At 39.9% G+C, this 120,000-nt stretch overlaps 2 protein-coding genes across 15 annotated transcripts in view; both read left to right on the forward strand.

Moving 5' to 3' along the window:
* Positions 1-1,607, forward strand: part of LOC123518555 (AT-rich interactive domain-containing protein 5B-like) — a 144,681-nt gene extending 143,074 nt beyond the window's left edge. For all 4 annotated transcript variants that reach the window (XM_045279391.1, XM_045279393.1, XM_045279394.1 and 1 more), the window contains one exon: positions 1-1,607. This exon is cut by the window's left edge and continues 1,277 nt beyond it. The gene's annotated coding sequence lies outside the window, so the exon portion shown is untranslated.
* An 8,476-nt stretch (positions 1,608-10,083) lies between these two features.
* LOC123518556 (adhesion G protein-coupled receptor E3-like) lies at positions 10,084-81,665 on the forward strand. 11 transcript variants are annotated; one of them, XM_045279396.1, is made up of 21 exons: positions 10,123-10,167; positions 10,367-10,505; positions 21,842-21,956; positions 24,327-24,416; positions 25,451-25,552; positions 25,730-25,828; positions 26,390-26,488; positions 35,514-35,612; positions 36,644-36,706; positions 37,343-37,417; positions 37,778-37,955; positions 38,070-38,292; positions 42,274-42,460; positions 42,661-42,856; positions 43,365-43,468; positions 43,784-44,007; positions 48,431-48,733; positions 62,257-62,381; positions 76,272-76,335; positions 80,870-81,029; positions 81,544-81,665. In XM_045279396.1, the coding sequence occupies exons 3-21, from the start codon at positions 21,875-21,877 to the stop codon at positions 81,645-81,647; spliced, it is 2,577 nt and encodes an 858-aa protein (XP_045135331.1). In that variant the 5' UTR covers positions 10,123-10,167; positions 10,367-10,505; positions 21,842-21,874; the 3' UTR covers positions 81,648-81,665. The 11 variants fall into 11 exon arrangements, with proteins under 11 accessions (XP_045135334.1, XP_045135331.1, XP_045135337.1 ...); XM_045279402.1 differs by having other exon boundaries at positions 48,527-48,733; XM_045279397.1 differs by having other exon boundaries at positions 10,149-10,262.
* Positions 81,666-120,000: the final 38,335 nt, after the last annotated feature.

Here is a 120,000-nt window from a genome sequence, read left to right on the forward strand (position 1 = left end):
ATTATAATTCATCAGTTTGTCATGCAGCTGTTATATTATTTTAAACATCCTGGTTTTGACACTCTTGTTTTCCCGGTATGTTTGGAATCAGATAACTGTTTTCCAAAGATATACCTCTCTCCTCATGCCCATAGCACCTCTATCTCCAGTCTCACCTCACTACATCATCATCATCATCATCATCATCATCATCATCATCATCATCATCATCATCACCACCACCACCACCACCACCACCACCACCACCACCACCACCACCACCATCTTAACATCATGATCATGCTCACCATCACACCAATACCACAGCCCTACCATTCCTCACAATGCATTGGGGGAAAAGTGGAATAAGATTGTTTCTGCCAATCTTGAGAAATAAAACTTATTTTTCATGATTTTTATTCAATAGATATTGCTCAACTTATGATTGTAATCCTCAGTGTAAGGTAATGATTTCTCAACACTTGTCTGAACATTATCTTCAGTATGTTAATGGAATATCTGAAAATTTACAGAATTAAAAAGTAAAATCTTGTTTTTATTATAAATTAAGCCCTTTTATGTTTGATTTTCCATTAATATAAAAGCAAGCTGAGGAAGTAAACTATCTTTTAGAAAACATGAGAAATAAGTTTTACAATAACAGAAACCTTGAAAAAGTCCTGAGAGGAGGGGCTCTTTTGGTACCTGGTTTAGAATAAGATTTTCTTGGGTTCAGTAAGTGCCTAGTTTATTTTATTTTCTCAGATTACAAGGAAATGATTGTGTACTGTACATAAGTATGGAAATTAATAAACTCACCACTTTTTAATTTTTTATGATAATGTAAAGTATTAGATTAGTTATTTTTTCTAATGAAATTTTGTGGTCATAGCCAGAAAGACATTACTGTAGTTTTTTTTTCTTTCTTTTTTTAAAACAACATGTTGAAAACTGGCAGTTAAAGTGTCCATTCTTGGATCCTGCTCTGAGCTTGGTCACGACTACCTCGGGTGTCATGATGCACATTGAGAAGTTCACTTGAGAGGTGAATACCTGATAATGGAACATTAAACTAATGATTATCAATGGTTGTGTCTCCAATCTGTCATTTGAACCATGAATCAAAGAAGAAAAATGAGCTTCACTATCAAAAGTAGGATTTCTTAGTCCCCAAAACTGTTTGTTTATTGGACTGTTTTTGATCATAGGTTCAATATTCTGTATTCAGAAACTCACCTCAAATAGTGTGTAATATGTTTCTCTATGAGAATCTTTTTAAGTACTTCTAACTTGTAGATATGTGTATGTTGAATAAAGAATGGTCCTTCCATAAGTGTTATATTGTATCTCGACTGACCAAAGATTATTTCCTCAAATAGCATTCATTCTTTGTACATATCTCTGCAAATTTTACTTTACATAATCTGTACATAATGAAATGGATTTTATTGAACATAGAAAGGACCAAGTACCATTAGGAAAATGAACAAGATAGCAGGAAGGTGGTGGAGCCTTTCATCCATGCCTGACTTGTTCTCATCTCTGGAAGGTTTGGTAATTCTTACCTGAAGCATTACCTTTTGTACCAATGTAAGGAAAACATGGATGTAATAAACAAATTCCATTGAGTGGAATCTTATCATTGTATCTCCTAGGCATTGCTGCAGCATTTTAGTGAATCAGAACCTGTCATATGCAATATTGTATGTATATAATATATTTTGATCAATAACATTTTGTAAAATTGACTCATCTTTTATATTGTAAATTTACCATACTGAAATCATTGCTGTCCTTTACTTCAAGCTAAACAAACCCTTCCTGCGTGCACTCAAGTAACCAACACTAGATGCAGGCCTGGTGCTGCACACCACTGTTTGGTGTAATCCTTTTACACCATGTATTGTGGCATTGTGGTGAGTGACTACATTCTTCTAGCTGACAATGATGTTAATTTCTTTACCACAACACAGTGATTTGGCCATAATATGAATTTCCCAAATTCTGAGAATTGCATGTAGACAAAATATTTAAGTTCTTCACAGGGACTCAATACTGGATGCAAGTTGATATTCAATGAATTGCCAAATGAAAATGATGATAGTAGTAAGAATCCATGTCATAAAAAATATGAGAGAAAGAGAGAGAGAGAAGTCAAAGGGCTGGGAAGGGACACTGTTGATACTTAGGAGTCCTCTCTCTCTCTCTCTCTCTCTCTCTCTCTCTCTATATATATATATATATATATATATATATATATATATATATATACACACTACTACCTCCTCCAGGGAGGAGGTAGTAGACACCTACCGAAACAATAACTTACTCCCAGCGAGACCTAATAGCACTAGTTTAGGAGGTGCTGTGAACCTTCCATTAAAGCTAGTTGTGATCTCGTTGAATGTTTCCCTTTGTGTCTCACAACTCAAGGGGGTAGTCACAGCCTACCCTCTAAAGACAGCTCTCCTTCTTCACACAAAACTACATGCACTTACCACACACACCCTTCACTCCAAATCAAAATTTAAAAGAAAATGGGACCCAAAATAAACAACGCCTCGGAGTCCCCTCTGGGGAGGGGACCAAAAATGTCCCCAGGTCGGACACCTCTCCTGTTGAAGACCACAAATGCCTTGACACCTCCCTCAACTTTTTCTACATTAACTTCTGCAACATTCGCGGTCTTAGATCTAATTTTCAATCTGTGGAACACCACCTCTCCTCTACTAAACCTCATCTTCTTTTCCTCACCGAAACACAGCTGTCTGAGGCAACTGACAGTAGCCCCTTCTCTGTTCCCTCCTACTTTCTCTATTCTCATTTTCATTCCAAAGCTGGATGTTGCGTCTATGTACGCAACGACTTAACTTGCTCTCGTGCCCACGCTCTTGAGTCTTCCGAATTTTCCACCATCTGGCTACGACTTAACAGTCACTCTCAAACTAAATTCATCTGTGCTGTTTATCTCTCCCTAACTCTTCTGACTATAGTAATTTCTTCGACTACTTAACTTCTAAAGTGGAGCACATTCTGTCCCTCTACCCTTTCGCTGAGATTTCCATTCTTGGAGATTTCAATGTTCACCACCAGCTTTGGCTTTCCTCTCCTTCACTGACCACCCTGGTGAACTAGCCTTCAACTTTGCTATCCTCCATGACCTAGAGCAACTGGTGCAACACCCTACTCGTATTCCTGACCGTCTTGGAGACACGCCCAACATTCTTGATCTCTTCCTCACCTCTAACCCTTCTGCTTATGCTGTCACCCTTTCATCTCCGTTGGGCTCCTCCGATCACAATCTCATTTCTGTATCTTGTCCTATTTTTCCAATCCTCCGCAGGATCCCCAAAGCGAAGGTGCCTCTGGCGTTTTGCCTCTGCCAGTTGGGGGACCTGAGGAGGTATTATGCTGATTTTCCTGGAATGATTATTGCTTCCGTGTCAGAGACCCATCTCTTTGTGCTGAACGCATAACAGAGGTGTTAGTATCTGGCATGGAGGCGTACATTCCTCATTCTTTTCTCAACCTAAACCTTCTAAACCTTGGTTTAACTCAGCCTGTTCTCGTGCTATACATGATAGAGAGGTTGCCCACAAAAGGTACTTGAGCCTTCCATCTCCTGAATCTCATGCACTTTATATCTCTGCCCGGAATCATGCCAAGTCTGTTCTTCAACTTGCCAAACACTCTTTCATAAATAGGAAATGTCAAAATCTTTCAAACTCAAACTCTCCTCGTGACTTCTGGCATCTAGCCAAAACATCTCAAATAACTTCACTTCTTCATCTTTCCTCCTTTATTTCATCCTGATGGCACCACTGCCATCTCTTCTGTCTCTAAAGCTGAACTCTTTTCTCAAACCTTTGCTCACAACTCCACCTTGGACGATTCTGGGCTTGTCCTCCCTCTCCTCCTCCCTCTGACTATTTCATGTCTACAATCAAAATTCTTCGTAATGATGTTTTCCATGCCCTTGCTGGCCTAAACCCTCGGAAGGCTTATGGACCTGATGGGGTCCCTCCTATTGTTCTCAAAAACTGTGCTTCTGTGCTTGCACCTTGCCTGGCCAAACTCTTCCAACTTTGTCTATCGACTTCTACCTTTCCTTCCTGCTGGAAGTTCGCCTACATTCAGCCTGTTCCTAAAAAGGGTGACCGTTCTAACCCCTCAAACTACCGTCCTATAGCTTTAATCTCTTGCTTGTCTAAAGTTTTTGAATCTATCCTGAATAGGAAGATTCTCAAACATCTGTCACTTCACAATCTTCTGTCTGATCGCCAGTATGGCTTCCGTCAAGGTCGCTCTACTGGTGATCTTCTGGCTTTCCTTACTGAGTCTTGGTCATCCTCTTTAGAGATTTCGGTGAAACTTTTGCTGTTGCGTTAGACATATCAAAAGCTTTTGATAGAGTCTGGCATAAAGCTTTGATTTCAAAACTGCCCTCTTACGGCTTCTATCCTTCTCTCTGCAACTTTATCTCAAGTTTCCTTTCCGACCGCTCTATTGCTGCTGTGGTAGACGGCTACTGTTCTTCTCCTAAACCTATTAATAGTGGTGTTCCTCAGGGTTCTGTCCTGTCACCCACTCTCTTTCTATTATTCATTAATGACCTTCTTAACCAAACTTCTTGCCCTATCCACTCCTACGCTGATGATACCACCCTACATCTTTCCACGTTCTTTCAGAGACGTCCAACCCTTCAGGAAATTAACAGATCACGCGGGACGCCACGGAACGCCTGACTTCCGATCTTTCTAAGATTTCCGATTGGGGCAGAGAAAATCTAGTAGTTTTCAATGCCTCAAAACTCAATTCCTCCATCTATCAACTCGACACAACCTTCCAGACAACTATCCCTCTTCTTCAATGACACTCAACTGTCTCCTCTTCCACAATGAATATCCTCGGTCTGTCCTTTGCTCATAATCTTAACTGGAAACTTCACATCTCATCTCTTGCTAAAACAGCTTCTATGAAGTTAGGTGTTCTGAGGCGTCTCCGCCAGTTTTTCTCGCCCTCCAACTGCTTACTCTGTATAAGGGCCTTATCCGTCCCTGTATGGAGTACTCTTCGCATGTTTGGGGGTTCCAGTCACACAGCTTTGCTTGATAGGGTGGAATCGAAAGCTCTTCGTCTCATCAACTCCCTCCTCTGACTAACTGTCTTCAGTCTCTTTCTCACCGCCGAAATGTTGCATCCCTTTCTATATTTTATCGCTATTTTCATGGTAACTGTTCTACTGATCTTGCTAACTGCATGCCTCCCCTCCTCCTGCGGCCACGCTGCACAAGGCTTTCTTCTTCCTCTCATCCCTATTCTGTCCAACTCTCTAATGCAAGAGTTAACCAGTACACTCAATCATTCATCCCTTTCACTGGTAAATTCTGGAACTCCCTCCTGCATCTGTATTTCCAAATTCCTACAACTTGTCTTCTTTTAAGAGGGAGGTATTGAGGCATTTGCTCCCCTAATTTTGGCTGACGGTTTTGGCACTTTTTCTACTCTTTGGAGAGCCAGCGCTCAAGTGGGCTTTTTTCTAACTTTCTTTTTTTTGCCCTTGGCTGGCCCTCTTCCCTACGTAAACACACACACACACAGACACACACACACACACACACACACACACACACACACACACACACACACACAGAGTAGAATCCTTCATGGGCAATATTTTACATGAAGAGCATAAGCAGACATTGTGGAATGGTTACCAATAGCAAAAAGCATAGTTAATTCGGGCTGTGGAGTGTAGAAAATCATGAATATTTAAAATGCATCACAGTCTGTAAATTTTTGTTGCTCCAGATTGCAAGTTACAAAAAATATGTATATCATTTAAGTTCAATTTTTTTTTTTTTTTTTTTTTTTTTTTTTTTTAGTAAATTACCAGAGCTGGGCGTAAGGCTGTGTGACTGCGAATGCGCTACACTATGAATTTCCAAGTTTCAAACGTTTTGAAAAAACGTAATCAAGCAAGATCGCACTGCCAACTAGGCGAGATTTTTTTTTTTTTTTTTCCCATCACTGGCGTGAGGTGGGCCAGGACGACATAAAAAAGGAAGAGGATGACTTGTAGAATTTATTTAGTTTGTTTTAACTAAAAAATATATATATTTTTAAAATGTTTTCCTTTGTTGTGTGTGTGTGTGTATATATATATATATATATATATATATATATATATATATATATATATATATATATATATATATATATATATATATATATATATATATATATATATATATATATATATATATATATATATATATATATATATATATATATATATATATATATATATATATATATATATCAGGTTTCCATCACCACATTTAAGTTTATACTTTGTATTTTAGTGGAGCCGTACTGAGAAAAGATTCATAGTTGCTAAGTTGCAAAACCCTAAGTCGCACTAGGAGGACCAAAACAGGAGTCACAAAGTCGCAGTCACACCAGATCCGGCGGCGAAGTCGCAATTGTTAAAGTCGCACCTGTAAAGTACGAGGCAGAGTGGTGTATGTTCTGTTCACGATATACAAGAAAATTTTCATGCGTTGGTTTGAGAACAGCAATACTTACGATTGTTACTATCATAACCTCTATTTCAAAGGTTTGTTGGATTATAACGATCAATCCACTCAAATAGTACGAATTATATCATGAGAATGACTTGCCTTACGTGTATATAGCATGTAGCAAAGTTCCAAAAAAGAATATGATCGGTTAGTTTTTGTTCTTGAAGTGTCTTAATTTTCTACTGTGAAAGATGAAAACCAATGAAAATTTGCCATTGAAAATGATGAAGGAGTGAAGATCATTAGAGATGGACAGAGTAGGAATGATTACACTGGACTGCATAAAGAAAAAAAAAAATCTTGCAACAAAGACGTCATTAACACTCCCTATTAGAGTTTTTCATGCGTAACCTAAAAGTCATCATTTTTTTTTTCTAGGGAGATTCTCTCTCTCTCTCTCTCTCTCTCTCTCTCTCTCTCTCTCTCTCTATATATATATATATATATATATATATATATATATATATATATATATATATATATATAACCGAAACTAAGTGATTCAGGTTTATCGTGTAGAAAGGCAACTGTGTTAGGTCTACAAAGTACCTGTAAATTTATATAAGTTGGTAAAGGGAAACAGGTTGACAGGCCATTGTATTTTACTGAGAAGAAACAATATCATGATAAATTTACGTTACACACATACGGGCAAGTACATGATCTGCTTATGAAAATCACATTTGCAGTACTGTAAAATACTTGAATGTTGAGGCCAGCTATTCTCCCTGAAAGGTACGCTTTCGAGACTTTCTCTTGTGTGCCGGTGTATCAGCAGATGTTACCCGGCCTCTTTGAAGCGCCCAGCAGAAATCAGCCATCATTGTCGCGCTGCAATTGCCTTGATAGCGGTGCTCCATTTCGGATATATCTTGGTGGAACTTCTCTACCTGTTCTTCGCTGAAATCACCTAAGTTGCCAGGAAAGTAATTAAGATGGCTATGGAGGATACGTATTTTTATGCTCATCGATCCTTACGCCAGCCGTCTTATATGCTTGAAGCATGTTCCCTAGTCCCTACTCTTTCCTTGTAGTCATCATCTTTTGTGTTCCCAAGAAGCCTGTTACAACTGACTTGAAACTATTCCAAGCACTTCTTTCATGAGGTGTTAATGCTTCAGTAAAGCCGGTACCTGAAAGAAGCTCACGAATCTGTGATCGGAGAAATACACTGGCTTTTATTTTAGCATCACTTACAGAAGGAAATTTGTAGGACAGGTACTTGAACCTCAGTATACATGCATTGTATGAGCACGGAAGGGCATTTCGATTTTTTGTCATATCTCAGAAATGGTAAGTGATGGAGCAAAATTGAGGTCAGATTCAGAATTAGCGTAAAAAATACAGTCAGATAAGTATAATGAAGTGTGCGATGAATTTTTTTTTTTTGACCAATGTAATTAACTCGTACATAACTGTCTGTGCACGTAGCACTATAATGCATGCTATGTAACACAAAAACCAGATCCTCATGAACAATGCAATGTTTAGCATGCAAAATTGGTCTGAAGAATCATATTGTCATTTATGTTGTATTTTTTATGCAGCCAAGTGTTATCAGTGGCAAGACCAAAAGAAAGTTGAAATATTGTTAGATGCAGCTTACATGCGTTCCGTGCCAACTGTAATTTGAATGAATAATAAAATTAAGAAAATATAATAATGATAATAATAATAATGATAATAATAATAATAATAATAATGATAATGAGATCTGGTTTCACAATATTCTTCGTACATGGACAGAAAATAATAGTTTAGTAATGAGATAGAGAGGGGGGAGAGGGGAGCACGGCAATTAAAGTTCTAATATTGTGTATAGCGTACCACCTTTTCATATCCTCATCTTAGCGTCCTTTCAGTAGCGTACATTTTCGCTTCTAACTTGAATATATATATATATATATATATATATATATATATATATATATATATATATATATATATATATATATATATATATATATATATATATATATATAAGAAAGCTAAAACCACTCACAGTTTTGTGTCCATGACTCACGAATCAGAACTCGACATGCTATTGAATGACCACACCATTCAGGATTAATTTGCTTCGTGATTTCCTGCTCAACGCGTGCTTCTTGTCAGGTTAATTTAATAAGCTTCTACCTATTTTTTATTTTTTATTATCTAATATTTCCAAGAGGTGTGTGTGTGTGTGTGTGTGTGTAATTCACTGTTTGATCTGCTGCAGTCTCTGACGAGACAGCCAGACGTTACCCTACGGAACGAGCTCAGAGCTCATTATTTCCGATCTTGGGATAGGTCTGAGACCAGGCACACACCACACACCGGGACAACAAGGTCACAACTCCTCGATTTACATCCCGTACCTACTCACTGCTAGGTGAACAGGGGCTACACGTGAAAGGAGACACACCCAAATATCTCCACCCGGCCGGGGAATCGAACCCCGGTCATCTGGTTTGTGAAGCCAGCGCTCTAACCACTGAGCTACCGGGCCGTGTGTGTGTGTGTGTGTGTGTGTGTGTGTGTGTGAAATCAAGAACTGCATATACATTAAGTTGCAGTGAGCGGCAGGTAAAGCACACAACCAGCTAACTTTCTACACGCTGGCCGCCAGGAAAGAAAAAAAAAAAAGTTAACGTAGGGATCGAGGAACAAAACCTGCAAGACTACACACGCACGCAAACAGAAAATGAAATTCTCTCTCTCTCTCTCTCTCTCTCTGTTGTGAGAAAGGAAAATGTGTGTGTGTGTGTGTGTGTGTGTGTGTGTGTGTGTGTGTGTGTGTTAGGGTTCTACTTGAGCAAGAAGGGGTCAAGAGCCTGGCTGGAGCAGGAATGTGGTCCCGGCAGTACCTCCGAGCGGTGATGTCATCCATTCCTTTCCGGACACTGTCCTTGCTCGCTTTTGCCTTGCGTACGTGCCGCTTGCCGGCCGCTTTATTCTATCTTGTGCCACTTCCTTATTGTTATTTATCATGCGTGTATTTTTCGTTGGATTACCGTTGCTCTCATCGTCGTCATGTCATGCCAGAACAGGCTCTTTTCCTTTTGTTCATCGTATTCTTCATAATCATAATCACGATCGACTCTATATATGTATGTAGATCAACTACGTATGTGTATTACCATTCAAGCTTATTCAATATTTAATGCTAAAACACGTAGAGCTGGTTTGAAGAGTATGTATGTATATCGCACTCTTTACTTTCTCTTAAATTCAGAACAAACTTCCGCAATATTCATCTCGGGTAACACACATCGCCTACTTCACCTCTCGCTTGTGATGGTCAAGCAGGAGATAACGCGAGCCATGATTACCATGGTGTTAAGAGAGAGAGAGAGAGAGAGAGAGAGAGAGAGAGAGAGAGAGAGAGAGAGAGAGAGAGAGAGAGAGAGAATAAGGGGGGGGGGTGAAGGGTGGATGTTCACGGGGAAAACGTTATTGAATACCAACGAACGATGCTTGGAACGGTGCGCAAAGCGACAAAACCAGAAGCTGTAGGGTTGGGCAGCAACTTCCCGGACCGGCCGGCTAGAGTGGCGCGCTGTCAAGAGCCAGTCAAGGAGTCGATGTGTGGGTGTGTGGGTGTGTGGACAGCGCTACCAGGCGGGTGTGTAGACTCGGGGTTCAGACGTTATGCGTAGTTGTTGTTTTGACTTAGTGAAGGGAGCGAGTAATAGTTTGGCAGAAGCAGGACGTACAGTTGTGAGTGATAATGATATATATATATATATATATATATATATATATATATATATATATATATATATATATATATATATATATATATATACAATGTCATCCAACAGGCAGTTTTTAAGTTTTTAGGCTGAGTACACAAACTATATAATTATATATTCTTGGTAACCCGCAAATGACTTCACGTGGTTTTGGCTCGCCTGGCAAGATGCTGTTAAAACAATGACCAGAAAGATAAAATGCACACAGGTAAGGACGCGTGATTGGAATACGCTTACTGGAATAAGCATTTTTCTATTTTCAGATATAATCGTGTACAGATCGAGATCATAATCAAATAACTTTCAGCTGCATATATTTTACTCGTCATAATATGTCAATTAGTTTTGGATAGAAATGATAAACCCAAGCATGCATGTGTTGAGCCATATAAATCTATACCGATACGAACCTGATGCATTCCCACCTCAAAGTTAAGGTGGTCCGTGCTATGCTAGTGAATAAAAAGTGATGACATCAGAGGTCATGCAGGGTCAATATTTGTCGTGTCGTGTTCAGCCTTGTAACCACCAAATTATCATTCTTTACTTTTCGTTTTTCTTTTTATGTCTTAATCTTTTCATGATTATATCCGGCGAACATCAGCAAGCCGTCATATTCACAACTATTATTTGTAGTTGTCTCTGTCTCTCGCTTTCATGCAGTCGATCCTTCGCCGGTACTCAGTTTTACTACGATCAAGGTTAGGGGAGTTTAGATAGTTTAAATGAGATACTATAGCTTAAAATAAATCAAACCACGAAAACTTAGTCATAGTTTAAAGAAGGAACTATACCTCGTGCATGAACGTTAATGTAATTTCCCTCGATCGTAACATTTAAGTCAAATCATGTGATCCCCAGCTTATCATCGATCCAGAACAAAGGGGATGTAAAAAGAACCACTGTTTAAGACCTTTGCATGTTTGCGCTCTGCCGTGTTCTAAGCACATCAAATTCCGTATAAGAGAATAACATTTTGATAGTTTAGTTGTATATTGTTCTTAAAGGGACAACTTCCTCCCTAGTCCCGCCTCTCTCTCTCTCTCTCTCTCTCTCTCTCTCTCTCTCTCTCTCTCTCTCTCTCTCATACGTACAGTATGTACCATCTTTAATAACATGTTGATTTCAGGTTTCATGAATGTGTAAAAACATTTACAGTGAAAGTAAACAGAGATATCAAATAAGGTAACAAAAATAAAAGTGGAGCATTTTGAAGACTTGAGGTTTCATAACCAGCAGAATTAAACAATTGTTGCCGCGTTATCATCATCTGTGTCTCATCATAACTTCAACACTGATGCGAAGCTACAAGCCATAAGTATTGCACGTACGTACTACTTCCTATGCGCAAAGCTGCCTTAAGATAGGAGTGTGATCCAAAAGAGACAGCGCCTAGTTTAAAGACTTATTCATGGTTTAAAGAATATTGGACACGTTTAACTGACAGGCGGAACGTAGGTAAACACGGTGAGGTCAGGTGGAGCGCTGACCAGATTCATGACTTCACTGACATTGTAGTCACAATGGTTATAATGTTTATTCTTTTCCCTGGTCAAATTTTGGTGATTTGGGTGTGGCGTCTCTTGCATGGTGATCCACAGCAGCTGATAATGGCCAGACGGCTGTCCTCAACCGAAGAAAGACATGGTCGATCGAAGCTTGGTTCACTAGGGCAATTTTTTTTAACGTAATTCACCACGGTCGTCTGCTGTTCACCCGGCCAGCCTTCCCAATTACGGAGCGAGCTCAGAGCTCATAGATCGAGCTTCGGGTAAGACTGAGACCACAACACACTACACACACCAGGGAAGCGAGGTCACAACCCCTCGAGTTACATCCCGTACCTATTTACTGCTAGGTGAACAGGGGCTACACATTGAGGCTTGCCCATTTGCCTCGCCGCGCCCGGGACTCGAACCCGGATCCTCTCGGTTGTGAGTCGTGTGTGTGTGTGTGTGTGTGTGTGTGTGTGTGTGTGTGTGTGTGTGTGTGTGTGTGTGTGTGTGTGTAATTCACCTCGGTTTCCTGCTGGTCACCCAGCCAGTCTTCCCCATTACGGAGCGAGCGTGCTAACCACTACACTACGCGGTGTGTGTGTGTGTGTGTTTACCTAATTTACCTAGTTTTATATACCAGGTTTCGAGCGGAACTCATGGTGACCTGTCTTCATATCTGATTTTATCCATCTTTTCCTTATATTTATGCACACTTTCTGCTGTTATAACCTCATCATTCAAGCTGTTCCAGCAGATGCCCACCGTGTGTGTGTGTGTGTGTGTGTGTGTGCTTTCCCAGTAGAGAATCTTTTGTTGAGGCAACGGGAGGCTCCATCCTTCCCTTCCCACTCAGACAGGGTAATCTCGGCTCCTGTCTCGTGACGACCCCGTGACCCTCACTCACACAGATGCTCCTCGGTCGGCGCACGTGTGGAAGGAAGATGGAAAGTACATACTAAACTTTTACAGTTTGGTCAATATAAAAGGAAGGAATTCACAGTTTGACGTTGTATACTTCTTGCTTGCACTTCTCGCTAATTAAATTTAAATCTGGAAAAGGAAAGCTGGTATTATTCTAAAATTACATCATTATACTCCGTTAGGGCGGGTTCAGACGTGTCAGTATACGACTGAAATTGGAAAACGGTAGAGTTTCCGATTGAATATCGGTGCCTCTCAACTGGAAAAACCAGTCACAAAAACAAGACCAACATGTTGGTCTTGGTCAGTCGATTTTCGACTTTACGTTATGACGTCACAGAGAAAGGTTTGAAAATGTGGTGTCCAGATGTAGAGAAGATGATTTTAGAACACCTGTCCTTGGCATCCTTAACTCCCGTGGAAGATCTCTCATCGGATAAGTTAAGACAGGTTACCACTTACGTTCCAATTTGCGACTGATATTTTGCGTACGTAGAGTTTCCAACTCATCCTTTCTAGCGTGGAAAGTATCGACTATAGTTGGCTCCTTGCGGGAAGTGAGTGTTAACAAACAGCTACCCGCCAGTGGCGATGCTGAAGCTGTGGTTACTCTTCTTTTGGCGTGCCGGAAGAGTCAACAGAAAAGAAAATGCCTGTGGATACGTCCCTGGCTAATAAAAGGAAAGAAATGAGTGTCGACCACATTCTAAATTAGCCTACATTTTTCATAAGAAAATTGTTAATCTTAAGAAGACTATGCACAATTGCGATCAAATTAAATCCTCACATGTCTCCAAGCCTCACCTCCAACACATTGCATTGAGGGAAACTGCTCTTGTAGAGTGGCAGCTATTTCGTTGAACGACGATTTGCGTTAGCTTTTATTTATTTTATTTATTAATTTTTTTACTGTATAATTCATTTCTGGGGTCCCAGATGTTATTTTTTCCTCACCAACTCTAACATCTTCTCTACATCTGGAGACCACATTTTCAAAGTTTACTCCGTAACTTCACGCTAATCGACTAACAAGACCAACCTTTTGATTTTATGGGGATTTTCAGAACTAGTGGTTGTCACTAGGTGGTAGCATGTCCCCCTCGCTCTCACATGGGTAATATAGAACATACCTTTAGTGTCATTCTATAAACACTGAGATGCAATAATTCATTATAATCCCTTTTAAGTAGTAACACAGGCAAAATCAAACCGTATCCATGAATATATATATATATATATATATATATATATATATATATATATATATATATATATATATATATATGTTGATTTTCTCGTGAACTGGCATTGAGATTTGTTTGGTCATCTCCACATTTCCCAGAGTACACCCTTGATCGGAAGTGTATTAATTCAGTCGACAATAAACATGAAAACATGTCTGTGTCACTTAAAAGTCCAAACTACACAGATCAATTTACTAGTATATAGAAACAATTAGGCACCTCAAGTATCCTGGCAAGAGTGTTGCTGTTTAACCCAACGTGGGCTGGCCATCTGTTTAACTTAACACATTGTTGGACAAATTGGACAAATAGTTAATTCCTGCTGTAAAATCCACATCACTACACCATGAAGGGGAGAAAAACTTCTCATATTTCTCTATCCTCACTGTACAGCTATCCAGTGATATGCTTAGTCTTTGCTCGATTGTTTTGCCACTTCTTGATCTTGATGAATGCGATGCTAAAATTCCCACGGAAATAACTATACCCATATATCACGATGTTACTGAGTAAGCTGGGTCATACTATAGAAGACAGTTAAAGATTTTACCTTTTCATCATCCAATCAATAGATTTTAGACTTGTAGTATGCCGCATTTAAGAAATTGATAAGTTTTACAAGACAATCACAAAAATATTTCAGTTTTGACTACCTTCTCCCAACATTATTCATACAGGATATTCAAAAGTAGATACAGAATGTCAACAGTATCATCATAATCAATGTTCTTTGCATCTGTATGCGCCTGGGATTTAATACAACAATAATTTACATAGCTGCGGTGACATCTGATGGATTAGTTCTGAAAACTCCCATTATTTTACGACTGTTTTCTCCAGTCGCTAGGCACCGATTTTGAGTCGGAAACTCTACGTACGTAAAATTTCAGTTGAAAATTGGCAAGTGTGAACCCGCCTTTATAAATATGTACTATAGCTTTTTTTGCAAGACAATTACACCAGAACAATGCCGCATCATCAATATTGTAGTTTACGGTCTGACTTGCGTCTTAAAACAGGTTTGGAAACAATTTAGTGGTTTCTGAAATTTTCATTATTTTGTGGGGCTTGCTTGTCTCGCTCGGCGCTTGCTTGTCTTGCTCAGAAAACCTTCGGAATTTAATAGTTTGGTATTCTGGAGTCCGGATAAATTATTATGTACGTATAGATATTTGTTTCTTTGGGTCAAGAATTATTACTAAATCTCTAGGAGCTACTGTTCATGGTACAATAACGAGAGACAGGTAGACGCACGAGAGTCTTGAACTCACAGCCCTACTGGTAAGTCTTCTGAAACGCTGTTTCTGTGACGTCATCCACTCGCCTAGCCAGCTCTGATCGCGATAGTCTGCTACTCAATAAATCATGAATAATTAATATAAAACTTTTTTCTTTTCATGATCCATTAGTTATGCAGTTGAAAATTAAATATGATACACATTAGTGATTGAATGTTGATGATATTTCATAGCGATAGACAAGATATTGTACGGATAAAGACATGTCAGATAGCCTAGTAGATGTGGCTCAAAAACATTGTTAGTGGATTTTTCAAGCCATATACATTATGCATAATTGCATAATGCACATTGATTTCCTCTGATCCTCTTCGCCTTCATGTACCTTCGTCGTCTTCCTCAGCACCTCACTGTTCTCTCTACATATAAAACTACAAGAGGCTAAAGGCTAATGCACGTATGAGTCTAAAGGCGATCCACACTATACAGGGACGGTCACGCTCTGTTTACGGTGCTGTCACATACTAAATGCATTTCAGTGGGGACCGTAAGCCATTGAAATGCATGTAATATGAATGGACCGTGAGTGCATACCGCTATTTAAACGTGGCAATCCATTCCTTTAGCTTGCATCGGCCCTAAACTATTCACACTTCATATAGGTACTTTATTCTTGAGTGTAAACCCATGGTACAATAACGAGAGACATCAAAAGTTATTGTACCATGGTACAGTCAGTAGCCTGTAAGGCTGGCATAGCCTGTAAATTATGGACTAGGTCTAGGCTACTAGTAGAACTAATTTCGTTCATTAGGCATAAGCAGATTATACAATTTCTAATTTGGAGTGTTGAAACTGATCAGATTTAGCCAGTAAATCTAAGTTTCCTTACCTGTATTTTCTGCAGAAAGGCCACTTCCATTATCGTGTCCACGAAATGGCAGATTTTGATCAGGGACTGCCTCAGTTTTAGATCCCTCCAACTCCTTGGAACTGGGGAACCTAATAACTCATATTTCAAATTGCGCTTAATTTGGGCGGAACTAAAATGTTGCTCACAAATCACGGCATTATTTACGTTTACTGTGTCAGCACGATAACATTTTTTTGGAGCCACTGTCTTGCGATGGTCTTGTTCTTGGGGAATTTATAATATTTAAAATTACTAGACTTGGCAGGCGTGCATCCATACACTGCACAAGGTCTAGCTTTGCCCATACTAACAATAAGAAATTAATATTAAGGCACATGAAACATACAATCCAAGATCAAATTCTGCCACACGTGCACACTCACTCGAAGATATGGAGTTGTTTACACGACCGGATGACGTCACTGAGTCAGCTGGTGGTTCCAATAATGTTCTTCTTGTGCGTCTACCTATCAAAAAGTTACCATGCTACTGTTATTCCGAATGGTTTCGAATCTTAAGTGTTCAAGAAAGTGTTTGTTCGAGCGTGATTCTGAAACCTTGAGTGGATGTGTGTATGTAAGGTAAATTAGTTCTTCACAGCCAGTGGAAAATAGATAGATACCAGCCAATCAAATGGATTTCTATCAGTAAAGGCTTTAAAGCTGTCTCTGCACCATGATCATCTCAATAACTCTCGCCATGTCCGGTTGTTAATGGTGGTCATTCGCTCATTTTGAAAGTATGGCAACATTGAATATAAAGAATAAAAAAAAAAAAAAAAAAAACGACGCAGTATAACTTTTTAATGACTACTGTAAATAGGCTATTGCAAACTCGTAAAGTAGATTCGATCAGGACGTAGAGTCGAATTTTGACCATGTTGACGGGCGTACGTGTCGCCTCCATCCGGTCTTTCTGTGTACTTCACCTGTTTTATGCCTTGCCCTTGGTGTCTGGAAATTCCGGTTTATCATCAACGCTTTATCAATTAGTAAGGATCATGTCAATGAGACCTTAAAAGGCTGGTGCTAACCATGCAAAGCCTACAACAGTTCCGCGCCAAGCTGGGATTCAATAATGCCGCAGCGCGCAGAACCGCTCTCCTTTGTCAAGTGTGAACATGGCCAATATCAAGGTGGCTAGGTCGTGTAATAATGATTGTTTATTTGTTGAAGTTTCCTGCTGCTGTTATGAATGGCGCCGGCCTAATTACATGTGGTACGTGCACAGCGTCGTGGGTAATGAGGCAATAAGTTGTGACAAGTGTACCTACTGTACGTGCATGGTGTTTGGTTTCGCCCTCAATGTAAGTGCCTGCTTCCATGATTAACAACATTGTAGCACTTGATGGCAGGGGCATTTTTTTCGTACTTTTGCAATGTCGATTGGGGATTAACCAGCCTAAACGTCCATCGTTGGTTCGTGATATTCAAGATTCTGACCACCAGAGGCGGTCCTGGCTAGTTTTGCACCCTGGGCGAAGGGGAAAAGATATTATATTATGGTATTATAATAATGCAGAGGTGTCAGTCTATCGACCCCCCCCCTTCCCCTTGCTTGTCCTTTGAATGACACTTTCTGCAGCGGCAGGTTGATCCCCTTCTCCCCTCCCCCCTCACCTTTTCTGACAGACATACACAACCTGTATAACTCTCAGCAACAAGTTGATGTGATAATAGGGGCGCATCAGTGCCCACTGCACCAACTTGACGTGGAAATGAGTGATATTAATCTAGAAAACCAGCAATTTTTTTTCCTGCGCTTTTTTTTTTTTTTTATTTATTTTATTTTTTTTTTTATTGAGGGCGCTCATATGGCCCAAAATAGATTGTGCCCTGGGTGGTCGCTCACATTCTCCATAGCAAAATCCGGCTCTGCTGACCATCTAGAGTTCTTTAAAGAGATATAAATCTGTCATTTTACACACAGTGGTTTCCAAACTTTTCCAGAGTGAGTATCATTTGGAGATCCCATACAGTCCCTGCATACTACCTTGCTCCAGAGAAACGTAATTTCAGCAGATATCAATTTATTCACAAGTAGAACACAAATGAATTAACAACAAGGAACACAACTCAATATAATGCTAGGAAAGCATTAGTTTCTTCTCCAATAGCTGTTTGACCCAATGCCAGATTATCTTGTGTAAGCTAGGCAATAATTATTTTCCTGAGAAATAAATTAATTTAGTTTAATTAGAAATCTATGATCCTGAAAGTGCTCATGTACCACCTGGAAGGCTTTTGTATACCACTAGTGACTAGTGGTACACATACCAGAGGGTGGGAATCATTGTTCTAACATGTCTTCCCAGCAGGCAAGTGGCCTTTTGAAAGATGTCTCAAACCATCTCTTTAGCAGGGCATTAATAGGCAGCAACTTTGTTTGCATTAACCAGGTGAAAGGAATGTACCACTGTAATATTGAAAGATGATGACAAAATAATTTTTGATTGAGTCTTACAAACACAAGGGTTCTAATCAATCTGATAAAAGTTTATGCCCATAGGGACTTACTATATGAACATAGGCAAGAGTTACAGCTTAATTGTGCAAGAAGTGCTCCTACAGATGGTGCTGTCTCTGATAACACCTTCTTTCCTGCTGATTCTTCTCCAGCAAACCCTTCTCCTACTCAGACTCCTTTAAACTACTTCTGTCCTTAGGGATACCTAACTCATAACTCATCACAACTTCTCTTTAAGTGAAACTTGGTTACTACACTGTTCCTTCATCTAGTGTTGACCATTCCAACTATGTATTTGTCAGAAAAGATGTTAAGGGCTTGGTTTATAAAGACATTGTTGATTTATGTGTCTAGCAAAATTTCTTACAAAAATTTATACACACTCCTAACACACTAACAATTCTTCTTTCAGACTTCAACCTCTACATATGTACTAATTGTTTATTGTTCCCTGTCATATACTGCTAATGAAAATGCTTTTTAAACATTTTGTTTGACTTGTTCTAGTAAAGAAATTATTTTTCTGGGTGACTTTAACCTTCTCTCAATTCAGTGGGCTAACAATACATTGTGCAGAGATCTTCCACCCATTGATCTTCAATTTTACCAATATTTTATGACTCTTGGCCTGACTCAGCAAATGAAAGATTGTACATTTGTCCCTTTTGGAAATGTACTGATTTAGTCTTGACTTCAGAAGATAGAGCAAGTGAACTCTGTGTGTTACTCCCATTTGTTTTAACTGATGTCACAATCCTGTCTCTTTTAGCTACCTTTTTCAACAAGATTTAAGAACTTGAGATACCACTTCATTCCATCTTTGGCACAGAGGAAACTATGCCATGATAAGTGATCATTTGTCAGTTATTGATTGGGACCTTGAGTTTGCTCTTCTTAATGTTGACAACATGTTTTGCTGACTTCATCAGATTCTAATTCCTCAAATTGTTGTGTATGACTTTCTGAAAAGCTTAGACAGGAGCACTTCATCCTGGCCCCTAAATCCTTCCTAAACACTGAAATGGCAAAGAAGTCCCTCTGTGGAACTCATGCTAGGAACTCTACTCTGTCAGTCAGTGCACTAACTGATTTTCTTAATTGCTTTTTCCAACATCTTAATTTTGCACTGAAAAGTCAGTCAAACTGAATTTCATAAAAAAAATTTCTTATTAAAAACAGCAAATGTGTTTCTTTCATATGTAAGGCAGAAAAAGGTGGCACTCCCATTGTTGCTCCACTTTGGGATGCAAATGATGATACAATTACAGTTTCAAAAGCAATGGCAGATACATTTGTCATCTTGATTGTTTGCCTCAGTGTTCTCATTGTCCCACCCACAGACCTTGTCTCTTCACCAAACTTTCAATGGTTGTATGGATGACGTAGTCTTTTCTTTTGACCACATTCATTCACAATGCCATATCTAAACTTTACCCATCCTCTTCAATGGGCACATGCAATTCACTCCCATCTTTTGAAGGCTTGTGTGTCTAAATTAATGTATCCACTCCTCATTTCCTGCAATTCTTATAAGATCAGTAAAGTCACTCTTGATTGGAAAAAAATCTTGGGTGTTACTATTTTCGAGAAAGACTCACATCACAACCCTTTAATGTACAAACCTGTTTCTTTAACTTCCACCAGTGTAAAGACAGTGGAATGCTTTTTAGTCATACTATATGCAGTTTAATAGTCTGTTAAATGAAGATCAATATGGCTTCAGGCCTGGCAGATCAACTGAGGACCAGTTAGTTTTAACCTAACACCATGTTACTTCCTGGCTGGATCAAGACCTCTATGTTGACTCAATTCTTTTTTTTAATTTTCGAAAGCTTTTGACTCAGTGTGCTATTGTATTCCTTTAAACAAACTATTCAGTCTTGGTATCAAAAGTAAATTCTTTTATTGGATCATGGAATTTCTGTGTGTGGTTAATAATCAACACAACCTTCTCCTCTTCTTATTTATGTTATTTATATTAATCATTGTACATATCACCTCTGCTGTTAAATTTTATACTGATGACCTTAAGCTTTATGTTGGCATTAGTGCCTCTTTGGGTCCTAATCTGTTGAGAGCAATGGCATCATGTCAAGGTGATATCAACACTTTACATCAATGGGGACTTCAAGTTAATTCCTCCAGTGTGCATTATTAAGATTTCAAAGGAAGCAGGTGGATTGGCCGTTACTGGGTGTCTCGGGACATTACCTCCTTGATGGTAGGGTTATACCAACCAAAGAAGCTGCCATGGATTTGGGCATCACAATTGACGTTTCTTTGAAGTATCACCAGCATCTAGCAAATAAAATGCATCAAGTGAGCAGAGTGGCCGAGAATGTCTTGGAGTCCACAGTTAATCAATGAGTCTTCATTCATGTTACCTCTCCATTACTCACATGTGACCTTTATTAGAGAATTCTTCATCACTCTGGACCACAGGATATCTTGGTGACTTGAGATTGCTAAAAGGAGTGAGTGAAGGTGGACTAAAACAATCTGCGTTATGGAATATCTTATATAGTTACCAAGAGCGCTTAAAATCTCTTAATTTGTACTCCATCCAAGGCAGACTTCTTTGTCATGATATGATTAAACATTGGCAGCAGATTTTTCATGAATATTCTTTGATAAAATCTGAAGGCTTATTTCATTGCTCAGTGATTATCCACACAAGAGGACATCAGTACAAAATTTTCTGTGTTCACTGTCAGTTAAATATTAGAGGATCATTTAACATAGGAGGCATTATTACTTGTAATTCCTTACCATAGAGTGTAGTCTGTTTTCAGAATGTCACTGGTTTTAAGGTATCTCTAACCAATCATCTTGGTGACACTTCTAGTACTGCTAACTCTTGAGTTAATTGAATCATAACTCAACCAATATCTTTCTTTTCCTGTTTGTGTATTTTGTGCCCCATATGTTGCACTCCCCAGCCTAGTGTTATAGCATTGTCTTTGTAGTTGTTTATGTATTGCTTGGGACTTGTGCAACAGCAGAATGTGGCATTTCCTACTGTAGTTGGGGAAGCCCACCAGGTGAGAATATCAGGTGAGAAATGTAGCTACGAACAACGAATGGTAGTGTTTATGTGCCTTACTAAGCTATATATATCACCATATTTTGCCAGTTTGCCTTCCTCACTTGAAAAACCAGCATTCCTTCATCTCTCCAAACTTGTTGGGAGAACAAGGACAGGGATTGTAATTCTAAAGATTTACCAAGATCCTTATTTTGTGTAAATTTCATCTGTTCATTTTCAGGTTTTGATGAATGCAGTAGCATAGGGTGGCAGGATGTTGTGCAGTAGGTGGTATAGGTGGTGGGTGCAGCATTGCATCCTGATACTGTCCTTCACCTGTGGTCTGCAGGGCACAGGTGAATATCACCATGATGTCATTCTTCTTGTTTATATCTTAAATGCCTGTTCTGTTTATATCTTCAATTATATCCTAACAGAATAGCAAGTTAGGAGCTGGGTTAATACAGATCAACAGGGGACCAGCTATTGTTGACATAAAGATGTTACTAGTTGGGTGGATCAGGGTTATAATGAAGATTTAATTCTTCTTGTCTTTCATAAAACTTTTAACACCATCTGCTATTTACTTTTAATTGATAGTGTCTTGAAGCCTCCCTCTTGAATGAAGTCAAGTTATAGGAAGTTGGAAATACAGAAGCAGGCAGGGAGTTCCAGAGTTTACCAGAGAAAGGTATGAAAGACAGAGTAATGGTTAATTCTTGTGTTAGAGAGTTGGACAGAATAGGGGTGAGAGGAAAAAAAAAGCCTTGTGCAGTGAGGCTGCAGGAGGGGAGGCATGCAGTTAGCAAGATCAAGAGAGCAGTTAGCATGAAAATAGCAATAAAAAGATAGCAAGAGATGCAATATGCTAGCAGTGAGAAAGAGGCTGAAGACATTCAGTTAGAGGAGGGGAATTGATGAGATGAAAAACTTTTTATTCCACCCTATGTAATAAAACTGTATGAGTGGAACATTCCCAAACATGCGAAGAGTATTCCGTACGTGGACGGATAAGGCCCTTGTGCAGAGTTAGCAGTTGGGGAGGCAAGAAAAACTGGTGGAGATCCCTCAGAATGCCTAATTTCATAAGAAGCTTTTATAACAAGAAGTGAGATGAAGTTTCTAGTTTAGATTATGAGGAAAGGATAGGCAGGCTGACGATATTCAGTGTAGAAGATGGGTACAGTTGAGTGTCATTGAAGAAAATGGGATAGTTGTCTGGAAGGTTGTGTCGAGTTGATAGATGGAGGAATTGAATTTTTGATGCATTGAACACTACTAAGATTTCTCTGCCCCAATCAGAAATATTAGAGAGATCAGAAAGCATTCTGTGGTATCCCTGCATGACCTGTTGACTTCCTGAAGGATTGGTAGCCCCTGAAAACATGCAGAAAAGTGTAGGGTGGTATCATCAGTGTAGGAGTGGATAGGGCAAGAAGTTTGGTTAAGAAGATTAATGAATAATAGCAAGAGAGTAGGTAACAGGACAGAATCCTGAGGAACACCACTATTAATAGATTTAGGAGAAGAATAGTGGCTGTCTGCCACAGCAGCAATAGAATGGTCAGAGAGGAAACTTGAGATGAAGTTGCAGAGAGAAGGATAGAAACCATAGGAGGATAGTTTTAAAAACAAAGCTTTGTGCCAGACTATTAAGTTTTTGACATGTCTCACACAACAGCAAAAGTTTCACCGAAATCTCTAAAAGAGGATGTCCAGACTTAACCACAAGATCACCAGCGACCTTACAGAAGCCATACTGATAATCAGATAGAAGATTGGGAAGTGACATATTTTTAAGAATGTTCCTATTGAGGATAGATAAAAAAAAATTAAGACAAGTAAGAGATTAAAGCAATAGGTCAGTAGTTTTAGGGATTAGAATGGTCACCCTTTTTAGGAACAGGTTGAATGTAGGCAAACTTCCAGCAAGATGGAAAGATAGAAGTCGATAGACAGAGTTTGAAAAGTTTGGCCAGGCAAGGTGCAAGCATGGAAACACAGTTTTTGAGAATGATAGGAGGGACCCCATCAGATCCATAAGGCTTTTGAGGATTTAGGCCAGCGAGGGCATGGAAAACATCACTAAGAAGAATTTTAATTGATGGCATAAAACACTCAGAGGGAGGAGGAGAGGGAGGAACAAGCCCAGGATCATCCATGGTAGAGTTATTAGCAAAGATTTGAGAGCAGAATTCAGCTTTATAGATAGAAGTGATGGCAGTGGTGCCATCAGGATGAAATAAAGGAAGGAAAGATGAAGTAGGAAAGTTACTGGATATGTTTTTGGCCAGATGCCAGAAGTCTTAAGGGGAGTTGGGGTTTGAGAGATTTTGACATTTTCTATTCATGAGGGAGTGTTTGGCAGGTTGAAGAACAGTTGACTTGGCATGATTCCAGGCAGAAATGTAAAGTGCATGAGGTTCATGTGATGGAAGGCTCAAGTACCTCAGGTAACCTTTTGCTTCCTGTAAAATAGTGGAATAATACTGAAATGGCAAACATTTGATTATTTCAATCCAAAGCAATCATGTACATCAATGCAATTTATGTCACACTCATTGTAAATTAATTTTATATTGTATGACTTCTCATTATCACCTGCTTGTATAGCTTTAGATGTCTGCATAATTTTCACTGCCTTTCCGGGCTGCACCTTCATAATATTGAGTTTTCCAGTAATATTTTGAACACCATCAATTACCAAGGATTGTTTTGTTCTTCAGATTTAAACAATGTAGTGAAGCTTGGACAAGTGGAGAATGTACAGAGGTTACTTCATGCAGGTGCCAACACTGACATTAGGGACAGTTTGGGTGAGTGCATGCAAGTTGTTTCTATCTCTATACAACTGTTTTTTATTTGTTTTTAAATTATATATTTGCTTTGCTTTATAATTGATATAGCATCCCACATTAAAAAAAGATTAAGAAATTAGCTTAGTATTAAAAGAAGATAATCATGGAAGGCCATTATTGCTATAAATTATTGTGATTATTTATCTAACAATCTTGTCTTGTTCTATAGTTATTTTTCCCACATTATCAGTTTAACAGTATCACTGATACCTGTGGTTATTCCAAACTACTGGTACAGTGGAACCATGCGTGCTTTAGGATCCTAGAGGTCTCCAAGCGCACGGGTTCGAATCCTGTCCACGGTCTGCGTGTAGGTTGGGCTTCCTCACTCGGGGCAACGGTTTCCTAGCGGGTGGGCTTTAAGATAGAGGTACCCTAAAAAGTATCCCCTTTAGCCCATAAATTTCCCATGAAAAGCCCACATGGTATAAAAAAAAAAAAATTATTGATCATTCAATTTTTTTTATGGTGAGCATGTTGAAGTTTTGAACTTTCAAAATCAGATGTATTTATTTTACTAAAAAATAAATTTCATTAGCAAAAAGACAGGATAAACATGGAATTGAAATTTTTCTAATACTTTAAAAGATAAATATGAAAATAAAGATTTGAATTTATCAATTTAAAATTTTGAAATATCAATATTGTTATAAATAGTATCAGCATCTTGGATTTATTGATTCATTAGTTACCGTTTTATGATTATTGGGTGATATATTTATCACCATCAGTTATGAGATACTGCTGATAAGGTTCTTGTTATTGACTTAGCAATTATTACAAACTAGCAAAGAATTTGTTAGACTTCAGCAGTAAATTATATAAAGGTGAAAAGTTGGTTACACAATCAAGTTTACTATGGGAGATTTGGGTAGATTCCAAAACCACAAGTTCTACATGCTAACATGGCCCAATTATGTGCATGGATTAATAATCAGAGCTCCAGGATTGAGATTGCTTGGTGAGATGTTAATATTATGATTGCTTTACAGGTTGGACTCCCCTGCACAATGCAGCCAATGCAGGCCAGTATGAGTTAGTGCAACTACTGTTGAATCACCAGGCAGACCCTGACAGTCGTGAGCCTCTTCAGGGTAATGCCACTCATTGTCTTTCATGAAAAACATTCGTTGCGACTAGCTCTGTGCACTTGTGAACTTTCACTAACATTGATATAATTGAGAAAAGTTAGCGAGATGGTATAAATTTCACATATTTTAACACTACAAAGAAGATGGATTGAAATTTGACACCCTGTCCCTGGTAAACAGAACGATCGCCTCTACACTTGGCAGCCTACAGCGGCTATCAGGCAATAGTGCTACTGCTGCTAGATGCAGGTGCCAGTATTGACCTCAGAGATGTGCATGGTAAGGTGTTTTATAAGAAATGCTTTCTTCTTTTTATATAACAATATTCAGGAATATATCTATTTGAACCAACATCAGAGAGGCAAGGACAAGCCTTGACTAACTGAAATGAATAGGTTATGGCCAGTCTTGCTTTGGCTTGTGTTTGTGTACGTCTTGCCATGGCAGTACCTAAATAATCTCAAGTTTTCTTGCTGCTATTTTTCTTGTTTACAAAATGAAAAGATAGGAATGAAAACACAAGCGGTATATCAAGGGCAAAAACTTTTTCCCTTCTTATTCATTTGGAATGTAACATTTTAAAATGTTTTAAAAGCATGATGTACTTTTCAAAGTATGCTTCCCAAATTATAATTGACAGAGGAAAAATACAGTTTACAGCCCACATGAATCGCATGTGTTTCCAATACTTTAATAAATGATACAATCTTATTAGTAATAAGTCTCTAACCACGCATGTTATATCAACCCATTACAAAGTACATCTTTGGTAACCAGAAATATCTCCATTTGCATTGTTGCTCTAACATGATTTGAATGAAGTATCTCTTGCTTTGAAAGGCCAGACACCACTGCATCTGGCAGTATGGAGAGGCAGGGTGCAAGTGGTGGCAGTTCTGCTGCAGCGAGGTGCCGGGGTAGATGTTCAGGATGACAGAGGTGAGATTTGTATTGCCTTCTGCTTCCAATTACGTCTGTTACAAGAAATGTTTCATGACTCATAAATATATGACTCCATTTACGAATGATTCAAGCCGAAAACAAACATTTTTTTATGATATTTGCATGTAATATTTCATGATTTTTGTAGGTTTGAGGTGGCTTTGTATGAAGATGCACAACACTGCATTGGAAATCAAGTACAAAAATATATTTACATTTATCTTAATTTTATTGCTGTATTGTATTTTATTTATTTATGTAACCTGTGTTGTATTATTTTATACAATAACTGAATTTATGTATAGTATTTCTTGATATTTTTTAGCAAAAAAAAAAAAAAAAAGTTGTTGATTAGCAAGGTGTAGAAGGATGAGTAGGATAATTCAGAAATCAGTATTGTTTGATGAGCTGAGGGTTTGCCAGACATCTCACAATATGGATCAGTTTCATGGTGGATCACCTTCTTCATGCTGCAATTTGAGAACTAAACTAATAATGCTTAAGACTTTATTGGTGAGGTAGGAACCATGATTCACAAGCAGATATTTGGAAGGTAGATAAGTTTTTGCAGAAATTGTTGCTAGAACTGTGTCAGTTTGTTGCAGGCTGATAACTGTTAATAAAGGAATAGAACATTATTTTTTAATAACCCACTGCTAATCAATTTCGTTATGCCTGGCACACCCACAGTAAGCATATGAGACAAAGTGGTGCATGGTAAGTGTGATGGAATTAATAATTCCAAGTAAATCAATTTTTCTTATTTTTATTTATTTATTTTTCTCATGTTATAGCTTATAGCGCCTGTAGATGTACAGTGCTTACTCCAAAGCCCAAAAATTGCCATTTTTAAAATTTCCCCATCTTGCTCCTTTCTCCCGGTATTGCGAGTGGTGGCGGGAGAGAGTGTTCCCGCAAATTATATATTACTGTATTATATAGGCAATATTTTATTAGTTTATTCATATTTATCATATTATATTATATTATCATCATATTTGTATTATATTTATCATAGTTTGGTGGTTTTTGGCTAGTTTTTATAAAAATCTGGCAGTAATTCAATGAAGCTCATCTGGCAACACTACCCCGCTCCCTCCCGCCATCCATTCGTTTACGTACACCTCCACAGAGTTCTCTCTGCAAATTTGGAGGAATCCTTGTGCTCGACTTTGTGCGACATGGCGCCACCAACCAATAAAAACATTAGGCTAACTTTGGAGCAGAAGATGAAGATAATAAAGATGAAAAGAGATGGAAAAAGGAACTGTGATATTTCCAGAGAGTTTGGTGTGGGAGAATCAATTGTGAGAATGGTGTTTAAAAACAGTGAGAAAATTGAAAGGCTGTAAAAACCTATGGTGGACAGATTTTTTATTCTTGTATAGCCATTGTACAAACACTGATCATTCATATGGAAAGATACCTGGCTCAATATATATGTGATATAATAAATATGGGCAAAATATTAGGAAAATATTGAAAAATTAGGCAACCATGGACGAGGGGTACACCATACTCAATTTTTCCCATAGGAATAATACTTCCAATTTTGCGATTTCCAAATTTGCAACTCACAATGCCGCCCCATTTCTCGCAAAATTGGAGTAAGCACTGTACATGAAGAATATGGGAAGTGCTGTCCAGTTTCCACCCATAAGCAGCGTAGGCAATTTTATTTATAGTGGTACCCATATTAGGGCCCATATCACTACCCAAGTGCATCTTTTGTGTAAGGCAATAACACCTCCACCTAGAGCCTGTGTATCAAGGTGACATGTAGGTAACTTTAAACCACTAGACAAATCATAAAGCTTCAAGATGACACGCCGTGGGATTTGAACCTCCCATTGAATCTTGATAACTCGGACCCAGACAACTCGAACACTGATAATTTCGCGATAAGTCAAATTCTGACCGACACAGGGACTAAAGTCTGGGTTGAAGTGCATGTCCATTTTTTTTTTTTCCACTTTCCTATATTTAATTTTCTATTGACATTATAAAAAATCTATTTCTAACAAAAAATTGCATTTTAGTTGTAGTTTAAATGATACCAAACAAAAGTTGATCAGAGTTTATACCGTTTTTGTGAAAATTTTTGAAGAGCATAAAACCACTTTTCAAGATACAGGCAACCCCCGCTTAACAAAGGTTCACACAAAAAAATTTTGCTACAATGAATGTTTCCTTTTACTACCATCTGCTCATTTAACAAACACCAAACTTGCTTTAACAAAATTTTATCCAGGCAAGTTTTTCCAAGTTTGAAAGCCCCACCGTATCATGCAAGCCGACAGGCTTTTGAATACATCAGCGCCTCTCATGGACAAAACGTGCATCACTCTCTCCCCCTTAGTTCAAAACAATAACAGCGCCAGCAGCAGCTCATCTTCCCTCGCTCAGCATGCCACCAAAACACCTGCAATGTCACCTAGCGTTGCTAAGAAGACCAGGAAGTCTCTTACTCTCGAAGTGAAGCTGGATATTATTCACAGACACGAGTGAGGCGAGAAACCTAATAGCATTACTCGACACCATCTTGACTCCATCTACTGTCTCTACTATTTTCAAGTCAACATACTCTATTAAGAAGGCTGGTGAGACTGTATCTTCCTTGCAAGCTAAATGAACCACCTGAACTCGTGACTGCAATGGATAAAATGGAAAGTCTTGTTGAAATGTGGTACATAAGTTTTGTTTGCGGTACAATGATGTGCCCTTTGTTTACATTCCACAGGTTGCCAGCAAGTGTCTTTCCTGCTTCACTCTCCCTTCCTTCATAAATTCAAGATCATTAACATTATAAAGTTACATACATACACTAGTGTACATTATAATGACTCAGATTAAACTATCTAAATGTTGAACTTCATAATTTTTACTTTCATTAAACCTTTCACTGTACTATGATGCACTCTCGCTTTGTTTACTCTCAATGGAAGTTCAAATCAGGGGTTGAATTTGTCATAATTGGTTTGCTTAATGAAAATTTGCTTAATGAACGTTTATTTAGGAATGTAACCCCTTCGTTAAGTGGGGGTTGCCTGTATTTGCTACTAAAGATTTTTCATAATTTTGTCCTTGTTTTGCTATTTGTATTCATCTGATTGACATGAAATTCTCATAAATGATTGTGCATACATTAGTGACTTCCTAGAGCATGATAAGATGATAATCCATCAGATCCCCACTTCACTAGATAATATTATTCACTCGTATGTGAGGGTTGGGAAAGCGCCATCAACAGTGTCATGGCAATCTGTTGTTTTGCTACTGAACTGAATACTCTCTGAATTGTTAATTGTTAATAGTGTGATGAAGTGAGGTAATGGTGCAGTAAAACCTCAGCTCATGACCATAATTCATTCCTAAATCCTGTTTGTCATCCGATTTGTACGTCCCCTGAATCAATTTTTCCCATAAGAATGTATTGAAATACCATTAATCCGTTCCAGATAAAAAAAAATCATACTTTTGTCCATAAAACCCATTCAAAATAGACCTTTAATGTATGCATGACATGAACAAAATAATTATAGAAAGCCTAAATTGTTTGACTTACCTAAATGCTATCAAAATTTTTGATAATAAAATGAATAAAAAAGAAAAGGTTATTTACTTGAGAGACTGGACATTGATGGAATGGATGGGAGGAGGATGGGGAGGAAGACACACAAGATCCGAGAAGACAGTCATGAGAGAGGACTTTGGATGTGCACAGCGTGCCAGAGCTACACAACAGCTGTGTAGTGTCACAAGTCAGTGCCGCTTTGTGGGGCCTCGTTATAGTGAACATTGGCGTAGGAAGCATGGAAAGATTGCCGGTCTTCGTCTCTGGCTTTGGAAGACCCTTGCCTGCTGGGGATTGACTTCCTCACGCGTGTGGGAGCAAGTTTGGACTTCCAAGAAGGGAAGTTAAAGGTACGTGGCCAGAAAGTTCCTTTGATCCTCGGAGGTGATGCTCAGTGTGAGAGGAGTGGGCAGTAGGGCGGTGTTCCTTGCCAGGCGAGCGAGGAAACAGCTGCGATGGATGTACCATAATCTGCAGTACCTGGACATGGCCAGGATGATGATGACAGCAATGCTGAGAGCTACCAGAGCAGCGAGGATAACGCCGAGGAAGCTACAGTAAAGCGCGCCGGTAACATCACCATGCCCAGGAAAAACAGGAGAAAATCATGGTGGCATGGAGATTATGTTATGTAATATTTTTCGTATGTTCCTGTTTTAATTTTCTTTTGTGCTTATGTTTTGTTTTGTTGTTGTGTGATAGCCGGGTTGGCTATCACACAAACGGGTTGGCTGCTGGCGAGCCGTTTAACCATGTTCGTCCCTCGAAATATCGTTCGTCCCCTGGGTCGATATATTGACAAATTTTTTTTATCGTCTCCCGAATTGTTCGTCCCTAGAGATGTTCGTCAAGCGAGGTTTTACTGTACAATGAAGTATTTATCACTTGTCTGATCCATGCAGCTTTATACTTCTGTCTCAACATAATCTTTTGTAATAGTGTTTTTGTGAGAGTTGTGTGGTGTATAGTTATGATGAGGTAAATAGTGAGAAAAAACAGTGTTTGAAAGGATAATAGCAGTCTTATTATATAGAGAGATGGTTTGGAAGCGTTGTAATGAGGCATATGGTGAGGTGAGGGCCTTGGAGGGGGAGATAACATGCATAATAGAGGGGAGAAGGGAGGCAAGGATTCAAAATCCAGCTGCTGTGTACCAATTAATAATATGTTTATTTGTTTGTTTCTTGTTGTCTTCTCTTCTTGAAGTTTCTGATGCTAATCTTCATCAGTTTATGCCTGTAAGGATGTTATTTCTGACGCCTGGCCATGTACTGTGTAGGGCGTGAGTCAGGCTATGATGCAACTGCATGAGATACAGTCATACCTCACCGAACAGGAATTCGCCGAACACGAAACTTGCATATACACGAATCGGTAAAATATCCCATATTTCGCCGAGCACAACTTTGACTCGCGATTGCACAATTTAGTCTCCATTTGAATCTCCCACTGGTCCTGGTGGATGCACTTGACCTCCCATCCCAAGCGTCTTGGACTCTTTGTAATTTGCTGAAAGTCATGGAAAATGCAACATCCCTCTTCACTGAAACAGATCCCATCCTGGAGAGGAGCATTAAGTTCAAGAGGGGTGTTGAGAAGCTTCTTTTGCCCTACAAGGAGACCTTATGCCATATGGAAGCATCTGCCAGTCAGAGGCCCATCACTTCATATTTCAAGCCCTCTCCAACCAGCAAATAAACTAAAGGTACTAGTACTATAATTAAATAAAATGTGTGCTTGGTACTTCATTTATTTATTTATTTATTTTTTTTTTTCAGCGTTTTTGGTAAGGATCTGGGAACGTAACCCCCATATTCCCATAGGGCCCATTATTCGCTGAACACGAATCTCGCCGTACTCGATGAGCTCAGGAATGTAACTGTCGTGTTGGGCGAGGTATGACTGTATTTAAAAATGGCTTCCTAGTGGGAAGTGTATTTAATTATCCAAAAATAGACTACGCCATTGGGTAATTTAGGGTCTGAAGGTTTCTGAGAGACAAATGTGATCCCAAAATTTTAAATCCCCCAAAAATTAAGTAAATAAATCCTGCACCAAGTTCTTTTTTTTTTTTTTTTTTTTTTTTTTTGTGTGTGTGTGCAAAGGGAGGGGAATTCATATAAGTCTGACTTTCGCATTTGTTGGATTAACCTTTCCCCTTATTAGTTAGTGAGGGTCAACAGTATGCATGGACGTCTGCCCGATCCCATGCTCACCACCTTATCCACTACGCCACCGCCTCCCTGATGGCATAAATATACATTACATTTATAACTTCCTTAAACTAGGCTATTGAAGAAGAATGTGATTAGAACTGTTACATCATTGTGCATAGTGTAACCAGCCTCCTGTGAAGTGTACACAAAGCCTGTCATTATCTCTTGCTGCTTGGTGTAGTTGATTTTATGATATAGGAAACCCCAGTTTAACGAAGATTCACAACAAAATTTCGCTACAACGAAGGTTTCATTTTACTACCATCTGCTCATTTAAAGAACACCAAACTCACTTTAACAAAGTTTTATCCAGGTAATTTTTTCCAAATTTGAAAGCCTCGCCGTATCACGCAAGCTGACAGGCTTTTGAATACACCAGGAGTTGCCGGTACTAAGGCCTGCCTCAGGAGAAATCCTGGGACACCTGTAGAAGCAAGATCAAGATTAAGATCAAGCCTCTCGTGGACAATACGCGCACCATTCACTCCCCTGTTCAAAACATAACAGCGTCAGCAGCAACTCGTCTTCCCTAGCTCAACTTACCACTAAAACGCCCTTCAATGTGGCCTAGCGTTCCTAAGAAGACCAGGAAACTCTTACTTGAAGTGAAGCTGGATACTATTCACAGACACGAGAGAGGCGAGAAAACTATAGCATTGCTCGGCACCATCTTGACTCCATCTACTGTCTCTACTTTTTCAAGTCAGCAAACTCTATTAAGAAGGCTGGTGAGACTATCTTCCTTGCAAGCTAAAAGAACCACCTGAACTCGTGACTCTATAATGGATAAAATGGAAAGCCTTGTGGAAATGTGGTACATAAGTTTTTGTATGCAGTACAATGATGCGCATTTTGTTTACATTCCACAGGTTGCTGGTTAGTGTCTTTCCCATTTCACTCTTCCTCCCTTCATAAATTTAAGATCATCAACATTATAAAGTTACGTACAGGCAACCCCTGTTTAACGAAGGTTAACACAACGAAATTTCGCTACAACGAAGGTTTAATTTTACTGTCATCTGCTCGTTTAATGAACACCAAACTCGCTTTAACGAAGTTTTATCCAGGTAATTTTTTCCAGATTTGAAAGCCCCACCGTATCATGCAAGCTGACAGGCTTTTGAATACATCAGGAGCTGCTGGTACTAAGGCCTGCCTCAGGAGAAATCCTGAGACACCTGTAGAATAAAGATCAAGATGAAACCTCTCGTGGACAACACAGGCGCTGCCGATACAAAGGCCTGACTCAGAAGAAATTCTGCGTCACCTGTAGCATCAAGATCAAGATCAAGATCACGCGCACCACTCTTTCCTCAGTCAAAACATAACAGCGTCACCAGCAGCTCATCATCCCTAGTTCAACTTACCACTAAAACGTCCTGCAATGTGGCCTAACGTTCCTAAGAAGACCAGGAAGTGCCTTAATCTCGAAGTGAAGCTGAGTATTATTCGCAGACATGAGAGAGGCCAGAAAACTGATAACATTGCTGGCCACCATCTTGACTCCATCTACTGTCTACTATTTTCAAGTCAGCAGACTCTATTAAGAAGGCTGGTGAGACTGTATCTTCCTTGAAAGCTAAAAGAACCGCCTGAACTCGTGACTCTACAATGGATAGAATGGAAAGCCTTGTTGAAATGTGGTACATAAGCTTTGTATGCGGTACCATATTGCGCACTTTGTTTACATTCCACAGGTTGCTGGTTAGTGTCTTTCCTGTTTCACTCTCCCTCCCTTCATAAAGTTAAGATCATCAACATATAAAGTTACGTACATACATACATTAGTGTATATTATAATGACTTAAATTAAACTACCTAAATGTTTAGCTTCATAATTTTTACTTTCATTAACCCGTACAGTGTCAGCAGATCTGAGACTTTGTGATTTCGCCAGTGCTGGCCACATCATGGATTTTTATTTTTTTATTTTTGCTAAACCAGTCTTAAATGATGTGAAACAAATGAAAATGACAGTCATTCCTCCCAGAACTGACTGGAAGTAGTATTAATTGGTGCGAGATGTTTTGTGCTAAGGTTAGTGACTTAGCAAAGCCTTATGTGACTAGTTTATTTGCTTCCTCGTTTCTCACCAGTCGATCCCGGAGTTGGACACATGCATAATATCGTTCCTGAGTTGAAAGAAAAACAACATGTCATGTTTTGCTGTTTGGGAGTGTTTGTGGCTAAAAATAGACACGAGATATCGCAAGAGAGTGTTGCCTTTCGCGGTGCAAATATTTTCCGAGTAATATGTACTTGTTTTTCCTTATAACAAAGCAATGGAAAATTCTTATTTATGTCATACAAAGTTTTCACTACCACAATATAACAGTTACCAAAAATATTTGAAATGGTGAGAGTAAGTAATGGAAATTACGCTACGTTCATATTAGCGGAGTTGAGGCGTCAGTTTACCGCTACATCGAGCTGAAGGCAGCAGAAATTGCTAACGTTCAGATATGTAATAAATAAATACAGGAAGCATTCATGTTAGCAGGGATGAGGAGGCAGCATGAGCAATGTCTACAGTGCATGATGGCAGTATAATGGTAGGTTTTGAGGACGCAATACCTCTGAAAACACAAGGAAGCTCGCCGACTTATCTCATACGTCTGACGCCCGGTTCGCTCAGAGTAGCCGACGTATCTCGTATGTCTCTGATGCTGTACGGGTTAAATCTTTTACTGTACTATGATGCACTCTCGCTTTGCTTACTCTCAATGGAAGTTTAAATCAGGGGTTAAAATTGTTATAATAGGTTCGCTTAACGAAGTTTCGCTTAACGAAGTGTTTTTTAGGAACATAACCCCTTCGTTAAACGGGGGTTGCCTGTACTTACAAACATTAGTGTACATTATAATGACTTAAAATAAACTACCTAAATGTTTAACTTCATAATATTTACTTTAATTAAACCTTTTACGGTACTATGAAGCACTCTCGCTTTACTTACTCTCAATGGAAGTTCAGGTCAGGGGTTAAACTTGTTATAATCGGTTCGCTTAACGAAGTTTCGCTTAACGAAGTGTTTTTTAGGAACAGAACCCCTTCGTTAAGTGGGGTTGCCTATACTTGTATTCTGGATTTAAAGTGTGCATGTGCAAGAGTAATTGTTTCATGTTAAATTTGTCTGTTTTGAACAAATTGTGGTCATTAGTAGTTTTAATTTTAATTTAATAAATTTTAATAAATATTGTCATCAGCTAGTTACATATGTCCCCTGATGCAGGCAGTACACCGGTAATGCTGGCTGCCATCCAGAATGTTGCTGAGGTTGCTAAGGAACTCCTTATTTTCTGTCCTGACTTAAGAATACTGGACAAGCAAGGTAGGGTGCCTTTATTATGTCTCTATCTGTTGTGTTGTGCAATTGGCTTGTATCTTTTATGTAGTTGATGCTTATTAGGGGGGAAGGATAACAGTCTTTGGTGTGACATTTGTAACTCTAGGAATATTCAGGTTTATGTGAGTACTACTTGGACTAATATATTCTCAGACTGTAGACAGTGGGACTTGTTGGCATGCTGCCAAGATGAGGTGATGATCATGTAGCGGAGACCTCGAGACATGGGTGGTGAATTAAAGGACTCTATTGGACTTTCAGTCACTACATGAAGGTTTAGATGGCTGCTGCAGCAAGAAATTATTGTCTAGCATGGTGCTGGTTTTCACCTTTACTGTAGCTAAATTGGCATGAAGATATAGTAATGAATTTTTCTTTGGTACATGTTTCTATGATTTTATCATGCCATATCATATGGCTGTGATACCTATCTCTTCAGTGATGTATTTGACCCTGATGCTTACTCTTGTATCCTGCTGGGTGGGGGTGTGAATGATGAGATAAGGGGAAGTCCTCAATCTCTTGTCATTGCTATTTCAACAGGTCATCTTTACAGTTGCTCTCAAGCCCTTCCTGGAGACAAAGAAAAGAAAGAATAAGAGATTATGTGAAAAGTATTGCATGAGGAGACTGACTTAGATGAAAAGGGACACTGAATGAGGAAGTTGTGAGGAATGACAAAATGGACTGAACAGCATGATTTTTAAATCCTATCTGTGACATGTTTTTTGCTTGTGTGACATTGTTTTACCTTCCACTGAAGTGTCATGTCAACTTGTTCATGATCAGATTTTGGAATCCTATGCTCTCAAGCTGACAATTTCCTGAAAGAATAGGGAAATTTTTATTTGAATACATTAATGTATTTGTATGAAAACTTCAAAACATTGTTATCCTCTTATTATTATTATTATTATTATTATTATTATTATTATTATTATTATTATAACAACAACAACAACAACTACAACTACTATGACTACTGATGTTATTTTATTTTCATTTTAAATTTACAGATCAGAATGTCTTGCGATATATAAAAGAGAAGAACATGACGAAGATTCATGATATGCTTTTTGGTAAGTCTTGTTTTTGTTTTAACCAACAACAAACAAATTTGCCATGTTTAGGCAATATGCCTTGTAGAGACATGTCATTGTTCATTTATTCTGTTTTCACTATTTGCTGAAAATTAAAGTCACAAAATGTGGAGATATTCATACTGATCAGATTTCACCTCCGTGTTGATTAGATGATACCAGTAGTCTTCATGTATGTTGATTCTGGCACATACAGTTGCTGTGCTTTTAAGAAGAGTGGTTTCATATGGAAACAAATATACATAATATATTGATAATGTCACTTCCCAAATAGGCTCTGAAACTATGACAACACATCTGTCTTCATAACCAAATAAATTTTGTGTGATTGCTATAATATTAGAAATATTCTATCTTTTATCTCATTATCCAACTTTTTAATGCCTGGATGTAATACCTGGGTGGGATAAGTAGTTATGGAGGTGTGAAACCAAAACTCATCTTGAAGCAACCACCGTAGTTGCCAAACCTAACTTTTTTTTTCTTTACACCATGTGGGCTTTAACATTAGCTGCCAGTTAGGTAACATTAGCACATTTTGCTTCTGGTATTTAACAGAAAATCATAGTCCAGTACTACAGTATGCTTATTACATTCAACTTAATTGGCCCTCAGAACATTTACAACGTCCATGCCGCCATCCAGTCATCTGGCAGCCACCAACTATGAGAAGCACCACGAAGGTAGAAGGTGAGGAGATCACTTGTTTATATCCAGGAAGACAATGAATTACATTAGTATGCCTTAATTACTGATATTTCCAAAATCTCTCTCTCTCTCTCTCTCTCTCTCTCTCTCTCTCTCTCTCTCTCTCTCTCTCTCTCTCTCTCTCTCTCTCTCTCTCTCTCTCTCTCTCTCTCTCTCTCTCTCTCTCTCTCCTTTTATAGAAAAAAAGGACTTCCAGCTTCATTTCCATTTTCTATTATTCAGTCAAATAAGTAGGACCAATGTTGATCCAGTTGACAATTTTAGAGCCAGTGTCCGATCAAATTGAGTTATTTACTTTCTTGTATTATAGTTTTGAAGGTACAACAGGTGTATCTCTTTCAGGTAAGAATTGCCTGGCAGGTGAGAAGAGGTACCCTGGTAACCCTTCACCTTGGCAGTGGTGGCTGCCAATGACAGCAGCAGGAGGGAGTGTTGATGTGCTTTGCCCACCAGGCACCAATGGTTCAGCTTCATGGTTGTGTGGCCGTGATGGCAATTGGGAGAAAACAGCAGACCTTAGGTAATAGTATTAAGATATCATTTTGGTGTGAGCTGAATCACAGAAACTAAAAGCTATCCTTATTGTAAGGATATATATTAGCCCCCAAATTCCTGAATTTAATGTATATTACAGCTGGTGCCGAGCGGTGCCATTCAACGGGTGGCAGAGGGTTGTTGGGACTGGAAATGTGTCAGCTGGTGAGGTCATGAAGGACTTGGTTAGCAGTGTGCAGTCATTCCTTCTTGCTCCAGGAGATCTTCTCACCTTATCCTTTGTACTGAATATCCTCTCAGAAAAACATTCAAAAGATGCACATTGTTCTCAAATTCAACTGAATGGCATCAGGGAGGCTCAGGTACCTAATTACTTAGTGTATATAAAGTGCTGTGTGCGGTATGATAAGAAATGTATGTAGCTTTGCTATACTGAAATTTCATTTGTAGTTTTTTTGTGTGTTAATGCATCTCACAGTATTAGACTAACATTTTGTGGCATAATTTAAGTAATCCTCATGTAGTAGTATAGAAAATTATGAATACAGCTGGAAATGGACCATGTTTGTACACATCAGAAAGAAGAAAAATGCATGAAGATTTTTCCACTTCAGAGCACTGACAGGAGCATAGGTTGGAGGAGATAGTAGACACCTACTGAAATGATAATTTACTCCCAACAAGGTCTAATAGCACTAGTTCAGGGATGCTTTGAACTCTCCATTGAAGCTAGTTGTGATCTCGCTGAACGTTTCCCTTTGTGCCTCACAACTCAAGGGGGCAGTCACAGCCTCTAAAGACAACTCTCCTTCTTCACTCAAAATTACATGCACTTACCACACATACACCTTTCACTTATAATTCAAAATAAAAGAAATGGTGACTCCAAACCCAGCCTCGGAGTCCCCTTTTGGGGAGGGGACCAGAAGTGTCCCCAGGTCGGACTGCTCTCTTGATGATGACCCCAAATGTCTTGACACATCCCTTAACTTTTCTACATTAACTTCTGCAACATTCACAGTCTTGGATCTAATTTTCAATCTGTGGAACACCACCTCTCCTCTACTAAACCTCATCTTCTATTCCTCACTGAAACACAGCTGTCTAATGCAACTGACAGTAGTCTCTTCTCTGTTCCCTCCTACTTTCTCTATTCTCATTTTCATTCCAAAGCTGGATGTTGTGTCTATGTACGCAATGACTTAACTTGCTCTTGTACCCATGCTCTTGAATCTTCCGAGTTTTCCACCATCTGGCTTAGACTCAACAGTCACTCTCTGACAAAATTTATCTGTGCTGTTTATCTCTCCTCTACTACTCTGACTATAGTAAATTCTTTGACTATTTAACTTCCAAAATGGAGCATGTTCTATCCCTCTACCCTATCATGGAGATCTCCTTTCTTGGAGATTTCAATGTTCACCATCAGCTTTGGCTTTCCTCTCCCTTCACTGATCATCCTTGTGAACTAGCCGTCAACATTCCTATCCTGTATGGCCTAGAGCAACTGGTGCAACACCCTACTCGTATTCCTGACTGTTCAGGTCCTCCGATCACAATCTCATTTTTGTATATTGTCCTGTTTCTCCAATCCCTTCCCAGGATTCCACTAAGCAGAGGTGCCTCTGCTGTTTTGCCTCTGGCAGTTGGGGTGACCTGAGGAGGTATTATGCTAATTTTCCTTGGAATGATTAATGTTTCCATGTCAGAGACCCATCTCTTTGTGCTGTATGCATAACAGAGGTGATAGTGTCTGGCATGGAGGTGTACATTCCTCATTCTTTCTCTCAACCTAAACCTTCTAAACCTTGGTTTAACACAGCCTGTTCTTGTGCTTTACATTATAGAGAGGTTGCCCACAAAAGGTACTTGAGCTTTCTATCTTCTGAATCTCATTCACTTCATATTTCTTGCCTGAATCATGCCAAGTCTGTTCTTCAACTTGCCAAACACTCCTTCATAAATAGAAAATGTCAAAATCTCTCAAACTCCCCTTGTGACTTCTGGCATCTTGCCAAAAACATCTCCAATAACTTTACTTCATCTTTCCCTCCTTTATTTCATCCTGATGACACCACTTTCATCTCTACTGTCTTTAAAGCTGAACTCTTTTCTCAAACCATGGCTTGTCCCTCCCTCTCCTCCTCCCTCTGAGTATTTCATGTCTTCAATGAAAATTCTTTGTAATGATGTTTTCCATGCCCTCACTGGCCTAAACCCTCGGAACTTATGGGCCTGATGGGGTCCCTCATATTGTTCTCAAAAACTGCTTCTGTGCTTGCACCTTGCCTGGCCAAACTCTTTCAACTTTGTCTTTCAACTTCTACCTTTCCTTCTTGCTGGAAGTTTGCTTACATTCAGCCTGTTTCTAAAAAAGGGTGACTGCTCTAATCCCTCAAATTACCGTCCTATAGCTTGTCTAAAGTTTTTTAATCTATCCTCAGTAGGAAGATTCTTAAACATCTGTCACTTCACAATCTTCTATCTGATTGCCAGTATGGCTTCTGTCAAGGTCACTCTACTAGTGATCTTCTGGCTTTCCTAACTGAATCTTGGTCATCCTCCTTTAGAGATTTCGGTGAAACTTTTGCTGTCGCATTAGACGTATCAAAAGCTTTTGATAGAGTCTGGCATAAAGCTTTGATTTCCAAACTGCCCTCCTACAGTTTCTATCCTTCTCTCTGCAACTTTATCTCAAGTTTCCTTTCTGACCATTCTATTGCTGCTGTGGTAGATGGCCACTGTTCTTCTCATAAACCTATTAATAGTGGTGTTCCTCAGGATTCTGCCCTGTCACCCACTCTCATTCTTGCCCTATCCTCTCCTGTGCTGATGATACCACCCTACATCTTTTTACATCCTTTCAGAGATGACCAATCCTTCAGGAAGTAAACAGATCATGCCACAGAATGCCTGACTTCTGATCTTCTTAAAATTTCTGATTGGGGCAGAGAAAATCTAGTAGTTTTCATTGCCTCAAAAACTCAGTTCCTCCATCTATCATCTCAACACAATCTTCCAGACAACTGGCCCCTCTTCAATGACACTCAAGTGTCTCCTTCTTCTACACTGAATATCTTTGGTCTGTCCTTTACTTGTAATCTGATTGGAAACTTCACATCTCATCTCTTGCTAAAACAGCTTCTATAAAGTTAGGAATTCTGCAGCATCTCCACCAGTTTTCTTGCCCCTCCAACTGCTTACTCTGTACAAGGGGTTTATCCGCCCCTGTATGGATTACTCTTCGCATGTTTAGGGATGTTCCACTCACACAGTTTTATAAGATAGGGGTGAATCATAAGCTTTTCGTCTCATGAACTCCCCTCCTGTAACTGAGTGTCTTCAGCCTCTTTCTCACTGACAAAATGTTGCATCCCTTGCTATCTTTTATCACTATTTTCATGATAACTGTTCTACTGATCTTGCTAACTGCATGCCTCCCATTCTCCTGCGGCCTCGCTGCACAAGGCTTTCTTCTTCCTATCATCCTGATTCTGTCCAACTCTTTAATGCAAGAGTTAAGCAGTACTCTCAATCATTCGTACCTTTTACTGGTAAACCCTGGAACTCCCTATCTGCTTCTGTATTTCCGTCTTCCTATGATTTAGCTTCTTTTAAGAGGGAAATATCAAGACGTTTGCTCCCTAATTTTGGCTAGCCCTTCTAATCTTTTGAGAACCAGCACTCAAGTGGGCCTTTTTTTTTCAATATTGTGTTGCCCTTGGCTGCACTTCTCTCGTACATAAAAAAGATAAAAAAAAAAAAAGGAATGGGAAATGAGCCAGCCACAAAACACTGGTTTGACATTGTCAACTGTTATCCACCTTTATTTAACTTATTAACTGTGTTAATTCTGAATTGTAGTGTATATCAAATTTCCCAAGTATCCATGGAAGGTGAAAGTTTTTATATGTATGTGAGTCTGGTCATTGATCTTGTCAGTGAAATAGATGTACAAGGGTTATGATGCTGTCTGAACTTGAGATGTGGACTATTAGAATTTAAAAAAAAAAAAAAAAAAAAGCCTTGGCTGCAGTGTGAGGATGACCGAGATGTTTGCAATAGAAAATGATTAGATACTAGATTCTAATAGGAGAGAAAGACAGTTTGTAAGCTGGTAGGAAGATAAGGTAAGGGTGTAGATATTTCTAATAGATACTTATGAAGCATCACTCAGATAAGCAAAGGAGCTGTAATAATGATAGGGAGAGATGGAGCCATATTACCAGCAGACACTCTTATAGTTGATGCTTCCAGGGGGAGTGAAGTGCCACAGAGAAAAGAGTAGAAATTTGTTTAATGATGTAGGTGAATGATTAATGATTGCTTCTTTGTGTTTTTAGGATTACTTGCACAATTTATTGGATGTGGTAGACAAGATGCTATTGAGGAGTGTGGCATGGTGGGGGCTGCCTCATCACTACATAGCTACCACTGCCTCTCACATACAAACCACAGTGGCCATGGCTGCCCTCACTCTAGCGACTTGCCAAAAAACACCATCACAACACATTTCTCAAGAAAGACTTTGTGAGTTTTTCCAGCTTTTTTGTATGAAAATAAACAAGTTGATAAGCAAAAATTATCTCCATGTAAACATATACGTACTGGTATAAGTTCAGTACATATGTTAGAGTAATGAGGGGCCAAGTTAGTCTGATTTAAGCTGAAATCCAAAGGAAATGCTTTAACTGAAGAGATGGTTTAATCAAAGATATTTTTTCCCTTAGATGCAAAAATGGTGCAGCAGCCTCCAGCATACTTCAGTCCACTAAGCCACAGAACCTTCTCCCACCACCAGCACAACCATACATCCCTCACTCTACCACTGCAGTTTTATAAAGACTATGTCAAACACCTCAGCACAGTCAAGGTCATCTTTGTATCATATAGTAATCTTCATTGTTTCTTCAACTCCCTGCCATGGTAAGCTTGTCCTATCACTCTCTTGCTCATAAATTCTAATTTAGTGTCAGTAAGAATTCTTCTGTCATTACGTATAGTCATGACAGAAAACTGTGCCCACCTGATGGTGATTTGTTTTGGTCCAACAATTGTGCTGTTTGCCACTGAACAAAGACATTTCCAAATTTTGCACCACTATTCTGAATCCAGTTACTTTTCAATTTCTTAATTATGTCTCGTACAGTTAGTTATCATATCTTTATGTTATAAATTGGCATGTATTTATGATTAATATAAACATCAAAATTTAAGATGCATGGTTGGATGGGAATGATTCTACCTAGACTTGGCATCCACACTTAATGTCTGAATGGAATCACAACACTCTTTTTTCTTTAAGTAATATTTCTCTTTTCTAATAGTTATAGTAGCTAATGAATTTTTCAGCAAGTCAAGGTCCTTGTTTTGTTTAGTGTTAAGAGGGAAAGTTTTGGCTTAGAGTGAGTGTATTCTTTGTTTGGCTTTTGAGTGACCCAAAGGAAGTTGAGGTGGCGACTGACTTACCTGCTCCCAGACAAATCAACAGTGCCATACTTGGTGCTCGTGTGGGAGGCTCCATCACCTGGCATGCCCGTAAGTGTTCTGTTTTTGGGAAATGTGTGTTATCTTTTTGAAAGTATGCATGCTATGATTGTGTGATTTGCATAATGCTCCATATCAATCAAAGTTAAAGAATTTCCTTTCAGCTATTGTAATCACCAATTCTTGATTTATCATATATTGACAAGAAAAAAGATGATCGATCACCTTTCTTACCACATTATTCAGTGACGATTAGAAAGATTATTATCAATGCAGATTGAGTTGTGGTGTTATTCACTTTAGCTTGTTAGATTAGCATTCCATAAAAAGGAACATAGAACCTCAACCCAAACTCTGGTTGACCAGCTCTTGGGGAGGTGGTGGCAGTGGAACTGCAGCATGTATACAGTGGACACTCCTTCCTGCTTGGGAAACCACACTGTGTATGGTGGGATGAACACAGCACCTCTTGGGCCACTGATGGCTGTCACCTGGCATTCACTTCCCCTACCCACACCCTCTGTCACTGCAACCATCTGGCAAACATGGCTGTCATAATGGATATTGAAGGCCATCGAGAGAATCTTGGGGTGAGGAAAATACTCTTATTTGTTTATGTTTTGTTTTATTGAGTTATCATACATAAACTTTGAGGCTACATCATTATATTATGTCTGATTGCCTATCGTTCTATTTCTCTCCTTGCCGAGTCATCTACCTGTATGTCTCAGCTTACGATTGAACTCTATAAATAGGGAAAGCCAGTACATGAAGCAGTAATAATTATAACTTTGATATTAAAAAAAAGCAGTAGCTTTTCTCACAGAAGTAATAATTTGGATGGAAAAATATTTCACACTAAGAGCATAGTGTTGGAGAACTAAACCAAGCTTAATATTAATAGATAAAGACACAGGACAAATTGAGCATATTTCTATTATTTTGTCATAATTGATTGGTTACACACACACACACACACACACACACACTTTGGGCCTTGCTGAAATTATAGATCAACAGATCATAGAAGAGAAGATTGCTGAGAAAGTGGTGAAGGTTATTAAGTCAAATGAGACATTGGTGAGGGAAACTGTAGACAAAAAGAGATGTGTGGTGATATTTGGTGTGGAGGAGGATAAGACACCGAGTAAAATGGAGAGAGAGAAAAACATAAAAAAGGTGATAAATAATATCATTAATGTGGTGCAGGAGGAGGGAAAAGACCTAGTACAAGAAATAGAGGACTTCCATAGAATTGGAAAGTTCACAAGAGAAGGTATGAGGCCAATAAGAATCAAACTTAAGTCACAAAAGGATGTAGATGAATTGGTGGAGAAGTCATGGAGGCTAGCCCAGCAGGAAACAACAAGGAAGATTTGGTTGAGAAGAGATCTCGGTGAAAAGGAAAGAGAAATGTTAAATGAGTTGAGAAAGGAGGCTTTGAAAAAAATGAAGAGAGGACAGAAGAGGAGAAGAAAGAGTTTTTCTGGAGAATCTTGGATATGAGACTGAGGAAGTGGTTCATAACCCAGAAAAGTACAGCAAGAAAGGACTAAAGAAACTTACGTATGAGCGGAATGTAATGTATTCCAACATAAATGGAGTGATATCGGGATTTTAGAACTCAACGATTACTTGAGGGACAAGAACCCAGATATTGTGGGTCTTACTGAAACAAAACTGAGAGAGGAGAAGACCTGATGATGGTTGGAGAAGGAAATATAATGTTTGGAAAAGAAATAGAGTAGGTAAGATGGGAGGAGGAGTGATGTTGCTGGTTAAAAAGATATAAAGGTGGATCAAGTGAAAGAAGGTATGGGAAAGGCAGAAGTGCTAAAGATCAGAGCAGAAACTAATGAAGGAAAAAGAGGCACTACATAGTGGTGTACGTACCACCTAAGACAAATGCATGGTCAGTACAGGAATATGAAGAAATGATAAGTGATACAGGAACATGTCTGGAAGAAATGTTGGGTGGCTGTGAACGAACTATAATGATGGGAGATTTTAATTGTAAAGAGGTGTGTTGGGAGGACTGGTCAATGGAAGGATCAGAGACAACATGGGGAAATACACTATTGACACTGGCAATGGAAAATGTGTTAACTCAGTGGGTCAAAGAAGATACTAGGTTTGGAGGAGAGGGAGCATCGTCAAGACTGGACTTGGTCTTTAGTACAGAGCCAATGGTCATTGAGGAGATGAGGGTGGAGTGCCCTTTAGCAAAGAGTGATCATGCAGTTTTGGAGTTCAAGGTGATAGACGAAGAGAAATCTAGAAGAAATGAAGAATATAAAGTGGGAAGATGGAATTATGCCAAGACAGATTTTGGAAACCTAAAGAAATTCTTTCAAGAGACAAATTGGATGAAATTCAAGAGTGCTAAGGAGCAAATGAAAAGTGGAAGGAATTTATAAAATATACAAAGAAGGTGAGAAAAATTTGTACCAATAAGACAACATAGAGAAGTTGGAAAGCAGGACTGGTTTAACGATAGATGTGAAAAGGCTAGAACAAGAAAAGAGGATGCATGGAAGAGGTGGAGAAGGAAAAGACGGATTAAGCAGTGGGAAAGTTACAAAAGAGCAAGAAATGAATATGTGTTGATTAGAAGAGAAGAAAGAAAGAAACAAGAAAAGGATATAATTGATAAATGTAAAGACCAACCAAGGCTTTTTACAGACATGTGAACAACAACATCAAAAATAGAGAAAGTATTGAAAGTTTAGAAGTAAATGGAGTATGCAGTGAAGATCCCAGGAAATGGCAGAGGCTATGAATGGATGCTTTCGGAAGGTATTCACAAAGGAGACTGCTTTTGACAAACCACTGGTAATGGAACAGAAAGGGATTATGAAGGAGTTTCAAGTAACTGTGGAGGAGATCAAGAACATGATGGGGAGTTTAGAAGTGAGAAAAGCTGTGGGACCTGATGGGGTATCAGGATGGATTTTAAGAGAATGCAGGGAGCAATTGGCAGAAAAAGTTTGTGAAGTAATTGATGCCTCATTAAGGGAAGGTGTAGTGCCCCAAGACTGGAAAAGAGCTAACATTGTCCCAATCTATAAATCAGGTAACAAGAGAGACCCATTGAACTATAGACCAGTGTCACTTACAAGTGTGGTAGCTAAGATGTGTGAGAGGGTGGTGAAGAATAGATGGACAGACTTCTTGGAGAAAAATGACATACTTTGTGAGTGTCAATTTGGTTTTAGAAAAGGGCGTTCATGCACGACAAACCTGATATGTTACTATTCGAGGGTGATAGATGTAATACAGGAAAGAGATGGTTGGGCTGATGGAATATATCTGGATTTAAAAAAGGCCTTTGATAAGGTACCACACCGGAGACTGATCTGGAAACTTGAAATGGTAGGAGGAGTGCATGGCAGTTTACTAAAATGGATGGAAGACTTTTGGTAGGAAGAGAAATGAGAACAATAATTAAGGACAGACCATCAGAATGGGGATTGGTGGAGAGTGGAGTTCCACAGGGATCAGTGTTGGCACCAGTAATGTTCGCAGTCTACATAAATGACATGGTGGATGGGGTGTCCAGTTATGTGAGCCTATTTGCAGACGATGCAAAATTGTTAAGAAAAGTGAGATGTGACAAAGATTGCGAACTACTCCAGGAAGACTTGGACAGAATATGGAAATGGAGCTGTACATGGCAAATGGAGTTCAACACGACAAAATGCAAGAAAATAGAGTTTGGCAAGAGTGAAAGAAGAATCAGGAGTATGTACAAGATAGGAAATGAAGACATAAAACCAGTCATGAAGAAAAAGACCTTGGGGTGACAATTACCAATGACCTATCGCCAGAGAGACATATAAACAAAATAATTGGAGAAGTATTGAACTTATTGAGGAACATAAGAGTGGCGTTCGTATATTTAGATGAAGAAATGATGAAGAAAATAATTACTGCAATGATAAGACCGAGGCTTGAATATGCAACAATACAGTGGGCTCCGAACTTAAAGAAACACATAAGGAAACTAGAGAAAGTACAGAGGGCTGCAACAAAATGGTGCCTGACTTAAGAGATTTGACTTATGAAGACAGACTGAAAAGAATGCAACTTCCGACCCTGGAAAACAGAAGAGAAAGGGGAGACCTGATAGCAATATACAGAGTGATGATTGGCATGGAAAAATGGATAGGGAAGATCTGTGTATGTGGAATGAAAGAATGTCGAGAGGGCATGGGAAAAACTAAAATGGCCACTTATAGGAGAGATGTGAAAAATATAGCTTCCTCATAGAAGGGTGGAAGCATGGAATAGTTTAGACGTGGAAGTGGTCAACGCAAGGAATATTCATGATTTTAAGAAAAAGCTGGACATTAATAGATATGGAGACGGGACAACACGAGCATAGCTCTTTTCCCGTATGTTACAATTAGGTAAATACAATTAGGTAAATACACACACACAATCGAGAGGGTCCGGGTTCGAGTCCCAGAGGCAGCAAAGCAAATGGGCAAGCCTCTTAATCTGTAGCCCCTGTTCACCTAGCAGTAAATAGGTACGGGATGTAACTCGAGGGGTTGTGGCCTCGCTTTCCCGGTGTGTGGTTACAGTCCTACCCGAAGATCGGTCTATGAGCTCTGAGCTCGCTCAGTAATGGGGAAGACTGGCTGGGTGACCAGTAGACGACCGTGGTGAATTACATGTAGAATGATAGATATATGGAACGGACTGGACAGAGAGGTGGTGTGTGCAAAGTCTATATATGACTTTAAGAGATACAGAGACGGGACAACACAAGCATGGGCTCTCCTCCTGTAAAATACAATTAGGTAAATACACACGTACACATGCACGTGCACGTGTTACAGCATATAATGTGTATAACTTTAAAGAAAAATTGGATTATTGGAGGCATGGAGACAGGACACTATGAGCCCCACTTGAACCCTGTACACTACAGCTAGGTAAATGCACACACATGGCGCAAATAATTGTGTTGGAAAGTTTAGGAATATGACCAGTTTGATATTATTGCAGGTAATGTTCTATGTGATGAAGTGTGTGATGGTGGTCAGCTGTGTGGTGTCAGTGGCCATCTTAGCACTGTGTGTGTTTTGTCTTCTGGCCCTGAAGGACATGAGAGGGAAGCTCTGCAAACTGATAAAGGCCAACCTGTGCTTCTGCCTTGTGGCCACAGAACTGGTGATGCTGGGAAGTCTTGGTGCCTCAGGGAAGCCTGGGCCATGTGCTGCTGCTGCTGTTGTCTTTCATTATGTCACACTCACCACCTTCATCTGGAGTGCTATGGAGGCTGTATACACTTATGTTACTACCATCAAGGTAAGGATTAACTCTTAAACAAGTTGGTCTTTAAGTAGTGGCTAGCAACAAAATTTATACTAATCTTTGATAATTTATTAGTTTTGACATTAATTACTTCCTAATTAAAAAAAATTCAGATTCATTTGGTGTTACCAGCTTTTCAGAAAAAAAAGTTGTTAGATATTCTTTATTTTATCACAGTAATTAATTTGTATGAGTATTGTATTATTCAATTTGACCAATACCACTATAAATTTAGAGCATCTCCATATCTGTCCTTGGTGGTAATGCCAGAATTTTACAAAAGACAAATTTAACCCGTACAGCGTCAGAGACGTACGAGATACGTCGGCTACTCTGAGCAAACTGGGCGTCAGAGACGTATGAGATACGTCGGCGAGCTTCCTTGTGTTTTCGGAGGTATTGCGTCCTCAAAACCTACCATTATACTGCCATCATGCACTGTAGACATTGCTCATGCTGCCTCCTCGTCCCTGCTAACATGCTTCCTGTATTTATTTATTACATATCTGAACTTTAGCAGTTTCTGCTGCCTTCAGCTCAGTGTAGCGGGAAACTGACGCCTCAACTCCGCTAATATGAACGCAGCGTAATTTCCATTACTTATTCTTACCATTTCAGATGTTTTTGGTAACTGTTATATTGTGGTAGTGAAAACTTTGTATGACATAAATAAGAATTTTCCATTGCTTTGTTATAAGGAAAAACAAGTACATATTACTCGGAAAATATTTGCACTGCGAAAGGCAACACTCCCTCGCGATATCTCGTGTCTATTTTTAGCCACAAACACTCCCAAACAGCAAAACATGACATGTTTTTCTTTCAACTCAGGAACGATATTATGCATGTGTCCAACTTGGGGATCGACTGGTGAGAAACGAGGAAGCAATAAACTAGTCACATAAGGCTTTGCTAAGTCGCTAACTTTAGCGCAAAACATCTCGCACCAATTAATACCACTTCCAGTCAGTTCTGGGAGGAATGACTGTCATTTTCATTTGTTTCACATAATTTAAGACTGGTTTAGCAAAAAAAAAAAAAAAAAAAATCCATGATGTGGCCAGCACTGGCGAAATCACAAAGTCTCAGATCTGCTGACGCTTTATGGGTTAAAAGTCTGGACTGTTTATTTGTTAAATGAACCATGTACTCTGAACCCTACTCTAGCTTATGGATATATAAGTAAGTAACCACATGACAAGATACATTTGAAAGTGCACTTAGTTATGATTCCAGAGTAATTTGAGTGCATGGAGTACTATTTTAGAGAATACCACACTTATTTTTCAAGTGATTCTGTAATGCTTATGAATCATATCTCTGATAAAAAGTGCCACCACACACATACGTGAATTGAAATAGCTTACTAATTGTTTACTGAGGTGAATGATGTAATGCCGTCTTAATTCCTTCATTTATTACACATAGCCTACCAATCACATGTACATGGACATTGTGATTTACCATTACCAAGGTGACAACACTCATAAATATTGGTGGTCACAAGTCAATGGCATGATGAACACCACTTGCATCATTCTTGAATTTTGTCATAATATACTTGCCCAACAGGCAACTTATAATGTGGGTTTCAAAATATTTAACTTCACTGTACACTTTTTTACACATTTTTCCACTACATTTACATTTACGATTTATTTGCAAAAGAAAAAAAAAAAGAATAAATAAATAGATAAAAAAACAAAACAAAAAAAACTGGACCATGGGTAAAACCACAGTTAAAAAGGCTGGCACTGTGTTGATTAATACAGGTTCAGTGTTCATTGCCTTTCCTAATTTTAAGAGCTTAAGTTCACCAGATTCTGCACTTGGATGCATTTTTTTCAACCTGTAAATTGCAAGCTACAGCTCAGGCTGGAGAGCGTGCTAGTGTGAGCCGCTGCTCAGGTTGTAGGAGATTCAAAAATTTCTCTTGAAAATTTGCATGCTTGTACTGATAAATATGCTTTAATTGTAAGATTATCCAAGTATTTACTGATACAAAGATTGATCATAATTTCATGAATGTTTGTTGTGTCATTGAAGTAGTAAATGAGATGCTTGCAGCTCATTGCTCATGTCAGCCAATAAGAACTTTAGAGCTATGCCTCAAACATAATAAGTCCTTTGTAGGTCCGGAAAAGTTGTGGGACATGAAAATTCCAATTTCACAAATAACAAGATTTATTTATGTTTACACAAATGAAAAATCTGTAAAAACAGTACCCATAATAATCCCACTGAATATCACTAAACATATAGACATAGCAAATAGGTGAATACAGGATATGCCAGTACTGCATTACCAAAGGAATTCTGATTGCAAAAAGGTTTCCTTGTAGTATTTTGAAAATAATGATTCATAGGACAAACCCAGAGGCCATGATTGTAGTAACAGGAAGAGTCAGGGAAGCCTCACTGGCTGATGCAGACTTGGTAGAAGGTGAAAATTTGGTGAGTATCTCTCATATCTCTAGTCAAGCAATGTCACATTAATTTAACAGGATTTTCCATTTGTTACAAAGAACCTGGTACAGGATTTTCATTTGTTACAAAGAACCTGGTAGTTGAACCCCTATTATCTGGAGTCCTGTCCCATTAACTGCATGCACACAAAAACTTGTCTGTCAATAACTTAAGGGTTTATGGAAACTACACCTGGGTCAGCTAGAGTGGGAGGATTGCCAAAAGTGTTGCCCTTCTGCTTGGACTTTTTCAACACTGCTAATGACACAGAGTCAGAAAGGCATATACTATGTAAGCCATTGAGGGTTGGTTTCCAGGATGTGTAGGTAGTTACCAGAGCATAAGTTTGCAAGGCAAAGAGATCCACATCTAGTTATTATGGCATAACATCCAGAAAACATGAGGGGTAATTAAGCAACCACTCTGTATTTAAATCTTTTACTTAGATTCTTTATCAGCCTCTACATGATGATGAGTACCTCTAACATGCTTGGTAGATAAAACAATTCCTCAGGACTGGGCACAGTAAAAAAAATTCTTTCAGTCAGCTCATTGTGATTAAGTATCATACTTTTGCATCTATCAAGGCAAGCAAACCCATTGTTATTGTCAGAATGAAGGTGAATGTGAGTATGCCAGCAGTCACTACAAGGAGAATGCAGCCCCATTAAAATGGCTTTAAATTCAAATTATTTACGTGATAAAGTTCTATCTGAGCACAGTGACCTGCTGCACTTTACTTTACAAAGGCTATTCCCTAACCAGTTTGGGAGGCATTGGTTTGTAAATCAAACTGCAGGGAACTAGAGTGCAAATAAATTAATTGAAGATTAATGTTGCGACTTGCCAAATTGTTAAGGTCTTGGCATGAACATCCAGGAAGAGGCATCAAAAATTCCCTGGCTGAGAGCAAATTCTCTTTTCTTGTATCTCAAGATATTTAAATCCAAGAAAGGCCAACTGTACTGCTGGAGCAGAAGCCACAGCCAGACTAATGAAAAAGGTTAGCTCTTGCAAAGTGATTTCCTGCTGGAACAGGAACTTGCCCTGTTACTTTATATGCTCCATTCTTTGAAAAAAAGAGTGTGTTGGCAGGCATAACACTGGAATTTAAACACAACAAGGAATTCCTCCGTTCGAATAAGCTCTAAAAACTGCCTGTCTTACATTAATTGTGATCCCTAATGAGTCAAACAACTGCATGGAATAAGTAACAAATGCCTACATTAATTGTGATCCCTAATGAGTCAAACAACTGCATGGAATAAGTAACAAATGCCTGAAATTCTTCTGCTGATGGGGCTATAAATAGATATACAGTCCTCTATATAGCAAGATGCTACTATACCAAACTTGTTCAGATGAGAGAGGGTGGGTTTGATCAGTTTTATTAAGATGGGAGAGGCAGACATCTGACTTTTAGGGAGGCAGGAAAAAAATTAAGCTTGTCCGATCCTTCCGCTTGGACCAGAACCACTTCCTGTCATCAGGTTTTAGATGAACAGAGAAAAATGCTTATTTAGATCTTTTTAAGTTGCAAATCATTAATCGTACTAACAATTTTAATAACTGGAAAAAAAGGTTTCATAATAAACCTTGGCCATCTGTGGGAACAGATTTCATGCTTGAGAAGTTTAAGTATGGAGCTGCTTAAAGCAAGCTGATCAGTTTTTGAAAACTTATTGGGTCCAGGGAGTGTCCTCTGCAGAGGTAACCAATCAAAAGCCAAGATGGAGCCCCACACAACAGAAAGAATTTAATTATCATAGATTCTCCATTGCAGCTTACTAGCATATATCTTACCACACTCACAGGGGTTGATCTTATTGGCAAGTCCATTGTTCATTCATCCCCTTTGCCTGGAGTGGCACTTGCCTCTAAGAGGGGTCTTGATGTCCTTGGGATTGCCTTCTTGGATGGCTGTTGAGCATCAAATGGGAACAAGAAAACTCACCAACTTCACAATCCCATTTACATAGTTTGGTCAGGGCTGAACTGTGGATATGAACTTGGAGGTGAGCAACCTTCTTCCTAAGATGGTTAATATAATTCACACCAGGGGGTAAAAGTCGAATACTATTGTTCAGTCCTTTTAAGTAAGAGTTGATGGACTGCCCCTTTCTTTGACCTGTCACTGACTCTGAACTATGGGAACTAGTGACTTGGTAAACTAACTGCATGGAAGGTGCGAATGTTAAAATACCTACCGTCAAACTCAAAGCTTTAGTAATGGCAAAGTAGTACCAAGAATGGAAAGATTTGGTGCATGATGCGATGCTTGATTTTGCTACAGTAAGTTTGGATAATGGCCTTTGGATAATGGCCAGTGTCACAAGCTCACATCAAGAAAGGTGGCCAGGCTGTCTGACCATGGTGCACCCTTGTTTTCCTTGCCATGAAAATGGCCAGTGTTTCTCAAGAGCTTTAAAGAAGTCTGCATTTTCTTCTACCGTGTCCTCCCAACAGACAGGAGGTGTAGCGCTAGCTGTTCCAAAACATCTAAGGGGTTTGGCATACCCATAACTTCCCTATCTTCTTCCTACGAGAAGGAAAGGTCAGTGACAACACTAAAACTAGAGATGTTCCTGTGAGGGGTACTAGCCATAACAGTTGTCCATCCACAGGACAATAAAGCAGCTGGTCATTTGGTGCAGGAACAGCCGAGGTATTGTTTATGTCAGTGCAGTGATTTAGTCCAGCTACAGGAGTAGGTGGCGAAACTTGTTGATTACTACCACTTTCCTTGTTAACCTTCCTTTTCTTGGACTCTCCACTAAGGTGGCCTTTTCCTATCCAGGGATGAGGAAAAAAACAGCATGACAGGCCAGTGGGCTTACAAGAGTCAGTCATGGCTAAGACTGTGTAATCATCATTAGGTCACTCATATATATAAATTTGAAGCAAAACAAACTAAAAAACTTAGGAAGGCACTCCTTAGAGAAACCGGTAAGCAAACTTAAATTTAATAATATGTACCAAGCCACTCCATGGAGAAGTAATTAATTAAGAAAAGATAAACATGTACTGCTTGGAGGAAGTAAACTCAGTACTTACATACTGAGCTACTCTTTGGAGAAGTAATTTATTTGTAGTTGGTAATGGGTATTGAACTACTCCTTGGAGAAGGCAGTTAATTATATTTGATAACAGGTATCGAGCTACTCATTGGAGAAGCTACAGTTAACAGGTACCAAGCAACTCTTTGGAGAAGTTATTTATAGTTGATAACAGGTACCAAGTGACTCCTTGGAGAAGCTTTTTATAGTTGATGATAGGGACTAAGCAACTCCTGGGAAAAGCCTGGAAGAAGACACCAGAGTAGATAAACAGCACCAGGGAACTCCATGGAAAAGCTTGTGACCATGCATTATTGACAGAAGTGAAGTGGGCAATGGCTAACAAACAAGCAAACAGGCTACAGTCCTTGGACTGTACCTTAATCTGCAACAAACAACCATTAAAGACCTTGGCCATCACTGTAAAAAAAAAGACTAACAACAGACACAGTCCTTGGACCGAAGTTAACACTTAATAAACAGTCAAAGTTAATAAAAAAAAAAAGAGAACTTACCAAATGAAAAGGCCAGAACAACAGTACTCACGAGACAACAAATAGTAAACACCATCAAAGGTCTTGGGTCTGTTGAGAACAAACAAATTAGTAAGAACAGACTATTGCAGGAAAAAGGAAGAAATCCTAGCAACAATCCAAACACTCACAATATGGATAAGGAAAAAAAGGGAAAGAGAACCTTACCACAGCAGAAAATGGGACGGGAAGTGTGAACTGAGCAACTGCTAGCTGTAAACTGACATAAGCTGTGAGCTCCAGGGATCTCATTGGCTACCTTGGATGCAGTTAAACTTTCATGAAGTGAAATTATGTGTATTAGGATGCCCATTGACATTTTCCTGCCCGGCAGGCATCACTTAACCCCTAGCGTATAACCAGCCTACATATTGGCGGGTGATATTTGAAACTGTAATGCCAGTCAGCCTACATATAGTAAGGGCTTTAAAAAACTGGCAGTAAAAGATAGCAAGCTGGCATTAGCACCATTGGAAAAAGTGTTTTCTTTAAGTCAAGACCAACTATTGTAACGCTGGCCTGTGCTGCTTACAGCAGCCCACCCAGCCCCCCATCCTCACGTGATTCACAGAGGGTCTGGTCGACCCTTTCCCTCCCTTTTCCCGCCTCCTCTGCCCTCCCTAGATCCTCCCTTCCTTTGTGTGCGTTGCTGGAGGATTGTCTGGGCGCCATGTAAACCTCTGGCACGCACATACACATGTACAATTGCACACAAATCTTGGTGTACATCAGAAATGAGCCATGAATTTTTTTTATTATTTTTATAATTTTTTTTTTTTTTTATTTACCTAGTTGTAGTTTTACAGGGCCTGAGGTTTATGCTCGTGTGTGTGTGTGTGTGTGTGTGTGTGTGTGTGTGTGTGTGTGTGTGTGTGTGTGTGTGTGTGTGTGTGTGTGTGTGTTTACCTAGTTGTTGTTTACAGGAGGAGTAGTTCAAACTCGTGCTGTCCCGTCTCTATATCTACTCTTATCTAACTTTTCCTTAAATCCATGAATTGGTTTTGCTTCAACCACTTCTTTCTCCAGCCCATTCCAGATTCCCATAATTCTTTGTGGAAAACTGTATTTCTCTATGTCCTTTGTACACACACTCATCTTCACTTTTCTCCCATGCTTCCTCCCACTTCTCATATCCCTCACCACCAGATCATCACAGTCCAACTTCTCATTGCCAGACAAAATCCTATACATAGTGATAAGGATTGTGTCTGGCAGTGAGAAGTTGGACCATGATGATCTGGTGGTGAGGGATATGATAAATGGGAGGAAGCATATGTATGTGTTTCACTGTTTGATCTGCTGCAGTCTCTGACGAGACAGCCAGAACGTTACCCTACGGAACAAGCTCAGAGCTCATTATTTCCGATCTTCAGATAGGCCTGAGACCAGGCACACACCACACACCGGGACAACAAGGTCACAACTCCTCGATTTACATGCTGTACCTACTCACTGCAAGGTGAATAGGGGCTACACGTGAAAGGAGACACACCCAAATATCTCCACCCGGCCGGGGAATCGAACCCCGGTCCTCTGTGTGTGTGTGTGTGTGTGTGTGTATTTACCTAGTTGTAGTTTTACAGGGCCTGGGCTTTATGCTCGTGTGGTCCCGTCTCCATATCTACACTTATCCAATTTTTCTTTAAAACTATGTACACTCTTTGCTGATACCACTTCCTCACTCAAACTGTTCCAAGTCTCAACACATCTTTGCGGGAAACTAAATTTTTAACATCTCTCAGACATCGTCCTTCCTTAGTTTCTTACTATGCGATCTTGTGCTTCTAAAGTCATATTCTTCTCTCAGGATCAGTTTCTCATTATCCACTTCATCCATTCCGTTAATCAATTTATAAACTTGTATCAGATCCCTCTCTCTTCTCTGCTCCAAGGTTGGTAGATCCATTGCCTTTAGTCTCTCCTCATATGCCATCCCTTTAAATTCTGGAACCATTCTTGTAGCCATTTTTGTAGTCTCTCTAATTTTCTTATGTGTTTCTTTTTATGGGAGAAAAGTATTGGTGCCAATACTGACCCCTGTGGCACTCCGCTGTCTACTGTTCTCCACTTGGACTTCATATCTTTAACTATCGTCCTTATTTCTCTCCCCCTTAAGTAATTCTTCATCCATCTCAATGTGCTTCCTTTTAAGCCACCCTTCTCCTCTAACTTCCATAGTAATCTTTCATGTGGCACTTTATCAAAAGCCTTTTTTAGATCTAAATAAATACAGTCAATCCATCCTCTCTCTCTTGTACTTTATCAACTATTCTAGAGTAGAAACTCAATAAATTTGTCACACACGACCGACCTTTTCTAAAACCAAATTGGCTATTTGATAATATTTTGTTGTCTTCAAGAAACTCGATCCATTGCTTCTTTATTACTTTTCACACATCTTGCATATTACACTAGTTAGTGATACCGGCCTGTAATTTAAAGGTTCTTCCTTCCTTCCGCTCTTATATATGGGAACCACCTCAGCTCTTTTCCACTCCACTGGCACTGTTCCATTTTCTATTGAGCATTTTATGATGTTGTATATTGGACTTGCTAGTTCTTCCTACATTCTTTCAGTATTCTGCCTGAGACTTCATCCAGTCCCATTGCCTTTTCCTCATCCAATTCCATCATCAACTTTTTATTTCAAGCTTGGTTACTTTAATCTCTTTCATATAGACAGTCTCTCTATTACCCTGTGGTCTTTCAAATTTGGATTCCTTAGTAAAGACCTCATGAAATTTACTATTTAACAGTTCTGCCATACTTTTGGGTCTTCCACCATTCCGTTCTCTCCTTTTAACCTTTCTATTGTTTCTTTTTGTCTTATTTTTCCATTTATGAATCTGTAGAACAATTTTGGTTGTTCCTTACATTTTTCGACAATGTCCTTTTCATAGTTCTTTTCTTCTTCCTTTCTCACCTTAGCATATTCATTTCTTGCTGTTTTGAAGTTTTCCTTATTTTCTGGATTTCTGTTTCTTCTCCACCTTTTCCATGCTCCATCTCGTTTCTCCTTTGCCCTAGCACATCTTGCATTAAACCAATCTTTCTTTCCTTCTTCTTTAGGTCTATATTTCGGAACATATTCCCTGACCCCAGTTTTGTATATTTCCAAAATAAGTTATATTTCTCTTGAACCGTTAATGAGTTTTCCATCTCCTCCCAGTTTACGTTTTAAAATAGTTCTTGAGATTCTCAATATCAGCCTTTCTGTAATTTAATCGGTCTCCTTTGTATGATTCATCTCTATCTTCCTTTCCTTCTTCTATATCCATCTCTAATATTACATGGTCACTCTTTCCCAATGGGCACTTGTATCTTATATCATCGTTAATTGGTATATCCCTTGTAAAAACTAGGTCTAATCTTGCCGGCTCATCGTTTCCTCTGAATCTTGTGTTTTCCTTTACTCTTTGGACCATCAAATTATCTATCATTAGGTTCAGGAATCTATCTCCCAGGCATCTTCCCCATACCACTTTCATAATTTTCCCAGTCTACCTCCTTACAGTTGAAATCTCCTATCAATATCACTTTTCTCCTTTCCTTAATGATTCTTGTAAGACTCCTTATTGTGTCATCTATCATGTCTCTATATTCTTGGTTAGTCCATGAGTTTTTTTTTGGTGGCACATATGTTCCAATGATTGTTAACTCCTTTTTGTTAATATGCATCTTAACATACAGTATTTCTGATTTTCCTTTCCCAAACCCCACTTGATTTACCACTATCTCCTTCCTTAACATCATCATGACTCCTCCTCCTCCTTTACCCATTCTCTCTCTCCTCCATATATTATACCTTTTATCTATGTCTATTTTTATTGCCTCATTTAACTTTGTTTCCACCAGGCATACAATATCTGGTTCTTCTTTCTTTATGTAATCTCTTAATTCTAATTTACTAGATAAAATCCCATCTATGTTTGTATACATCATTTTTAATCTCTTGTTCTTATCATTTTTAGTTAAACTTGCTCCATTCTTTTCTCTTCTTTCTCTTTTATATACCATTTCCTTATCCTGTCTCCTATAATTCTCCAAAAAAATGCCTTCTTCTCCTCCTCTGACCTTTCATTATTTTTTTCTCTTGCTTCTGCCACCAGTTCATTGTGTGTGTGTGTATTTACCTAATTGTAACATACGGGAAAGGAGCTACGCTCGTACTGTCCCGTCTCCATATCTACTAATGTCCAACTTTTTCTTAAAATCATGAACATTCCTTGCATTGACCACTTCCACATCCAAACTATTCCATGCTTCCACACTTCTATGAGGGAAGCTATATTTTTTCACATCTCTCCTAAGTGGCCATCTTTAGTTTTTTTCCATGCCCTCTCGACACTCTTTCATTCCACATACACAGATCTACCCTGTCCATTTTTTCCATGCCATTCATCACTCTGTATATCGCTATCAGGTCTCCTCTCTCTTCTGTTTTCCAGGGTCGGAAGTTGCATCCTGTTCAGTCTGTCCTCATAAGTCAAATCTCTCAAGTCAGGCACCATTTTTGTCGCAGCCCTCTGTACTTCCTCTAATTTTCTTATGTGTTTCTTCAAGTTCGGAGCCCACTGTATTATTGCATATTCAAGCCTCGGTCTTATCATTGCAGTAATTATTTTCTTCATCATTTCCTCATCTAAATATATGAACGCCACTCTTATGTTCCTCAATAAGTTCAATACTTCTCCAATTATTTTGTTTATATGTCTCTCTGGCGATAGGTCATTGGTAATTGTCACCCGAGATCTTCTTCATTACTGGTTTTTATGTCTTCATTTCCTATCTTGTACATACCCCTGATTCTTCTTTCACTCTTGCCAAACTCTAATTTCTTGCATTTTGTCGTGTTGAACTCCATCTGCCGTGTACAGCTCCATTTCCATATTCTGTCCAAGTCTTCCTGAAGTAATTCGCAATCTTTGGCACATCTCACTTTCCTTAACAATTTTGCATCATCTGCAAATAGGCTCACATAACTGGACACCCCATCCACCATGTCATTTATATAGACTGCAAACATTACTGGTGCCAACACCGATCCCTGTGGGACTCCACTCTCCACCAAGCCCCACTCTGATGGTCTGTCCTTAATTATTGTTCTCATTTCTCTTCCCACCAAAAAGTCTTCCATCCATTTTAGAAAACTGCCATGCACTCCTCCTACCATTTCAAGTTTCCAGATCAGTCTCCGGTGTGGTACCTTATCAAAAGCCTTTTTTAACCCGTACAGCATCAGCAGATCTGAGACTTTGTGATTTCGCCAGTGCTGGCCACATGTGGCTACACGTGGAAGGAAACACACCCAAATATATCCACCCGGCCGGGGAATCGAACCCTGGTCCTCTGGGTGTGTCTGTGTGTGTGTGTGTGTGTGTGTATTTACCTAATTGTAGTTTTACAGGGCCTGGGCTTTATGCTCGTGTGGTCCTGTCTCCATATCTACACTTATCCAATCTTTCCTTAAAACTGTGTACACTCATTGCAGACACTACTTCTTCATTCAAACTGTTCCACTTCTCGACACATCTTTGCGGGAAACCATACTTTTTAATATCTCTTAGACATCTTCCCTTCCTCAGTTTCTTACTATGCGATCTTGTGCTTCGACTGGCATATTCTTCTCTCAGGATCAGATACTCATTGTCCACTTGGTCCATTCCGTTGATAATTTTATAAACTTGTATAAGATCCCCTCTCTCCCTTCTCCGTTCCAAAGTTGGAAGATCCATAGCCTTTAGTCTCTCTTCATATGTCATCCCTTCAAGTTCTGGGACCATTCTTGTAGTCATTTTTTGTATTCTTTCCAGCTTCCTTATATGTTTCTTTTTGTGAGAGGTCCACACTACAGTCATGTACTACATATTCCAATCTTGGTCTTATTATAGTACTTATCAGTTTCTTCATCATTTCTTTGTCCATGTAGTGAAATGCTATTCCAATATTCCTTAGCAAATTATACGTCTCACTGAAAATTCTATCAATATGGCTTGCCGGTTGATTATTTTCTTCCATAGTCACTCCCAAATCCTTTTCCTTTTTTACTTTCTCCAGTTCTACTCCATTTCCCATCTTATAGATTCCCTCTGGTGGTCTTTCACTCTTTCCCATTTTCATGACATGGCTTTTGTCCAAATTGAATTCCATCTCACTTTTTACTCCATTCCCAGATCTTATTTAGGTCTTCTTCCAGTATTTCACAGTCCTCTTTTTGTTTTATGGCTCTGCACAGTTTGCATCATCCACAAACAGGTTTATGTAGCTGTTCACTCCTTCTGGCATGTCATTTATATAAATGAGAAAGTGTGTGTGTGTGTGTGTAATGATTTTTGTTGCCTTTAGCTGGTGACTGCCGGAACTCTGTTGTGCACTTGACGAGTTAAAGTGGTCTAGCTGATGCCTTGTGCTGTCTATAAATGTATCAGCAATGCCACTTTCAGAGATGACCAACCCTTCAGGAAGTCAACAGATCACACAGGGATGCCACAGAATGCCTGACTTCCTATCTTTCTAAGATTTCTGATTGGGGCAGAAAAATCTAGTTTTCAATGCCTCAAAAACTCAATTCCTCCATCTATCAACTCGACACAACCTTCCAGACAACTATCCCCTTTCTTCAATGACTCAACTGTCTCCCTCTTCCATACTGAATACCCTCGGTCTGTCCTTTACTCAAAATCTTAACTGGAAACTTCACATCTCACCCCTTCAACTGCTTACTCTATATAGGGGCCTTATCTGCCTCTGTATGGAGTACTCTTTGCATGTTTGGGGGGGATGGTTCCAGTCATACAGTTTTACTAGATAGGGTGGAATCAAAAGCTTTTCGTCTCATCAACTCCTCTCCTCTGACTAAAGGGTAGAATCAAACGCTTTTCGTCTCATCAACTGCCCTTCTCTGACTAACTGTCTTCAGCATCTTTCTCACCGCCAAAATGTTGCATCTCTTTCTATCTTTTATCGCTCTTTTCATGCTAATTGTTTTACTGATCTTGCTAACTGCATGCCTCCTCTCCTCCTGCGGCCTTGCTGCACAAGGCTTTCTTCTTCCTCTCATCCCTATTCTGTCCAACTCTCTAACACAAGAGTTAACCAGTACTCTTAATCATGCATACCTTTCACTGGTAAACTTTGGAACTCCCTCCCTGCATCTATTTCTGACTTCCTACGACTTCTTTTAAGGAGGAGGTATCGAGGCATTTGCTCCCTAATTTTGGCTGACACTTTTCTCTTTTGTAGAGAGCCAGCACTCAAGTTGGCTTTTCTTTTATTCATTTTTTTTTTTTTTTTACCCTTGGCTGGTTCTCTTCTTCATAAATAAAAAAAAAATTGTTTATAGAATTTGAACAGAAAGTATAAATTTAAGCATTAGTATAAATTTAACTCCATAAAACTTAAGCTTTCACTGTAAGGTTTACCAGTATTGCTAATATATATACTGTATGTTTATTTGTGCCAGAATGTGGAGGAGGTGGGTCCATGGGCAATGTGGTGCTGTCTCAGTGTGGGCTACTTTGTGCCTATGGTGTATGTTGTCACAATCCAGGCCTTGTCCTTGTCTCTAGCTCACCACACATTTCCAGTGTAAGTGTAATTCTCCTAGCTATTTGTCTGTTAGTTTCTAACCAGATGCTATTGTCTCTTCATAATAGGTGCTCAGACTTCTCTATAGGATGCTGATGAAACAAGTAAAAGTTTAATAACTTGTCTTTTATTTATATGTTAATTAGCTGTGTTGACCATGTAATGAATTGGCTAAATGAGTAACTTTCATGGTTTAGTTGGGTGAAAGCTTGTTAACATGGGAGGTGAAAAAAGGCTTTGCAAGAAGAAAGTTATTTAAACCCTTAGCATGTTTTATAGTATCATAAATGGTTTGCCTGTGTATATGGTATCAGATGACTCTCCTGTAATTTCAGGCATCTTTTACAAGACATGACATTTACACACACACACACACACACACACACACACACACACACACACACACACACACACACACACACACACACACACACACACACACAGAACCCAGATATTGTGGGTCTTACTGAAACAAAACTGAGAGAGGGAGAAGACTTGATGATGGTTGGAGAAGGGAAATATAACGTTTGGAAAAGAAATAGAGTAGGTAAGATGGGAGGAGGAGTGATGTTGCTGGTTAAAAAAGATATAAAGGTGGATCAAGTGAAAAAAGGTATGGGAAAGGCAGAAGTGCTAAAGATCAGAGCAGAAACTAATGAAGGAAAAAAGAGGCACTACATAGTGGTGTACGTACCACCTAAGACAAATGCATGGTCAGTACAGGAATATGAAGAAATGATAAGTGATACAGGAACATGTCTGGAAGAAATGTTGGGTGGCTGTGAACGAACTATAATGATGGGAGATTTTAATTGTAAAGAGGTGTGTTGGGAGGACTGGTCAATGGAAGGATCAGAGACAACATGGGGAAATACACTATTGACACTGGCAATGGAAAATGTGTTAACTCAGTGGGTCAAAGAAGATACTAGGTTTGGAGGAGAGGAGCATCGTCAAGACTGGACTTGGTCTTTAGTACAGAGCCAATGGTCATTGAGGAGATGAGGGTGGAGTGCCCTTTAGCAAAGAGTGATCATGCAGTTTTGGAGTTCAAGGTGATAGACGAAGAGAAATCTAGAAGAAATGAAGAATATAAAGTGGGAAGATGGAATTATGCCAAGACAGATTTTGGAAACCTAAAGAAATTCTTTCAAGAGACAAATTGGATGAAATTCAAGAGTGCTAAGGAGCAAATGAAAAGTGGAAGGAATTTATAAAAATATACAAAGAAGGTGAGAAAAATTTGTACCAATAAGACAACATAGAGAAGTTGGAAAGCAGGACTGGTTTAACGATAGATGTGAAAAGGCTAGAACAAGAAAAGAGGATGCATGGAAGAGGTGGAGAAGGAAAAGACGGATTAAGCAGTGGGAAAGTTACAAAAGAGCAAGAAATGAATATGTGTTGATTAGAAGAGAAGAAAGAAAGAAACAAGAAAAGGATATAATTGATAAATGTAAAGACCAACCAAGGCTTTTTACAGACATGTGAACAACAACATCAAAAATAGAGAAAGTATTGAAAGTTTAGAAGTAAATGGAGTATGCAGTGAAGATCCCAGGAAATGGCAGAGGCTATGAATGGATGCTTTCGGAAGGTATTCACAAAGGAGACTGCTTTTGACAAACCACTGGTAATGGAACAGAAAGGGATTATGAAGGAGTTTCAAGTAACTGTGGAGGAGATCAAGAACATGATGGGGAGTTTAGAAGTGAGAAAAGCTGTGGGACCTGATGGGGTATCAGGATGGATTTTAAGAGAATGCAGGGAGCAATTGGCAGAAAAAGTTTGTGAAGTAATTGATGCCTCATTAAGGGAAGGTGTAGTGCCCCAAGACTGGAAAAGAGCTAACATTGTCCCAATCTATAAATCAGGTAACAAGAGAGACCCATTGAACTATAGACCAGTGTCACTTACAAGTGTGGTAGCTAAGATGTGTGAGAGGGTGGTGAAGACTAGATGGACAGACTTCTTGGAGAAAAATGACATACTTTGTGAGTGTCAATTTGGTTTTAGGAAAGGGCGTTCATGCACGACAAACCTGATATGTTACTATTCGAGGGTGATAGATGTAATACAGGAAAGAGATGGTTGGGCTGATGGAATATATCTGGATTTAAAAAAGGCCTTTGATAAGGTACCACACCAGAGACTGATCTGGAAACTTGAAATGGTAGGAGGAGTGCATGGCAGTTTACTAAAATGGATGGAAGACTTTTGGTAGGAAGAGAAATGAGAACAATAATTAAGGACAGACCATCAGAATGGGGATTGGTGGAGAGTGGAGTTCCACAGGGATCAGTGTTGGCACCAGTAATGTTCGCAGTCTACATAAATGACATGGTGGATGGGGTGTCCAGTTATGTGAGCCTATTTGCAGACGATGCAAAATTGTTACGAAAAGTGAGATGTGACAAAGATTGCGAACTACTCCAGGAAGACTTGGACAGAATATGGAAATGGAGCTGTACATGGCAAATGGAGTTCAACACGACAAAATGCAAGAAAATAGAGTTTGGCAAGAGTGAAAGAAGAATCAGGAGTATGTACAAGATAGGAAATGAAGACATAAAACCAGTCATGAAGAAAAAGACCTTGGGGTGACAATTACCAATGACCTATCGCCAGAGAGACATATAAACAAAATAATTGGAGAAGTATTGAACTTATTGAGGAACATAAGAGTGGCGTTCGTATATCTAGATGAAGAAATGATGAAGAAAATAATTACTGCAATGATAAGACCGAGGCTTGAATATGCAACAATACAGTGGGCTCCGAACTTGAAGAAAGAAACACATAAGGAAACTAGAGAAAGTACAGAGGGCTGCAACGAAAATGGTGCCTGACTTAAGAGATTTGACTTATGAAGACAGACTGAAAAGAATGCAACTTCCAACCCTGGAAAACAGAAGAGAAAGGGGAGACCTGATAGCAATATACAGAGTGATGATTGGCATGGAAAAATGGATAGGGAAGATCTGTGTATGTGGAATGGAAGAATGTCGAGAGGGCATGGGAAAAACTAAAATGGCCACTTATAGGAGAGATGTGAAAAAATATAGCTTCCCTCATAGAAGGGTGGAAGCATGGAATAGTTTAGACGTGGAAGTGGTCAACGCAAGGAATATTCATGATTTTAAGAAAAAGCTGGACATTAATAGATATGGAGACGGGACAACACGAGCATAGCTCTTTTCCCGTATGTTAAAATTAGGTAAATACAATTAGGTAAATACACACACACACGCATCACCGCCGAGAGAGGAAGTCCTGAAGACGGCTCGTCTCCGGCTGAGGACCGGGCAAAGGGAGAAATTACCTATGGTGTTTGCAGGGAATGCCTTAACCTAGTTGATGCCAAAATGAAGGAAGTGAAACATGAACACCAAGAAGTACAAAAGTCCTTTAAGGAGATAATGAAAAAGCAAGAAGAAAATAAAGTGATTACACAGAGTGAAATGGTAAAAGCATTGAAGGAAAATGAGTATATGGTGAGAGATATTGCTGAAAAGAAAAAATGTGTGATCATAACAGGTTTGAGGGAGGAAACTAACAGGAACTGGCAAGATAAGAAGGATAAGGAAAATGACTTGATTAAGTTTTTACTGAATAAGGTCTCCGAGGAGGAAGAATGTCTATATGCAGAGGTAGAGGAAAGTGTGAGACTAGGAGCTTTTGAGGAAGGCAAGAGTAGACCATTAAAATTGAAATTAAAGTCTCAGGTGGCAGCCGAGGCCTTGCTGAGGAGGGCCTGGAAACTTAAAGACTACGAGGAAACCAAAACAATTTACATAAGAAGAAATATGACACAGGATGAAAGAATGAAAATGAAAGGGCTTGTAACTGAAGTGAGAGAGAAGAATGAGGAAAGAACCGAGGAGGAAAAGACCAAGTTTTTTTGGAGGATGAGAAATGGGAGGCTGAAGAAGTGGTGGATAAAACAGACGGAATAGACATTACACTCACTGAAACATGGAAGAAAGAGATTAGGAATGTAATTCAAGTGACTTACACGAATATAGATGGATGTCTGTCTAAGAGGCATGAATGTATGGATTACCTAAGAAACAATGAACCGGACATAATGTGTGCGGTGGAAACAAAGTTAAGGCCCGAAATAAAGCTAGATTGGTTTGATGTGAAACACTACAAAGTATGGAGAAATTATAGAAAAAATAAAGGAGGTGGTGGTATAATGGTTCTTAGTAAGGGAAATGAGGAAGTGATAAGTATGCTTATAACAGATGGTAAGAGGGACATTAATATTATAACAGTATACATACCACCCAGAACCAGTGCTTGGAAATATGAACAGTATCAAATGATGATGAGAAATACTCTAGACAGAATGAAGCAGGAACTCATCAGAAAGGATAGTGATGATAGTCAGGGACTTTAATTGTAAGGAGATAGTGTGGGAAGACTACGAAGTGGTGAATTGTGGTGAGTGGGCAGAGGAATTGTTAAACGTAGCAACAAATAACTTGATGACCCAGTGGGTGAGATCACCAACAAGGTACAGGGGACAGGATGTTGCAGCAAGGTTGGATTTGGTATTTACCAGGGGCATCTCCCTAAAAGAGGAAATTGAACATGAATGTCCCTTGGGGAAAAGCGACCATGATGTCCTAAGTTTTGAGCTGGAAACGGAATTAAGCACGGAAAAGAGTGTGGAGCACAGGGAGGAAAAATTAAATTATGTTAGGGCAAATTATAACCATACTAGAGAGTTCTTTAATGAAATTGACTGATCTGTGGTATACCAGGAAGGGGATATGCAATTGAAATACGATAAATTTATGGATTTATATAACTCTGCTGTGAAGAAGTTTGTGCCATATCACAGAAAGAGGACTTTAAAAATAATAAGCAGTGGTTTAATAGAAATTGTGAAGAAGCAAAAAAGAACAAAGAAAAGGCATGGAAGAAACTTAAGAAAAACAGTGATGTATTATCAAAAGAAGCCTACAAAACAGCAAGGAATAGATATGTTGAAGTAAGGAGAACAGCACAAAAGGAATATGAACAGAGGGTGGTGGAAAACTGTGATAGTGACCCTAAAATGTTTTACAGATTCATAAATGGAAAACTAAGAAAAAGGGAGGCAATAGAAAAAGTAAAAAATGGGGAAGAAGTATATGAGGATGCTAGAGATATAGCTGAAATAATGAACGACAACTTTTGCAAAGTGTTTACAAAGAAGGAGCATTTTACAGGAGAAAGGCCTACGGAAATAAAGCAAATGCAGGACATCATGGTTACTAAAGAAGATATAAGGAAAATTATAAGTAATTTGGACATTAATAAATCAATGGGGCCTGATGGCATATCTGGGAGGTTGCTAAAAGAATGTAAGGATCAATTGTTGAACCCCATATTTGATATTGTGGAAACCTCCATACGAACAGGAATAGTCCGGAAAGAGTGGAAAAGAGCTGACATTGTGCCTATATATAAGAATGGTAGTAGAATGGAACCGTTAAATTACAGACCAGTATCGATGACTAGTATATTGTGCAAGGTATGTGAAGAAGTAATTAAAGCTAAGTGGAGTGAGTATCTAGAAAGTGAAAACATTCTGAGTGAAAGGCAGTTTGGTTTCAGGAAGGAAGATCGTGCGTATCCAATTTATTATGTTTTTATTCAAAAGTGACTGACATACTACAACATAGAGGGATGGGTGGATGCTATTTACCTTGACTTGAGAAAGGCCTTTGATAAAGTGCCACAGTGAAAACTAAAGAAGATTGTAGGAGTAAGTGATAAACTAGCAAAATGGATGGAAATTTACTTAGTGGGAAGAGAAATGCGAACAGTGGTGAAAGGAGGGAAGTCCGAGTGGAAGAAGGTAACCAGTGGAGTTCCACAAGGGTCAGTGTTCTGGTCCCATCATGTTTTTTATTTATGTTAATGATATGCCAGTAGGAATTGACAGTTATATGAACATGTTTGCGGACGATACTAAAATTATAGGAGAGTAAAGAATGTGGAAGATTGTAACAAGTTACAGGAATATCTTGATAAAATATATGAGTGGAGTAAAGAGTGGCAGATAGAATTTAATATAAACAAGAGCCATGTTATGAAAATGGGAAGTAGATACAGACCAAACAGGGATTACAGGCTGGGTGATGAGAAAATTGAAGAGACCAATGAGGCGAAAGACCTAGGAGTAACCGTGCAAAACACTTTGTCACCGGAGAAACACATTAACAAGATATTTTTGAAAACATATAACATGCTTCAAAATATTGGTCTTGCATTCCACTACCTAGATGAAGGAATGATGAAGAAGATATTATGCACTTTAATAAGACCCCAGTTAGAATATGCAGCTTGCATCTGGTCACCGCATATGAAGAAAAATGTGAAGAAGGTAGAAAGGGTACAGAGGCTGGCAACAAGGATGGTACCAGGGCTCAGGGAGTTAGACTATGAGGAAAGACTGAGGAAACTGGGGCTGACCACATTAGAAGAGAGAAGAACAAGGGGAGACATGATAACTATGTATAAATTGGTGAACAAGATTGACATATTGGACCAGAGTTGATAAAGTGACCACAAGTAATCATCTCCGAGGACATGGAAAAAAAACAATAAAAGACATCTGTCTAAATGACGTGAGAAAGTACAGTTTCCCGCATTGTAGTATTGATAAGTGCAATAAACTGAGCAGTGATGTCGTTGACGCAGTGTGTGTCAATCAGATAAAAGAGAGATATGACATGAGTGGCTAAGGAGGCAGGACACAGAGAGCTTAGCTCGGGCCCTGTAATACACAAATAGGTAAATACAAATAAGTAAATACACACACACACACACACACACACATAGTGTAGTGGTTAGCACGCTCGACTCACAATCGAGAGGGCCGGGTTCGAATCCCAGCGTGGCGAGGCAAATGGGCAAGCCTTTTCATGTGTAGCCCCTGTTCACCTAGCAGTAAATAGGTACATGATGTAACTCGAGGGGTTGTGGCCTCGCTTTCCCGGTGTGTGGAGTGTGTTGTGGTCTCAGTCCTAACCAAAGATCGGTCTATGAGCTCTGAGCCTGCTCTGTAATGTGGAAGACTGGCTGGGTGACCAGCAGGCGACCAAGGTGAACACAAAGAGAAAAAAATGGAGCAAGTTTAACTAAAAATGATAAGAACAAGAGATTAAAAATAATGTATACAAACATAGATGGGGTTTTATCAAGTAAATTAGAATTAGGAGATTACATAAAGAAAGAAGAACTAGATATTGTATACCTGGTGGAAACAAAGTTAAATGAGGCAATAAAAATAGACATAGATAAAAGGTATAATGTATGGAGGAGAGACAAGTGGGTAAAAGAGGAGGAGGAGTCATGATGATGTTAAGAAAAAAGATGGTGGTAAATCAAGTGGAGTTTGGGGAAGGAAAATCAGAAATACTGCATATTAAGATACATATTAATAAAAAGGAGTTAACAATCATTGGAACATATGTGCCACCAAAAACAAATTTATTGACCAATGAAGAATAAAGACATGATAAATGACACAGTAAGGAGTCTTACAAGAATCATTAAAGAAAGGAGAAGTGATATTAGTAGGAGATTTCAACTGTAAGAAGGTGGACTGGGAAAATTATGAAAGAGGTATGGGGGAAGAAGCCTGGGGAGATAGATTCCTGAACCTTATGATCGATAATATGATGGTCCAAAGAGTAAAGGAAAACACAAGATTCAGAGGAAACGATGAGCCGGCAAGATTGGACCCAATTTTTACAAGGGATATACAAATGAACGATGATATAAGATATAAGTGCCCATTGGGAAAGAGTGACCATATAATATTAGAAATGGATATAGAAGAGGGAAAGGAAGATAGAGACGAATCATACAAAGGAAACTGATTAAATTACAGAAAGGCTGATATTGGGAACCTCAAGAGCTATTTTAAAAATGTAAACTGGAAGGAGATGGAAAACTCAAGAGACTGCAAGAAAAGTATAACTTATTTTTGGAAATATACAAAACAGGAGTCAGGGAATATGTCTCAAAATATAGACCTAAAGAAGAAGGAAAGAAAGATTGGTTTAATGCAAGGTGTGCTAGGGCAAAGGAGAAAAGAGATGGAGCATGGAAAAGGCAGAGAAGAAACAGAAATCCAGAAAATAAGGAAAACTTCAAAACAGCAAGAAATGAATATGCTAAAGTGAGAAAGGAAGAGGAAAGGAACTATGAAAAGGACATTGTCGAAAAATGTAAAGAACAACCGAAATTGTTCTACAGATTCATAAATGGAAAAATAAGGCAAAAAGCAACAATAGAAAGGTTAAAAGGAGAGAACGGGATGGTGGAAGACCCAAAAAAGTATGGCAGAACTGTTTAAATAGTAAATTTCAGGAGGTCTTTACTAAGGAATCCAAATTTGAAAGACCACAGGGTAATAGAGAGACTATCCATATGAAAGAGATTAACCCGTAGAATCCGATCAAAGGTATATAGCTATCCCTCCGTGATCCGGCTAAATCACAAAATTATCGAGTGTTACAGAATTGGATGGAAACACTTTTATCATCAATAGACTTATTATGTGCATATACTGGTAAAATATTTCGGCAATACTGACTTTAGTTTTGCCGCAACAAAGCCTTGAAGCTGGGGAATGGCGCGAGTTGGCAACCTCCGCCCTGGCCCAATAAAATGCCCCTGGAGACGTAGTAGTAGTAGTACCACTAGTAGAAGGCTGAATAGTAGTAGTAGTGCTAGTAGAAGAAGTAGTATGGAGAGAGACAGTGGTGGTGATAGGTTGTGTGGTAGGCTGTGAGTGAGTAGATAAGGCACACGCTGTCCTCTTATCTCCCGTGTGATCGACCTCGCACAGTCGACCTGCCTACTCGACCTGCAGAGAATCTATGGGAGGTCTTGGCATCCCTTGAAGCTGCAGGGGCACCAGTAGAGGCCGTAGATGTCAATTCAGAAGTGGATAATGGTGTATGTAGGTTGGATGGTGGTGGTCTCTATAACGAGGCTCAACTCACTTCCTCGCCCTCTCGTTGCCCTATGAGGCCTTACAGGATGAGATTATCTTTTATCCTCACTCTCAATAGAATATACTAGCTTTCTTTTCGCTGGAGGAACCATTTTTAGTAACAAAACTAACACAAAACCGCAAATATGGCGCGCAACTGAGAAGCACGAATGTACTCCACGAGCAACCCTGACAAATTGAGCATGGTAGGCCTAGTTTCAATTTCTCTCACCAGGGGTGTAGTGGGAGGGTAGGAGTACCGGTGTAATCATTTTGACAGCGTTACCAATTAAAGCGCATTTGTGGTGCATTGCTAAATATCCTGTCACCTGGGTGGCGTATCGGACTCGTGTACCAATTCCACCCAGGAAGCGTATCGGACTTTACGGGTTAAAGTAACCAAGCTTCAAATAAAAGAGTTGATGATGGAATTAGATGAGGAGAAGGCAATGGGACCGGATGAAGTCTCAGGCAGAATATTAAAAGAATGTAGAGAAGAACCAGCAAGTCCTATATACTCGTACATCATAAAATGCTCAATAGAAAATGGAACAGTACCAGTAGAATGGAAAAGAGCTGAGGTGGTTTCCATATATAAGAGTGGAAGGAAGGAAAAAGCTTTAATTTACAGACTGGTATCACTAACTAGTGTAATATGCAAGATGTGTGAAAGAGTAATAAAGAAACAATGGATTGAGTTTCTTGAAGACAACAAATTATTATCAAATAGCCAATTTAGTTTTAGAAAAGGTCGGTCGTGTGTAACAAATTTATTGAGTTTCTACTCTAGAATAATTGGTAAAGTACAAGAGAGAGGGGGATGGATTGACTGTATTTATTTAGATTTAAAAAAGGTGTTTGATACAGTGCCACATGAAAGATAACTATGGAAGTTAGAGGAGAAGGGTGGCTTAAAAGGAAGCACATTAAGATGGATGGAAAATTACTTGAGGGGGAGAGAAATAAGGACAGTAGTTAAAGATATGAAGTCCAAGTGGAGAGCAGTAGACAGCAGAGTGCCACAGGGGTCAGTATTGGCACCAATACTTTTCTCATATATATAAATGACATGCCAGAGGGAGTGAACAGCTACATAAATCTGTTTGCGGACGATGCGAAATTGTGCAGAGTCATATAACAAAAAGAGGATTGTGAAATACTGCAGGAAGACTTAAATAAGATCTGGAAATGGAGTAAAAAAATGGGAAATGGAATTCAATGTGGACAAAAGCCATGTCATGGAAATGGGTAAAAATGAAAGATGACCAGTGGGAATCTATAAGATGGGAGATGGAGTAGAACTAGAAAAAGTAAAAAAGGAAAAGGACTTGGGAGTGACGATGGAAGAAAACAATGAACCGGTAAGCCATATTGATAGAATTTTCAGAGAGACATACGAGTATAATTTGCTAAGGAATATTGGATTAACATTTCACTATATGAACAAAGAAATGATGAAGAAATTGATAAGTACTAAAATAAGACCTAGATTAGAATATGCAGGAGTTGTGTGGACCCCCATAAAAAGAAACACATAAGGAAATTGGCTACAAGACTGGTTCCAGAATTTAAAGGGATGACATGTGAGGAGAGACTAAAAGCTATGGATCTACCAACCCTGGAACAGAGAAGAGAGAGAGAGGGGATCTGATACAAGTTTATAAATTGATTAATGAAATGGATCAAGTGGATAATGAGAAACTAATCCTGAGAGAAGAATATGACATTAGAAGCACAAGATCACATAGTAAGAAACTGAGGAAGGGAAGATGTCTGAGAGATGTTAAAAAATATAGTTTCCCGCAAAGATGTGTTGAGACTTGGAACAATTTGAGTGAGGATGTGGTGTCAGCAACGAGTGTGCATAGTTTTAAAGAGAAATTGGATAAGTGTAGATATGGAGACGGGGCCACACGAGCATAAAGCCCAGGCCCTGTAAAACTACAACTAGGTAAATACACACACACACACACACACACACACACACACACACACACACACACACACACACACACACACACAGATATGAAATCCGAGTGGAGAGCGGTAGAAAGCAGAGTGCCGCAGGGGGTCAGTACTGGTGCCAATACTTTTCCTCATATATATAAATGTCATGCCAGGAGTGAACAGCTACATAAATCTGTTTGCGGATGATGCAAAACTGAGCAGAGTTATAAAGCAAAAATAGGATTGTGAAATACTGCAGGAAGACCTAAATAAGATCTGGGAATGGAGTAAAAAGTGGGAGATGGAATTCAATGTGGACAAAAGCCATATCGTGGAAATAGTAAAGTGAAAAACGACCAGTGGGAATCTACAAGATGGGGATGGAGTAGAACTGGAGAAAGTTAAAAAGGAAAAGGATTTGGGGGTGACAATGGAAGAAAATCAACTGGTAAGCCATATAGATAAAATCATCAGAGACATATAATTTGCTAAGGAATATTGAATTAGCATTTCACTACATGGACAAAGAAATGATGAAGAAATTGATAAGTATTATAATAAGACCTAGATTGGAATATGGAGGGGTAGTGTGGACACTCCATAAAAAGAAACACAAAGAAGCTAGAGAGACTACAAAAAATGGCTACAAGAATGGTTCCAGAATTTGAAGGGATGACATATGGGGAGAGACTAAAGGCTATGGATCTACCAACTCTGGAACAGAGAAGGGATCTGATACAAGTTTATAAATTGATCAGTGGAACGGACCAAGTGATAATGAGAAACTGATCCTGAGAGAAGAATATGACATTCGAAGCACAAGATCGCATAGTAAAAAGCTGAGGAAAGGAAGATGTCTAAGAGATATAAAAAAATACAGTTTCCCACAAAGATGTGTCTGAGTGAAAAAGTGATGATAGCAATGAGTGTGCATAGTTTTAAAGAAAAATTGGATAAGTGTAGATATGGAGATGGGGCCACACGAGCGTAAAAGCCCAGGCCCTGTAAAACTACAACTAGGTAAATACACACACACACACACACACACACACACACACACACACACACACACACACACACACACACACACACACACACACACACACACAAAGATGTTGGAGAGACTACAAAAAATGGCTACAAGAATGGTTCCAGAATTTGAAGGGATGACATATGAGGAGAGATTAAAGGCTATGGATCTGCCAACCCTGGAACAGAGAAGGGAGAGAGGGGATCTGATACAAGTTTATAAATTGATCAACGGAATGGACCAAGTGAATAATGAGAAAATGATTCTGAGAGAAGAATATGACATTCAAAGCACAAAATCGCATAGTTAAAAGCTGAGAAAGGGAAGATGTCCGAGAGATGTTAAAAAATATAGTTTCCCACAAAGATGTGTTGAGACGTGGAACTGTTTGAGTGAAGAAGTGGTGTCAGCAATGAGTTTGCATAATTTTAAAGAAAAATTGGATAAGTGTAGATATGGAGACAGAACCACACGAGCATAAGTCCAGGCACTGTAAAACTACAACTAGGTAAATACATTACACACACACATATATATGTTGTGGTCTCAGTCCTAACCAAAGATTGGTCTATGAGCTCTGAGCTCACTCCATAATGGGAAGACTGGCTGGGTGACCAGCAGACGACCGAGGTGAATTACATGCATGCACGCACGACCATTCTATTTCAGCCGTGGTAGATGGCCACTGTTCTTCAAAATCTATGAACAGTGGTCCTCAGGATACTATCATATCACCCACTCTCTTTCTAATATTCATTAATGATCTTGACCAAACTTCTTGCTCTATCCATTCCTACGCTAATGATACCATCCTACACTTTTCCACGTCTTTTCAGAGACCACCAACCCTTCAGGAAGTCAACAGATAATGCAGATACACCATGGAATGCCTGACTTTTGATCTTTCTAAGATTTCTGATTGGGGCAGAGAAAACTTAGTAGTGTTCAAAGCCTCCATCTATCAAGTAGATACAGCCTTCCAGACAACTATCCCCTCATCTTTAATGACACTCATCTATCCCCATCTTCTAGACTGAATATCCTTGGTCTGTTCTTTATTCATAATCTAAATTAGAAACATCACATCTCATCTCTTGCTAAAATGGCTTTTTTGAAGTTGGACATTCTGAGGTGTCTCCGCCAATTTTTCTCGTCCCTCCAACACTGCTAACTCTATACAAGGGCCTTAAGGTCCGTCCATACTAGTGGGCAGTGCACGCGGGCAGAAGCGAAGCTTTTGCCCGGCAACATTTTCTCCGCCTTTGCCCGGCTGCAGATGAGCAAACTGCTCGTTTGTAGACAAGCGATTTCACCGGGCACAGCTCACCAGGCCCTGCAGTGCGCCACTGCCAGACATACGAGGTTACAATGTTGGTTTTATGTCCATGACTGCCAGTTTGCCAGTCTCTACACCAGAACATCATGTCTACCTCTCCGTCTTTTTCTCCACTTTCTCCTTTTTCTTTTTCTGGGTCAGCAAAAGTATAACTGAGCACAATAACAGCTTTTTGCGGTCCTTGGTTCTCATGCTGTCGTACCGCAGTCTTAATCAGATACACGGATCCGCTGCCTGGTTGTACGTGTGCTCGCCTCTGACTGAAACAGGCAAGCGTTGCTGTGCGGACTTCGGTTTCTGTGAGCACGGCAGGCTTTGCCTGTGACGGGCAAAGCCCGCCGTGCTTTGCCCGCTAGTGTGGACGGACCATTAGCCATCCTTGTATGGAGTACTCTTCACATGTTTGGGTGGGTTCCACTCTAGGGTTTTATTAGATAGGGTGGAATCAAGTGTTTCATCTCATTAATAACTCTCTTCTGACTGACTGTCTTAACCTCTTCTCACTGCTAGAATGTTGCATGTCTTGATATCTTTTGTTGCTATTTTCAGGCTAATTGTATGCTTTCCCTTTTACAGTTGTCAATTGGCTCCACGCAATTTTGGATGGACTGTTGTCTCTCCACTTGGTGTCATTGTTTTGGTAAGTTTGTTTGCTATGAGTGATTTCATCTCTTGTCTTCAAAGAAAGGTATATTTCCAAGTACAAACAGTACATAGTAGTTCACTGCTTTCTGTTTCTTGCTACACAAAGGAACAAAGCCAGCTTTAGTAGGTATGTAATATACTTTTTATCATACACTAAAGTTCTAACCATGACAACCATACTTAATCATGTAAAAGTTGGTAAAATAAAGTGTAGTAGTATATTATTCACAAGTGAAATTTTGTTTATTGAATAATGGTTTAACAGTTATTCCAAAAGTATGCATATTAATTTGATCTTATATCAAGGTATAACAAGTGTAGAGAGCCATGAACTGTTTTCATGCTGTCTGCTCTTCTGAACTTGCTAACTGCTTGCCTTCCCCCCTCCTGCGGCCTCGCTGCACAAGACTCTCTACTTCTTCTCATCCCTATTCTGTCCATCTTCCTAATGCAAGAGTTAACCAGTATCTTCACTCCTTCATTCCCTACACTGGTAAACTCTGGAACTCTCTACCTGTGTCTGTATTTCCACCTGCCTATGACTTAAACTCTTTCAAAAGAGGAGTGTCAAGACACCTCTTACGTTAACTGGACCCTCCTTTTAGATTTTTTGTTTTTCTTTCTCCTACTTTCCTCTCAACAGGGCCTGGCAACCAGCGGATTTTTTTTCCAACACTGTTTTCCCTTGGCCAGTGCCCTTGTAATGTAAAAAAAAAAAAAAAAAAATGCATCATAGGGAGGTGGTGGTGTAGTGGATAAGGGGGTGAGCATGGGATCAGGCAGACGTCCACATGTAAATTCGAATCCCACCACATAATGTTTTGAAGCTATGCTGTTTGTCTAGTGGTTTAAAGTAATCTACATGTCACCATGATACCCAGGTTCTAGGTGGTTACACCAAAGATGCACTTGGGTGGTGAATGGCCCTTAATATGGGTACCCCTATAAATAAAACTGCCTGTGCCACTAATTAATGCATGGAAGCTTAACAGCGGTTCCCACATCAAGTATGCTTACAGGCACAAAAAAAGAATAAAAAAAAAAAAAAAATAACAATAACACAGTGTTCAGTAGACTTCATAGGAGACAGCCATTACTTTTTAGTGTGTAGGATATCAGGTAATAGTAGTGATTACATTCATTCATCAGGAGTAAACATATGCTATATGTCACTGTGTCACCAACTCCCACGATGGATGGTGGGAGCAACAGTGATTTCACGGTGTCCGATTCCGCCACCTCTCCCGCATGCCTTACTTCTACACCTCAGGTCTCTCACCATGTAGCGGGGAGACAACATTTGAATGAGAGTGGTATCAGAACAGGTGACAGGGGAGAGAGAGAGAGAGAGAGAGAGAGAGAGAGAGAGAGAGAGAGAGAGAGAGAGAGAGAGAGAGAGAGAGAGAGAGATACAAGGGGCCTGTTTTCTATTGCTCTAGCCGAGGCCACTAAACCCAATTGGATGCAAGGCCACGAACACTGATGATACCACCTCATTCAACCTGTGATATTTTGGTAACCATAGCATCTAGAGACTTCTGATTTTTTGCATTGCAAAGAGGAAGAGTTGCTTGTGGGCAGAACACCATTTGTACTCACTCCTTTATCAAATTTCCAAGTGTAATCAGTATGTGAATACAGGCTATTTTGTGTGTTTCTTGCCAACCTGTCAAGTTAGCGCGAGTGAAAACTCCCAACTTGCATTCATACTTACCGAGTGATAGAACTTTGTATAATATGTAGTACGGAGGAGGAATTAGCGAGTTACCCATGCCTTACTATTGGCACACCACATCACCTGGAGTTTCTCTTTTAACACCTTATGTGCTTTAAAGGTTGAGAGGTTCTCAGAATGATACACCAACAATGGTTTGACTTTACAGTTACTACTAGCGTTAGCGCACAGGGCTAAGTCACAGATACGCAGACCACGTTCATATTTTGCAATTATCTTGTGTTTTCATATCCATTGCGAGACTTCTAAGTTTCTTCTTTTCAGCCTTCTTATTTTTACTTTTGGAACCCATGATCATGAGGTCTTGAGTTCACAAAACTTAAGAAAAAATACACACTGCCAAGGAGCACAGACACATACATGCACAAAGGATAAACAACGATACACAATGCGAACTGAATGTTCGGGTGGATGCAAGTAGCCGAGTGATCGCTGTGCCACCTACCGATGGCTATTCGTACCTTAAAAATATCTCTGTATTTTAAGGCGTAAATTATATGAAATTTTTTGTCGTAAAATGTTGGAGCGTTTGTATCTCAAAGTATTACTATATATATATATATATATATATATATATATATATATATATATATATATATATATATATATATATTGTTACGAGTTCACCCCCGGCTGATGCGGTTAGCTGCTACAGCTCACTAGACGGTTATGCTGGCAAAATCGCCAACTTTGTTACGGTCAGTACAGTGGGGATTATAAATCACTCCACAGAGTCCCCATTACTACAACTCGCAGTCGACGTAACCCTCAGGTTCTTTCAAGGTCGCCAACAGTGTATAATTTCCCCCACTGTAAGGGAATCTCCTCAGCAACTCCTTCTCCTGTACCCAACCAAGTAGAATTTATAAATGGTAGATGTTATGTGTAACAGGGCGAGGCCTTAATACCCCATAGAGAAACCGCCCACAAGGACAATTCCACCCACTTCTCTATGGTGTATTAACGCCTCTCCACACGCCCTGTCCACACAGACTGTGATAACTCACAGACCAGAACAACGCGCGTGGTATATTATATACTTACACTATCCTACTACAAGTGCTTACTAACACCTGTTAGACTGACATCTCTGGTCTACCCACTACTACAATATATGATGTGTACAGCACATCCGGTGATGTACACACAAGCCCAGACACCACCTACGGGTGACACCAGCTATACACGAGTCCAAATACTCGTCGCAGACAAGTCTGACGGACAACCCTACGCACTACTGGCCGACATGAAGCCTCTCAGCATTCAATAGTGTGTGTGGCTACTACCACTTCAATACAGTTTACTACTGAAACTATACAAAAGATGTTGGTGGCACACAGCCACCCAACAAAACACACTGGTGACCACAGCCACCAACAGCAACAACGGGACGAAACAATAACGCGTCCCTCCGCGTCGCCACACCCGAGTGGACGAACGCACAACAGGAAATACAGCCCCAACCGGCTACACTTTCCTCAGGACAACAAGCCCATTGTGCTACACAGCCACGGTCTACCCAGCAGCAAGCCAGCTACTCAACAGGAGGGCACAACTCCCAGACCAGTGACTAGCGAGTAACAAGAGAAACCCAGCAACACGTGTCTCCACTCTGTGCCAGAACCAAGAGCGAGCGTGTCTACCTCCGCTGAAGGCTACCTCTGTACTAATGTGAAGCTCGCAGACGCGCAAAATGGTGGAAACAAATAGAGGGGGTGTGGCCGCACAGCAAAACAGCAACAGCTCGCGCTTGGGCCAGAGGCTATACATATAATATTATTAAACATAGGGGAAATAATGCGCTGGCCCTCACAATATATATATATATATATATATATATATATATATATATATATATATATATATATATATATATATATATAACGAAATGGGGATTATATATGCTTACAATCATTGTAATGTATGTACGGTTAGCAGTAATTGGAAGTCATTGTAATTTATTATTATCATTATTATTATTATTGTTATTATCATCATCATCATCATCATCAAGAGAGAGAGAGAGAGAGAGAGAGAGAGAGAGAGAGAGGAGTATGCTTATACCTGAATGAGTGATGTCACTCAAATGGCGGGAAAATATGCCTGGTAGCACTGACTGCCAAAAACAGCCGAAAGTAATGCTACGGAGTGCTGACTGTCATCTTTATTTATTTTTTTCCTTGAAAATCTCAGGTGCGGAAGTATGGATTCAAAATTTCGCTTTTCTGCACCTGTCTCAGGTGTGGAGGTATGGACTTAAAATTTCGTCTTTCCCCGTGGAAGTACGGATTCAAAATTTCACTTTTCTGCACCTGTCTCAGGTACGGAGGTACGGACTTGAAATTTTGTCTTTCGCCACGTCTCAGGTGCAGAGGTACGGACTTAAAATGTTGCTTTTCTGTGCCTGTTACTTCCGCATTTTTGAAAATTTTTCCCCACTTCGGACCTCCGCACCTCGTTTGGTGGTCCACAGGTACGGAGGAGCAGAGGTACGGACTGAGGTATGGAAGTGCCCAGCTCTGGAATGCTGACCTGGTATAGAGATGGATGAAAGTTCTATTTAGTATAATAGAAATACCAAAAATTGTGAAATTTATTTGTATGCTATGTTTATTCATTTCTCTGACTTTAATTTCCTCTTAATTGTGCTCATTACATATTTTGGATCACAGACAGATGATGTATGAGAAAGCAAAAATGTTAGCCAATAGCTTCATATCGTAACCTAACCTAAGCTAAACTAACTCATACATATTCCACCTTCCTATGATGATAAAATAACTACTGTTCTCAGATTAACGTGGTTGCCTTGGTGATGGGAGCATGTGGATCCTGGTGTAAGGACAGTGGCATCAAGACAACTAGGACTCCCAGACCAGGCCTTTGTAGTTCCCTCTCTGTCTTTGCTCTGCTCTGCCTTACATGGATCACAGGCTTGCTGTACTTCATTGAAGGTAAATCAGTTCAGCTGCAGCTTATAAAGAAATGTCTCATAAATATATCCAATCTCACATCATTAATTTACATTCTGTCCAATCAGGTATTCAAACCATTACTGAATTACAAAGGAACTGGTCTATGATGTAAGAAGGGTAAGCTGGCTCTGCTATTGAATCATCTGTAAATGTAATGCTCTCTCTCTCTCTCTCTCTCTCTCTCTCTCTCTCTCTCTCTCTCTCTCTCTCTCTCTCTCTCTCTCTCTCTGTATGTTTATGAACCACATTGCTCACTACAACCCCTCAAATAAATAAACTTACTTTCTCCTACGATCATATTCTCTTTCCCATCCATCATCATTAAGAGATGAAAGCATTAGATGTATTAGTGAAGTCAAGTTGTCACTGGTGCTTCCACAAAATGATGCCTTGAAGTGAAAAGATGAGCATTTAATTCAGCATATAATGTAAATGTTTATGGAGAGAGCAGAGAATATTTTTCACATACTAAGTTTCTCCTGATCCTCAACAGGTTCCCAGGAGGTGGCACTGATTTTCAGCATCCTCAATTTCTCTCTTGGGGTGAGCATCCTTTTTCTACATGTCATTATGGAACGACATGGAACAAAATCATGAAATAAAGATACATCCATATGTTCCTTCTTTGTTAACCTGGTAACTCTACAAGTCTTGTCACATACTCAATCAAGTCTAACAATCCTCCAGGGGTGTTTTGTAATGCATATGCACCTTAATTCATGAGTCACCCTCATTCATCTAACAGGTGGTGTATAGTAGAGTAACTCCCAAAGCTATCTTTAAAAGTGTGGCAAATTCTTGACAGCATGTACTTGACAACATGAAACACTACCTCATCATGCATTGCATTGGTAAGGTTGTTATGTATAACCTGATGTGATGCTGAATGGAAAGGTTGATATGCAAGACTCAATGTGCTGCTGATATGTTGACCAAGTTCCTAGGTGATAATATACAGCAACTATCTTTAGTGTGCAGGGCTGCTGACTTTAACACCACAGTAACCAAATGTGTCAAATACAATATTGTTCCTTGTGTCAGAACATAGCCCAATTTCAATTTCTTAAAGTTAGTTTTGGAAAAGGAAATTATTACTCTACGTCTTATACATATCATATCTAACTTGGGTCATTCTTGTGTACAATAAGATCACCCTAAGTGGATGCAGGATAGCCTAAACAGAAAAGTATATATATTGATATATATGAGATTAAAGGCAGTAGATGAGGTTTTAAGGCAACAATATAATGAACTACAACAATTAAGAGGTTAACGAGGAAAGCTAAAAGCAATTATGAACTGAAGGTAGTTAGCCAGGCAAAAACATACCCCAAGGGATTTTTTCAGGTATATAGGATGAAAACTAGAGAAGAAATACCTTTTAAAGACAGCTAATGGGGAGATTAGTAAAATTATGAACAAGTAACTGTCTTCACAAAGGAAAACATGCATGAAATTCCAGTTAACGAACAAATTTTTAGAGCATAAGAAGTGAGAAACTGACATATTCACTTAACTAAGGAGATGGTAGACCAGGAGATAGAATGAATAAAAAAATTCATGTCACCAGGGTCTGATGAAATATACCCAAGAGTGCTTGAGTAATACAAGGAGGTCATTGGTGAGGTTTTAACATCAGTCTTTAGGATATCCTAGTCATTTAGAGTTAGATGATACATCAATAATGTGGATGCATGCCAATGTTGTACCCATATTTAAGAAAGGAGATAAAACCCTAATGTCTAATTCTAAACCTGTCAACTTAACTTCAATTGTAGGTAAATCAATATTAGCAAAAAACATTAAGGAGCACCTAGCTGGACAAACAACTTGAAAAGCCACTCTCAGCATGGCATTACAAAAGGAAAAGTTATGCCTTACAAACTTGTTGAGTTTACTATTATAAAGTTTACGAGGTGGTGGATAGGGGTAACATCCTTTACCTAGATTTTAATACAGCATCACATCAGGGGCTCTTCAGATAAGACAGGGTGCACCAGATAGAAGGAAAAATATTAGGCCAGATAAAGATGTGGTTAAGTGAAAGGCGACAGAGGATAGTAATAAATGGCTCTAATTCTGGGTCAGGTAATTAGTGGGATGCTACAGGGATCAGTGTAAGGGCCATTGTTATTTCTAATATATATTAATGATTTGGGTAGTGGAATTAGTAGTGGTATTAGTAAATTTGCAGATGAAACATAGGTAGATTAATTAGGTCAGATTTGAATGTCATCATCTTGCAGACAGATTCAGATAGAATGAATGAATGGATAGACAGACAGACAACAAATACAGTTCACATTAACAAATGCAAAATAGTGAATGTAGGTAAAGGAAATCCACACAATAGGTAGATGATAAAAACAAGGTCCTAGCAGGTTCAGAATATGAAAAAGGTTTAGGAGTTATAGTTAGCTCCAGTTTGGGTATAAGAAAGCAATGCATAAAGGCTAGAAATAGGACAAATAGGGTACTAGAATGGATTTTCAGGAGTGTTATAAGCAGAAGTCCTAAAGTAATAATAAAACTATATTTGGCACTGGTCAAACTGCATCTAGATTATGCAGTACAATTCTGAGAAATTAAGGTTTAGGAAAGAAATGGGAAGGCACTGGTTCTTTAACAAAATGGTTGATGTATGGAACAGATTCAGTAAGTATGTTGTTAGAGCTGAGTCAATAGGGAGCTTTAAAAGAGATTAATTTATGAATGACAATTATAAATGGAATTAGTAGCTTTGCTCAAACATTGATTGCCACATTTAGGCCTGATAGCCTCTTGCAACTTCCTTCATTTTCTTATGTTTGTACAATGTTTTAACAAGATTTTCTGGAATGAGTTTTAGAGCTTTGATGACCAGGATTTTAGAGTGACCTACGACACCAACTCAAAGCAATGGACATTGATATGAAATTGGTGTAATGGCATGGAACTGCCCCGACTATTTAACACTGTTTTCTGAAAACAAAGGTGCGAAAAGAAGCTCAGCAAGAGTATGAAAATGAGCTAATGCAGTGGATCGCAGATGAATGGCTTGTTCCTTATAATGAAAATATACATGGGCCTGTGAAAGGAACAATTCCGTTGATGGCTGTTGTGCAACAAAACAAGCAAAAGGTTTGCCACATACTTGATTTCCACGAACTAAACACTTACCTCAATCTGCACACAGCTGAGGCAGATGTCTGCACTGAGAAAATGCAGGAGTGGCAGTGCCATGGCCAGAGGATTGTACTCATAGACTTGCGCAAAGCTTATCTTCAAATCCATGTTCATCCGTCCTTATGGGTGTACCAGACAGTTGTTTTGTGGAAGGCGCTATTGCTTGACGAGATTAGGCTTTGGCCTAAATATTGCACCCCTTGTCCTGAAGAAAGTGCTAAGTCGAGTGTTGAGTTGGAATGAGAAGATTAATAGCGCCACTTCTCCTTATCCTGGATGACATCTTGGTGGATGAGAATGTGCCGACCACAGTGGAAGTGGAGGATCACCTGAAACGGTACAGTCTGGTCTGTAAGCCCCTGAACGTGTGCTTGAAGGAGCTCGTGTGCCAGGATTCAGAGTCCGGGGGGAACACCATGGTCTCGTCTGGAAACGTGGCAACAAGGTTCCTGACCTACCAGAAAAACTGACAAGGCAGATTGTATTTTCCATCTGTGCTCAGTTAACTGGTCACCTTCCTGTCTGCAGTTGGCTGCATGTGGCATCGTCATATGTTAAGAGACAAGTGGGACGACGAGATAACTGACTTCACTTTGCATTCAATGCTCACGCAGATCCTCAAGCGTGTGAAAAGATCCGACCCAGCTTGAGGGCGTTGGGACGTAGAAGGAAATGAAGCAACATTGTGGGTGGATGTGAGCTCTCTGGCATTGGGGGCAGTGTTAGAGGTTAATGGCGACGTGGTTGAAGATGTGTTCTGGCTGCGTCAGAACGAGTGCTCCCACATCAATCTTGCAGAGCTAGATGCCGTAGTCAAAGGCCTGAATCTTGCCATAACTTGGAATATGAAAACACTGGCTGTGATTACAGATTTCTAAACTGTCTACCATTGGCTCGCGGAAGCTTTATCTGGAAGATCATGGTTTAAGACGAAAGCCGCAAGTGAAATGCTGATTCGACGATGACTAGAAAATTTCAAGGCAATTGTTGATGAGTACAATCTGTGCCTTGAAACTTCAAGTTTGTTTCTTCCACCAAGAATAAAGCAGATGAGTTGACCAAAGTGCCAAAGAAGTGGCTGTCTCTGGCGGATGATAATGAAGTATGCACAGTTGTCACCTCTGTCTCTGATCAGAATATCACCAACATCCATGTAACAAGCGGACATCCAGGTATAAGGTGTACACTGTTCTTTTGTAGAAAGCTCTACCCAGCTGTTCAGCGTCAACAGGTGCGTGGTGTTACTAAGAAATGTCGGGAGTGCTAGTCCATCGATCTGGCACCAACCAAGTGGCAGAGAGGGGAATTAGAGTTTCTGTCATCTGGGACAGGCTCAGTATGGATATCTGTCATGTTCACAGCCATCACTATGTGACACTGATTGACTGCGGTCTGTCACATTATGCAATCTGGAGAAGAATCTGATGTCAGGATATGATCAGTGTTACCGAACAGTTAGAGGCTGTGTTTTTTTAATGTGGGGCACCCAGGAAACTCCTAACTGACAGTGCGGCCAGCTTTCGTAGTTCATCGTTCAATGAATTTGTCACTCTTTGGGACATGATAGTCAGGTATCGGTGTGCCAACGTTCCTTCCACTAATGGTATATCAGAGAGGAACTATAGGACCGTGAAGACTATAATAGCGTGCAAGCGATATTTGGTGGCAGAGGCAGTGTACCGCTACAATACAATGCCATGAGGGAACGACGCCTCATTCGTCCCCGCCAATCAGCTATTCTCCTACGAGGTTTGACTGCTCACCATTGACGGGTCTCCCACAATGATTGGCAGGCAGACAAGCAGCAGCGATACCACGTAGGAGATCGCGTATGGATTTGTCATCCTAGCAGGTGATGTGACTCTCAGAGCTCCACGGGTACAGTAACCTGGGTTGTCTCCCCCCGGAACGTAGGGGTCGACGGTGTGCCTTGTCATGTGCGAGACCTGAGGTTGGCTACATCACCACCACACACCACTCATGATCCCTCTGCAGAGGAAAGGCATGATGCTGATAACCAAAGGGAATGGTTAATTCATGCATTAGCTCCTTTGGATGATTCCATGACTAGTGAGGAAGAAGAGGAAGAAGACGTAATTGTTGGTATGGGAAGGCCTCTCCCGAGATGTAGTTCAAGGGAGTGGCGCCCTGTGCGAATTTTCCAATATGATGATCTTGTGTAGGAGTTTTAGAACTTTGTGTAGTTTTTCTATTATGTGATTTTGATTAATGTCCTTGTATTGTGTGTTTGTGGTCATAGTTTCAATGATTCTACTCTTTGGGGTACTAAATGAGTGAGTGTTTGTTGTTGTGTCGAATCTTTGGGGTACTTAACAGGGATTTAACAACTGTGTTTGTGTGTTTGAACTAATATACATGTTTCGTTCGTATTGTTTCAATGTATCGTTCGTTGTTAAACTGAGCTGACAAATGGGCTTCTTGTATGAATGCTGGCAGAAGGAGTAACGAGACAGCAGCAGAAGGATTTGTTTTCTTACACCTCCACTCCTAAACCACTACACTTTCATGAAATCCCTCAGACAAAATGTTACTTAGTTCCAAGTTCCTTAGTTTTTTTTTTTTTTTTTTTTTTTTTACCTTGAAAGTAGTACATCCTAAAAATATATTATTGCTTCATACAAGTTTATACTTGGATTCAAGTAAATCCCATCTGATACAAAAGGATGAATGGAATTCAATGACATCTAAAAGGTTGAAACATAGAGCCAATCAGCAAGCCATTAAAAAAAGTATATTGGATGCAAGATTTTCTGACAGCATGTACAGAACATTATTTCAGTGCATGATTACGAAGACACTGGTGATCTATGAAAACCCCTAGAGTGAAAGATCATGGAAGTAAGAAAAGTGGTAAGAAATAAGGATGCAGTGACAAGATAATCTGTAAAACAGACAAACAGTAACAGGGGATTTAGAAGAAATGTGTAACATTCACTAGGTATGTGTAAACCAGGTGAAGTGTCATAGACAGATGTGCTATTAACGTTTCTGGAACATGCATGATTGATGGCTTCTTTACTTTCCTTTACTTTGTGTTCTATGATCGGAATGCAGCAAACGGGACCCGAGAGAAATAGGTAATTTGATCGCTTGAGCTACTTTGTTGAAAAATGGCTCAAAAGTGACTGCAAGAGAAAGAAGGCAGCAGCAAACAACATGAAAGGAATGAACATATATGACCAACTCAAAATGTGTGCTTAGCCAGGAAACAATGAGTGCAGATATATAATGTGAGGCCAAATTAAGGTTCAGAGAAATATTGAAATAGAAGATGATGAAGGAATAATTCTCTTAAAAGAATATGGAAGTTAATCTGAATAGATGGTGGAGGCGGCATGGCTAGTTCATAACTAACAGCTCCCATGTAAGTGTACACTTAAAGTTTATCAATACTACATTCATTGTACTACTTTTATATTAGTAATCACTCTGGTGACAATGTTAGATGATAAGATGAAGAATAAGGAATCAATAAAAAAAAGTAATTAAAGGAGGGAAGACATACCAAACAGCAAAGGAAATGAGTGAAATCATGAATGAGAGTTCCAAAACTGTGTTCACTGAGAAAGAATTTACAGAACCAAATAGGAAGGACACTGCATTGTCGCAGATTGCAGGAAATCATGATGCACAAAGGAGATATTGGAAGACTACTGGGCAATTTGGATGTCAGAAAAGCAATGGGAATGGATGGTATATCAGGCTGGGCACAAAAGGAATGTAAAGAGCAGCTGTTAGATCCAATTTGGGAAATGGTTACAAGTTTATTAAAAAGGGCGAGTGCCATTGGATTACAAGAGAGCCAACATAATCCCAATATTCAAAGGCGGATAGTCAACTAAGCCATTAAATTACAGACTGGTGTCACTTACAACTGTTGTGGGGAAGATATATGAAATTGTTATCAAGGAAAAATGGGTTAAATATCTGGAAGAAAAACAAATTATATCAAAAAGACAATTTGGGTTCAGGGTAGGAAGGTCATGTGTGTTGAACATTAAGTTTCTACTCAAGAGTAATAGAAGAACTGGAGAGCAGAGATGGTATACTAGAAATAAAAAAAAGGCTTTTGATAAAATCCCTCACGGCAGACAATTTGGAAGTTAGAGAGCATAGGAGGACTGAGTAGAACTTTGTTAGACTGGATAGGGGATTACTTGAATGACAGAGATGAGAACTGTGATCAGAGATACATACTCATCTTGGAGTAAAGTAACAAGTGGAGTGCCACAAGGGTCAGTGTTAGCTCCCATTATGTTCAAGGTATATGTAAATGACATACAGAATGGGATAACCACTTATATTAATATTAATTTGTTTGCTGATGATGCAAAATTACTAAGAGTAATCAAAACCCGAAAGGACTGTTTGGTGCTGCAGGAAGATATAAACAAAATTTACGAGTTGAATAAGAAGTGGAAGTTTGAGTTCAATGCCAAGAAATGTCATGTAATACAATTAGGGAAGAGTAAATGAAGGCTGGTATGGAACTAACTAATATGAGAGGAACAAATAATGAAGACTAAAGAGGAAAAGATCTGGTAGTGGTTATACAAGAAAATCAGAACCCTGAAAAAAAAACATACAATCAGCATATAAAATGTTGACAAATATTAGTGGCATTTCAGTACTGGGACAAAGATATGATGAATAAAATTATTACAAGCATCATATGTCCAAAGTTGGAATATGCAGCAGTGGTGTGGTCACTGAGCTTGAAAAAGGATATAAGAAGATTAGAATGGATCCAGAAGATAGCTACAGAGAAGGTGCTTGAACTGCAGGACCTAACATATGAAGAAAGGCTGAAGGAAATGCGACTGCCAACCTTACAAGGTTGAAGAGAGCGAGGAGACCTAATAACAATGTATAAAATAGTAAATGGCATTGAAAAGATAGATGAGGAAGACCTAGTGGTGGTGCCAGAAGCAGCTAGAAGGACAAGAGGACATGTAAAGATTAGGATGAGGCACCTTGTGATGGATATTTGAAAATACAGTTTTCCACATTGAATGGTGGAAAAGTGGAATGCATTGAGTGATGAAGTGGTTACAGCAAATAACTGGATATTTGGAGACATGGAGAAGAAATGGATACAAACAGTCATGCTAAACATTTGGGGGGCAGGAAGTGTGACAAATGGCAATGTTAAACACATTGGATATAGATGGGAATAAGAACCAACAAATATTAAAGTCTGATGGGGAAAATATTATTATATGATTGTAAAAAATGAATTACACGATCAGAGAATTTTGAAATGTAATGAACACAAACAAGCCACAATTACGCTAAGACAAATTCCAAAAGAACTAAGAAGTTACTTGGGCAGTATTGAATGGAAGGAAACCATATAAGGCAAGACAGTCCAAGAAAAGTATGAAATATTCCTAGACAAGTATAATGAGAGGTTGGAGAGGCATGTTTCCATATACAGAGCAAAAGACAGCAAACAAATGTGGTATTTTTCTTTTATTTTTTTATGCAAGAGGGAAAGCTGGCCAAAGTGCAACAAAAAAATGAGAAAAAAAAAAGGTCCACTGGATTGCCAGTTCCCTTAAAGATAATAAGAGTTACCCAAAAGTCAGGGACAAATGTCTCGAAACCTCTCTTGTAGGAAGATAGAAATAAGAAGCAGGCAGGGAGTTCCAGAATTTATCAGAGAAAGGTATGAATGATTGAGGGTACTGATTAACTCAATCTTGCATTAGAGTTGGACAAATGAAGAAGAAAGCCTTGTGCAGCGATGCTGCAGGATGGGGGGAGGCATGCAGTTAGTAAGATCAAAAGAACAGTTAGCATGAAAATAGAAATAAAAGATAGCAAGAGATACAACATTCTGGCAGGGAGAAAGAGACTGAAGATAGTCAGTTGTCGGGAGGCCGACCAGCGACAACACCAGCGCCAACAACAGGAACTAACACGCTACACAGAGGGTGACCATGGGAGACAAGTAGAGCAGAGGGACAGAGATATATATGGGTATGACGCAGCTGCAGCTGCAGAGGCCCCAATAGTGGATGGCGCCATGGATGGACACTGAGTTGGTGGGCAAGACACAACAATGTGATAAGCAAAAACATGTGAGAGACCCACGGCTAACGATATTTGGGTAGAGATAATGTAGAGGTAATTGTTGTTTTTTGCCGGGAGGCCCTCCGCCTGCCCACTGCCCATTGCCAAGGACAAGTGATCAAGTTATATGTAGTGGTGACCGATGGTATCGTAGGATAGAAGTGAATATAGGGAGAAGCACAGGATGAAAACACATCATTCTTCCAGCCTAACTTATCTTTCACTAATTTTTTTATGGTGTTAACTTCACCATGAAGACTGGGTTCCTCCTCTGCTTCACCTTACTAGTAAGTAGTAACCTAGAGTAATTTTCCTAAGTGTCATAGAGCCTCGTGCGATATGTACAGGCAACACCCGTTTAACGAAGGTTCACACAACAAAATTTCGCTAAAACGAAGGTTTCATTTTACTACCATCTGCTCGTTTAACGAACACCAAACTCGCTTTAACGAAGTTTTATCCAGGTCATTTTTTCCAAGTTTGAAAGCCTCGCCGTATCACGCAAGCTGACAGGCTTTAGAATACACCAGGAGCTGCTGATACGAAGGCCTGCCTCAGGAGATATCCTGAGACACCTGTAGAATCAAGATCAAGATCAAGCCTCTCGTAGACAACACACGCACCACTCACTCCCCTGTTCAAAACATAACAGCGTCCCCAGCAGCTAACCACCAAAACGCCCTGCAATGTGGCCTAGTGTTCCTAAGAAGACCAGGAAGTCTCTTACTCTCGAAGTGAAGCTGGATATTATTCACAGACACGAGAGACGAGAAAACTATAGCATTGCTTGCCACCATCTTGAATCCATCTACTGTCTACTATTTTCAAGTCAGCGGACTCTATTAAGAAGGCTGGTGAGACCGTATCTTCCTTGCAAGCTAAAGGAACCACCTGAACTCGTGACTCTACAATGGATAAAATTTAAAGCCTTGTGGAAATGTGGTACATAAGTTTTGTATGCGGTACAATGATGCGCCCTTTGTTTACATTCCACAGGTTGCCGGTTAGTATCTTTCCCGTTTCACTCTCCCTCCCTTCATAACTTTACGATCATCAACATTATAAAGTTACGTACATATATACATTAGTGTACATTATAATGTCTTAAATTAAACTGCCTAAATGTTTAACTTCATAATTTTTACTTTCATTAAACCTTTCACTGTACGATGATGCACTCTCATTTTGCTTACTCTTAATGGAAGGTCAAGTCAGGGGTTAAACTTGTTATAATTGGTTCGCTTAACGAAGTTTCGCTTAACGAAGTGTTTTTTAGGAACGTAACCCCTTCGTTAAGTGGGGGTTGCCTGTACTGTGGAAGCAGAATGGACTTAGAATATTTTTGGTGATCCTTTGCATGTAGTGATCACAGATGTGTTGTACCGTAGGAGTTTATCGACTTGGACGAGCGAAGTGAGTAGTCACATGTATTTTGATGGATAGAAGTTGAGACACAAAGTGAATTATATAACAGTATGTGGTTATGTAGTGTCTTGCTGGTTTTATGCTTAGTTGTTGTATTATTTTTCTTCAATAATAAATTTAGTTGGTTTGAACTGTGTTTGTGAAATATCTCACAAAAGAATCCACTAGCCTTGGTCACTCACCCATACCTGAGTTAACAGGTAAGCAGTGTAAAGTAAAATCAGCTCGCATGTGTAACTAGCCATCAAAGGCCGGTTATGACACTGTCATAGAACGGGAGATGATGAGACAAAAAACTTTTGATTCCACCCTATCTAACAAAACTGTGTAAATGGAGTCCCCTAAACATGCAAAGAGTGCTCTATACAAGGCCCTTGTACAGAGTCAGCAGTTGGAAGGATGTGAAAAACTGGCAGAGACACCTAACTTCATAGAAGATCAAGATCGACAAGATGTCAAGTTTTCAGTTAAGATTATGTGTAAAGGACAGACCAAGGACATTCAGTGTAGAAGAGGGAGACAGTTGAGTGTCATTAAAAAAGAGGGGATAGTTGGCTGGAAGATTGTATTGAGTTGATAGATGGAGGAATTGAGTTTTTCAGGCATCGAAAACTACTAGATTTTCTCTGCCCTAATCAGAAATCTTAGAAAGATCAGAAGTCAGGCGTTGTGGCATACCTGTGGGATCTGTTGACTTTCTGAAAGGGTGCTCATCTCTGAAAAGATGTGGAAAAGTGTAGGGTGGTATCATCAGCGTAGGAGTGGATAGGTCAAGAAGTTTGATTAAGATCTTTAATGAATAATAGAAAACGGGTGACAGGACAGAACTGAGGAACATCACTGTTAATAGATTAGGAGAAGAACAGTGGCTGTCTACCATGGCTGCAATAGAATGGTCGGAATGGAAAATTGAGATAAAGTTGCAGAGGAGGATAGAAACCGTAGGACAGTTTTGAAATCAAAACTTTGCACCAAGACTGTATCAAAAGCTTTTAATATATCTAATACATGGCAAAAGTTTCATTGAAATCTCTAAAAGAGGATGACCAAGACTTTTGTGTCGGACTCTATCAAAAGCTTTTGATATGTTTAATACAACAGGAAAAGTTTCACCAAAATCTCTTAAAAGAGGATGGTAAAAGTGAAGAATAGCATCTCCCCCCTTTTCTCCACCCTCCCCACCAGCCCCAGCAAATTTGGGGGACTGTGGAGAATTGGGTTTTTTTTGTGGGGGGAAGAGCCAAAAGAGGCAAGATATGGCGATCCCAAAAAATCTCAGGACAAAAACCCGTTTTTAATGAAAAAAATGTTCAAAAATTTTTTTAAATATGGATAATTTTCATTGAAATTATCATAACCTAACGTAATAACCTGTTATCCGGGGGACTGCCCCCATAAAATCTAAGGGCAAAAACAGCCGTTTTTTAAGTAAAAAGGTAGAAAAATAAATAATTCATGGATAATTTTAACTGAAATTATCTTAACCTAACATAATAACCTGCTAGCTAACCTAACCTAACCTAACCTAACGGGCATAACAGTAACGGGCAGCCTCTGCTCGCTTCGCTCGCTCCGGCAACTGAATTGTAACCTCTTCATACATATACATACCGCCAAGGGCAAACAGTCAACATAATTGGTAAGTGGATATTTTTGCATCTACGACACACAGCCGTCTTTCCGCACACTCCACATTGTTTGTCCACAATTTTCACAAAGCCTTTCTTGTAAAATCAGTCTATGATGAACGCACAAATCAATTAAGTCTTTGCTTTTCCCACTATATTAGAGAAACGCAAATAAACCCAAATCACATTCTGCATATCTATCACTCGCCATATCCAAAATCTAAGTGGCTGGAGGATTCACTGTGGGCAGTGGACACCCCCCACCGCAAGATTGAAAGGGATCCTACGATTTGTGTTGTGATTGGCAGGATGTCATCCACTTGAACTGATGTCACGCTGTGAATGGCTACCTGTACACGCGTTGTGTTTTGATTTGCAGGTGTAACATGACGTGAAACTGTATCACTACATTGAGGTGCGCACGCCACACACTCACCAACACATGAACACATGAGAAATACTCTAGACAGAATAAAACAGGAACTCACCAGAAAGTAAAGAGTGATGATAGTCGGGGACTTTAACTGTAAGGAAATAGTGTGGGAAGACTACGAAGTAGTGAATGGTGGTGAGTGGGCAGAGGAATTGTTAAACATAGCAACAAATAACTTGATGAAACAGTGGGTGAGATCACCAACAAGGTTTCTACAAATACAGCCGTGAGAGATGGGCACATTCTTCTTTTCCTCTGCATGCAGTTCCAAGAGACCAAAAAAGGTCAACATCTGCTCTCACAGCTTTAGTGTAGGAATCTTTAGTTGTTAGATTATATACATGTAATTATAACCTGTATAATAGCATAGAAATACCTTTAATAGTACATAACATATATTATATTTCTTATCTTTATAATTAAATAATACTTTAACTATTGTAATCCATACATTTATTAATGTTCCTAAATGTACCAGTCAGTCACCATATCAATGAGTTTGCTTACGAAGGTGCATCAGATGAAGCCTGCTGGAGTGAGACTGTATCTGGCAGTCACATGAATTGGCCGTGACATTCCTGGCGACTGTCAGGGGACTCTGGACTTTGTGTGTGTGCAGACTGTCTTAGTGTAGTGAACTGTATTCTTGATATAGTGATAAACCTACTGGTATTGTATCAACATCCCTGTTAATGCTATGTGAGAGAGAGAGGGAATGAATGACACTTGCTCACCTACCAACCTTACTGTGCCCTAGACATTAACCATAACAAAGAGATGGATGGGTTGACACAGTGTATCTAGATATTAAGGCTTTCAACAGAGTACTACATAGAAGACTCCTATGGAAAATAGAACACATGGAAGGAATAAAGGGAAAAATCTTAAATTTGATGAACAGACTACTAAACAGATAGGGAAATGAGGGCAATGATAAAAGATGCCCCATCAAGGTGGAGCACAGTAATCAGTGGCATACCACAGGGTTCAGTGCTGGCTCCAATTATGTTCCAAGTATATGTCAACGATATACAAAAGGGTTTGAGTACCTACATAAATTTGTTTACAGATGATGTGAAGCTTTTGAAAGTAATAAGGGACATCAGTGACTGTATGGAATTGCAGAAAGATATTGACAAGATCTGGAAATGGAGCCAGAAGGGGTAATTAAAATTTAATACCAGGAAATGCCATATAATGAAAATGGGTAAAAGTAATGGAAGACCTACGTGGAATATAAAATGGAAGAAGAAATTATAATGAAAAAGAGTGAAGAGAAAAACCTGGGAGTGATTATACAAGACACCCTGACTCCAGACACACAGAAATGGACTATTTGCTTCATCATGAAAGACACTAACAAAAGGATGGCATTTAATTATATGGGTAAAAGTATGATGAAAAAGATCATAACCACTATGATAAGATCAAAAATAGAATATGCAGCAGTAGTGCCATGGTCACTGTATCACGATAAAGTCAGAAAGACATCAAGAAACTAGAAAGAATCCAAAGGATTGCTAAAAAGATGGTCCCAGAAATAAAGGTTCTTCCCTACAGATAGAGGGGAAAGAGGAGACCTAATATTGATGTATAAGTCAGTAAATCGTATAAAAAAAAAATAGACAAGACCTGGTGACACTGACTGAGGATGGAAATAGACAGTGTCGGAGGAACATTAAGAAGTTCAGTTTTCCACATAAGACGGTGGTCACCTGGAATGGATTAAGTGAAGAGATTGTAACAGCAAAAATAAGTGTACACACATTTAAGGAAAAGTTGGACAAATGTAGATATGGAGACAGGTCACTATGCATCCTGCTCGAACCATGTAATATATAACTATGGTCTGACCATTTTATGAAGATCACTAACACGGTCACTTTCACCTGTGACCTCACTTGGTCACCCAGAGGGATGTGACAACGCTCGGAGGAAACGTTGTCAAGTGTTTGCAAAAACAATGCAAAATATATTTAAAAATAAACACAAATTACTTTAACTTGCATTTTTAGAGCATCATTGTACAATGCATATGTACAACACCATTCAGTTATGAAGTATTAAGTACCTGACTTGAGCTGCATATTATTAGTGCATGTGTGACAACATTACCTTAAGTCTTTGCCCAGGGGGTGGGTGGCAAGGCCCATCCTCCTCCTTTGTTGTAATTATTTATTAATTCAACAATAAATGTATCAATCAATCAATCATGTGACAACGCCGCAGGCCGGGATATCCCCGAAAAAGCTAACACCTATAATAACACCTTAATAAGTGATCTTCATAAAATGGTCAGACCATAAATAAACACACACACACAAGAGAGAGAGAGAGAGAGAGAGAGAGAGAGAGAGAGAGAGAGAGAGAGAGAGAGAGAGAGGGTCTGGATGTGGGCTGTTCATCCGTGACTACATCTCTGCCAGTCTCTACACTGACACTGAGGTTTCCAAGAGGCTCCCTGCACCTATGTCTTGTACTAGAGCAAAACTGTATGCTGTACTGGAGGCGCTCCACATTGTGGCGCCTCTCCATAAGAATGTATATTTCTTTATTGACAGTCAGGCTGCATTGTACGCACTTCAATCCACCTCCCCATGGACTGTGATCTAGTTAATAAGTGTCTTGATCTCATCCACGCCCTAGAAGGTGCTGGTGCCACGGTCCATTTCATCTGGATACCCTCTCATGTGGGTATCCCGTTAAATGAAAAAGCAGACCACCTTGCTCAGTGTGCCCTACAAGATGACACAGTGGACCCTGGCACTGATTACACTCTGGGTTATGTTAAGAGTAGCATTAAGGACTTTGTACAAAGTAGCATTAGTGATCAGTTGGAGCTTTGTTGCCATAGGGGCAGTAGCATTAGTCTTCACTATGCACGTGTCTCCCAGAGCTGTGCTTACACCTACGGGAGACACACTGCATCACATGACAGGGTGGCAATGAGGCTCAGATTAGGCTACAAATACTTTTGGGAAGTCAGTGCTTCTCCTGGTGTGTGCTGTCACTACATCATGGAATATCCTCTCATTGCTAAATTTAGGCCACAAGGTCAGCATGACTTGTACAGCCTCATTGACCATCTCCTAGACTCTGCCACCCTCAGGGATATACTCAGGGAATATCCTCAGTTTGCTCCCAGACTGTAAGATGTTTAAGCAATAAGGTGTGCAATATCTGTATTTATTTATTGAAATACTTGTATTCTTGCTGTGTATACTGTCCAGAGTTATTTTTGTGATACTTTAACCTTAAGTCTTTGCCCAGGGGGTGGGTGGCAAGGCCTTTGTTGCAATTATTTATTAATTCAACAATAAATTTATCAATCAATCAATCATGTGACAACGCCGCAGGCCGGGATATCCCCGAAAAAGCTAACACCTATAATAACACCTTAATAAGTGATCTTCATAAAATGGTCAGACCATAAATAAACACACACACACACAAGAGAGAGAGAGAGAGAGAGAGAGAGAGAGAGAGAGACTCACCACCTTGGTCTGATCACTATAAAATCTGTATAGGACACACACCACCGAGCCGTTACCCTCTGAGTGGGAGCTTAATTACTGATCTTTGGACAAGACTGTAACCTCACACACCATATATATATATATATATATATATATATATATATATATATATATATATATATATATATATATATATATATGTATTAGTTCAATATTTAGATTAGGAGGAAAACTAAGCTAGGGCCTTCAATTTCTTCATTTTATTATCGACGTTTCGCTTTGGCATAAAAGGCATCTTCAGGATCTACAAATATTTATGAAATTAAGTACAAATATAAAAAGTAACACAAACTGACAAAAAAAAAAAAAAAAAACTTAAAAGGATAAACATTAGAAACGTAAAACAAAATAGGACAAAACAAAATGCACGGAAACAATATAAGAACATCATTAACAAGACGCACAAAAAACAAGTAAAATAAAAAAAAAGGCCGTATTCGGGGGAACCAACCTGTGTGTGCGTTACGAAGAGGAGGACTGACGATGCAGGTAGAAGTAGAGTAAGAGAAAATGGAGAAAAAAAAAAAAAAAAAAGAAGCTCCGAAGCCCATTGTAAGATGTGAAGCTTACTCGAGCCTAGTTGATCATTTAGCTCTGATTGGGTGTGTTTAATGAAAAATACTTCTAATAGTTTGATCTGTTTTGGAGTTAACTTTCTGTAGAATTTTAAAGTCAGTTGCATCGAAAGGGTAGTCATTTCCATGTGAATATGCTCTGGCAGCGGAAAAGGAGGGCCTATAATTAATTGTCTACCGATTATTAAGACGACGGAAAGAGTTGACAGAAGAGTAAAAAGACGGAAATCGCCTGAGACGACGGAAAAAGTGCTAGTGTGACGCCGCCTTTACAGATAAACTTTATATATATATATATATTGCATAGAAACTTATATATATATATATATATATATATATATATATATATATATATATATATATATATATATATATATATATATATGTGTGTGTGTGTGTGTGTGTGTATATATATATATATATATATATATATATATATATATATATATATATATATATATATATATATATATAATGTAAGGTGTACAACGGTACCTCATCACTCACTGCAGCTCCGGCAAGCAATTAACGGTTTATTAATGTTCAATGAGAGTGGGAGGTCACAGCCGCACCATCTTCACAATTTTCGCGATGCCACAACACGGGACGCTGATGTGAATGGTGAACTGCCTACACAACCATCATTGCGGCGATATTAACAAGGATGGCAGGCAAAATTAGAACTCAAATAAAATGATGGTAGATGAATGGAATTAATTCAGTTCTCAATGCCGAGTCATTAGAAATCTTTCAATGATGAGACAAATTTATGGATAATGGTGATGGTGGAAAAAGGTAGAAACGTTTGAAACGGAATGATACGTGCAGGCCTAATGGCTTCTTGCCCCTTACCTTACTTTTATATGTAAATTTATTCTCATCCAGGGCTTTTAATTCACTCCTACAGTATAGACAAGTATGTAAATATTCCTGAGGTGCCTCACCTTCCCTCAGCTACGTGACCCTTCCCCACTGCCTATCCCCCTTCCTCCAACACTGGCTGCCCCTCATTCCCACTGCCTGATCCCATTCCCTAATCCCTGTTTCACTCCCCCAGTCCTGCCCCGACTCCCATCCTTCAGTCCCCTAACAGCGGCTGTTGAATTTTTAAAGCAATTAATTTCTTCTGGTGAGCGTGCGAGTACACTGCAGAATGTGCTACTGAATTATTGTCTTTTTGCAAACTGCAGTAAGAAATGTATGAAAGAAGTGCACGTGTGTGTGTGTGTTAGCATTTTTCATTTTCTTATCCTCTTGTAAAACGTCACGAACACATTCGTAATAAAGACACATTCACGCATCGGGGTCGGTGGGAAGGGAAGGTAAGAGGAGAAAAACAACAAGTGAATAGGAAAATAAGTTAAATAAAAATAAAGTAAATAAACAGAAAAAGAAAAAAAAAAAAACCCAGCAGGCAGACAGGCAGAGACAGGCGCGCAGCCGCCGGCCAGGTACGCAGGCACGCACGCACACACAAATGTAATAGTGCGTGTGCTTTGCTATCTTGGAGATTAAAAAAATCCCTCTCTCTACCAGTGGATTAAGGAGGCAAGGAGGCATCATTCCACTGTATTCTCATCACGAACACCACACAACACAATGTTTTCCTAGAAGATTTACGACAAGATGAAGTAGTGCTGCAAAAATTAGAAAAAAAAGTGTCATTTTCAGCACGCAACGATCTCTAAAACTCTAATGACAACCGCTTGATTCGCAAGGGAACACTTCACACAAGATCGCAAGTCAAAATGATTTATCTGTACTATGATTATATATTTTTTCCTCGTGGAAATATATCTCTACTGCTTTTCCCATCCATCCATCCCGCGTTCTTCAGGTCACAAAAAAGAAAAAAAGTCTTAATTTGCTACTTCTACAGTAATAACAATGTTTGTACTGAAGCATTATAATAATAATAATAATAATAATATTATTATTATTATTATTATTATTATTATTATTATTATTTAGTAGTAGTAGTAGTAGTAGTAGTAGTAGCAGTAATAGCAGCATTAACATATAATTAGTATTAATGGTAATATAAGCTGTAGCATTAAAGCCTGAAAGGGAATGTGAATTATATATATATATATATATATATATATATATATATATATATATATATATATATATATATATATATATATATATATATATAGAGAGAGAGAGAGAGAGAGAGAGAGAGAGAGAGAGAGAGAGAGAGAGAGAGAGAGAGAGAGAGAGAGAGAGAGAGGAGGGGGTGTAGTGGGGAATGTGCAACAGATCAAGGGCAGGATCGAGCGAATGAAAAAAAAAAAAAAAAATTCAACACTGTCGCCTTAAAGAGCAACAAAGCATGTCAGTGTATTGAATACTATTACAAGGTAAGCATACGCGGTTCCTCCCGCTTCCCGACATTCGGCGCTGACGAAGACTGCTCCACCAAGAGGGAGTGAAGCAGCCGAGCGTCTTTGGCCTGTGGAGGCGTAACTTCCCCTGGGAGGGGGAGCGGGACTTCCGTGATTTGTTGGCTTCGTGCAAAAATTTCACAATATTATAAATACTGATTTAGAACAAATCGCGCTTCTCATGAAAGGTAATTGGGCAGTCAACTTTATAAAAAAAAAAGTTTGTGTGTGTGTGTGTGTGTGTGTGTGTGTAATTCACCTCGGTTGCCTGATGGTCATCCAGCCAGTCTTCCCCATTACGGAGCGACCTCAGAGCTCATAGACCGATCTTCGGGTAGGGCTGAGACCAAAACACACTCCACACACCGGCAAAGCGAGGCCACAACCCCTCGAGTTACATCCTGTACCTATTTACTGCTAGGTGAACAGGGGCCACACATTAAGGGGAGAGTCCGGTTTAGATCGGGGGTGCCATATCTCCGGTAAATATGCATGAATCGCTCTGATTTTTATGTTGTGAAGTATTGGCATCATTTACATCAACATTAGACATTGACCCCCATTCTTGTCCCCCTCCCCCCCCCTCCAACTACAACTACAACGAAAATTTAAAAGCGAATCTCCGTCGTTATTATTGGCCCCACAACCTTCATTTTTCTGTGACTTAGAGACGTTATAATATGAAATGTTTCTTCGTCGTTAGATTTTTCATTTCAGCTTTTAAATTTGTTTTATGATTTTTTTTTAAATGTGTTTTTTTTTTTTTGCCTTTTTTTGACCAAAAAAATATTAATATAAAATTAAACCAGACATATATAAAAAAAACAGCGACGATGATTTGAAGAGAAAGTATTCCTCTGCCTTTTAGTCTTTGTTTCATTGAAATCAAGCTAAAACTGGCTCCAAGGTTAACGTTAGAAGGGGAATAACTTATGTTTTGAGATATGGGCTGAGAGAGGTCGCGAGAAACAGCGCAGCATCCTGGCGTGACTGTAGCTACGAGAGCACTGAGCCCTGTGACCGACCCACCGAACACTGATACCACACAGACTCGTCGTCAGTCTTGCCATATCATATCCACACACAAAAAGTTCAGATTTTAGCATTTTTCGTAGAATTGGGTGGAAAAAACTTACTCTGCTGATGTAAACAAACGCACAGCTGCTGCACGTGGTTGAGCGCGGGACCTTTAAACGGGATTTAAAGGGAAACTATCGCAAGTTTCCTTTTAAATCTTTGCGAGATAGTTGCCAAAATGTATATCTACCAAATATATTTTTTTCACAAAAAGTCATTTTTTTTATATTTTTGGGGTCTCCAAACCGGACTCTCCCCTTAAGAGGCTTGCCCATTTGCCTCGCCGCGCCGGGACTCAACCCGGCCCTCTCGATTGTGAGCCGAGCGTGCTAACCACTACACTGCGCGGTGTGTGTGTATTTACCTATTTGTAAATACACACACACACACACACTGCGTAGCGTAGTGGTACTACGCAGTGTGTGTGTGTGTGTGTGTGTGTGTTTATCTAGTTGTAGTTACCTTGTGTTTTACAGGAAAAGAGCTATGCTCGTGTTGTCCTGTTTCCATACCTATCGTCATCCAGTTTAGCCTTGCTTTAACTACTGTTTCATCCAACTTGTTCCATATTTCTATGCTTCTGTTTGGAAAGCTATATTTCTTTGTCTCTTCTATACGCGGTCTTTTTCAATTTCATACTGTGTTCCCTTACATTTCTAGAGTCCTACACAAATAGGTCTTCTTTGTCGACTGTGTCCATCCCCTGTCATGCCCTGTATATAGCAATTAGGTCTCCTTTTTCTCCTCTGTTGCAACGTTGGAAGTTTTGATGTCTTTAATTTGTCCTCACATGTTAAATCTCTCAAACTTTGAACCATTTTGGTTGCAGCTCTTTGAATATTTTCTATCCTCCTTATATCTTTCTTATTATGTGGTGACCATATAAATGCAGCATATTCTAGTTTAGGTTGAATTATGTATTCTATTAATTTCTTCTTCATCTATATAGGTAAATGCTTATTTAATTTTTCTGAGTAACTTGTATGTTTCCCTAACTATGTTGTTGACGTTTTTTCCGGTGATAAATTGACATTTATTGTAATACCCCTGCAGGTCTTTCTCTTTTGTTTTCTACCCTTCCCATAATGTAAGATCTTTTCTGTCTTCTATTGTTTTGCTCTAGTTCCATCACTGCATTTTTTTGCATTAATTCCATTTCCCATTTCTTGCTCAACTCGTGTATCTTATTCAAGTCCTTCTGAAGCATTTCACCATCCACGTAATTTTTCACTTGTTTCAGTAAATTTGCACAATCTGCAAACAAGCTTATATAACTGTCCACCAAATATGTCCCCAGGTCGGACTCCTCTCTTGATGACGACCCCTAATGTCTTGACACCTCCATCAACTTTTTCTACCCTTCTGCAACATTTGTAGCCTTATATCTAATTTTCAATCTGTGGAACACCATCTCTCCTCTACTAAACTTCTTCTTTTCCTCACCAAAACACAGCTTTCTGAGGCTACTGACAGTCAGGGTTGGAGTAATTGTAATTGTAATTTAATTGAAAAGTAATTAATTACATTAAAGTATGTAATTGTAATTGTAATTGGATGTAGAACTTAATGAAGTAATTGTAATTATAATTAATTACATCATAAAGTAATTGTAATTTAATTGTAATTGTGAAAAATGTCAGTCATACTAAAATTCTGATAATCCTTGTGTTTTACTGCTATGGTGGCAAATATGTGAATACTGTATATGATGGAGTATGGCAAGTTGGCAACCCTTACTGGACAACCCACCTATTATACGAGAATCAGACGCGTCCACTTCTACAACACTTCAGAAAATTGCATCCTTGATCAACTCCATCAAGAAATCAACAGTAGCTGCTCCATACCTTCGATCAAAAGGGATTGTCCTTCAAACACAAAATGCAACAAGATGGAATTCGCAGTTGAAAATGGTGAAGTCTATACTAAAAAATCCAGTAGAGGTGAATAATGCAATTGATCTTCTGTCCCAGAAAGATCAGAGGAATAAGAAAATCATGCCGGTGGAGATTTCTGCCTTAAAGGAGCTTGTGACTGTCCTTGAACCTTTTGAGAAGGCCATGGAAATTGTGGAAGGACAGAAGAAGGTGACTATAACTGCTGTTGGACCAGTCACTCAGGCACTTACTCATTCACTTGAACAATTAATTCATACTGCCCAGTTGCAGTACTGTGAGAAACTGGCTAAAGTACTACTGGACTCTGTAAGGAAAAGATTGGATCCCTACATGGAAATAAAAGATGTTCAAGTAGCAGCCTTGTTAGATCCTAGATTTAAACTGAACTGGATTTCATCACAAGAGCAGAAGGACCAAGTGTTGGCATATGTCAGAGATGCTTGAAGCTGAGGTTGTTCACAAAGACAAGAAAAGAGCAAGGGAAGATGGAAACACTTATGATCTTTCTCAAGGTTTACCTGAAGATCCTGAACCAAAACGACCTAAATTGTTCCCTTTCCTACCACTACCAGGTTCCTCCAAAGTCGAAAATCAACAAGGATCAGAGGGAAGCACAGTGTCAATGAGTCTTTTGTTGAAGCAATATGTAGACGAAGGAACTCAACCATTTTACAGTGATCCATTACTTTACTGGAAAGAAGCACCACATGCGATGAGTCCATTGAAGAATCTAGCAAGAGATGTATTAGGGTCTACTGCTACATCAGCTCCATCTGAACGAGTTTTTAGCATTGCAGGAAACTATTTTACTGCAAACAGAGCTCAATTTGGGGTCTCTTCTTTCAGATCAATGATAATGATCAAGTGTAACAGTGAATTGTTTAAAAAACTACCATCTAGTGCAACCGCTCAGATATATACTTTTTCAAAAATGAAATGGCAATTTAGTTTTTACAAGCCTGTCAGTAGATTTGTTTTCATCCATGTATTCAAAACTACAAGAATTAAATCCTAAATCAGTCTTTTTTCCTATTTACATAGCTTGTTGCACTACTGTTTATTTAAAGGAGGAAATTCTTAATTTAGTTATGCTGCAAAGTAGTGTTGTAATTTTTCAATAAATAACAACAGTACGATGCTAATGCTTTTCTTTTCAACCAAAGCTTACTATTGGAAGCTAGGTAATTATAATTGTAATTATAATTGACAGTCTCTTGTAGTAATTGTAATTGTAACTGTAATTGAAATTCACATGAGTAATTGTAATTATAATTGCAATTTAAAGTTTTAATAATGTAATTGTAATTGTAATTAAGATTTTGAATTGTAATTACTCCAACCCTGCTGACAGTAGCCTTTTCTCTGTTCCCTCCTACTTTCTCTATTCTCATTTTCGTTCCAAAGCTGGATGTTGCGTCTATGTGGGCAATGACTTGACTAGCTCTCGTGGCCACACTCAAATCTTCCAAGTTTTCCACCATCTGGTTTAGACTCCATAGTCACTCTCTTACTAAATTTATCTGTGCTGTCTATCTCTCTGATAACTCCTCCAACTATAGTAAATTCTATAACTATTTAACTTCCAAAGTGGAGCACATTCTGTCCTTCAACCCATTCGTGGAGATCTCCATTCTTGGAGATTTTAATATCCATCACCAGCTTTCGCTTTCCTCTCCCTTCACAGACCATCCTGGTGAACTAGCCTTCAACTTTGCAATCTTGCATGACCTAAAGCAACTGGTGCAACACCATACTTGTATTACTGATTGTCTTGAAGACACGCCCAACATTCTTGATTTCTTCTTTACCTCTAATCCTTCTGCTTATCTTGTTACCCTACCATCTCCGTTGGGCTCCTCCGATCACAATCTCATTTCTGTATCTTGTCCTATTTCTCCAATCCCTCCTCAGGATCCCTAAAGTGGAGGTGCCTCTGGCATTTTACCTCTGCCAGTTGGGGAATCTGAGGAGATATTATGCTGATTTTCCCTGGAATGATTACTGTTTCTGTGTCAGAGACCCTCCTTGTGCTGAACGCATAACAGAAGTGATAGTGTCTAGCATGGAGGCGTACATTTCTCATTGTTTATGTCAACCTAAACCTTATACATGTTCTTGTGCTATACATGATAGAGAGGTTGCCCACAAAAGGTACTTGAGTCTTCCATCTCCTGAATCTCACGCACTTTATATTTCTGGCCAGAATCATGCCAAATCTGTTCTTAAATTTTCCAAACGCTCCTTAAAAAAGAAGAAAAAAAATCTTTCAAACTCAAACTCCCCTTGAGACTTCTGTCATCTAGCCAAAAACATCTGCAATAACTTCACTTCATCTTTCCCTCCTTTATTTCATCCTGATGGTACCTGTGCAATCTTTTCCATCTCTAAAGCTGAACTCTTCTGTCAAACCACTGCTAACAACTCTGCCGTGGATGATTCTGGGCTTATCCCTCCCTTTCCTCCTCCCACTGATTATTTCATGTCTTCAATCACAATTCTTCGTTATGATGTTTTCCATGCTCTCGCTGGCCTAAGCCCTCGGAAGGCTTATGCACCTGATATGGTCCCTCCAATTGTTCTCAAAACTATGCTTCGAAGCTTGCATCTTGCCTGGCCAACCTCTTTCATCTTTTTTTTATCGACTTCTACCTTTCCTTCTTACTGCCTGCATTCAGCCTGTTCCTTAAAAAGGATGACCGTTCTATTACCTCAAACTACCATCCTATGGCTTTAATCTCTTGCTTGTCTTAAGTTTTTGAATCTATCCTTAATAAGAGGCAGTGGCATAGTGGATAAGGTGGTGAGCATGGGATCGGGCAGACGTCCACTCATAGGTTTTAATCCCACCATGTACAGCCTTAAACACTGCCATTTTGTCGAGTGGTTTAAAGTTACCTACATGTCACCATGATACCCAGATTCTAAGTGGCTACACCCAAGATGAGCTTGGGTGGTGATATGGGTACCATTATAAATAAAATTGCCTGTACCACTAATGGGCAGAAGATGAACAGGCCTTAACGTAAAAGAGGAAGGTTCTTAAACATCTGCCACTTCACAATCTTCTATATGATCGCCAGTATGGCTTCTGTCAAGGTCGCTCTAGTGGTGATCTTCTGGCTTTCCTTACTGAGTTTTGGTTATCCTCTTTCAGAGATTTGAGTGAAACTTTTGCTATCGCATTAGACATGTTAAAAGCTTTTCATAAGGTCTGGCATAAAGCTTTGATTTCAAAACTGACCTCCTAGTTTCTATCCTTTCTGCAACTTTATCTCAAGTTTCTTTTCCGACCGTTCTATTGCTGCTGTAGTAGACAGTCACTGTTCTTCTAAATCTATTAATAGTGGTGTTCCTCTGTCCTCTTGCTGTTATTCATTAATGATCTTCCTAACCAAATTTTTGGCCCTATCCACTCCTACACTAATGATACCACCCTACGTCCTTTCAGAGATGACAAACCCATCAAAAAGTCAAGAGATCATGCAGGGACGCCACAGAACACCTGATTTCTGATCTTTCTAAGATTTCCAATTGGTGCAGAGAAAATCTAATAGTTTTTAATGCCTGAAAACTCAATTCCTCCATCTGTCAACTCAACACAACCTTCCATACAACTATTCCCCTCTTCTTCAATGGCACTCAACTGTCTCCCTCTTTCGCACTGAATATCCTCTGTCTGTCCTTTACTCATAATCTCAACTGGAAACTTCACATCTCATCTCCTGCTAAAACAGCTTCTATGAAGGTAGGCATTCTGAGGCATCTCTGTCAGTTTCTCTCACCCCTCCAACTGCAAATTCTGTACAAGGACCTTATCCACCCTTGTATGGAATACTCTTTGCATGTCTGGGGCATTCCACTCACACTCACCACCAAAATGTTGCATCTCTATCTTTTATCGCGATTTCTCATACTAACTGTTCTAACTGTTGCTAACTGCATGCCTACCTTCCTTCTGCAGTTTTGCTGCACAAGACTTTCTTCTTGCTCTCACCCTTATTCTGTCTAACTCTCTACTGCAAGAGTTAACCAGTACTCTCAATCATCCATACCATTCTATGATAAACTCTGGAACTCCCTATCTGCTTCTCTATCTCTGCCTTCCTATGAGTTGATTTCTTTTAAGAGGGAGGTATCAAGACATTTGCTCTCTAATTTTGGCTAACTCTTTACTTGTCTTTTAGAGAACCAGCACTCAAGTGGGCCATTTTCTTTAATATTTTGTTGCCCTTGGCTGGTCTTCTCTCCTGCATGAAAAAAAAAACTTCATCAACCATATCATTGGTATACACTATGAACATTACAGGGGAGAGAACCATTCCCTGTGAAACTTCACTTATAACTCTGCACCATTTTGCTCCTTCACCTTTTATCAGTTCTCATTTCTCTGTCCTTTAAGAAGACTGTTATCCAATTCAGTACTTTTCCTGTAAACCACCTATATTTTTAATTTTCCATAGCAATTTTTGATGTGGTCCTTTATGAAAAGCGTTTTTAGATTCAGGTGGACACAGTCTGTCCATCCGTCCCTCTTCTGAAATATATCTATTGCTTTACTGTAGAAGCTCAATAAGTTTGTGACACAAGATCTTCCCCTTCTGAAACTAAATTTTTTTCCAGTTATTGTATGTGACTCTTCTAGCTGTTGCATCCATCTGTCTTTGACTATTTTTTTTATTATTTTTGCAACTACCTTCGTTAAGGACACTGGTCTGTAGTTCAAAGGCTCTTCTTTGTTATCTCCCCTGAACATTGGTACAGTGTGTGTGTGTGTGTGTGTGTGTGTGTGTGTGTGTGTGTGTGTGTGTGTGTGTGTGTGTGTGTTATTCACCTACGGTTGTTTGCTGGTTATCCAGCCAGTGGTTCCCCTTTGACTTACAGAAACAGCTCAGAGCTCATTCTGACTGATCTCTGGTAGGACTGAAATCACTCACACACAGTTAGGGTGAGAGCTATAGGTGGTGAGGCAGACGCAGACTGACACTGGTGTAGGTTTATTGGCCAGACAGGTGGACAGATGTCTTTTATGTGAGGCAGCTCTGGAGAGACTGCCGTGTGCCCTGCGCAGCGGCGCCGAGGTAAACTAAGTATCTTATAATGTGAACCCTGCGAGATGCCACATGTAGGTTCGAACGTCAGGCCGGTAAATTAGCGGGGCGGCCCTTCACTACCTAATCACCCTAACACTCCCCTTCCATTGCAGCAAAACCCGTATGTGCAAAAAACAATGAACAAAGAAGTGAAAGCAAAGGAGGGATATGCTGAAATACACAAGATAAGCCAAACACAGAACAATATGCTAAGGGAGACCTGGGGAGGAGATGTAATCAGAGAGATAGTTGGGGGCACAGACTGTGCATCGTGGCCGTGTGGGGGAAGGAGGTGGAGTGGGTGCCCAGTCATCACTGTTGCCGCTGAGGTCGTCCCCCTGGTTGTCACATGCAGGTGAGGCTCCTGGTGGATTGTCTGGTGAAGTAGGTTGGAGATGACGACAGTTCCTGAGGGATGCCTGTCCACTGCCGTGTAGACAGACAAGGTACTGCCACGGAGCTGGCGTGTCGATCACAGTACCAAGACAGTCCCACCTTCCCGTCTGCTGATTCTGTAGATGCACGCGATGACCTACGGGTATAGGGTCCAAGGGATGAGTCACCTTGGTCGGTCGGTCGTCTGCTGGTCACTTGTTGAATGTTGCGGACATGACCTCCCCAGTGCAGGCCACGGTCCTCTTGCGCCTACGTAGCAACCACACCCACCACTTGCCAATGCAATAGTGTTCCGTGGCGGCAGGTATGGTGTCTCGCAGCTGTTGGCCCATGAGTAGCTGAGTAGGAGATACGCTGTGGCGGCTGCGTCAGAGTTGAGCGATTCACCTGGCCCAGTGTTCCCTCTCAGCAGTCGTTTGGCGGATTTGACCGCCACCTCAGCACGACCATTGGATTGTGGGAAGTGTGCAGAAGAGAGGCGCAGCTCCACCCGCCAAGTAGAGAGGAAGGACCGAACGTCTGCGCTCGTGAAGTTGGTGCCTCTATCACAGGACAAGATTTCTGGGATGCCGAATCTCCTGAACCACCTGCAGAAGATAGGTATTAAATGAGCGCTGGTAGAGTTTGTGGGGAAATGCTCCACTTCCAGTCAGCTGGTCAGTCTGTCTGCATAGGCCGCATACACTTCCCCCAATAGCTGGAACAAGTCAACCACCACCTCCTGAAAAGGATGTGTGGGGAGAGGGGTGGCCATGAGTGGCTCTGCAGGGGCAGACGGGGCATTAACTTCGCATGTATGGCACTGCCGCCTTTTCTGCTCAACCGCAGCATTGATCTCCGGCCAGTACACGGACTGTCTGGCTCGGCACAACATGGAATCCCTACCCTGATGGCCAGAGTGAAGGTTAGTGAGGACAGTGCGGCGCAGACCCGAGGGAATAACCACGCGAAGATGACCATCATCGGTGGTGTACATAACGATGTCCCCATGACAAGATAGGTGACGTCTCATCCAGTAAGCAGTTCCTCATTCTTTTGGGGCGCCCAGTCACCAACAGCAACATGGTCATGGAGTAGTTTGTAGTCCTCATCCTGCCGAGCTTTGTCTTCTACCATGCTGAGGTCCATGACGAGGCCTTCATTACACTCCAGGGAGCAGGCAGTGGCCACTACCACGGCCGAGCACATTGTTTCGTCATCTGCCAGGTCGGTCTTATCAGGCTTGCTGTGAAGCATGGGGTAACAGGACAGCGTGTCAGCTGTGCGGTTGGCCTCACCCTTCAGGTATTTAACGCTGAAGGTGTACATCAGGGTTTTCTTCTTAAGATTCATCACACAAGGATTGGTGATGTCTTTGAGTTCCTTGTCATGAATATCTTTGTGAGAGCGCGGTGATCTGTGACAAACGTTAAGTTAGGGCAGCCCAGGAGACACAATTGTGCCTTCTTCATACACCAAACAATTGCTAAGGCTTCGCCCTCCAGCATGGAGTAATTCTGCTCTGCCTTCGTTAAGTGATGACTGCCACAGAGCGCCAACTTCTAGCCACCCTTGCAGCAAAGTGGAGTCTCTGGCGTGACACATTGACAGTATTGCTGCATAACAACAAAACTGATGCCGTGCCTGCTGTTGTCTGTGAACACAGTGGTGGGTCGAGTGATGTCATAATACTGCAGTCCTTCTGCAGCGAGCTGACCGATGGTTTGCTGCGTTGTCTCGAAGATGTCCTGCAGCTGGCTGTCCCAGTACACCATTTTACCTGAAGGTTTCTTGAGAAGTTCTCTAAAGGGCTTCATGAGGGGGGCGATGCAGGCATTTGGAATTTGGTAATGCTGCTTAGGAGATCCGGGCTCGGAGCGTAGTTTTCCCATCTGAGTAGGTATCCTGCGAATGACACAGTCCGTCTACAGAACCGGTACTTGTCTGGATGGAGTGTGATGCCGTTTTGAGCACATGTATGCAGAAACTGGTACGTGTGCCAAAACGCACTGGGAACACCATAGTCATACAAGAGTGTGTCATCTATGCACTTGAGTTTGCGAGGGACAACCACTATCACATCATTGAAATGTTTTGTGAATGCATCTTGTGCTGCACAGTGGCCCATTGTTGTTTGACAGTACCGGATGCGACCCCACGGAGTGATTAATGTGGTGAGTTTCTTGATTTCCTCATCCAAAGTAATCTGGTGGTAGCCGGAGAAGGCATCTGCTATGGTTTTGAAAGTAAGCTTGGGGACGGTGGTGAATGCATCGAAAGGCGGGCTGGTGTGATGAGTTTCACGTAAGCATGCCCTATTGAGACGCTGGTAGTCAACCGTTCTGTGAGGCCGCCCATCCCTTTTAGGAACAACCACCATACGAGAGCACCACTTAGTGAGTTTGCCAGCAGGCATGGGCTCGATGATGCCCCTCCTTACGTCGTCCTCTAGCTGCTTGTGCACGTCGTCGTAGAAGTGGTGAGGGACAGACGCTGGTGAGTGCACAGCAAGCGGCTGTGCATCTGGGCATAAGTGGATGTGATGAGGAGGCCCAGACATAGCTGGTAGGGGCGTCCGGTCCACATTGAATGTCATGCGCCCGAAGTGGTATAGGAGCCACTGCTCCAGGAGGGCCATGTTGTCTTCAGTGAGCGCATAAGGAGGCTGGGTGGGGGGGTGGTTGGTAGTTGTGGTTCCTCCACCTGGGCCAAAGCACCCACAGTCGCCTGTATGGTGGGGAAGTTAAGTGGTACTAAGCCCAGTGCCTTACACACATCCAGGGATAAGTACAGCTGCTGCACGCCCTCTGTGAAGTACAGGCAGGTCCGCATGGTGCATCCACCTACGCTAAATGTGCATGTGCTGCCCCCAAGCACGTGCAGGCGTCCACCAGAAAGGTGTTTGATGCTCATGGTGGTATCTTGCAGATCACATTTACTCAAGCCGAGGTCGCGCATGAGTTGGCACCCCGCCATACACACCTGGGCGCCGGTGTCTGCGACAGTTGAGTGCTGCTGCACATCACCTGGAAAAGCCACAGTAACGTGCAGACATGGCTGGGTGGTGAGATGTGCTTCTGCTATCATGGCACTGGCCACAGCGTCCGGCCTCACTTGTTTCCTCCTTGATCTGCACAGCCTTTGAAGGTGACCTAACTTGCCACAGGCATGGCAAGTGAGGTTGCGTGCCGGGCAAGTTGCCTTGCCGGTGGGATGGTATCCACCACAGTTACTGCAGGGAGCGTCTGCCCGGGCTGATGTGATGATGTGGATGGTGGAGTATCCTACTCACTGCGCCAAGTTAGGGTGAGAGCCGTAGGAGGTGAGGCAGATGCAGACTGACACTGGTGTAGGTTTATTAACCAGACAGGTGCACAGATGTCTTCTATGTGAGGCGGCTCTGGAGAGAGCCCCGCACAGTGGCGCCGTGGTAAACTAAGTATCTTATAATGTTAACCTTGTGAGATGCCACGTCTAGGTTCGAACGTGGGGCCGGTTAAGTAGCAGGACGGCCCTTCACTACCTAATCACCCTAACACACCATACACCATCAACTTGATGCTATGTTAACATGAGCTACATGTTAAGAGGCTCGACCATTTGCCTCACTGCACCTGGACTTGAATATTTGAAACGTTTTATCATCTCATACAGATGTTCATAATTACAAAATAAGCATTATTATTTTAGCAAACATTGATCTTTTCAGTTGCAGGCCAAGCATGTTGTCAATCGAAAAAAGTACACTGAAAATTCCAGATTCTGAAGACAGTCGGAAAAAAATTCAAAAGTCCTTAGAAACCACTCTTGAAATAATTCAACCTAGATGTGCGTGAGTGTGTGTGTGTGTGTGTGTGTGTGTGTGTGTGTGTGTGTGTGTGTGTGTGTGTGTGTGTGTGTGTGTGTGTGTATTCGCAGTCTGGTCACCCAGCCAATCTTTCCCATTACAGAGCGAGCTCAGAGCTCATAGACTGATCTCCGGGTAGGACTGAGGCCACAATACACCACACAACGGGAAAGCGAGACCACAACCCCTTGAATTACATCTCATATTTACTTGCTGCTAGGTGAACAGGGATTACACATTAACAAGCTTGCCTATTTGTCTCACCACACCTGGGAACAGAACTCAGGTCTTCTTGATAGTAAGCTGAGTGTGCTACCACTTGAAAACAAGAAGTACACCAAAATTCTAAAGCCCTGAAGGATTGGATATGGAAAAAAAAAAAAAAACACTTTGAAAAGTCATGAAATCTTTTTTTAAAGAATCCAAACCAAGTGTGTGTGTGTGTGTGTGTGTGTAACTATCACTACTTTCTTATTTACGCCTCTTTACATATGTCAATAGTGGTACAGCTGCATTAGTGATCGGAGCTCCAATTAAATACGTAATGACAACAGACGTGGGCATACACACCCACACATGCAGACACCACCATGTAGTACCACTGTGCTGCTTCTCAAAAAAAGAACTTGATGCAAAATATAATGTGAAGCATTTCTTCTTTACTCCTTTCTGATGATAATGATTGTTATGCTGGGAAGAACCTGTAAGTATTGGGAAGACCAGAGATGGGCATTCCGAACAAATGTTTGCGAACCTTTATCCGTGGATTTGTTCGGACCAGCAAAATCCCGGATTTGGGTTCGGAGGTTCGAATTCGGACCGACGTCAAAAAAGATTCGGACTTCCGGGTTAGGAACATCTTTTTTTCGCGAATCTGAACCTCCGTATCCCAGGAAAAATTCGAAAAAACGAAGACGACCAAACATTGGTTTTCAACTTTTCCACAGCATACAGATGTGGTGACGCCTATGTTTCTGTAACAACTAGAGACGCCTATGACCATTAGTATTGTGTTTTACTTTATCGCTTCTCTCTACTTCTATTTCAGTATGGGTCACTGTGATCTCAATCCCTGGGAGAAGTTATTGTACACATCAGTCGCCTGAGCCAGCGCTGTGGTCAAGACGTAAACACAGCAGCATGGTGGAAGAATTTGGGGATTTATTCCTTGATTGGGAGTATTATAGGTCACCAGTGTTTCATCATTTGTATATGCCGAGGGCTGAGCAGCGCAATACTCATTAAAAACAACAGGTCTTCAGTCCTTGGAAGTGGTTTGATCTAAGCGGGCTTATTTTGAAGGAGTTCCACTGTAGATATATAGCTGCGGTTTTCTGACGTCTATATAATTGAATTACGTCAATACTTGGCAGGTAATATATTTTACCATCATTCGTTACTTTATGATATAAGGATTTGCAACAATATTATCATTTCTTCACCTAATAATAGAAAAGTAACTCCACTATTGTATCGAAGTCACGACTAGAAGTATGGAATCGGACAACACCCACAACAGGGACGGATAGATGTGACATGTCACCAGCTACCACCAGCTCCTTAATTTATTTCACGCCGTATTTTTTATATCGGTTCTCTCCAGTATGCCGCACAATATGTAAACATAAATCTACATCTACAGTACCCACTTCTATGGCCTAACATGCGTCTTATTATTCAGTTTTATTCGAAATGTAACTCCTTCTTGATCTCATTCCATGAGGTTGATGGGGTTGCTCCACGCTGATTGGCTAAAAAGCGTTTGCCAAACAAAAGCAAACGCTTTGGAAAGGCGTTTGTTCGCGTTTGCAAAAACTTGCCTCCGTTTGACTTTGTTTGCCCCCAGCCGCGCCGCTACTGAAAATGCCTTAACACTTTCCTGCCCTCGTCTGCCTCAGCTGAACAACTCTTCAGCTTCGGCTCGGACATTTTGAGGCCAAAGCGAGCCTCTCTGACCAATATGAACTTTGAGAACCTGACCTTCATGAAGGGAAACTTGAAGTTGGTTAAGAGGGAGAGAGAGAGGGCCAACAAGTTAGAGTGACTTTGTGAAGAGTGAAGACTGAAGACTGAAGTGTTGTGAATTTTTGTTTTAAATGTTTTTTCTGTTTTTTGTGAACTTTTGTTTTTACTTTTTACTGTCTTGTATTAATAATTTGTTTTTCTAGTAATAATTTGTTTAATAAATAATGTAGATATCTTAAACACTTTTTTTAATCGGAAATTTAGATTCGGAGATTCGGAATGAATAAAATTTAGGTTTGGAAATATTCGGAAGGTATCGGAATTAAGGTTCGCTTTGCTATTTTTTAAAGATTCGGAGGTTCACAGACAAATGTTCAGAATAAACGTTCGCACCGAAATGTTGAAAATCGGGTTCGCTATTTGGAGGTTCGGAACCCAAAACCGGCGAAGATTCAGGTTTGGATTCGGAACCCAAAAAAAGGTTTGCGTGCCCACCTCTGGGGAAGACTAGATGGGAGTTTCATTTCCCTGGTGTCGGGGCCAGCCCAGGCAAAGCCTGTTTCACTTGCACCCTGCCGTGGGGTGGTCGAAGTGTATATCAACTAGCTACTTGAAGAAGATGGGCAGAGCCTAGTACAGCCTTGCTCTATATGGTTTAATCTTCTATTGTGTATTGTAGTACTGTGGCTTTAATGTGATGTGACCAAGAAAATTGAGGTTCTGTAATGTAGTAGAATTATGTAACAGGAGGAGGTAGTAGAAGTGTGCATCAGCTTGCTACTTGCAGAAGATGGGCAGAGCATAGTACAGCCTTGCTCTGTATGGATTAATCTTCTATTGTGTATTGTAGTCCTGTGGCTTTAATGTGATGTGACCAAGAAGATTGAGGTTCTGTAATGTAGTAGAAGTATGTAGCAGGAGGAGGTAGTAGATACCTACTGAAAAAATCATTTACTCCCAACGAGGTCTAATAGCACTAGTTCAGGGGGTGCTGTGAACTTTCTATTAAATCTAGCTATGATCTCGAATGAATGTTTCCCTTTGTGACTTACAATTCAAGGGGGCAGTCACAGCCTGCCTTCTAAACATGACTCTCCTTCTTCACATAACACTACATGCACTTACCACACACACATCCGTCACTTAAAATTCAAAAGTAAAAAAATGGCAACTCCAAATCCAGCCTCGGAATCTCCTGGGGAAGGGACCAGAAATGTCCACAGGTCGGACTGCTCTCTCAATGGCGACCCAAAATGTCTTGATACCTCCTTCACCCTTTTCTTCATTAACTTCTGCAACATTTGCAGTCTTAGATCTATTTTTCAATCTGTAGAATACCACCTCTCCTCAACTAAAGCTCATCTTCTTTTCCTCACCGAAACACAGCTGTGTGAGGCAAATAACAGTAGCCCCTTTTCTGTTCCCTCTTCCTTTCTCTATCCTCATTTTCATTCCAAACCTGGATGTTGTGTATGTATGAAATGACTTAACTTGCTCTTGTGCCCATGCTCTCGAATTTTCCAAGTTTTCCACCATCTGGCTTTGACTCAATAGTCACTCCCTAACTAAATTTATCTGTGGTGTCTATCTCTTCCTGAATTCAACTGACTATGGTAAATTCTTTGATTATTTAACTTCCAAAGAGAACATTCTGTCTCTATCGTTTTGCAGAGAACTCCATTCTTGAAGATTTCAATGTTCACCACCAGCTTTGGGTTTCCTCTCCCTCACTAACCATCTTGGTGAACTAGCCTCCTGCTTTGCTATCCTCCAGGACCTAAACCAAGTGGTGCAACACCCTACTCGTATTCCTGACTATCTTTGAGATAAGCCCAACATTCTTTATTTTATTACCTCTAATCGTTCTGCTTAAGGCGGTGTCACACTAGCACTTTTTCCGTCTACTTTTTCCGTTGTTTTTCGGAAAATCGACAATATTTTGGCTGCGGCCTGTCACACACAAATGATGTTTCGTCGTCACTTTCCATCGTCACTTCCCGCCAACAAAAATCGACAAATTAATGTAAACAAACATGGAGGCCACGCTGCAGCAAAGACACGCTGCTCTGAACGTAATACTGTGTATTACAAAAGTTAGACGAGCTAAACAAGCCAAAAAAAGTGCATGGATGCGTTCATGGTTAGTGGTAGAACCAATGCTCGTAGAAGCAGGTTGAGGAGATGTGGCAAGTCTTGTGGTCTTAGTCTTGGTATGTAAACAAAGGCGGAAAATTTGCAGACGGAAACGATCCCTATCGTCTGACAAATTCATGCGATAAGTTCATAGGGAATGTTGAAAAATAGACGGAAATCGCATTAATCGACGGAAAAAGTGCTAGTGTGACACCGCCTTTATACTGTTACCCTATCTTCTGTTGGGCCCCTCTGATCACAATCTCCTTTCTTTATCTTGTCCTATTTCTCCAATCCCTCCTCAAGATTCCTAAAAGCGGAGGTGCCTCTGGCGTTTTGCATTTACCAGTTGGGGGAAACTGAGGAAGTATTATGCTGATTTTCCCTGGAATGATTACTGTTTCCATGTCAGAGACCTATCTCTGTGTGCTGAATGCATAACAGAGGTGATAGTGTCTAGCATAGAGGCGTACATTCCTCATTTTTTTTCTCAATCTAAACCTTCTTAACCTTGGTTTAACACAGCCTGTTCTCGTGCTATACATGATAGAGAGGTTGCCCACAACAGATACTTCAGCCTTCAGCCTGAATCTCATGCATACTATATTTCTATCAGGAATCATGCCTAGTCTGTTTTTCAACTTGCTGAACAGTCCTTCATGAATAGAAAATGTCAAAATCTTTCAAACCCTAACTCCCCTTGTGACTTCTGCCATCTGGCCAAAAACATCTCCAATAACTTTACTTTTTCATCTTTCCCTCCTTTATTTCATCCTGATGGTACCACTGCAATCTCATCTGTTTCTAAAACTCAACTCTTCTCTCAAAGCAAACACTCCACCTTGAATGATTCTGGACTTGTCCCTCTCTCTCCTCCTCCCTGTGACTATTTTAATGTCTTCAATCAAAATTCTTCGAAATGATATTTTCTATGCCCTTACTAGCCTACACCCTCGGAAGGCTTATGGACCTGACGGGGTCCCTAATATTGTTCTCAAAAACTGTGTTTCCATGCTTGCACCTTGCCTGGCCAATCTCTTCCAACTATGTCTATCGACTTCTACTCTTCCTTCTTGCTGGCAGTTTGCCTAAATTCAGTCTGTTTCTAAAAAAGGGTGACCATTCTAATCCCTAAAACTACCACCCTATGGTTTTAATCTCTTGCTTGTCAAAAGTGTTTGAATCTATAGCCTCAATAGGAAGATTCTTCGACATTTGTCACTTCACTATCTTCTATCTAATCACTAGCATGGCTTCCATTAAGACCGCTCTATTGGTGATCTGGCTATCCTTGCTGAGTCTTGGCTGTATTCTTTTAGATTTCAGTAAAACTTTTGCTGTTCCCTCAGACATATAAAAAGCTTTTGATACAGCCTGGCACAGAGCTTTGATTTCAGAACTATCCTCCTATGGCTTCTATTCTCTCTGCAACTTTATCTTAAGTCTCCTCTCTGACCGTTCTATTGCTGCTGTGGTAGATGGCAACTGTTCTTTTTACCAAATATATTAACAGTGGTGTTCATCACGGTTCTGTCTTGTCACCCACTCTCTTCCTATCATTCATTAATATTCTTAATGAAACTTCTTGCTTTATCCACTCCTATGCTGATAATGCCACCCTACACCTTCCCACGTCCTTTTAGAGAGGACCAATTCTTCAGGAAGTTAACAGCTCCTGCTGTAATGCCACAGAATGCCTGATTTTTCTAAGATTTCTGATTGAAGCAGAGAAAACTTAGTAGAGTTCAATACCTCAGAAACTCAATTCCTCCATCTATCATCTCGACACAACTTTCCAGACAACTATACCCTCTTCTTCAATGACACTTAATGGCTTCCCTCTTTTCTGTACTCAATATCCTCAGTCTGTCCTTTACTCATAATCTAAACTAGAAACTTCACATCTTGTCTCTTGTTTCTATGAATTTCTGAAGCATCTACACCAGTTTTCTTACCCCCTAATTGGTAACTCTGTACAAGGGCCCTATCTGCCTATGTGTGGAGTAGCTACTCTCCACATGCATGAGGAGGTTCCATTCACATAGTTTTATTAGATAGGGTGGAATCAAAAGCTTTTCGTCTTATCAACACCATTCCTCTTACTGACTGTCTTGAGCCTCTTTCTCACCGCCAGAATACTGCACCTCTTGCTATCTTTTATCGCTATTTTCATGTTAATTGCTCTTCTGTTCTTGCTAACTGTATGCCTCCCCTCTTCCTGCAGCCTCACTGCTTTCTTCTTCCTATCAGCCCTATTCTGTCTAACTTGCTAAAGCAAGAGTTAACCAGTTCTCTAAATCATTAATTTCTATCTCTGGTAAACTCTGGAACTCACTGCCTGCTTCTGTATTACAAACTTCTTATGATTTGACTTCATTTAAGAGGAGATTTCAAAACATTTATCACTTTCTTTTCTTGTACAAGGGAATTGACAACTAAATGAAAAAACTAAAAAAACTAAAAAGCTTTAGCCAGCTTTCCTCTCCTACATTAACTCTTATGTTCCGGTGATTAAACCATTTTCCAATATCCCATGACGGGTAAAAATGGTAAACCTAGAAATTGTCAGAAGACTGTTTGAATACTAATAATTATTTTCTCTTTGTTATTCTCAATACAATGATGTACTTTCTAGCTCATTGTGACCTCTGAAAGTTTAGTTATTGCCTTATCAAGGATTCCTCCTCCGCCCGCTGTGTGATCTGTCAAGCAGAAACAGCTCGGTGAGCGATGACACCGCGCAAACACATACACACACACACACACACACACTCTCTCTCTCTCTCTCTCTCTCTCTCTCTCAGAAGAGAAATTGTACACTTCCAATAAGAGAGAGAGAGAGAGAGAGAGAGAGAGAGAGAGAGAGAGAGTATTCTTTCACTCCTTTTCATATCAAGTTTCAAGCAAATAACATGTAGGTATCATCTCTCTCTCTCTCTCTCTCTCACACACACACACACACGCCCCCTTGATTATCTTCCCAGAACACGAGAGGCATGCCTGCGTCTCCGTGAGCCACTCTGGGTTCTCAATATGATGTTTGGAGTCTGTTCTCCATCACCACTATCTCTGTCTTCTCTGTTCTGAGAAAACAGGTGGATCCTCTGAATCATTTTCCGAGTCTTCGCCACTGCTGTCTTCACTCATAATCACTGTCACTGTAGTCAGGCTCAGAAGCACTGCTAAATAAAAATTATCTGTCTTGTTCCATAGTGAGTTATGAACTGAGACGTCCCTTCGCTCTTATCAGGGTGCTTTCGACATGGCGGGTCACTGGGGTTGCCAAGTGTCGCCCTCAGAATGGGAGAATAGCTTAGTTA

The sequence above is a fragment of the Portunus trituberculatus genome, chromosome 44 (assembly GCF_017591435.1).
Source record: "Portunus trituberculatus isolate SZX2019 chromosome 44, ASM1759143v1, whole genome shotgun sequence".
In the NCBI taxonomy this organism is placed as follows: Eukaryota; Metazoa; Arthropoda; class Malacostraca; order Decapoda; family Portunidae; genus Portunus; species Portunus trituberculatus.

Bases quoted from the DNA above. Each gene is read 5' to 3' on its own strand.
- LOC123518556 (XM_045279399.1), top strand. From the start codon at position 21,875: ATGTTGTGCAGTAGGTGGTATAGGTGGTGGGTGCAGCATTGCATCCTG. The intron at 21,957-24,326 runs GTGAATATCACC...TTTGTTCTTCAG, and splicing joins CTGTGGTCTGCAGGGCACAG to ATTTAAACAATGTAGTGAAG. The intron at 25,829-26,389 runs GTAAGGTGTTTT...TTGCTTTGAAAG, and splicing joins TGACCTCAGAGATGTGCATG to GCCAGACACCACTGCATCTG.